Here is a 144,179-nt window from a genome sequence, read left to right on the forward strand (position 1 = left end):
TTAGTGCTGATCTGCAGCATTACTTACTGAAGTGTTAAACGTTTCCCAGGCTTGTGCAGGTTATTGCTATAATGTGTGCACATCAACAGATCTATTCTGGCACATCCCAGCTCTCAGTGTCAGGGGAATATCGTGCTTACTATGGATGTGTTCTTTTAAAGAAAACATTGCTAGCTCTTCTCAATTGCCAGTGATTTGGTAGAGGAATGTGTTGTGGAAGAGAAGCCTGAAATTGGCCTGAAAGAGTGAAAAAAGAAGATTAATTTTCAGTCATGTGTTGTATATAAGCAGGCAACTACAGTTGGGCCTTGAATTGGATATTTGGAAACTGGATACTGGATATTTTTTAGCTTAGGCATGCAAATGAAGATTCCTAAACTTCAGCTGAGAGCAGGAGCTGGAAGCTCCATATCTGTTTGCTTCGTTGTTGAATGGTAGCTCAACAACTTTTAAAAACATGGCTGCTTATTTAACATCTGAATGGGTTTTTAAAATCCCTTCTTGTACATTTGATTTTAAAATACAGAATAATGACAGAATGGATGTTTTGGTGCTGCACACTATATGACATTATGGCTTTGGAAATGGTTGTGTGGAAAATTTTTGTAGTACTAGAGGAAAATTTGGAGAAGGTGGCAATCTGCACTCTCAGAGACCTCTGCCATGTTCAACTGTTTTTATAAACCTCTGCCAAAACACATCTTTATCACCTGTCTTGGAGCTGACAGCTTGCTGGAGGTGTCCTTCTAAGATGTTGTTGGCTCACCTTGTTTTGGGGCAGTATATATGTTCAAACCAGGATGTGCCTATTGGCCCAAATTTTCTTTTATGCTTAGCTTTAATTAATCTCTTTTCACATATTTAAAGACCTGCAGGCATGAGCTATGGTTATAATTTTATTTTTTTCAAGAAAAACATCAGTGTGGAGCCAGTGCACAGACCCTAAGAGCTGGTTGTGTGTCCCTCTGATGCAGGTCAGCCCTTCAGTGCACAGCTTTTTGAAAGCCCTCTTTTGAGAAGGGTTGACAAAATGGGCTCTCTGAGGCACTTGAAAGATTCCAGTATCATTTTATCTGAACAAGGACATAAAAAGCAGCTGGGAATAAAATATAGCTGACCAGATGAGATATACACAGTCTGTTTTCCTCCTAAGTAAAAATAGATTACTGTTCATTTTGAGACTATGTGATGCAATAAGAGTTCACTTGCAGTGTAACCATGGCTTATGCTCCAGAAGAGGTGCAGAGATGAGAGTGCTGCAGTCACTCCCCTCCTTTACCATCCTGGTCCCAAGAGATGTCAGTGGAAAGAGCAGAGTATGTGCCAGGATATCATGCAGATTCTTTTTTAGTGATTATCAAGATTTCCTTATGCAGCAGACCTTATGTCATGAAATACATATCTATTCCTAATTCGCAAAGGAAATTCCAGGAAGTAGAATTTTTTTGGCTGTTTCCCTCCACTCTCCTCGTGTTAGGATTAGCAGATATTTTTTTTGCAGTTTTGGTGAACGTTTACGGTTCTATAAGGTAGGTGAACACATTAGTGAGTTTTCTGGACTTGCAGCCATAAATTATCTGTGAGTCCTGTAAATATCTTTGTTGGCCAAGGAATGCTGCCAAGCTGAATGCTGGGCAGCTCTTTGAAACACCTTGGATGGAAACAGAAACCAAACTGCTAGGAAGGGCTGCTTTGGTTTGGAGTCTTTTCTCTTTTATTTCTTTTTTCCTTCACTTTCCACCTTTTCCTCTTTTTTTCCTGCTTTCTTTTCCTTTTCCCCATTTTTTTCCTTTTTCCTGCTTTTTTTCATTTCCTGTTTTTTCCTTTTTTTCCTTTTTTCTTTTCCTGCTTTTTACCTTTTCCCTCTTTTTCCTTTCCCCCTTTTCCTTTTCCCCTTTTGTCTTTTCTCCTCTTTTCTTTTTTTCCCTCCATACTTTCTTTTTCCCATTTTTCTCTTTTCCCTCTTTTTCCCCCCTTTTGCCTCTTTTTTTTTTTACTTTTTCCCTATTTTTTCACTTTACTCTTTTCTCCCCCCATTCCTCTTTTTTCCTTTTCCTTCTTTTTTCCTTTTTCCCCCCTTTTTTCCCCTTTTCCACTCTTTTTCCTTTTCCCCTTTTCCCCCTCTTTTTTTCCCTTTTCCCCTCTTTTATTCCCTTTTCCCCTCTTTTTTCCTTTCCCCTCTTTATTTTCCTCTCTTTTTTCTTTCCCTGATTATTTTCCTTTCTTTTTTTTTTTTTTTCTTTCCTTTCCCTTCTCTTTTCCTTTTCTTTTGTGTTTGGTTTCCTTTTCCTCGTAAGACCCCAAAACTAAATCTTCTCCTCCTTGGCCAGAGTCACTGTCTTTGACACCCATTCTAAAGTCACCATTTACAGCAGGAAGACAAATTTCATTTTGTGAAGTCACAAACTGTCCTTCACCTCCCTGAGCCATCCTGAAATAACCTAAATTTAGGTCCACCCCTTCCCCAGCGTTGCCTGAGGCTCCGCGTCCCCTGTCCTTTGCTTCCCGCTTTTCCCGGATCCGTGTCTCCCACAGGAGGTGGGATGAGGAGCTGGAGAGCTCGGCAGCAGGTGGACACAGCTCTTCCAGCAGAAGCCGGGAATCCCCTGGGAGGGGAGGGCCAAATATTTTCCAAATACCTTTTGTCTATAAAGATGTGTTGCAAATTCCACAGCTTTCTCTGGATTTTCATTCCTGTCTTTTTGGAGTTGCAGAAGAATAAAATGCCAGTAAGGAACACCATAGAAATTAAGAACATTCCAGAGAACAGAAAACTTCAGAGGAGTCAATCAGGAGACATATGCAGGCAGTTTTATGAAAGTAAGATTCATACCTTCAATTTGTTCACCATTTTGCTGTTCTAGGTTTCATTCACAACTACTTCTTGAGCAAGATCTTAAATTAAATTTAAAAGTTATAGAAGTTATAAAAATTATGGTATTATGTAGGTATAAAAGTTTTCTATTTCAGTCTTTGTCTGTGTAACGAACTACCACCCAGAAACATGTGAAGTGACAGCAAACAGCTTTATTTTCCAGGGAGCCAACAAAAATGACTAACCAGCAGGACAGTTAATATTAGGGGTTGCAGCTGGGTATTCTGATACTAAGCAGAGAACTTTTGAGGATGTCCAACCTCTCTATGGAGAGTACACTTTATACCCTTGTATATTTTTTATATAGTTTATTGCTTCACTGTTATTCTGCTGGAGAGTTCAAATCAATCTGTGATGAAATTCATTCAACCCAAGGAAGTTCTGAGAGGATAATGAAGAATGAAACATTTCTTAATGATACATTTCTTCAGCTTCAACTCAACAATTGGACTTTGTATTTCACTAGCTGAGAATATATAAAAGGAGAATAACTTTGGTCACAAAACCCAGTGTGTATGTTTTTGAACTACACTTATGCTTGAGGGCAAAACCCAAATTGTTTGAGCTGGGTTTTGGAAACTGTTGTATTACAAACACAGTAAAGAGTTTGTGTGGGGAGTAAGGGATTCACAATGGGAGCAAGAGATTCACAATGCAGTGCTGTAAATCAAATTATCTTGGTGTTTAATTGCTCTTTGCATCATTGTTGGCTCTTAATTCCTACAGACATGGTTGGCATTACTCCAAGTCCGTTTATAATGCTGTGAGAAAACGAAGGGTGCAACAAAACCAACATCATTTGTTGCACTTCAAAGTCTAGGAGGGTGGGGGTAACGGAGTGGTGAGTTTGGACTTGCTTTCATCCATTCTTTCTGTCACCTCAAGCCTTTCTACTCTTGGAATATCTCTGCCTATAGTTGTCATAAAGACTTAAAAGAAAATGGCAGATTTCTTCACATATTAAAGTCTAACCAAATGTTTACCCTGAAATGTTTGGTGTAATGAATGTTTTAATTAAGTGATTTTTGAATGTTGTATTGATGAAATTGGAATAGAGAGACCATTTCTTGGAGAAAAGTGGGTTGCCGAGGCAACAGAGGGTGTAAGAAAGTGAGTTTCTGTGATTTCATTAATGATTCCCTTGATTAAAAGAATAGAATACCAACTTTGTCTAAATATTGCAGTTTTCTCTACGAACACCCGGATGAAACCAGACCAGTATGTTGCATGTCCTCTCCCAGTTCAATTGCAGTCCCTTTCAGGGACATTGTATGGTCTCCTCTTCCAAGTGGAGAGCCCTCCACTGCTCACCCAGAGCTCCCAGGCTGTGCAGACCTCCCAGGGTCATCCAGCTGTGTTTATGTAGACCAAAAGGTTGCTTTCTGACAATCCTGGAGGTGTGAAGCTGCAGAGGTTCTCTCCTCATTTCTAATTTTCTTAAGGCTGTTTTCCATTTCGCTTCCAGTGCTTCACATTGGACGTGTGCAGCTTGGCAGGATGAGGAGCAGACATGGCAGATCCATCCACTCCTGCAAAGTTCATGATAGTTTTTCTCAAGTTTTTAATGTTTGAGTTGGCTTTTCCTGTTCTGTACCGTTCTTCCACCATCTGTGCAATTCCCATTAATAGTTGTGAGTGATTTGTGTGTCTAATTCTTCATGCAGAGTGTTGAAAATCTACCCTAAAGCTATGAAAAAATAATGGGAAGAGCATGTATAATTGAAAATAGTCTTAATCACTGGAATGTTGAAATCCACATGGTTTGGACGACTTGAAAGTTTTCTTGTTTTACAAAAGCTGAATTGAACAGTGCTGTCATTTTCTTTAAATACATTCTTTTGAATAAAATATCAATTCCTGGTGCCAGCAGCAAGCTTCTAAACATGTTCAAGATGACATGATTGATAACAAGAATGCTCTCCTCAAGATGTTTCTAATTTCATCTCTCTGTATCAGGAATGTTAAACTTCCAACGCCATGTAATGACAAATATTTAAACCAAAGATTAGGGGGTTTTTTGAGGCTGAATGGTAACTGGAACTGAATGGAAATCTGGAAGCAAGTTCCTGGCTCCAGAATGTGGGTAAATTCTAGAAACTACTTCTTGAGTACAAATCATTTCTCTCTCAATACTGCAGTGGTAGGCACATTTCCAACTTCAATGAATTGACTCTGTTCATTTAAGTGAGGGTCTTTCCAGTTTGACTGTAAAAACATATAATTTCAGGTCCTAATGGATTTATTAAATTTATATTTATATAATAGTCCATGTATTTTTCACCAGATCTAAGGCAGATACCTTTCTTTTACTTGGGTGCTGGTCAAATCTAGTTGCTATCTAGTTGAGAACTAGAATTAAATAGTAATAAATATTCTGTCTCTAACTCCAAACCCCAAAATTAAATAAGAAATGTTGGCTTTCATAGCTTCTTGGTAAGTCTGTACCCCAGACCTTTCAGTTTTTGAAACCTTTAATGGCCAGCATCAGATTTGAGATGAGAATCCTCCTCCAGTTTGGACACTTTGGCCATCTCTGATGCAATGGCAGAAAGTCAATCATGTCAAGGCCAGCAATGGTTCTTTTCCACCTGTAGGGAGCCTGTGGCCAGGAAATGTCACATTTGTCAAGGAAAGAAGCCATGTGGAGACAGCCTGTGGAGACAAAGGGTAGCCTAAATCACCTAGCCCAGTTTTGGGAACCAGCCTAAGAACTCTGATTTTGTAATTTGGAGTCAGAATCATCTTGAAGTCTGAAAAGTTGATTTGATCTTTTCATAAAAGATCTGAATTTCTTAATTAGATCAACTCCCAGTTGTTCTTGTCTGCTCCCGGTAAAGAGTTGTTTTTTTTTATTATTTTTCCATCTGAAAAAGGTGATCTCTCAGAGGGTTGAGGCAGATACATGTTTGAAGGTCAATGCCATTTCTCATCTGGTGCTCTCCAGCTGGCAATCTCCACCTGTACATCCCTGAATTAACACCGTGCCTTTAAAACAATTAAATTTCAGGAACAATATGTGCCTGATTAACGATAGTGGAACTTGGTATGGGAAAGGACAATCTTCCCAATTTTAATTTAAAATGTGTCAAACTACATGACATGGTATTATATTATTGTATATCAATGCCAGACAATGACATTATTGTAAATAGTAATAACTGGCTGGCTTAGGGAAAACCAAGCAAATTTACAGTTGATGTATCAAATTATGGCTCAGATTCCTGCTTCAAATTATAGTCTTGTCAGAAAACATGGCAAAATAAGAAGAGTGAAATGCTCATTAGTTTGAGATAAAATAGAAGCAGTTCCCTGGCTATTTAACAAATCCCAGTTTGGGTCATACTCTGAAATCATCCTACTGGTATCTCATAGAAGACTTTCTGTGGTACCTCTAGAGCTTTTCACTGGTTTCAGGAAGAAGAAAAAAGCCTTTTGGGTCCATCAGACACCAAATTCCTTTCAACTTTTCAGTTCAGTCACAAAATATCTCCAAGGGGAAGGGCGTGTTACCAAGGATCCCTGAACTCTCTGTGGATGCACAGAACTGGAAAGAGGAGCAGGGCAGCTCTTGCTCTGACATTTGGGAGCAGGGCCAAGTGTGGTATTTACGATTCAGGGTGTACATGGAATCAGGCTCCAGCCTGCTGAAGGGAATCTGCTGAGCTAAGGCTTCTTCAGAAACATTTATTTCAAAAATTAACATGTTTTTCAGTCCTCCTTTCCAGCTGTTGAGAGTTAACCCTCTTAAAATTCCTGCTAGTAAAGCCCATAAACAAAATGTAAAATCTGACTAGAAAAAAACCAACCAAGCCCCTCTCCTGGAAGAAAAAAAATTCTCTTGTAAGTCCCTCCTTTAAAATGCATCTTAACTGCCTGCAGTGGGTCTCCTGTCCATCTTGCAGCCATTACTCTTGGACTTTTCACCTTAAGCAGTTCCTCCCTGTTCTTGTTTTTTTGTTATATTTCCATTCCCCTGCTGTATCTCCTCTGTGCAGGATCATTTTCTACTGCCCACTCCTTCAAGTGTGATGCCTCACCCCCTCAGCTTGTGTAAATTAGATTAACTCTCCTCTGACTGGGAGTGAATCAATGGGGCTGCCACTGATTTACACCAGTTCAGGATCTATCCTGGTGCTGTTAATCATAGTTCCAGCCCCTCTCCAATAATCAATGGTGTGTCTGGACTGTACTGAGCTTTGGGCTGAGCTCCAGCCTCAGGAGAAATTCTGGTCTTGGTTATGTTGGTTGAATTTATTTTAAAGTGAGAGTCCCGTGTGAGTACCTGGGGCACAGCTTGGGCTTCCCTCACCTGAATACAAAGAGTAATGGTCCTAAAAAGAGACAAATATCTGTGTGTCCCTTTGAGCTTTTGGCTCTCAGGGGTGTCCATTACCATCCCCTTCGAATCCACAGAGCCACGGAGAGAATTACTGAGAAGATAAATAAAATGAAAGATGGATTCACAAAGGGAAGCGAGTTGAGAGTTAACTGGGTTTTAATTACTGTCAGATTGCATCTAGTTTTCAAATGTTTTCTGGAGGAGGGTGCTCAGATTTCCCATCTCCAGCTGGGTTTGGGTTTCCAAATCTCTGTCAAACTAAGCCCGTTTCCTTGGTAACTATCTCCCTCTCCCACCTATGTATGAGGACAATTTCTTCTTGCTGCTGAGCAGAGATGGTGGATCCAAAAGAGAAGGGCTAAGGTGAGTCTGCACAGAGCCCTCACCCCAATCCCATGGTGGGGTCACAGAGGGTTGTGTAAGGTGGCACAGGTAGGTGAGGACACGGAGGAGATGTTGCAGCCAGCTTTCCTCCAGCCAGCCCTGCTTTCCTCCACGCTTGATGTCTTTGCTCCATCTGGGTGCAGTTTTACATATCAACAGTTGCAATGACGAATGAAAAATGTGGCTTACGTGTGTGGATGTTTGGGAAGTTTGGGGTTTTTTTTCTCTTCTCAAGATGTTTTCCTTTCCCATTTGATTGAGTTTGACTAGTCCCTAAATCTATATCTAGAGTCAGTTGTTGGATTGAGGTTAGTGGCCAACTTCAAGATCTTTGAGATCAAAATCATAATTTAGAACTAATATTCTGTCATTGATTTCTTCTTCGGTGTTCTAAAAAAAAAATCAGATTTCTTCAAGGTTTTCAGAGTCATCCCTTGAGATTTTTCCCTATTACTGCTTTAGATTGTAGACAAATTTGAGGCCACTGGAATCTGTCCATCTTGGTAGAAATTATTATTTTATTTCTTCTATTATAAAAGACCTTTTTTCTGTCAAGTCCTTTTTTATCTCTACTGTTGAAGCTGTGCTTTATTGGCTGTGTTTGTGCTATATGGTGATATATGTGATATACCCTGAGCCTCAGTGACCAGCTTTTGAATGGTCTGAGGATTCCATCCCCTTAGACACCCTCCTTCCTTGGTTTACATTACGTGATGGAGCTGACACTTCAATTATAATTTTTGTCAAATACTAATAGACTGTTCAAACATGAGGAAGCCTAAAAACTAATTCTCTCCTTCCTTGTCCCAGTTATTCATCAATAAAATGGTTTGCTTTTTCACTGAATTGGTTTTCTATGGCTTTTTAAAACCTGGGACCACAGTAACTATTTGTGATACTGTTACAGATACTGCATCAATTGTTTCCTGTAATTGTTTCATCCTCCCTTCACACACCTTTCCTCAGCTGTTCTCTTCAGCTGAGCTGGGATTGAAGGTGAGCTGTGGCTCGTGCATCTCCCAGATGGAGATTGGCTGTTTCTCCCAAAGGGTTCCCATTTCCTGTTGGTTTCAGACTGCTCCTGAGAGCTCCAGTCGAGGCCCCTGTGCTGCTGATGGATTTGTCAACATTCTCAGTGCTCAGTTTAGTCTCTGCCTGGGAGAACATTCAGCTGCACATAAACCACCGGGACAGTTGTTGGTGAGGGTGGCTGGTGGAGCTCAGACCTTCAAAGCTCAGCCTCAAAACTTGCAGCTGCTTTTTTTCTGAGGTGATCTAAGTGTTGTATCTGTAGACTGAGACAACCTGTAATCCAAAGAACCATGGAGAGAGTAAACAGGAGGCTAATGATACCTCTAGTGAACACATAATGTTTACTCTGACTTTTATAAAGAGGTAATTTGCAAGGCTGCAGATAATCCCACTATACTTTGTCATTTAAATGTCACTCAAAATGGATGCTGACATGCAACTGATTAGCAGCAAACTTTGGTGGCAAATTAATTAGTATTTAATCCAGAGGCTCTATTAAAATGTGATGTGATAAAAATCCTTCTTTTTTTTTCAGTAGTCATTCAATTAAAATGCACAAATGATCTCGACCATCTTCTAAGTTTCACATATTTTACTTAAAAGCCTAATAACTATGTCTCACTTCTCTAAAAGTTGGCACACACACAGCAGACTCCCAAGATACAGCTTGGATTAATGTGAAGTGCTTCTGATAAAAGAGCAATTGTACATCTTTTAAAGAATAAATAATGCCAATAAATATGGCTTAGATGAGTGTTATTTTAGCATCTTTTGTATACAGTTTGTATTCCTTCCTCTTCCCTCCTTTTGCTAAGTGCACCATGTAGTTTTGAGACTATCATTTATCTTTCAACACCTCTTTGTTTCTTTTCTGAAATCAATGACTTAAAAGAACGTGACTTAAAAAAGGGTTCTGTTCCTGGACAAAATTCTGTGTAAATAATTTATCTTCTTGCAGTGGTTTTCTGTTCTTTCCTCAATATTCTTCCATCTACTTCTTTCTTATTGGAGCCCATAATGATATTCTCTGCTGCAGATAAGAGTTATTCTGCTACAAGTTCTCTGTTAGAGCAGTTGTGCCTTTCTGCTGAGAATATTAATGCAGAGTTCTTGTGACAGTGGCCACTATTTAACAAGAAAGGACCCAGAACTTATTTGGTGGAGGAGAGAACCCATAGCCTGCAGGCAAGAGAGCTGTATTGTATTAGAGCCTTTCTTTAAATTATTCAAAGATATATTCGTGACTCTCTTTTTTTATTTCTTCAGTAGAACCCCCCATGTGTTAATGCCCACAACTAGATGTGTGTATGTTTTCTTACCAGCTAGATTTGAAAAAACTGTGCTCTTCCCTTTGCAGTTTTCCCCCAGTAGTTTCCTTCCCTCTGAGGAAGGCTTTGAATATCTCACCTTTGGTCAGGACTTCCTGTTCAGGTCAGTGATATTTTTCAGAAACCTTTGCTTACCTGTCAAAAACCACTGTCCACAATGATCATAAGGCAACTGTTCTCAAACCAAGAAAAGGACCACTCATTTGGGCTGCATCCAAATTACAGATCTTTGTAAATTATGCCTTGAGGTTAAATGAAGGTGGAGGGTTTTTCATACCTGCCAAGCTGCTGATGTACCACAGGGTGTTTACCTCTAGTAGACAGGATTCTCCAACACTGGAAATAGAAATTTCAGTCCTGGAACTGAAAAATTGCTCATGCAGACTCATTTTGTGTCACATGTTCATGGACAGAGAGGTCTCTCCTGTCTCATTGTTTCCCAGAGCATGTATCAAAATGGAATGAGGCTGGGACATCAGTCAGCAGCAATAGTAGAATTTATCCTGTTGAAAATACAAGGATGCCAAATTTCACTTACCATGAGAGTCAGATCCCAACTTCTTAGAAGCCATTTAGAACCTGAAAAACATTTTAAAACAGCTTTAACAACTTCATATATGTAGCACAGATCAAGTCTACGCTGTTCCAGACTCTTATCTCTAGGTTAGGGAACACGTTGCAGACACTTGATGTGCCTGTTCCCAAGGCAGACAAGCAAACTTATTTTACAGCCTTGAGAACCAACTGAGCAGACAAATAATTTAGCCCAGGATCTGCCAATCTAAATGGCAAAAACAACTAACCAAACCACGAAAACCCAAACAAATCAACCAGACACAACCTGGTTGATCAGGAAGACAGAGTTCCAGATCACAGCACTTGGAGGCCTCTCTCTCCCAGCCCCATGGAGCACACCCCGCTTCCCTTGGCATTAAGAATAGCTCTTCCTACTGGAAATACCACACTGATCCTCTTCAGTTTAATCCCTGCTGCTCTAAAAGGGGATACTACCATACTGGGTACACAGTCAGTGAGGCCTTGTCTAGACACACTGGGTAATGCACAACACAGGTACACAATAAATGGTACCATTAGAAAGATACTTTTGGATACACACAAGAAAACACTGGTAAAAAAGAGGTCTCATCCACTGCCCACAGAATTTACTAAAAACTTATAAAACTTAGATGCAAGATGTTAAACACAGAGTGCCTAGACAGCTTTTAAACACAGAGTAGTCCTTCCCCGAGAAAAGAGTTGCTCAAGATAGAATTATCTGTCTAATTAGTTGTCAGCTAAATCCCTGTTCCAGGATGCTTATGGTATATTCAATAATGACAGAATTGTTGTTTAGGGCAGACCTACCTGTTGTGTTTGCTGGGTGTATTACCACTACTTGCCTTCATAATCACTGCAGCTGTAATACCCTTCTGAGATCAGAAGCTGCTCTGAAATTTGGTTTATTTAGTAATTTTAACTTTGTAAATGGACTTATGTCTACCCCATGACATATATATCCTCTCTCTGTAAATCTAATGCCGGGCTGAGGCCACACCCTTGGATGGTGTAAATCAAGGTGGGTTCATGTATGACCAAGTCAGCACACAGACTGAGAATCTGTCTGCAAATGTTCCCAAAAGTGCTGAGCAATGGCCCTGGCCTTGATTTGCAGTCATGCGTAAGAAATGGCAGAAGTTCCCATAATCACCTTGTTCCAGCTCTGCTTGCCATTCAAATAGCAATTACTGTGTTGCTCTTCTCTATATTTTAGTTTCTCTCTTTGCAGTATTTCCCAGATACTGCAAACTTTCTTCTCAGCCCTTCTGGCTCCCTTTCAGCACTGAAGCTCAGCCTTCCTGTTGCTAAATGTCAGCTCTGCAACCACCCACGCCAGGACTCCACACCTCCCTCCCTCTGTCTGTCTCCTGTCTCCATGTGGCAAATGACAAGTGTTCAGGAAAAGCACAGCAGGTTCTTGCACTCTTGTGTGTCTCAATGATCTTCCAGGACCTGCTGATATTGAATGGAGGTGATATTTCTTTAGAACACCCTCTTCATCCCATTTCCAATATAAAATAAGCCAGGGCATTGACATCATCTAACAAAACATTATTCCTCTCAGGCTTTTAACCTTACTGCTTGACATAACTAAGGTAAAACCTTGCCTGGGAGTCAGGGAGCATTTTCCACTAAAGGGCCTGAACTCTCTGTGAGGTTTCATTCCCACATGAGGTGTGTGTTTTAGCACATGTACTTAATGTGGAACCCTACATCCTCATTCTTAGTGGGGAAAAAGTGTCCTCAACCTTTATTTTAAACTCTATCCCATACCTTTTTTTACATCCTCCTGTTTTTCTCATGCTGCTTTCTGCCTGGGTGCAGCCTTTTGATGAGCCTCCAGCCAAAAACAGTGTTGTCAGCTGTGAATGTCTGCTCTGCTGGATTGGAGCACGTCTTGGCTGGGCTGGAGTGACCACCCTCATTGCTGAGGTGCTGTGCTCAGCAGAGTCTCTCACCTCTGCTGGGGGCAGTTCCCACCGTGGTGCAGGGAGGAGCGTGGCAGCTTCCCTGGGGGCTCAGGGCCAGCTCTCCCCTCCTGCAGAGGAGGAATTCATTATTCCAAGGGAGAAATGGTGAAGCTCCTGTTGTCTCACTGTCCCACTTTGTAGTGGAGCTGCAGGAGGGACCAACCTGAGACAGCCTGACAAGGAAGTGCTCTGGATTCAGAGCCAGAATCCCTGCAGGACTCTGAGCAAAGCTGGAAAGTCACTTTGGGATTTGGAGGAGACTTGCAGCTGGTCTGTTTTTCATAGAATCCCAGACTGGTTTGGGTTGGAAAGGACCTTAAAGCTCATCTCACTCCACCCCCTGCCATGGGCAGGGACACCTTCCACTAGCCCAGTTTGCTCCAAGCCCTGTCCAACCTGGCCTTGGACATTTCCAGGGATGGGGCAGCCACAGCTTCTCTGGGCAACCTGGGCCAGGGCCTCCCCACCCTCACAGCCAGGAATTCCTTCCCTATATCCCATCTACCCCTGCCCTCTGTCCGTGGGAAGCCATTCCCCCTGTCCTGTCACTCCAGGCCCTTGTCAATAGTCTCTCTCCATGTTTCTTGTAGCTCCTTCAAGCACTGGAAGGTCACAGTCAGTTCACCTCGAGGCTTCTCTTCTCCAGGCTGAACAATCCCAACTCTCCCAGCCTCTCTCAGAGCTCCAGCCCTCTGATCAGCTTGGGTCTCCTCTTGGACACCTTTTTGTGATGCTTCTTAACAGATTCCAGCAGTGTCTGAACTGGCCAGTAAAAGCTGACATGGACAGGGCTGAGCCCCAGCTTTGCCTGCAGTGTTGGCATTGCAATCCTGCACCTCCATTTTTAGGAAGCAGCTGTTTTGCAGCCGCTGGGTGTGATTGAAATAAGAGTTTAATGTCCTTAATAATCAGGTTACTCAATTGCTTTCTGTAATGTAGCGTTGGAGGCATGAGGTAATGAAGGATCTGGTTATCAAATGTCCTAGAAAAATTCAACACTGACCTCGATTTTCCAGTGGGCAAAGAGAGAATTATACAGTTCCATTTGCTTTGGTTTTGCTGCACTTGCATGCATAACATGTTATATTGATTATTCCAACAGTTGGATTTGTATTGCAGGAAATCTGCAATAATTCTGGTTGGAAATCTGATCTCAATTTGATAATTTTTCTTCTTATGTACTGCACTGAGCAGATATTCAGAATTTGTCTGGTTATGTAATGTAGAAATTTTCTGTCATGGGGAAATTTCAAGATCATTATTTCAGAAGTCTCACCCTTTGATAGAACTGTACTGTTTGCTTAAACACTTAATGGAGTCATTCCTTCAATGAAACAAAGAAGTGCCTTGATCAGATATTCAGACTTCAAATTTCACCCATTCCCAGGCATGTGAGTACAAGGCAATGCCATTCTCCAGGTAAGGTTACAGCATTCATCAGAGCCTGAGTTATGAAAGATTTCCATGGAGTTGATCAGATACCTGCCTGACTTGGTTGACAGATTGAGTCAAGCATCTTTTCACTTGCAGATTGATTGGAGTGCAAGATTAATTTAGTGTCTTCCAAACCCCTTTCCTACAAATCCTTCTATTTTACCCTCTGGTTGCCCTGAAAAAGCTTTGGTGTCTTTTTAATAAGAAACATAATAGAACAGTGAACTTACATGACTTCCGACAGCGTTGGTCCAAAGAATACATTCAAATGTGATCAAGAGATATAGGGAAGGAAATATGCTTTACTGATAGGAGTCAAGGGTAGAGGAAAACCACTGTACTGTATTTCTGTTTGTGTTTCCACAGCTGTAATGCTATTTAAGGGCTTCTTAGGCTTTGGATAAGAAAGGGGAGCAGCTGCCAAAGGCTGTCTATGAGTGAGCCCTAAAGTTATTCAAATAGAATTGCTAGAATAAACTAGAGATCTGTTCTTTGGGGCTTTACCTGAAATACTTGAAATAATGGGTTTTTGCTCAGCCTGTTGCAGGGTCAGAGCACAGGAGTGCAAGGCTGGGGCTTCCACAAGCAGGAGGTGCCTTGTCTTGTGTGAGGTGTTGACACTGGGGATGGAAATAACTCCCAATAAGACTGTACATTCCAACAGCTGATGTGTTGAACACCAATATTTGGAATAAGTAATTGTCTGTGTTTTTCCACTGGCTTGAATACCTGAAATTTGTAAGATGAAGTTCATTTATTTCAGGAACTTCAATTACCTGAACTGATATGAGGTTCTTTATACCTATTTTTCCTGCAGTACTGGTAAATATTATCTTAGTTCCTCATAGTGAATGAGATTTTTTGGTTGTAAGGAATTTATTCCAGTACATGAAATTATTGTTTTTGCAAGACAAGGAGTAAGGGCATTTTGTTTGGAATTTTTTATAGCTTTTGCATGCTATAATTCTTTAATCTGTCTCAATTGTTTCAGTCCTTTTATTGTTTCTGCTAACACTTATATCCTGTACAACCTCTGTGAGGAAAGGAGCTATTTTAAGAATATACATAAAAGCTGGCAATTACATTGTCTTATCAAGTTTTGGCAGCCTATTAAGTTGTTCAGTGGTACTGGAGTTGATTAGACTCAAAACTGTAGGAATGAGAGTATAAAACAGGAAGCTGGTCTTTTAAAGCTCGGATATCTTGGAACATTCCACCTGCTGAACGGGTTTCAGAGACACTGGCAAGGATAAATATGTTCAGGCTAGAATTAAAGTGTCCACAGGTTTTAATAAAAGCAAGGATGCATTAAATACTCCTGGTAGTGGAAGGGAAACACTTCTGGTTGTGGAAGGTGAGGGGAAGGCTGGGGACAGCTCCTGGTTATTTTGGGGGCTCCTGGGAATGCTCCTCTGCTTTGGTAAAATGATGACTTCAGCAATCTAATTTCTCCTTCACCTCTCATCTTTTCACTGCCCTAGAGAGAACTTAGTCCAGCTGTTTGCCACTGGAGGATTTTATGGGGCCAGGCTGACTTGTGAGGTGTAAGTGGAGAATTAAAGAAATTAAAATATTTTTTTCAAACCTATAAAACTTGGAAAAAAAAGGTTCTTTTAGTCAAAAAATCCCAAGTGAAGCCCTGGAGGGTTTCCCATGAAAAGAAATGATTGGGTTGCAGAAGAGACTCTGCCATGAAATCAGCAGACCTATAAAAAGTGTGAAAATATGAAGTACAGAGATCAATTATGTGTATTATTAGTGCAAAAAGTGCTGCATTATCCATCCTTTTGGCAGCAGTGGGTACAGGAGAGGTGGTGGGGCTGTGGCACATTTGGAACTGTCCTTTGGCCTCCCAGTTCCATCAGTGCCTGAATGGCTGGAAGCTTTTCACCTGCACAGTTCCTGGCTTTGTTAGACCTCCTTCTTATTCATTCTCTCTCTCTTTTTCCAAATTAGATGCCATTTCTGCCAGAGGAATTCTGCTGGACAATCTGAGATTCTGTATGGAAGGAAGGATTTCTGCAGGGAGGTGGAACTGCTGGTGTTCAGGACTCTCAGGAGCTGAGCTCAACGTGCTGCTCCTGTCCTACTTCAGCCTTTTGCCTGCAGAGGAAAAACTACATTTTCTAACATTCTGATGGCAAAATAAAGTACTCAGGAGCTTGGAGACGTGCTGGACAGCTGCTGGAACTGAGCCCAGAGTGAGGGTGGAGTAGGCTGTGTGTACTCTCTGAGTAGCTCTTAAGTTGCAAGAGTCCAAAAACTATAAAACAGTTGTATGTTGATTTTAGCTGGAAATTTTTTTTGCCTGAATTAGTCTTCCCAGATTCTACAGAATAATTCAATGAGGTTAAATAATGTACAGAAAGAAGAGATGCTTCTAAAAGAACTTTGCAGTGGATTAGTTCTGAATGTATGTGTATAAACATACATACATACATACATACATACATACACACATATATATATGAGTTTTCTTGGAGAAACCTTTATTATGGTTAATTATTGTCAAGACCTTGATCTGGAGAGATAAATAGATATATAGATGTATATTTATGCAACATGTGATTTTGCTTAGTTTATAAGAACTTATTTCTGAACATCCCTGTTTGAACTTACAAAAACAGTCTTGCTCTTCCTTTTTAAATAGTCACCAGCTGTGTTATTTTCTTTCATTCATTCAGCTAATTTTCCCCATATTTAAATAGCTTGAGAACTTTGTTAAGGCTTCATTCCATTCAAAACTCAAATTAAAATGGTGATTTCTGCACTGCCTGGCATTTCTGACTAGCACTTTAGTGACTGGCTCTGATCTTTTTATTAAAGGGTTTACATGACAGTTGCAATTTAGAGGGAAAATAAAAATAAGCAAACAGCCTTTTCCCCCACCGAGGCTGTTTATACACAATGTGGTTGTTTCCTCCTGTTCCTGATGTAGTCACAGGCTTTTCCTTAGTGGGACGTTGAGTTTTACTTAGAATATATTTAAAGAGAAACAGTTCTCAGGGGTTTTTTGCTGCGCTGGATGCTGTGTTTTCACAAATGGAATGTGATGACTCCAAACAATTGCTTTTCCCATCCAAGCTGCTCGAGGAGATGCAGGTACACGTGTTTGTTTTGAATTCTCCTCCTCACATTTCACTTGCCATCCAACAGCCAGGAGGAAATATGAGCTTGTAAAGTGTGGGAAAGCAGCTCCCTTTGACAGGCAAAAGGTCCAGTGCAGGTTATTTTCTTTGACTCCAGTCAGATTTGACTAAGACACAGAGAGGCTGGGATAGAGTACGGAAAAATCCATCTCTGTTCTGAGTGTAGTTTGAACTCCTGACCCAAGACATTTGCTACAAAGGATTCTGAGGATTTCATAACCAGTGTTGTTGCTCCTGTCTCTCCCAGATGTCTGGTAAATCAGGATAGATGCTTTACTCAGTTTGGAGAGAATGAAGTGCTAGCACAGAGTGCAGGAAGAGAAGATTTATTTAAAACACTCATCCCTCTTTGGAAGACAAAGCAGTAGATTTAAGTTAGAACTGCCAGGATGGATCATGTTGAAGATAAGCAACATTGAAACCAGCGCTGTCAGCCCTTTACAGACTTGTCCCTGGGCTTGTCTGAGGAGGTGGGAGAGTGGACAAATGGCTCCAAGATCCTTGCCTTGTTTCAGTTTTTCAATTCTATGGATTTCTCCATGAAAGGAACTTACAGACAACCTCCTCTTGATGAGGTGTCAGAAGGTTATGGTCATTTTTGTGAACACGTCTCTAGGGGTGGTTACTTGTAATGCTGATCTCCCTTTTATCTGTTCAGCCCCTTTCCAACCTTCAGCTCTGTGTGCTGAGGTTTGTGCTGAAGGGAAGGGCATTCCTGTCACCTTGCTGGAGGGACCAGGGCACAGGGGTGGAGAGAGGATGCCTGGCCTGAGCTAGGCAGGTCCCAGGTGTTTCTGTCTGTGCCTGCAAGATCTGTAAACATCAACCCTTCTAAAATGATTGGAAGGAGAGAAGCAGTCTTACACAACAGCAAAGAAAGAAGGTCTGTGATATCAAGCCAAGATTTAGTCCCTCAACTTAGATTTTGATATGGGAGAAATCAATGGAATAACTTGAAATGTCTAAAATGACAGTGTGAAACTATAAATACTTTCAACCATCTCGTTGTTCAGCCTGGAGAAGATTTTGGAGTGACCTAATTGTGGCCTTGCAGGGCCTGAAGGGAGAATAAAGAAAGATGGAGAGAGACTATTGACAAGGGCTGGAGTGACAGGACAGGGGGAATGGCTTCCCACGGACAGAGGGCAGGGGTAGATGGGATATTGGGAAGGAATTCCTGGCTGTGAGGGTGGGGAGGCCCTGGCCCAGGTTGCCCAGAGAAGCTGTGGCTGCCCCATCCCTGGAAATGTCCAAGGCCAGGTTGGACAGGGCTTGGAGCAACCTGGGCTAGTGGAAGGTGTCCCTGCCCATGGCAGGGGGTGGCACTGGATGAGCTTTAAGGTCCTTTCCAGCTAAAGCCATTCTGTGATTTCCAGGTGCACCCTTACCGGCCCTCTCCACCTCTGTTAACCTCCATTTTCCAAGCTCCTTCCTGCCTTTTAACCTCCTTTTTTCCCACCTGTCAGTTGCTGAGTTCTTGCCCTTCCCCACTTTATCCACAGCCATTCAATTCTTTTTGTCTTTGGCATTCCATTTTTATTTCCCACAGAAACCCACTGGAAATAGATACTCAGGGCTGCAGTCATTTGGGAAGGCCTTTCCTTTGGTGAAATGTGAGTCATCAACACCCCTGCAAGATCTTTGTGCAGTTCCTCTGATGAAACATGGCTCATGGCCTCTCAATATGCACGATATGCTGCAGATCCCCCAGGAGGAGGGTTTACCATCATTTCCAGGGTTCCTGGTGTTGCCTTAGCAGAATAACCGAAGCTGTCAGTCCCTAAGTGTTTGCCATGCTGTTAGAAGGGATGCCAACTGAGACACAGCTTGGGTTCCCCAGCATCTTTGAGCCTGGGTGACTGAGCAGGACTGGCTGTGTGCTCTGTCTGGGTGTTGGCCACGATGCTCTCCTCGCTGTGTGTTTGGATGCACTATTATGTGTGTTAAAAGGTAATAAAGGTTTAAATTTCAGTACATCAAAGCTCTCTGAGTTGATCCTTGAAGAAGAATGAGGGACTAAAGACAGAAAAAGAGGAGGATGTGTAGCAATAAAATGACAAGACATCATTATAAGCAAATTAAGACTCTTTTTTCCCATTCTCAATGTTTATACCTTTTGCTATTGAGATTGTATGAAGAAGAGATTTGTAGAACATAATCAGTTGACTTTGTGATCTGAAGTGATGCTGTCATAGAAGTTGATCTGATCAATCACAGGTCTTACAATACATTTACAATGACATTTGTTTGAATGGATAGAAGGCAGAAACAAGATTTTGTTACATCTGTGATCTCATTTAAAGCTTTTATATGCCACTGCTCTTTTGATGATGTGCATTTACTAGGAAGAGAGGGACTAAAGTCAAGAAGAAGAACTGCTTTGCATTTGCCTTTTGACTGTGATCAGGCTTGATTGGCCCCTGAATCATGTGAAGGACACACTTCTTACTACTGTACACATTTTAATTTCAAATTCTTGTGAGGTAAGAAGTTCTAAGAGTCAAACATACCAAGTTCTTGCCTATCCAGGACGCAGCACAACACCTTGCTTTGTTCATAACACTAAAGTAAAACCTCTGGACCTTACACTGGGTATTCATATTCATTTGGGTTGTGGGCAGGTAGTTAAATTGGGCAAGCTAAAAAAAAATGCATCCTGTTGTTTGTGCCTAAATGCATTTTCTTCTGGAAACCCTGAATTATTTTCTATTGAGACTTCTCTCCCCATATAGGATGGAACATTTCTATGGCTTCACCACCACCACAGAAAGATTATCAATTTTCCAGGCACCTCTGATAAAAAATTATAATTTAATTTGCAGTTTTGATAGTACCTGAAGGAAAGATTGGAACAAATACGTTCATACTACCTCCATTTCCTTGCTGAGATCCATCAGTTCGTTATGTCAAGGTCAAAGATAAAAATTTTAAACTCTTTTATTTTACAAAATGGAAAATGTCAGAAAACATCAGGATTAGGAACAGTGTTGACAGAATCAATACTCCAAAGCAGCATTTCTGGGAGCAGCAGAACACAGAAATGCTGAGGAGCTCTGGGCTGCTCAGAGCAGAACATGTTCCTGCCCAGCAGAGCCCTGGGCACTTCTATTATTGCCAGGCAGGCTTTTGTGGCACCTCAGTGTGCTACCAACAGATAAAATCCCCTGATTTAGATTTATTTTGATTTCTCCCTTTCTCCAGTACATTCCCCCTCTCCTGTGTTAGCAGTTAGAGATCAATTTAAACAACCTTCTGCCCTCTGCCCTTATTTTCTCTCAGAACTACAGACAGTCTGAAAGGCTTTTCCCCGGAATGCAGTGGTTCTGTAAAGGATGGAACCTTTGCCCGTGTGTCCTTTTGCCTTGGAGTGTTGCTGCAATGAAAAGAGAAAAGTCACATATTTGGGGGATGATGTTTTGCCTTGTGTGCTTTCAGTTCCTTAATTGAATTAACTAAGTTTTCAGTGTATGTTTTTTGAAAAGCAGTGAACTGAGTTCAGTACAAGTCTCCAGGTAAACAAAAAAAGCAAATAGAAGAATAACTGTTATTTCATGCCATTAAGTATTTAAGCACATACTAATTTTATTTGGCACTGCAGTGAGACCTCAGCAATTTTAAAATATCTTTGTCAATCAGTTAAATAAGGTAATAAATTGCAAATAGAGAAGACAGAGGCAGGCCAGTATTTTAAACAGCAGACCTCATCCCTTGCCAGTCCCTCTACCACCAAACCTGCAAAACAAACACACAGTAAAGCAGATGTCTGAATTCTGAGCAAAATATTTTATAACAGAACTGTCTGGCTGAAAACTGGGAAGGTGGCATTGATCCCAGGAGAATTTTTTTTGGTAGTGGGTTTTTTTCCTCTTTAGAAATTCATCTGATGTAATCTTAATTGATTTACGGAAATTCAACTCTTCACTGAACTTCCTCACAGCCACAATGTAGGACCTTGACTCCCAATAGAAGGTGAGTTCAACATTTTTTAGCCTCTGTTTCCAAGCTGAGGCTTTTGTAGAGGTACCTGCAGAAATTCTTGTTAGATTTTTTTAGGCAAGGGACAATTGTTGTTAACTCTGTTATCAAAAGCTCTCTCATAGACCTGGATATTGATGTGCTCCCATTTCCAGCTGAGACTGCAGTGCTCCCGTTTGAATCCTGCTTTCCCCCCCAGGTCTGTGCTGGAGCCTGACCTGTCCCCCTGCAGTGACCCCCCAGCCCTGGGGGAGCAGGAGCAGCTCTGACTCTGAGTGGGATTCCAGGTGTAACCCCAGGGCTGACACTGCTCTCCTGGGCTTTGTGAGGGGCACATTTTGGGAGCTGTGTGTGACTCCCCAGCTCAGGAATTGCCCTTTAGTCCAGATGGAATTTGGTCTGGAGCCATTAACAGGATCCAGGGAAACAAGGATAAAGGAGAGGCTGCTCTTGCTGATGTGAAAGTGCCTCCATCCATATTTCCTTTTTTCCGTGAGCTGCTGCTGCTGCCAAGCCCATCACTTCAAAGTGCCTTCTGTCCTTGTGAGCCATAATTCTGAGTGTTGGGCTCCATTTCCTGCCCTTCCACCTGCTCCTTTGCTCCTGCTCTTTGTTTTGTTCTTATATCTGCCTATAACTTTTTGTTTTGCCCCAAGTAGATTTTTATTTTTAGTGAGTTTTTAACATCTCCCTTTGTAGCTTATCATTGTCCTGGTTTTTATGAATTTGTTAAGATTTTTTATATATAAAACAGTTTTGCTTCACAAGAGACACAGTTCATTCCCCGAGATATTCTTCCACATATGAAAGATTTTCCAATTCAAACTGGTATTTTCATTCCTGTTCAACTTGTGATTTTATTTATACCCTTACATTTTCACTTCAATTTACTTTTATCTCTTTCAGAATTCCTTCAGAAAGTGGGTTTGTACAGGATATCACAGCTTTAATCCATGGAGTCCTACTTAGGTATTTTCCTCTGTCTATGGAAGACATTAATCTTCCTTTACAATAAAACAACTTAATAAGCTGCAGAAAGTTGATAAGGCAATTTAATTGCCAGTGCTTATGTATTTTCTTGGTACAGCTAAAATTCCACCAAAGGTGGGATACAAGTGGTACCAGGGGCTCTCAACTAAAGAACTAAAATAATGGGAGCAGATTAGCAAATATACAGGAAGAAAAAATGACAAGACATCTTTATAAAGTTTCTTTTATTTATTCAACTTTTATAAATATCACAGAGAGTGATAACTTGGTTTATAAATTGAAGGAATAAAGTGAATGTGCCAACATAAAAAAACATAAACAATTATATTGTCAGTCATTGTTTGAATTATTAATTTGAAATAACTTTTAAGAGTTTTTCCCTGTGTCTGTAAGGCAAAGAAACATATTTATAGGAGTAAAATGTACTAAATAATTATTGAAGTATGCATCAAAGGATTCCTTTGATTATTTTAGAATAAATATTCCAAACCTGCCATTTCTGATTTTATTGTCAAGTGATGGAATATTTGATGTTTTCTATAAGATTTCAAACCTGAGGCAAACAAATGTATAAAAAAGACTAACTTTTATCTTTCAAAGGAAGTTGTGATGGTTGTTGTGAGTACTCAGTAAAATATAAATAAATTAACAAGTTGACAAATAGCAAGGTAATGAAAAATGTATTTCAATTAATGGGAACCAATTCCAGAATTTGAAATATTTGTGTTTTCAACTCCACATCCTCTACTCTTGCCAGAGAGGACAATATTTGTATATAACTTTGTGTTACGAGATATTTAGGAGGTTTAGGAAAAACTGTCCCCTACAAACACACAGACCATATTCTTTCTCCTTAAAAGCACACACCCATTCACCAAATTAATTCCCAGGGTCTGTATGGGGGAGAAAAAAAATTGCAGCTTCTGATGAGCATTCAGTTCTTGGAAATTGGAGTTGCCCTGGTTGAACTTGGATAAAAGTTAATTAAGGTTCATTATATAGTCAGCCAATCAACTACAGATCAACAGAACTACTTTTTTAACTTAAAAAAAGTCCTGCTTGGAAACTAAAAGGAGTAAACCAGAAAAACACCTCATGAATTATCCAGAGCATGGAGTAGAAGCCAATTCTAAATTTTCTGAAATAGGAGAAGTTTCTAAACCTAGTTGGAGTGAATTTGAGGCACCTTTCGAGAACGGAGTGAGAGAAGCATTAAACATTAAATGGGAAGTTCAGGTAAGAAAAAATAATAGCTATTTCAAGTTGTCTTATGGTGCAAAGTTAAGTCTTATAATGAAATATTCAGAGCACATTCAAGAGCTGTAACTCAGATCAGACACAGTCCTGGGTCTCTCAATCCCTTTGCTGTTAACAATTAACAGGGTCCAGAGACCCAATTAATAACAAATAACTCTCAAAAAGGAGAAGGATTTTTGCTGCTGACTGCAGAGGGATGAACATTTGCTATCTAGTTTAATATATCCCAGTTCAGGTAATAGAAAAAATTTGACAACCATCATGGAAATATTGTGTAAGTATTAAAACTGATAAAATAGAAAATGGGCATCACTGATTCCTCAGGTTTGACTTGTGTCTTTCATCCTTTCAGTTCAAAGTCATGATTATTTGCACATTTGTTATTAAAAGAGAACTCACTATTCTTTTTTAAATGTAGTGAAGTTGGTGAATTGAATTTTTTCTCTCTCAATTATATAGGTTTGGATATGAAAATGCCTTTAAAGTATGTTGTTAATCTGTTACAGGCAAAATAATGGGTAATTGGAGCTGAATGTCTTTCTTATGTGGCTGCATCTAACCATCAAACACATCTCTCTGTTAATTGTTAAATCCTAATGACTTCAAAAGACACTTCTCAGGTGGCTGTAGGAGCTCTGATCCCCTGATGTGCTCTGGGCACAGAGACTGCACTGAACTGCCTTGTCATTAGTCTTGTCAGCTCTGCTCCTACTTTTATTCCCACAAGTTAATGAAAGACATTATATGTTTTGAGAAAGTAACCTTTTCAAAAGTAATTTTACAGGCAAGGTTTTAGAAGACTCAGTTGTTTTGTAATAATAATGATTTTTCACTATTAGTTCCTTGGTTGTAGGAGTTGTTTCCTGGCAAAGCTCAAGCAACAGAGGAAGGGAGTGGAAATGTGATGGCACCTGATTTCTACGTTTTCTCACTTTTAGGAGAGACAGACTGAGGCAAAATCCTGAACAGTTTGGTCAGGTAAAGCACCAGCTGAGCAAAGAGAGAGTTTGGTTTGAGTGTTTGGTCCAGCAGAGTTGACCAAAATACCACATAAATAATAATAATAATGAATAATAACAAATAAACACCAGAAGTAATGTTTTGAAGCATCATAACACAGCACCATTCTGAGCAAACAGCAGGCTGAGAGTGCTCATGTTATCTATCAGTAGGAAGCATTAAATTCTCATTTGCTGACTATTTTTAAAAGCCTGTGGTAGAAGAACAGACATTTAGAGGCAAAAATGAGAAAGATGGTTCATAAAACTTCAGCTTCATCTGGTTCACAGCTCCAGAACAAGGGGAGGGGGCAGTGGTGCTGTGACACAGGGTGGGCAGAGGAGTGAGATGGTGACTAAATAAGCTCTGGGGGAAGGAGTTAAAGAGACCCTGTTTAGATACAATTCAATATACGATACAATATTCTCCAAGATTTTTCTCTCAGACATAGACATGGTGTGTTTGTTTCATGACAGATTTTAATCAGATTTTCCAAGACCATTGGCCTTAAAATTTAACTAGTGTTGCCTGAGTTCATTTGACTAAAACCCTTTTAAGACATGTCATCAAGTCATATGAAGTGTGTTGATTTTTATTTTCCTGGGGTATTATTTAGAAAGTAAAAGTGACTGTGTTTTCATACAGAATATTGGAAAACAAAGGGATTCTGTCATTTGGAGAATATCAGTCTCTTCTCTACGTGAAGGGCATTAGAGATCATAGCAAAGTGAACACTTAAAAGATCATCAGGTTGACACTGTCAAGGGAATGATTTCAAATTTTTGCTTGAACTTGTCTCCTCAAAGATCTCTTTCTGCCTGCACCTCTCATTTTGTTTGTGAAACCTACAGTTCTGGTGCTTCACTTGTATTGAAAACTGTAAAAATGCAACAACAAAGAAAAACGGCAAAGCAACAGCATTGAAAGAGAGCACAAAAGAGCTGCTCTCTCGTTCCCTGGGCTCTCTGCTTAAGAGTTCTATTCACTTAAAACATTTTCTAGATTCTGAAGCACTTGATTGAAGTTAATTGGGACAAAGATAAGCTCTTGAAAGCACTAATTTTTGACTCAGAAAACCTGAGTAAGTCTAAATATGAACTTATTCTCTGTTGCTCTGTATTCACAGCTATGGTGTTTATTTGGAGAACATTTTAAGGTTTCCTGGCACACACCTCTGCCCTGGGTGGTGTGCTTTGGGGGCATTCATTAGTTCTGCTCCCCTGACCTCCTGTCAGTCTCCTGGGATTTTAGAAAGTCTCCTTCAGGTCACAAGTCAGGTGTTTCTTTGCCCTTACCTGTCTCTGGCCATACAAGCACACGTGGAGTCCTTGCCCGACCTCATGTACAGGACTGTCAGCTGAACTGATACTCCTGGTTAATTAATCGCCTCTCATTCTCAAGCTGGGGTCACACAGATGAAATGTAGGAACAGAACCAGCACAAGTGGTGGATTTGTGCAAACAAACAAGCTCTGAGTTGAGAGGGTAGGAAAGGAGGAGGCCCAGCAGTAGAAGGTACTGTTTGAAGCTGACACAGATCTAACTTGCCACCATTAGAACAGATTTTTAGGGGATATACCCAGTGTTCATAGCCTTTGCAAATTAAAATAGACCTTTGAGTGTCTTAACTACTTCATGTGTCAAACCTAATTTGTTTTTCAAACTGAAGGCATCCTCCACATACTCCTTTTTCTCCCACTTCGTAGGTTATTAAAAGTCTTTTAATCCAGTAATTCCTAACTCTCTCCGTTCTTGCAAGAACGGAGTTCTCACTGCATATCTTAGAGATAACCCTACGCCTTGTCTCTCACACCTCTCTTCTCCAGGCAACCTCTTTTTCTTGTGCTGTTTTGTGAGAATTCTGATATAACAGCAGTTATGTGTTTGCCTCGAGATGAGAACTCACTCCTTCAGCTGATAGTTTCTAGTCTGCCCTTGGGCTGCTGATACAGTCCTGTTGTATAATACAGAGACACTCACACACCCCTACAGGGGAGCAAAGAGGCTCTGCAGCACTTAAAAGCCTTTCTAAACTCCTGAACATGAATATTTAGTTCCCGGGGCCTTAGACCCTCTCTTGCATCCATGAGAAAATCATACATGCACCAGGGCAAATGAAGAGCTGGTCCTGAAATCATTCCTGTGCTGTGCTGGTTTGAAAAGGGTTGTTTTTTTCCTCAGGCAATTGTAATTTCAAGTGTCAGATCTCTGCTTCAGTGCTGGTGATGATTTCAGGTGTGATGACTTCAGAAGTGCCATAAGTCTTTTGATGTTTTAATTCTTGGCAAAGCATTGCTGTGCCACCAATGCAGGTGTGTTGACACTTGAGACTACCAACTGCATGAATTAAAACTCTTCCAGGATCTGGATCTCCTGACAAACCCATGCACACAATACAAAAAGCAACCCTGCATTGCCATAATAAAGTACACAGCTGCTGGACTTTTAATATTTTATACTTATATTCATATATACATATCAAAATAAATAACAATTGTATACGTGATGACATACAAATTCACTCCTGAACAAAAGAGCTTAGCTGTTTAAAGCACAGGCATCTTCCAGAGATGCCTAAAGGAACTGAAAGAGCTCATAATGGCTATTAAGAAATGAAACTTTCACACCAGTGCCAAAAAGTCAAACCATGATATAGGCACACATCAAAATATACCTTTGGATGATATTCAATTCACAGTCCTAACAAATTAGTTTTAAAGGTTATCTGTTTGGTTTTAATAGTGAATACTGAGGTTCCTGTTCTGCCCTGCTCTGTAATATTTTCATTGATAAAATACAGGACACAAGAAGGAATTGATCACTGAGGGTGTTGTTGGACAAAGGAAGACATTGAATGTAAAGGGACTAATGGGGCAGTGTCGAGTATAAAACAGAAGTCCTTAGGAGCAGTCAGCATTTCAGAGGATTAGGTCTCTCTGCTAATCTGATTAGCAGGTTGGAAGTCATTTCAGAAAACCTCAGTTTCTTTAGACTGAAAAATCAGGGTCACTAAGTTGCTTTGTTTCTATTCCCGCGATTGTACTGCTCTGTTCAAAGGACTGACCTTTGTAGAAACCAGACCATTAATTGTGTTATCATAGCTAGAAGAGGAGACTATTTACTCAAAACCTTAAAATAATGAGGAAAGCGAGCATCTCAAAATACAAAATAAAATAAAAAAATCTATATGACCTCCATTCACTAAGAGGCAGCACAGAACCAGGAAACAAAAGCACAGAATGGGCTATCAGAGCTTAAAGAACACCCACAAAGTGCTCTGGAGGAACAGGAAGAGACAGAAGGACCTCCAGATGGAAGAATGCAGGTCCAAAAGTGTAACAGCAGCAAAGAAATAGCTTAACAATGAGACCAACAGTACCAAGAAGTTCCATGTATGAAATGATCCAAAGGGCTCTGGAGTGCAGCTGTAGCTGAACACTGATGTGATGCTTTTTGTGCTTTTAAGAAGAAAAAGACACACTCTGATATTGTACTTTGCTTTCTCTTGTCTCAGTAAAGACTCTGAGCATGTTGACATAGTCATGAATAAAGTGGTGAAGTAAAATAAGTCACAGATTTAAAGGCCCAAGGATGTTCAGGTAGAGATTTGTCCCTGCTAAACTGCACATCCCCCACTCCCTGTATAACCAACGGAGAGACAGGCAATTCCAGAAGGTAATTCTGATCTGCATCAACCTCTGAAGTTTTCTGCATCTCTTCTCTTGCTGTCTGTGAAGGGGAAAGTCACTAAGCTATTAACTTTGGACTTCAGCTCTCTTTGGGCAAATACAAGGCCTATGAAGGTACAAAGCCTGATAATTATAGCACAGGTAAATGTGATTTAGTTCAAATGTGTAATTTATAGATTGCAATGCTGTGTGAGATCACCTCACTAATTCCAGTGATAGACTAAAGTCTGAACACCTTGCACTGGAGAATAATTCATTTAATGTCAAAAGTAATTATCCTGTAAATGCCCACCAGAGTTATTTTTTTATGAAGAATCTCACCCTAAATGCATGTGCTGCAATTTTGTGGTCTGATTAAGGGCATGTCCTGCAGTCAAAGGGGTTTATTCAGGAAAACACTGTGGGATTTGCAGGTTCCTCTGCCAAATGGTACCAAAGTGTGGGTGGAGGAGTGGCCTGGCAGAGGTTACAGCTGAAAGGAGCACCACTGAGATACAGCTTCTGATGATGCAAAAGATATTCTGCCGGTCCCACAGAATCACTGTTCTGGGGCAGATTTCTCTTCTTTTGCAAAGTTGAGAGTTCAAAGTCCTTTCTGGCTCAGCTGTCTTTGCTGGTTTTGGCTAAAGGCAGATGTGAATGGGCAGTGGGCTCAACAGAATTATCTGCGTGCGTTAATGACTCAAATTGCTTGGTGACTTTATTAAAGTTTATTGATATCTTTTGTTTGTTTATTTAAAGATGAATTGAACTTCCATTGACTTGAAAAAAGTAGTAACTATTTAATACAAGCAGGAAATATGTCATAGATTTTCCTACTTTTACCTGTCACTTGAAGGTGTGTTGGCCAGTAATACTCTAGTGGTGTCTTTGCTTTCAGCCCCCAAAACTATTGTTCATGGTGCTGAATGTGATGTTTTAGTATATATTTACAGTTCTTATTCAGGCAACTTAGGGGAATATTTAAGTAGTCAAGATCCAGTCCAGTGTTTGATGTTGGAGGTGAATATGACTCAGTCTGTCCTGCCTGGAGTTTCTTAAAATCTGGGTTTCCTTTTCCCATGATACATTTCAATAATAAACTTAAACCCAAATAGAGTAGTGATGTATCACAACCTCTCTCTTGTGTCTTTCCAGTGTGATACAATACTTCTACTACAAAAAATTCCAGGGATATATGGTTTCTTATTTTCCTCTTCCAGTGTTTTTGGACCACTGTGATATGTCAGCTGTGTTCCAAGCTGTAAGGATAACATTTACTACCTCTAGTGAATAAAGTATATTTGGAAAACTATGAACATAATAATGATAAGAGGATAGTGTAGTAGGAAGGTAAATTACTTTTTGTCATTCAGATCTAACAGAAAGAATTTTAAGAAGACACCTTTCTTCTTGTGTTAAAAGAAAAATTTAAAACATAGGTGCTTTTAGAAATGAGATAGAGTGAATGAACTTGGTGAGAACAACTGAGAACACAAGTGTCACTGATTCTTGTCATGGAGTTACTTTTAAATTTGGGCAAAATTCAGGAGAATTAAACACTTTGCTTTCGTTTGTGTCTCTTTATGTTGACAGTGGGATATAATGGACTGTGTTACCTCAGTGGTGCAATTCTGTGTCTCAGGGAAGAGGAGCTTAACCTGGAGAGAAAATTGGGAGGGTGGGCAGGAGGCCCAAAGAAGTGAGGCCATGGTCACACTCTGGAATGAATCTGCCCCTCCAGCACGTGCAGTGGGTGGGGAAGGCAAGTGGAAACAGGCCATGGCTAAAAGGAAATTATTTTTCCCCAACCTCCCTATGTTTAAACCAAAGAAAATGTCTCTCTTTTGCTTTGTGTGAAATGAGTTTTTATGCTGGAGTTTGCTTTGCCACAAGGATGGTCTTTGGCTGATCCTGCTGATTTGTTCCTGCTCAGAGGAGCTGGAAGATTGAATGCACTTCCTCAGTATTCAGACATGGTAAGCCCTGGTAATTAGCTGTCCCAGAGCTAGATTATTAGTAAGCAATAAAAATTCTCTGATTTCCATCAACAAATACAGTTTCCAGTCATTATGGTCTGCAAGAATAGCATCAATTTATTTGAGATTTTTCTCTCCTAAGCATCAGTAGGAAGAGTTATTCCCACATGCATTTAGAAGGATGATTAGAAAGAGACTTTTTCAAGATGGCTTTAAAATGAAGCAGCAAGACCTAAGAATGTAAATCATGTTCTATGGGAAGAAAAAAAAGTAGATCAGGTTAGGAATGCAAATCATATTCAAGGGAAAAATTCAGATCAATATTAGAATCTGCCTTGTGTGCCTGCAGTAGCATAAAATTATCTGCTGAGCTGCCTGTAGAAATGACATTAAAGGGAAGAAAAAGCTGATAATTTGGCTCCATTAAGGTAAATTGTAACCCAAATTGGGGGTAAAATTGTATGAAAACAGATGCAGAATACTTGTGGAAAATGTCAGGTGTGTTCTTATTTCATTGTTGCAGCAAGATGGAACATGAGATGTTTGAGAGGAGGGGAAAATGACTGGAATTGAATTCCTGATTCTCAAATGTTCAATAGGAAACGAGTCAGTGGCCTCATTTTTCCAAGTTAGTGTCTGTCTTTGAAGAAGGGATCCTAAACTTTGGTAGATATATTCTGGGGAAATTTAGTTTAGGGAAGGTTTTCATTATGATTCGTAACATTACCTGGAATTATTAAGAATTTTGTGGGAGGAACATTTAGAATAATAGATATTAAACCAAATCAACTGACCAAACAATCATTCAGACAAAACCCTTCTTCAGCTTTAGTTTTCTGAACAGAAACAAGAGTTCACAGACTTCTTCTCAGCCTCCAGTTCCTGCAGATCCCACACAGTTCCCAGATTTCAGAGGGTATTTCTTTCTGTGAGATAGAGCATTCCTACAAGTCAGGGTCTTAGCCCCCATTTCCTTGATGATCTTGATAATCTCTTTCTTTTTTTTTTTTTTTTAATTTGTTGTCAGAACCAGATCCTGAGAATCCCAGTGCAAAATTTTGGGTTCAAATTCTTTGCTTTAGAGCTGGGCTTTGACCCCCTCCAGCTGCCTTCACAACCTGATCTCTCTGTCATCTCCCTCATTCTGGAGTCAAATGTAGGATAATACATCCTGATGATGTACAAAATTGAAGAAAGTAAGGTAGTGGTGTGAGACATTTGCTAAATCAATATTTTTGAGCACCTTTTGAGTTTTGTTCCTTTTTTTTTTTCTGTTTATGAACAAGTATAACGATAGGAGTGGCTAAATTTAGCCAGGTTTGAAAGTTGTACAGTTTCAAATGGGAGATGAGATTTCCAACATATTTGTCTAAAATGTATTAGAAATGGTGTTTAAAATTTTCTATGTGAAGGGAGTGGAATAAATTATTCGTTTAATAATGTACATGAAAAAGAAGGTTGTTCTTCATATTAAATATCCTTTGAGTTGTCCCTGTTTTTAGCATTTTAACAGGGTGACAGCAGCATATTAATGGAAAAAGATAGTCCTGACCTGTTCTGTTGAGCTTTCAGTGGTTGCCAGACAACTTTCTTCACTAATGACTAGTGAAAAATCACGGTTACATGACACTATTACACTGGATTAATAAATGTGCAGATCCTGTGTGTCTGAATTAAAAATATGTTTTCCAATTTCTCTTCCATGGAAAGTATTGAGATTCCATTGTTTAATAAATCATGTGACAAAACTAAGTAGCAGGAGGCTACTTAGGGTGGTTTGAACATCATGAAAAGAGAGGGATGGCTGAAAATGCCTTTGGTTGAGCAAAAGGCTGTGATTTGCAGTGATTTTCATGCACTATATGTGACGCATGAAGCAGTGAGCCATAATACATGGAAAGGGAAATTCAGAATGTCTGGCACCTCTGCAATTTCACACTGCTGGGAGTGATCACCAAGGCTGAGCCTACAGGTTGGCAGGAGCAGCTATTTAAATCTTCAGCTGCAGGCTCAGGATCCAAACTCCATCTCCTAAAAGCTGACTTCACAGCACATTGCTGCTCTTTTCCCTTGTTTGCCTGGAGAATGATGTACTTGGAAATTCCTGACTAGGGCATGGACAGGGCATGGTGGAAAGGAAGAGTCTCTTCCCCTTGCCCTTCCTTTTCCCCTTTCCATTTCATTACCAGACCTTTGCTTTTAGAAGACAGAGAGATGCAAATAACATAACTGGGAAAGCAATTTATTCCAAGAGAGCTGAATATAAGCCCAGACTGAGGAAATATGGCACATGTGAGAGACGTGGCCATGTAGGACCAGACTTCATACCTCTCCTTGGAGAATCCTAAAGATTGCCTCAAACAAACCTGCTTTAATTTCTCTGTATTGGAAATGAAGGCTGAAATGGATGTCTGGATAAATGAACCTTGGGAGAGCTGAGAGGTGATTTTGTTTAAATTCTTTTGATTGCAGCAGAAATCAAATTTATTTTGCTGGAGGGTGACTTCCCAAGCAAAGCACATTAAATCATTCTGCTTCCAAGGGAGGGTGAAGCAGCAGATATATATCCATGCTGGAGAGGTGAGATGTCTGTTACATGTTCATTACACATATTTATGGCTCAGCTGCAAACTGAAAAGTATTCATGAATTTTATATATTTTAAAAGTGTTTCCAGGTATGCCCTCAGCTTTTCAGTGAAGTCTGAGCTTGTACAAACTACTGAGTCCCTCTCTGTCTGCTACACTATTTAATTTTTCACCCTTTGGGAAGTTGTGGGAGTTTCACTGTAAGATAGGCAAAATGCAACCAAGCATGTGAAAAGGTACATATTCAGTGCTAATAGCACAAACAGGGCCTGTCAGGTCTCTGCAGCACGAGCTGGGAAGTGTCTGATATGGTTTTGTGTACACTGAGAACATCTTTGTAAGTTCACATTCTGTATAAATGTTGCAGGATTTACTGGCTTATGTTGTTTTCACAGAATCTCAGAATGTGCTGAGCTGGAAGGGACCTACAAGGATCACCCAGTCCAACCCCTGGCTCTGCACAGGCCCATCCTCAAGAGTCACCCCCTGTGCCCCAGAGGATCAGCCAAACCCTCCTGGAGCTCTGGCAGCCTTGGGGCTGTGCCCACTGCCCTGGGCAGCCTGGGCAGTGCCCAACCAGCCTCTGGGGAAAGAACCTTTGCCTGAGATCCAACCTGAGCCTGCCCTGACACAGCTCCAGCCATTCCCTGGCTGCTGTCCCTGGTCCCCCCAGAGCAGAGCTCAGTCCCTGCCCCTCCTCTGCCCCTGCCCAGGCAGTTTTGTTCCATGTCTGTGGGGCTCCAGCAGACCTTTCACAAGGAGCCACAGGATCCCGTTTCGAGAAGAGTTTTACTTTGGGAGAGCAGTGCTGGCACAGACAGGATGGGAACTACCTTGTTGGGGTCAAACTGGCCTTAGGTCTCTTGCCTTGGGCAGGGCTGTCGTTTGGACCCAGGTCTCAGACACACATCCACAAATGCAAACACCCACTTGGGATGTGAATGAGCTGGGAATGTGGGGCTGGGCATGTGGGGCTGGACATTCCTGGCTGCATCTTCTACCATCCAGCCCAAATGTCCACAATACAATTCCATTACTGCTGGCACAGTGAGAGCAAGATGCTTAAGCTTCTGTCTCACCAGAAGAGCAGGTTGTGATACCAAATTTCTGACTAAGGATTACAGTTTGCTCCATAAGGAAAATATTGGTGTAGAAACCTAAAAGGAACAGATTCTTTCCAAGTCCAGAGAAGGTACCCTGAGATCTTTTTCTTGTGCATTTACTGCAGTAACCACATTTAGAGAAAAAGAGGAACAGCACACCTTGAGAGTAAATATAGCAGGAACAAAGGCTTGTTTCAGCTTATTAACAGTCTTGAATGTTCAAGAGGTTTTAATCCCTAATTAGTAATAAGAGCTTACACATTTCTAGCATATTGCACATTCACTTCAGGTAAATGGAAATTTTTTTTCTGCTTTTGAGAGACACAAGAGGTTTTAGGAGAACAACAGGACAATTTAAAATAAGCTCAAAATTCAGATTCCTGAAGACCAAAATTTGTTTATTTCATAGACAGATTCCTTTAAGATATAATGAAGTTTATGTGACTTATAAATCATACCCAGATCACTGAATTAGGGTTATTTTGTGCAGAAAACTGTAATTAATTTCAGTCTTAGGTAGCTTCCTGTTGACTCCATAGAGATGGGAGTGATACCTGCACATTCCCATTGCTGATTGTGCTGTTTCTTGATGGTAAAACTGACCCCTCTGCACCCACTCTGAACTATTTCATTTCATGTGCAATTACTTGTAGATACCTAAGAGTTCCTGTTATTTGTATGACCTGATAGAACCATGCCCATGCTGATCAGCATGCTATGAAATGACTTCATGTCCTTTCCCAACATCCTCAAATCTGTTGAAGAGAATCTGAAATTCTCTTTGGCTTTTCTAGATTGCAGAGAGGAAAGAAATAACAAAAACATCTCCAGTGGTGATAGAAAAAATGTTGGAAGATCCCAGTCAAATTAATGGTGGAGCATCTGCAGCCACGTAGCCACTACTTTCTGTCACAGGAAGGAAGACTTAGGTTTAAAAAAAGTCTGTGATACTTCTGAAATTTGTAATTTTTTCCATGTTCTCTCAGTCCACAGTAAGTCAGGTGTTCTTCAGTGAAGTGTTGGACTGGGGTCTATTGGGCTTAGATAAAGAAGAGGAGACTGGAACCCAAGATCTTTGTAACGTTTTTGTGTAATTTTCTGTCTGTATTCAGAGGAGGAAGATTAAACTGTACGAGTGCAGGCGAATCCCACGGTACGAGCCTTGGGTTATATGAAATCAAGGAGTCCCCTTCCTGCAGCATGAGCTGCGTGTAATGTATTTACAGATGAGGTGTTACTTTGAAGTGGGGATCTTGTCTTTGATCAAAAGCATACAGCTTCCCTCATGTCTCTCAGAGACAGACAGGAGTTAGAGCACACTGGTGTGGGTTTTTTTAATGTTTTGGACAGCAAAAATGACATTTACATGAAGCAGTAATCCTGTGAATGTATGAGATAAGACAATTTCAGCTGTGAGCTGAGAGAAAGTCTCACAAGCAGACTTGAAATCAAGCAGAAGTAACAGTGTGTCTTATTCACTCTGCCTCCCTTACCTGCTGTTAATTAAAATACTGATGAAGGAAGTCTGTCAACATTCCTATGATGAAAAGGAAAATGTGTTTAAAATCTTCCTGATGAAAGTACAGTTAATCAGAAGAAAGGTTTTGATTAAATGCTCTTAATTTCGAATGCTTGTTTAGGAAGTGTAAATGTGCTGCAGCAGAACTTTCTAACCCGGGAAGGGAAGGGTATAGAGACTGACAGTGCAGTACTTTTTGGGTTCCTGAGGAGGGTAGAGAAGGCACAACACAATTAAAAGGAAAACCACCTGAGCACTGCCTTCCTTAGTCTCTGTAGCCACTGAGGGCACTGCCTTTATCAGGGCTCTGCACTCAGATCAATGATATTGTCTTTCTGCTGGTTTTGTATTGACTGGTCATGGGTTGTTCTGTGATTTTTTAAATGTACAAATGAATGTGTCTGTCCTGGGGAGAAGAAAGGGAATCTGGAAGAATAATATACTGTGCACACACAGCAGGGAAGCACCACTGAGGTAACTCTGTCCACTTTTGTTCCAGAAGGAGTTTGCAGCTTATGGCAGAGCATGGGGCAGAGTTGAATATTGTGGATGGGCCAGGCATTGCTCCTGCCCTTTGTGGACACACAAGGAGCGTTATCCTGGCTCACAGTGGGAATGAGGAGCTCTCCTTTTATTTTTGTGGCATATTTATTTATGTACCAGGGACAGTTTTTGAAATGACTCTTTGAGGCAACCAAAGCTTCTTTACTGAGACCTGAGATGGCAGAGCTGGCAAATATGTACCACAACACCAGGGAATGCTCAGAGCCATCAGGGTTTGGACACCTACATTATGGCAACTGCCTTCCCTCTTCATCGAAACGGGAACATGAGTCTTGGTCCTTGTCCCAACCAGTTTTAGGGTTGGTTTGCCCAGATCTGGGGTTCCCTTGTGAACTTTCCTCCTGTCCACGTTCTAACCTGGAGAGAAAAAGGGACAAAGAATCATTACCTGTTCACATTTCTGTAGATTTAGTGCTTTTTAACAAGGAGAAAATAAAACCATTTCTTTTAAAGATAACTTCTAATGATTTAGAATTATTAAACACTGAAACAAAAATGGTAGAAGTATGATGCTGTAGTAGTTTAAACCAAGTTTGCCCCCTGCAGTTGAAAGTGGTAACCCCCAGGGGGTGGTAACTCTTGAAGTTTTGAAGTTTTGTCCAATGAGTGCTTCTGCAAAATATAAACATATCACAACCAAACGGAAGAGAAGAGTTGTAGTTTGGGGAGTAGAAGAAGTAGCCATGTTCTGAAGCCATGAGCTGAAGGGGCAAGAGCTGAAGGGCCACGGCCCCCCAGCCCCTGGCTGGGGTCATAGAAACTCAGAAACAGTGTTAAGCTGGACTATGTGTCTGTAGCTATGAAGGTTGGGAGTTTTCTCTCCACCAGGCAGCGGCAGGAGTAACGGCAGCCGGCACTGACCAGAGAAACGGTGGCACAGAGCCAGAAGAGATAAGACGAAGCAGCAGAGGCATTACAGCCAAGCAGGAGAGAGCTCCTGGAAGGAAAGCCGAGAGAAAACCAGCAGCTGAGAAACAGAGTTTTGGGGGTAAGAACTGAACCAGACCCCCCATAAACCCTTGGAGACCCCTCCTAGAGAGAGGAGGAGTAGATGGACTCCTATTTGAGAGGAGTCTTGGAGTACAGAAGCACCGGAGAGAGAGGAGCTAAGAAGCTCAAAAGACGTCCCGGAGCTGGACCGGGAGGACCGGATGGAATGCAGAGGGGGGTGACCTTGCTCCCCCCGCTGCTGCTGCCACGTTGGCAGTTGAGACAGAGCACAGGAGCTCTGGTGGAACTCTTGGGGCAAAGACTCTCAACTGAAAGCTGCCCAAGATGTTCTGACTCAGGGGTGAATCCCCTGAGGAAGGGACTTTCACGAAGATGCCCCTGCATTTCGTGATATACCTGTGGTGAAGCGAGTCTTGTCCCTGCTGGCAGTCCACAGGTGAGGCCTTCACTTGGAGTGGAAGGAGAGCCGAGAGGCTTGGAGACCTCCTTGTGTGTATTGAAAAGAGATCCAGCTACAACAATCCAGTTACAACTGCTGCATGGAAGACAGAAGAGGAGCTGCTGCCCTAAATGTGGAAGGGATCTGTCCTTCTTCCCTCCTGGACTTTTATTTGGAAGGGAGAAGAGATTTGATCCATTGTAAATACTTATGTCACGGTAGAGATAGCTAAGGTTGTATATAATGTATTGTAGTATTTATTTGTACAGTCATTGTAATATATTCCCTTTCCCCCCACTTTGAGTCTGGTGAGTTTTGTCTGGAAAGAATCATCTCTCGCTGGGTTGAGATGTGGGAGGGGGAATGGAGCTAGGGAATTAGAATTTTGGAGATCTCAAACCATGACAGATGCTTACCCAGTTACATGGCTGCTTGTTGAAAAAGGGCAAACTAATATGTCATACCAATAGGAAAGTGCAGTCAAATAAGAGAATAAGGTCCAGTTATATTTCCAAGGAGAAAAACTGCCTGTGGCCATTCAAAGAGTGTTTGGATCCTGTTCTTCCATTGTACTGGGCAGGATTCCACAAAGGGGATTTCTGCTGGGGAAGTTCCCTCAGTAGAGCTGGACTTTCTTGCCTTCCATAGTAAGGATTGAACCTTTTGTGTTAGATAAAGCCATATACCTGGAATTTCCTGCATTACATAACTCTTACCCTTAAAACAACATTAGGTGAAAGAATTTGTAGTTAATGAACTTCAGTAAGTAAAGGTATTATAAATTATTTTGACAGGCAACTTTGGTCATTTGAATGGTGCAATCTGTGAATAAAACCCTTCCCTTTGCACAGTGTGTTATCTTTACAGTACGAAGGCATACATCTGGTCTTTCTTCATTTCCTTCCCAGGATCACATCCCTTTCTTCCCAATGATTCCAGTTTTCACTTTTTGAATTCTTTGTCTCTTTTATAAGAACTTCAGATAAATAATTAAAGAGAAAGTAAGAGGAAGGTTTCTTTCCCCTGTATCTGATAGGGAACACTAACAAGATACTTCTGTGTTTTTACCATTTTTCTCTTCTTCACCTGTCCTTTACATTTTGGAATAAGAACTAGCTCTGTATTTTACCTAGCATAAGGGAGTACCAATCTTTGTTAATTTGTAATGATATTATTATATTTTTATTTAGTTTGAATGGGACTTTCATCATCTCGAAATCAGAGCTAAATGGGAAGTAACATTGCTCACAAATATAAGTGGAAATAAATTACAAAGAGAAAATAATCTCTATGTTATTGGTTATCTTTTTGCAAATAATCAAAATAACCAGTTGCTTTTCTATCCTACACCACAGTCTTCCCTTGATGGAAATAGGCAATGAAATGAGGTATCAATAATGTCAAAACTCAAATTGCAATTAAAAAGCCTGGGAGTGGAAGGTCTCAGAAATGCCAGAGTGCTGCTGGATCTTCAGTTTGTACTTCACTCACAGAGCACACAAACTTTCCTCCAGAGCTGTCGCCACCTCTACAACTTTGTCATGAGAGTTCACAGTGCAGAGAAATAGCTTTTGATATTTTCCTTTTCCACATCAATCCTCTGTCTTTACTTTTCTTCAAATGCTGATTCCTTTCTGCTCCTGGTGCTCTGAGAAGTGCAGAAATGTGAGATGCAAAAAGAAAATCTTGGAAATATTTTAACAAAGCCACTTTGGTGCCTCACAAACTCCTGTCTCAATGTATGGGAACATACAGAGTGACAATCTGTCTCTGCATTATTAATAATGCTATCAACTGAATAGAATAATGCTCTATAGCTTCACAACCTTCTTCCAAAATTAATTCCGCATTCTAGAAAATGAAAATCAGCTTAAGTTTGTACCAGTTCAGTGAAGTCATATATGCCAAATTATTTCTTATTTGCACCAGTGTAATTCCTCATGTAAATTAAAATGAAATTTATCCCTCAACCTCCTGTTGGTCTTAAAATGAAAATCATCATAACTGCAGAATGGTGGGTGTGTATGTCCATCCATCTCTGGATAATATTTTAAAAAAATCCAAATACTTCATAGAATCATAGAATGGTTTGGGTTGGAAGAGACCTTAAAGCTCATCCATTGCCCCCCCTGCCGTGGGCAGGGACACTTTCCACTAGCCCAGGTTGCTCCAAGCCCTGTCCAACCTGGCCTTGGTTCTCGCACTTCAAATGCTAATTTAACCCCTTGTTTGACATCAGTGCAGAGTCCTGTAAGTGTTTAAAGAATGCACATCCCCAGGCCATCTGTGCATCTCCCATGAGGATGGTTCTTGCTGTTCTGTTTGCCATGATTGAAGTGTGATGAACTGTGTCATTTCTAAAATGTGAGGGCTTTTGGAAAAGCCACACAATGCACTGAGGCAAAAGGATTAGCTTGCTTTTGTGTAATTTCTAGCAAGAGCATTGTTACAAGATGCATGTGGAGAGAGTTGGTGACCTATGCACACCTTGAAAATTAGTACAAGGCAAATTAGCAGAGTCACAGAATTTGCCAAGGGCGTTCTGTTTGAAGTGTTCAGAGAATTAATGAAAGGTGTAGGTGCTGTATGAATAACATGTGGAGTCAGTCAGAGTTGCTCAGTTACAAACCCAGCTGTCACAGGCAGACTCTGCTCATGTCTAAAGACACTCGTAAAATTAATGGGTTTATAAAATAAACAAAGCTTACTTGCTCTATTTGATTTTTATTTCAGCATCCTGAAGGGTTAAGAAGAACCAGTTCTGGACCTCGAGCATTTCCCTTCCCTGCTTGGCTGTACCTCCAGCCAACACTGATGGGTTACAAAGCCCTGTCACATGAATAACACAGATGCTCCCATTTCTGAGGAACAAGGAGTATTCTATGGCCAATTCTTGGGATGCTGATTTTTAAAAGAGATCAAACATGGAAATGGTGGGGGAAAGAAAAATCAAAGATGTCTTTCCTTTTTAATGTTGGTTCTTGGATGGAGAAACCATCCAGAATTAGATTTCAGAAGCATGATCCCTTTTCTTTGCAGAATGAAACCTTATAGACTCATGATAGCAGGGGAGAAGCTGCTCTCCTGGTGCCTGCTCTGTTATAGAAAGTGTTCAGGCAGCTGATTAATCTATGGGACTTGGTAATCATTTGACTCTGGATATTTTGTTTGAATGGTTTTTTTTCAGTGATTCATGAAGCCCTTATCAGAATTCAAACAGCACTTCACGAATCAACCAGGAGCTTAAAAAAACCCTAAAAAATTAGGAGTAATGAGCTCATTTCCATAGAAATGGAATCGGGCTCACTGGTGGGTCAAACTGTTTTCTGCTCTTCCTCTTTCCAGTATTTCCCTCAATTCTTCTCCATTTATTTCGTGCATCATTATCTTCCATTTTCTGTATATCTAAACCTTGCCATTTGGATTTTTGTTCTCTAGCCAGCAACTGCCACTTCAAGGTACCTCAAAATAGTGTTAAAAAATTGTCATCTGTATTTCACTTGAGAAAGTTTAAATTTCATTGTCATACCGAAATCCATTAGTCAGGACAGCTTCCTTAATATATTACAGATCATAGTTTGAAGTAGCATTGGGTAAAAATTTATAATGCACCAACCTCTCCATTCCTACTGGACTAGTAATGTGCTTTAATGATATTGCATTTGTATTCTTCCAGTTTTCTTTCATGAGACATCAAAGAAGCAGCAGAATGTATCTTTCATATTCCAGACATACCACAATACTTTTCTGTTTTCCGTTCCTGCTCACCAAGATGAAAGCTAAGGTCTTGTGAGCAAAACCTGAGCCATCTGAAAAGAAATGGCATCCCTTTGAGGCTCTCAATTTGCTGGAAAGAGGGAATTGCTTACAGTTTCCTCCATTGCAGCATGAGGCTTCTTTTGGCAGGTTCCAGAGAAGGAGCATTGCAGTCGTGTCCAACAGGGCACACTCCGGTGCTGGAGATGCTCAGATGGTTTCATGGATTCTCATCCAGAAGATGAAGAAGGAGCAAGAAAGAACATTTTATGGCTTGAAATCACATACAGGGAGTTCCTACTGAAGGCTGTGCACACTGGGAAGGAAAACCAGAAAAGACTGTAATAAGCAGCAGAGGGAACAGGCTTGTGAATGGACTGGATTTGGTTGTGCGTGTGTGATGGATCTGTGAGCCAGAGATGTTGATGTTAATGCCATCTCCAGAGACAGATATTTCAATGGCACTATATGTACAAATGCCTAACTTTCACATATGTAATGACAGAGAAGCTTCTCAGTAGCTCTACTTCTACAATACCTGGGATTCTGGAAAACAAGGGAGTTTGCATGGGAAAATAATATTATTGAAATCCCTTATGTGAAGGAGAAAAACCTCCTGAGGAAGCATGGCACTGGACAGGCATGGTTTTTTCCTTGATTGTATCAGGTGACTCTGCACCCAGAGCTGAAGATGAAAGACGGGTCCTGCATCCATCAGAGTTGTACCTCTCCAAGGATGAAAACTGCTGGGTTTCCTTGATGAGTAAGGGGGAAGTAAACTCTGTCTCTGCTGAGACTCACATTCATGTCTGGTCTCACATGCCAAAATAAATGGCTTCAAAGAGGAAAATAAAACTTTCTACCAGAGATGGTGGAAGTGTGCCCAGAAATTGTCACAGGGCAGAGACATGCCATGGATTGGGACAGGAGGGTAAAGCACACAAGGTTCATTGTCATATAGCACACATGGTTCCTCGCCTTTTTGGGAGACATAGTATTTTCCTAGTGAATATTACAAGTGGGTTCATAGTGTAAGGCAGCCACTCCTTCCCTTCAGGAGAGAGAAAGGCTCTCAGAATCTTTCCTTCTTCTATTTTCACACTAGAGAAGTGTACATCCAAGGAAAAGGTGGTCTACTGGCTCCTGTATCACGTTTTCTATGAGAGCAACACTGCAGGGACCAATAACATGCATATTTTAACAGCAGGCAAAAGTGCAAATGGCTTTAATATGCAATTAGACAAAAGCACAGAGCATAAGGTCATTAGTGGCTATTAGATACAATGGACAGGGTAAACCAGTAGTTTAATTCTCCCCAGCTGATGATTGCTTGAAGGGCCTTCTCTGGAGAGTGTGTAGGAGCTCCACAAGCCCCATTTCTTGTCCTCTTTCCTGACATTATCTGTGCTGCTGGAGAAAGGAGCTCTACCAGACACTACTGGGGCAGCAGACCTTGGGCATGTAGGAGGAGGGATACACCAAACCCCCTTCCCTTCCTTAACGTGTCCTGGAATGTGGCCCAGCTGGGATTCCAAACTCCCCAGGAAATGTAGCATTATTTCAGTATTTGATTTGTGTCAGAGGGCATAACAAAAACAGCTGCTAACATGGATTTACAGGCTTTTGTAATGAAGGCAGGTAAATATTTGCCAGGAAAGGATGAGGAATCCCACAACATAAATTAGAGGGCACACTCTCACCTATTATTTCTATGAGACAACTCTGCTCTCTTCCTCATGAAAAGTGGCATTTGTGTTCACTGTTTTGTGAACAGTGGCACTGAAAGCCATGGTGGTGCCTGTGTGATGGATTGGAAATGAACACAGGCAACAGAGAGAGGGAAATCTGCTGCAGAATACAGAGATCTTGAGGATTGCTGTTTCCTACTCTCTTTAATCTTTTATCATCCAAGTAGAGATGATAGCAAAGAACATCTACTAGTCTTTTGGGGAGGGAGATTTTTACTTTGTCTTTTAGAAAGTACAGTGGAGACCATACAGGATCAAAGCTGATGGGACCGTGTCAACAAAACCAAGCCCAATGTCTTGTTTTATTCTTGTTTCTTCCTCTTGAGGGAAATTCTGTAGGGACAAGATTAATTACATAGACCTGCTATAATTCCTGCAGGCTCCTCCCTGCTACAAGTCGTCCTGGGCTTTATAAAGGAAACTGGGAACTCTCTTGTTAAAACTTTCAAGTTTTCTGGTTAATTGTCAGCTGATTTTTCTGACAGTGCTCTGTAATGCCATTCTTCTGTGGAGGGATTTTTGAGGATGCCTTACTGAGCGCAGATGAAGGAAAGTTTCCTTAGCAACAAGAATAACACAGAATACTGAAAAACTCTCTCATGACTCTGCTTGTTTCTGTACAAGAAAAAAAAAGCCCTTTTTTTCTACTTTTTTTTTGGGGGGGGTAGTACAATATACTCAGACACACAACCTGACATTTCCTGCATACTTTCCATTTTTCAAGCAAATGAAGTTAAAAAAACTTCAGGCATCCTTCAAGTAATTCTCTTTGTATGGCAAATTCCTTCATTAATTAATTTTCTAGAGCCTATTAGCATGCAGTAAAAAACCCTATGATTTAGCCTGACTTATATCCAAGGAGACATGTATACTTAATAACTGAGATAATACTTTGCACCTCTGTAGCACTCCTGTAGCCATATTTTACCAGCCTGAAGGGCTTTCAGGCCAGCTTTTAAATGTATTTAGACATCTACAGATATGCAGAGAAGTGCCCGGAGAGTTTTCAGAAAGCGATTTCAATAATCCATCAGTTACCTGCTTGCTCCCTTGTGAGACAGAAAAATAACAATTCTGGTGCTGCAGAAGAGTAGGAACGAACGCAATAAAGCTGTGAAACAGTTAAGAGACAATCCAAGCTTATGATTCCTACCACTCTGCTGCAATCACTAGCTGATGTTTCCTGATGGACAGGACTGGGTAATTAATACAGTTTAGGTAAAAAAAGAGCATTTTTTTCCAAGCCTACACCTGAGCAGTGGGACATCCCCTGGCTTTGTCCTGCAGAGGTGGCTCCCCTTGAAGCTGCTCTCTGGTTCAGTCCTCCTGTCACCCATCATGAACTCCTCCCCAGCCCTCCACTCATGGCCAGGGACAAACGCTGAACCACCACAAGCCTTGGGGGACAATAAATCTCTTTGCTGGTTAGCTCCTTCCACTCCAGCTCCACCTTTAAATATAGTATTTGGAGGGTTAGGTTTCATTTCTCCAGGCAGATACGACTGCCCTCTATAAATAACAACCTTAGCCTTTGATTTGCTAAGACTAAGCATGCCAAAGGTTTGATTTTCTACAACAGCTCTTCCATCATTCCAGTTTTCCACGTCTTTGCTTATTTTAGTTTGAATTTGTCTTTCTAGAACGTGGGGTTAAAGTGCATTAGAACTCCAGTACCAAAAAAAAAAATGATTTTAGGTGCTCAATAAATAACTTTTGCCTCCTTCTCAAATGGGATTTACACAGAAATTTCTACATCTCTAGTACCAGAACTCTTGGAAAGAAATGCATAATTTTCTTTATTCTATCCCTTGAAAAGGAGTTTTGCTCTCAAAATCCTGTTGGCTAAGTTTTTTCCTATTTCTGCTTTTTGCTAATGTAGGCAGTGATACATTAAGGGAAGAAAGTAGATTATGAAGACAAAACCAACGGAATGTTAAATAACACTTGCAAAGCAGTATTGCTGGCTGAGGGTGTGAATTCAGAGATGCTATTCTGAGAGTACTATAATTTCACTGATTCTCTCAACTGGGAAATCACAGCTAAAAATTTCCTGCCAAAGCTCAAAATATCTATTAGATAAAATATCTACTACTGCAATGAAACTGGGCATATTGGTCGAGAAATATAAACAAAGAAGAAAAAGACCTTTTTTGGTGTGAAATCTTTATATCGCATATTTTGATGCCAGTTTATATTTCCAAAACGCAATATTTAAAAGCACTTAGACAAGTAAGCATACCTAATTACAATTTCTTATACATTTATTTGTACTTCTCACTTTGCAATAATAAAATGGCATAACAGGAACATCATTATGGCCAGAAGAGATTTAATTGTAATGCAAGTTTAATTGCTGTGACTTACAACCATATTATTAACAACACAATGCATTTGATATTTTTACATATTTGCTGGGTGCAACACAGAGATATATTTGCCAGTAACTGACAAATGGCGGGTCAGAGACTAGAACAAGTATTGTATCTCATGGGTGGGTGATGAGCAATGAGCACTGAGATCCAGAAACCACTGCAATGGAGTGTTTTACATCGAATCTCTCACGACAAGATGACATTTTCCACCTGTTAAAAAACCCCGACAGAGCATTGCACACCTACTCAATCTCAGATAAAGAACAAAAGAATGACAGCACTATGGAGAGGATTTCACCTCCTGGGCCTGGGATTTTGTTTCGATGCTGTGTTTGGGAGTGCTTGGCAGCTCCTGCCCGTGGCATTTGGATGTGTGTTACACACGTCTGCAGAGTGGCTGTACCCTGAGAAACAAGGCCTGGGGACATAATGGAGCTCCATCAATACAGGAAGTGAAAAACCCAGCAGAACTTGGCCTGCTGGTGGTTTCTGGACTTGCAGCAAGTCCCTGTTCCTGGAAGGAAGCCAGGCAAGAGCTGTGGGTGTGTGTGCAGGGCAGGGATAGCAAAGCACCTCTGTGGTCTACAGGCCCAAGGGTGCTGTTCCTGCTGCACAGCAAACTCTGCCACTGCTCAAACATTTCTCTCCAAATTTCTCAAGTGGAAAAACGGGAGTACTATGCAGCCCAAAATCTCTCCAGGAGATCTCCTGAGAAGTGCAGCCCTGAGGGGAAGCTGAAGTTACAGGAACAGCACAGGGAGCTTTGGGAATGAAGTACAACACAGACACATTGGTTCTGAAGCAGCTCTGTTGAAAATTCATGGATGAAATTCCTTGGAAATTTCCTTCTCATGTAAGTAAAAAGTTAATCACAGATTAAAACCCCATAAGCTCACCTGGCTCTGTAGCTCACCTATTAGCTATCAGTGATTCCACAGCATATGCAGGACTTTGCAGTGGCTCAGCGGATTTTCCACCTCTTTTAATCTGTTTATTGCATGTCTCACAATGCTGTCACTAACTTGGGAAAGTCACTGCTAATTTGTGACTACCCAATGGCCAAGTTTATTTGCTTCAGATGTGCTGAGCCCCTGCTAGAGCTGTGGGAAGTACCTGTGTGACAGCTTTTGTGGGCAGGATGGTATTGGGATTTCACTTTTGTCCCTGCTGCAACACTATAGCGACTATATCTTATATCTTCTCCATAAATGCAGGTTTTGGACAAAGAGGGAGTGTTTACTGGCTACCAGCAATGTTGGTGAGAATCTGCTTCCTGTAAGTAACCAAACACACACACACCAGGTTGTTATTAAACTCTTATTTGACTGGTGGGAGGAACATATGTTAGCTGGAGCCTGCCTCTGACTGGAAACTCACAGTGACTTCACTGACACCCAATTCATGTGAAATTGAGGCTGATGGCTGATAATTTGGCCAAAATAAAATTCAACCTCCCCCAGATGTTGCAGTATCCCAAAGTTTTATCTTTGTTAGAATTTGTAATAGAAGCAGTGTCAAGGAAGGTTCCCTGTCCCACCGTCCAGGAGCCCCTCTGTCAGTGCCACTGGCACAGCCTGAGCTGTGACAAGGCCCCTCCACAGCTGCTCCTCCCACACTCAGTCACACCAGGTTTTCTCTCTGGCTCAGCCTCACGTTTCCCAGAGCAGAGGCTCAGATATCCAGATCCTTAAAATACTTTTATCATGGTGCAACACAATATAGGAAAGATCTGAAGCCATTAGAGAGTGTCCAAAGGAGGCAATGAGGATGGGGAAGGACCTTGATTGAAGCCGTGTGAGGACACTGAGGGCACTTGGTGTGTTCAGCTGGAGCAGAGGAGACTGAGGGGAGACCTCAGTGCAGTTCCAATTGCTGGGCAGGGGCAGAGGAGGGGCAGGGACTGAGCTCTGCTCTGGGGGACCAGGGACAGCAGCCAGGGAATGGCTGGAGCTGTGTCAGGGCAGGCTCAGGTTGGATCTCAGGCAAAGTTTCTTCCCCCAGAGGCTGGTTGGGCACTGCCCAGGCTGCCCAGGGCAGTGGGCACAGCCCCAAGGCTGCCAGAGCTCCAGGAGGGTTTGGCTGATCCTCTGGGGCACAGAGGGTGACTCTTGAGGATGGGCCTGTGCAGGGCCAGGGGTTGGACTGAATGGCCCTTGTGGGTCCCTTCCAGCTCAGCACATTCTGAGATTCTGTGAACGAACAAAACCACAAGTTGCCCTGGTGCCCCTGGCGGGACTCCACTTGGGCCACAGCTACCGTGGGTGTGACAGGCATTCCAAAACTGTGGCATTTTGTATTAAACACCCCATTTTGTTCAGCCTGGAATCTTTCTTCTGTGTTTGCTTCCCTGTGGTGAGGAAGCTGGCTTGGGCTCCCCCAGCCCCCCAGGCTGTGCTCACTGGACCCCTCATAGCTGAGCAGGGCTGGGTCCCTCCCTGAGGGCAGGGGGCTGATGCTGCTTCCTGGCACCTGAGGCCATTCCTGGTGATTCCCAGCACTTGTGGTCATTTCTGGTGATTCCCAACACCTGTGACAACCCCAAGTGAACGTCCAGAAGCCTTCTCCCATTCCTCTTGGTGGGGTTGTGTGGTCCTGGTCCTGCACCCTCAGCCTCAGCATTGAGGTGGCTCTGGGGCTCCACAGGCACTAAAAATGGTCTTTTTATTTGCTTGTTTGGAACTATGTCACCCCTTCAGTGTCCCCCTGGCACCGGTGGGCTCTGGTTTCTCACAGGGGAGTCACAGCCACCGCCGTGGTGGGAGGGAGGTGCCCGTGGAGCCGCGATCCCTCGAGGACATCCCAGAGCACGCCGGGCTTTCTCTCTATTTTGTGGTGTTTACTGTGTTGTGCCAAACCACCAGCAAGGCACCAGAGACCACAAACTGGTTTTCCCTCTCTGGAGTGATGGGATAGCGAGGTGTATATGGGATAATAGGACAGACCCCACCACGCTGCTGCCACTGCAGCTCCTTCTCTGTCCTGGCCCCTTCTGGCCTCGCGTCACCATCTGGTGTTACTTATTACTTACACTGACAGTGGCAGTGAAAACAATATCTAAAACAATATCTTTTAACTTTTTTTTAGGTTGGAACGTAGCATCTAACTCGGTTTATCATACACAGAAGTGTATTACCACAGCCTGTGCTCTCAAATCTCCTCTAGTGCTTTCAGATCCGATAGCCAGGAGACGCAAATCAGCAACAAGAAATATATACTCCTGCTAGTGTATTTCTAATAACATTTAATTTAGCTTTGTGTCACATACAAACAAAACTCTTCAAAGAGAGGAAAGCAGACACAATACAGCAATTGAAACAAAAGTTCCTTCTCTGCTTGGGTGTCCCCGAGTAGAATGAAGGGGAGGTTCCCAGAGTCAGCAGGGAGCCTCAAACAGTTGTTTCCATGAACCTGAGCTGAAAACTGCTGGTGGCTGCTGCCCATTAGTGATCAGAGATCTCTGTGGTTTATAGGCTTGTCTCGGTGAATTTTACATTAGTTTGGCCTGGAATAGAAAAAGAAATCCAGATAACTGTTACACAGTAGGATGCCTTAGAAAGCATGCCCTTTCCCAAGTGCAATTCTCACCACTGGAATGTTTTAAGTTGTTACTAGAATTTTGAAATAATTAGATTTAAGCTAAACTTCCTTTAGAACAGTCTCTGTGTATATGGGTTATACTCCTGGTGTGGCTCTGATGATGTTGTTCTTTGATGGTCGAGTCTGCAGGATTATTTTCCCTCCTACAGATCTGTAACTACATTTTTGGAGTTTAAGGTGCAACAGAAGGTGTGGCAGGACAGATGCTTCAATTCTTTCCAGCTAAAGCAGGAAGCACGGGTGGATTCTTAGATCCTTGGCTTGGGTGTTGTGATTTTGAGTGGAAAAGGATCAGAAACTACCCTGTCCTCCTGTTCCAAAGATGATGGTAAGACCTGCAACAGGTGGTTGGCCCAGGGGAAGTGCAAAGAAGGGGCAAGAAGGATGAATGAACAAAGGGTCTCAGCCCGTCAGGGAGGGCAATGCAGAGCTTGGGGGGACAGTTCTTGCTCTATGAATGGTTTCTGGCTGGTCCTTGATCCTGGACTTTGACTTGCTGGCAGAAGAGTTGAAACTATTCAGTCAGGCTCAAAGTCTCACAGGTGAGAAAGGGGAAGCATTAGGATCACTTTTGCCTTTTGTTAGAAAACCCAAATCCTAGCAATGAACCATCTTACTGCTTTTCATCATTGGTTTAAAAAAGTGTACAGCTTTTAGAAATCAAACTCCCATTTCAGAACCAATTATCTGCAGGTGTAAACTCGTTTACTTCAGTGAAGAAGTGCTAATCCTACTAGTGACCTTCTAGTCTCTGCCATTATTTTTCTGAAAAACAAGAGCAGCACTATCCCGTCAGTCCCTCTGGCATCTTAAAGTTTCAGTCCTATCCCTTTTTAACCTTCCTTTTCTCTAGTGGGTGCAGTGAGGTTTTCATCCTGAGTTGAGTTTGTGCTGAGTGGGGTTCAGTAAGGTTCATTTTCCTTCAGAGCTTACAAAGCACATTTTTCAATAGTATTAACTATTGTTAACAGGTTTCTCAAAGATTCAACTTACATAAGCTATTTTAAAACATTATTATGCTATTAACTGATTGTGAGATTGTTTTCAAAGCACAAACTGCATGTTTTTGTGGTGATTCAGGTTGCCAGAATGAATGAGCACTTTGATTTATTGCTGTGTTTCTCAAACACATTTAAAGAAGACAGTGCATGTCATTCTGTCAGCTGCTGGTCTGAGCTGTTGTTTGTTTTGTTGAACTACTCTTCTATTGCATAATTGCATTTGCCAGGTGGAAGTGAGAACTGTCTTTTTGAAATCACAATTAATGGTGTCTTGGGAGTTTACTCCAACTAAATACTGCTCCAGTTTATTCATCTCTCTGCACCCCATAGATATCAGTCAACTCATCCATCAGCTTTCAAGGTTAACAGTCTGCATGCCCAAGGATAGACGGCCTACTTAGTTATTAAAAAAAAAGAGATTACTTTCAGTGAATGACAATAGATTCAGTGATGCTGGGGCTTCTGGAGGAAAAAATAATATTTTAATCAGTGGAAACAGGACGTAGTTTATACCCTGTTAAAAACCTAAAGCTACATACAGAAAACTGTGACTGGGAAGCATTTTCTTCTAAGTCCTATTAGGATGTAAATGTGATTTAAATTAAATCAAGCAAAGTGACCAACAATTATAAAATCCCATTTCTGAAAAATGGAATTTCGAATTTGTCCTATTTCTCTACCACACCTTTCTGGTATCTCTGTAATGAAAGGTGAAAAGGTGACTCACACTAAAAAGGAGGTTATCACAGATAGAAGCTGGAGCTATAATTGGGTCTCCTGCTGATGCAAGTGAAGACAAAACAATTAGTGGAACACTCCAAGAAAAAAGGGCTAATCTCAAAAAGTGGTTGAAAAATAGCAAGTTCTTTCCATTGGCATCCTGACACAGATAATGACAATCAAGGCTCTCCTGCAGAAGTTTCCAGGCTGGGTAAATGGGTTGATATGAGTGACATCCCTGCTACAACGGGCTGGTTTTGTGTGAGTGTTTATTGTACACCCATGGCATTCCAAGAGTTTGTGGGTTTTATTCACTATATTTGCCACTTAAGAATATCATAATTTTGAGTTTTGATCTGTTTTATCCCTTTCTTTCTCCAGTAAGGGGTAGAGTTCTTGTGTACAAACTCCTTGACTGCCCACACACAATTGAGATAACTGCTGTCAATTCACTGAGCAGTGCCCTGGGCACTCGGTACCTGTCCCCTGGTGTCCCCTGTCCCCTGGTGTCCCCTGTCCCCTGGTGTCAGCCAGGCTGATGAGCACAGGGTTTGGAACCAGAGGATCTCAGGAGATGATCTGTATGCCCTGAAATTCTCTTTTCTCTAAAGGTAGAGCACATTTAAGTGCCACTCAGGCTCTGCTAGAGAAATAGGAGGAATGTAACTATCATGGGTGCCTTCAGTTGAAATTCAGCTGTGGTAGCTCTGTGGTGACCTGGAGCAGGTGTTTGGGTGTTCCACAGATCCTGAATCAGCTGTCCCACCCTCAGCACATGAGGTGGTGTGTGATGAGCTGAGCTGCCACTGTCCATTGTATTGCAGAGCAGACAAGAGCACCCAGACCTGCTGCAGTTCTGAGAAAAACCTGCACTCCGAGAGGAGAACAACTTTCCTCACTGGATTTATCCTTAATAATTGGTCTTATATCACTTAGTTTTTGCTAAGCCTTGCAAGGCCTGCCTTATCAATATTGTATAGAAAATGTTCTTTTCTGAAGTGTCATGTGAGTAAAAAAGGTCGGGTACAGTGGCATTCTTAAAATCCATGTTTTTATTTGACCTCTCTCTGCTTAACAAGTGTATAATTGTCTTCCCACCCACCCCATCCCTGAGCCAATGGAAGGATGATGAGCTGGATCCGTGACACCAACGTGGCTCAAATTACCTTTCCTGCTTCAAATTCACCCTTGTGAAGTGCTCCAGCTGTGAGTCTTGTAACTCTTGGAGCTGCCACGTCCTTTCCTTGTTGTTGTTTGCAGGATGTGGCTGGGCAGGGGGAATCCTCAGCATTTCCAGCTTCTTTCTGATTTAGAATAAAATTGTTTTTGAAGTATGACCTTTGCTGGAGTATGGAAGTAGTTAAAACTTTAATATTGAATTAGTGCTTGTAGAGTTGTCAGTGTCAGGGCCATTTGGCAAAGCCCTGCAAGGCATTTTTGTCTCCTGTCGAGACTCTGCAACTGCTGCACTTGACAGACAACGTGACAGCTCCTGCACAGAGGGATGGGGTCATTCTCCCCTTGGATCAGACAGCACATCCTCATGAACCCTGTGAATCCTGTGTTGGAAGGAGAGTACCTTGGCAGAGGGGAATTAGCAAAGCTGCAGCTCTGGGATGTGCTGGTGGGAGCTCAGAACTGCCCTTTCTGCACCAACCTGCCCAAACCAAGGCTTTCTGTAAGGGACAGATAAGCCCAGAATTTATAGAGCATGTTTATGTAATGAAGGAAACAGAAATCTTCGTGTTCCTCGGTGCAAACTTCCGTTGCAATCACAGTCGGAATGGGGCACGGGAAGCCTGTCAGGATATTGCAAATATCCAGGTGTTTTTTCAGCCCTGCATGTGTCAGAAAGGGGGTTTTATCATCTGAACAAGTGTTGATTCCCACACTGGTACATCTTAGACAGTGCTTTAGTTAGGTGAGTTCTCTGCCTTGGAGCTGATTACTCAGTGATTACAATGTTTGACTTGAAAAAGTCTCAGAAAGATATAACTTGGTGAATATGATTTTTTTTAATCTTTGTTTTTTATGCCTTTTCTTTCTTTTTTTAGCAATATTAATAACCTGTTGGGCTGTGGACTTGGCTCCTTTGTCTGCATATTGTAACTAAAACACCTTTAAATCTATTAATTTTGGTAATATTGCCATTTTATTGCCTACCTGCTGGGTGTTACTTACCATTTTGTCTGAGTTTCTAGGTTTTTAGTAGCTTGTTTCATGCATTTTGTAGGCTGATATTATAAGTTTCAATGGGTTAAAAAAAAAATTTGTACTTGGTTGTAGGTCAGTACCACAGTTCATTGATGCTCCTCCTTTAAACAATTGCTCGTGTTCATTTCTTTTGCATGCACATGCACAAATATTTCTAAAATGAGATAGTCAATAACCATCATATAATTTGAAGAATGAACTGAAAAGCTCAGTTTTGTTGGGAAGCCCTTTTCACATGATGGTTCTTCACAATATGTTCTTGTTTCGGTTGAATTGGGTGTTCTGTCCATGTTGTCCCTTCACTGCTTTCTCTTGATTTTTGCTTCAAGAAAAAGGCAAAAATAAAATTCTAGGGTTTTTTTTTTTGTTGTTTTTGGTGTAGATTCTTTATAGAAGAAATTGCATGATCATGATGAACAAATAAATGAAGCATTTTATTCCTTTAATGACTCTGGTTTATAATAACTTGTACAAACTGTTCTGTGAAGGGGAGCCCTGTCTGAACAGCAAACTGGGGATCTGGTCGCAGATTTTAATGTCTCATGGCTGTAGAATTTGGCTGATTTAAATGCAGCAACTGTTAGGCTTGCTTTACTGAAATTTGTGCAGCAACTAGAAGTGCAACTGCCACAGCAATTTTTAATAACAAGCTAAAATTACTATTATATTTTAAATGGATTTTTTTTTTTTTTAGAATTACTTTAATTCCTGGAACGCATTGTAATATGTTTCTCTTTTTTTTTTAAACGAAAGTGTTTATAAAGTTAATAAAAAAGATGCATTCCTACATGATTACTTAAAATCAGGATCAGACAAACATTAAGCACAACAGAATTAATAGTAACGATGGTAGAAAAGCTGAGTTGTCATGCATTCCAGATAATGTCTGATCCTGAACTACAGAAAACAAACCTAATTTTAAAGAATCCCATAATAAAGTACATCTGAACTAGCATTAGACCTTGAAATAAAAGCATCTTGTGGTTTTTTCCCATCACTAAAAATAAGGGGAAAAGAATTATGTAAATAAAATGTGATTATATTACATAAGAGAGGCCTGGGAGTGACAAGGAATCCCAGGAAGGGACAAAATCCTCCTCTTGTGTCTCCCTTGTGCATTCCCAGAGATACAGGTCGTGCAGGTTGTCACAGTTGTCACCATGTCCTTTATCTCTAGATTTAGAAACTCTAGCTTTTATGTTGTTTCAGAACTGTATTTCTGAGATCTGTCATTAATAGGATATTTTTGTATCTGTGATTTTCTTGTGTGTGATATATTAGAGATGGAAAACGATTGGAACTGTTGGGAAGTGTGGTTGGGTTACTGGTATTTCGGGCAAGATCTGGGGCATGAAATATTTGGAAGCAAAGATGGAAAACTAAACTTTTTGTCTCTTTGTAAGACATTTTGTTGCCAAATCTATTTTCAGCTTCTGTCTGAACTGGTCATCACTTGGAATTTTCACAAGTGTGGGAGTTAGAATTTATGAAGTGTTTCCCCCAAAACGTGGCTTTGACAACATAATGAATAAAATCCCAGATGTTCTCTCCATCTTTGTGGAATTTTCTCTAAAGCTGAGTGAGACTGGAGAGGATGGGGGTTTGTGCTGCACACACGGACGCACACAGGGGAAAAGGATTTGTAGGAAAAGAAGGAGGGAAGGGAAACAGTGTCCTGGTCATGCAGCTTTTCCATTTCTGAGCAGCTGCAGCCATTATTTCCTCACCAATATTCCCTCTCTTCTTCCCTTTGACCTCTTCTGTCAAGAGGATATTTTAAGCCTAAAACATGAACTGGGGATTTAAAGTTCCTCTAAAACTCTTTCTAAGCTTTACTTTTGGGAGATTGGCTCATGAACAGTTTCTCTAAGCTCATTTCTACTTAGGATCTCTGTCACTCTTGTGTGAACTTGGGTTTCTGAATGAGGTTTTTCTTAGGTTTTAGGACTCCTGTGGGATAGATCACTTTAATTTATAATCTCTAAACTGTGCTAAAGGGAAAATGAAGTACTTACTGCCAATATTTAAAACCTAGCAATTATATGGCATTTACAATATATGGTATTTAAAAAAAACACACTAAACCCCCCCCAAAAAAACAAACCAAAAGCAACCTACCAACACCTCTGCAAAAAGGTGCCTCAGGACTCAGACCAGCATCTTGCCAACTTTAGGATGTGTAGTTACCAAAAAATGATCTGCAGTTTTTGCAATAAAACCAGAGCAGAGTGCCCTTCAAATATGATGATCTTGAACAAACATATCACCAGAGCTACCCTGGGACCTGAAATCCTATTTTATAGAGGTTTCAAGATTTTCCAAAATTCATTCCTGTTCAAAACTAGAATGGAAAGGTAAAATTCCTTTGTTTCTTTACAGTTTAAAATTTGCCAAAACGTTTGGTTCCACTTTGTATGATTCAAATGGAAAAAATAATAACAAAAGTGAAGCTCTGATATAACAGCTTCCTTCCCTTGTGTTTCTTTTCAATGCACTTGCAGTGACATTAGGGTAATTTTACAAGATATCCTATAGATAGATACGTTATCAAATCTATTTCATAACAGCAAGCTGATGAATCCTCTTACAATGCTTTTACTCCAAATGGCAAATAATACGCTTTACTTGTATGTTCACATTACATTAAATGACCCCAAAGCTTGTTGAGAAGGTTTGAATAGAGTTCCAGTTTGGATTTTTGATTTTTTATTATCTTATTTGTGATTTCAAACATGCTGATGGGCAGAGCAGCAGCAAGCACTGACAAATCAGTCCTACATGGAAAAAATACACTGAACATTTTACAGACCTGCACACAATTGTATGTGTCTAATAAATGGAAATATCAACATGTTTTTCATGTCCTTAAAAAGGAAATTATGCCCTTATTTAAGTCTTGAAATATGGTACACCTATCTAGTTATATATAAGCTCTGTGACAGAATGTAATTTGGGAGCAAGATGTTTCATATTTACATAGTCATCTCTTCCTGAGCTTTTAGATACTTTTAGTGCTCTTTTGCACTCAAGAGGCTTAAAGTTGTTTTTTTTTAATAGCAGTAAAGTAAATAAATTTATAATGTTTAGATGACAAGATAGGAGAAAACAAGGGCAGTTAGTTGGAGATGAGGTCAGGATTAATTTTATTACATTCTTTTCTGAAGATGGGGTTTTAACCATTACATGAGTTGGACATATGGCTGATGTAGCAACTCTTCCTGGATAAATGTATCCATTTGCTGTGTTCCTGCATTTCACATATTCCTCACAGATCCTGCAGATCCTCCTAACTCTATGTGTACTTCATATCCTGTACATGAATTTCATTATACGCTTTACCTTTTGTGCCAATCCCCATTTTCAGCATGGAACAAACCCTTTCCCAGGGCATCCTGCTGGTGTTTGAACCTGGAGCAGAGCTGCTGTTTCTTCCAGTGATGAATAGTTGCTGCTCTTGCCCGATGGGCACAGGGTGTCAGAGCCAAATTCACATTTTTGTTGCTCCAGAGTAATGGTGCCACTATTACGGTGTTCAGTCTTATATGAAATCCAATCTATTTATGCTCTTTTCAATTTTCATTGTATTATTGAAAATCATCTTTAGTGAGCATGACTAATGAGGCCACCACAAGGAGAAGGTAATTCATATTCCTCAGAGTTAAGCTCAGCTCTCTGTGCTCAGAGAGGCTCTTGATAATCAGTTCACCTTCTTGAGGCTTTCTGCTGCAACTGAGGAGCTTTTATCTGAAGCAATAAGCATAGAAAGAGGGCTCATGATTAGAAAACATGACTCTCTATGTATCCCATGTGATAGCGGGATTTTCCAGACCTGGATAACTTGAAGTTCTGCCTGCAGGGTTAGTTTGGACAGTGGCAGTTCTGTGGGAGGTGTTGGAGCAGCATTGTGTGTTCAGGGGGTTATTTCTGCCCTGCCCCTGAGCTGGTGCCTCACATTAGAGCAGCAAATGTCCACAGCAGGTGCTGCCAAGTGTGAGCTCTCCCTGTCCTTCGGGATCTGCTGCAGGAATGCAGAAAACCGGGGGTGAGAGGCTGGAAAATATTGCTTCCATTTCAAAGGCAGGGGAGCATCTTGCCTAAGGACATGCTCAGGGGCTGTGAGAGAGACAAGAACTGAACTCAAATCTCCAGGGTTCCCATCCAGCGCTTCCCTGTGAACTCACTCTTCCCTTGGAAGTGAGTTCTTAGGTTGATGTGCACAAAGTTTATACTTTCTTCCTCCCCCCCTCCCCGTGAGGCCTCACTTGTTTGCTGCTGAATTACCTGGGAAATGTCTGTGGCAGCAGATACCCACATTTTAGAACAAAAATAACTCAACATTGAGAAGCTTTCCCCCTTATTTCCAGGTTCTATATGTGATACTTTGGAATCTACTTGTATTCCCTCCAGTGTGGGTTTTTCATCCTTTAGGATCCCTTTTTGTGGGGCTTTAAATTTTTCTTTTTCCTATGGCCATGCCAGTGCTGGCACAAGGGAGAGAGGAAAAACAGAAGAAGAATGTAATAATTCAGAAATATATGAATTCTCTGAGGTACAGTGTGCAAGAAAGCATACTCAGGTTTCGCCTGGGTCATACAGCTGAAATCTGGCAGCTGTTCTACTGCTATAACTCTTACAGGATGCTACAGTGTGTTTATTCTAACATCATTTTCTTAAAAGAAAGATGGTTCAGAGAAAACACTCTTTTTTTCTTGACAAACTTGTGGTAAAATTACAGTTTTCTCCTTTATCAAATTCCAAATTGGGGGCTGGAGGGAGAGGGGGAAAGTGAAGAATTATGATTAAGTGTTGGGTTTTTCTTCATAATCTGCATGTAAGCTCAACTTTGAGCTGGTTATCTTGCCTTAGTTCCCCTGACTGAAACAGTGTGATGCTGGTTTGTGCTGGCTGTCAAATTGACCATTTTATGTCATCAACTTAATATTTGTCATCACATGTGTGTGTTTGTCAGCAAAAATTGTTGCTCTTAATTTCATGATGACAGGGGATGTATTAGGGATTATCAACCAAACTGAGCCCATTGAGGTGGCAGCTGGATGGTGCAGAACCTTTGTGACAGCAGCTGGACAGTGTCAAACAGAGCCCAGGGGCTGCAGTGAGGACAGGCAGTGACATCTTCCCAGCAGTGAGTGCTCAGAGTGCTGAGCAAACTGTTCTCCCTGGGAGGGAGGGCCCTGGTCTAAGAAACACTCAGAAATATAACTGTCCTATTGTCTTCAGTGGGATTTTGCACATGTTCAGTACTGATAAAATTTCAGAGTGAGATTTAGTTGAAACAGATTTGTCCAGAGCAAAACACAAGTTATTTTTTGTCTTGTGTGTTCATTTACTCTCTTAATCTATTTCCCCTTTTTTTTTCTCCACCAAAACTCTTTGGCATAAATCTTTTATGCTTCCCCTTCCAGGCTCAGGAACAGTTCCTTTATTTTTTCAGGTGTTGGAACATCACTTTAAAATGCAGTTACTAACCCTGGACATAAATTCTGAGTAAGTCATACCAGCTCTTTAACCTCATCCTAATTTTCTTAGTGTTGGCTTCTGATCTTTAACTACCTGTAGCGAGCATTTTAATTTCCTTTTTAAAAATGGCTTGCCCTTGTTGCCTGGAGATGATCTGTGCAGGGAGCACTGTCCATTGCCCACGGGTCCCTGGCTGTTTAGTTCCACTTGTTTGGACTTGCACATTCTGATCTTGTGCCAAGGTGTTCATTTGCATCGGTCAACAGGGAAGCAGAGGCAGTACTTGGTTTGTTAACACAATTAAAGAGGTACAAGGGCTTGTTAGCACAACTAAAGAGGTACAAGGGTTTGTTAGTCCAATTAAAGAGGTACAAGCACCACAGGGTTCTTCATTCCTTATGCCTGTATCCCTTCTCTCAGGGTGCAATGACTTGGACTGGAGAGGATCAGGCTGGAGCCTGAAATCCCTGTTTTATTTCAATATGTGAGATGAGATCAGTGTGGTTTCCTTGCTGCAGAGCAAGAAGAGGGAGTATGAGTGCCTGTTGCTGTGTGCTGTGACTATTTCAGGCTTTCATGGTATCTCCCAAGAACATTTCCAACCCACTGTGATTCCCAGTGGCAGATGAAGAGGTAAAGTACTTGTGTCACTTATCTCCCCATCTCCCACCACTCTGCAAAAATCCAGGCTTGTTCACTGAGGGATTTATTAACCTTTGCATGCTGGAGGAAGCAGACACTGTTGCAGTCAGCTGAAACCTAAAAATTCATTTAGGTAATGTCAGCCTGGAACTTGTTTGATGGTATCAAGGTCACCTTTGCACACTCCAGGCGGTATCTCACGGACACAAAATTCCTGGCTGATATGAAAAGCCTGGCTTGTTATGTCTCCTACCACTGTGCCAGCTGATCTTTTGCTTGTTTTGTTCTTACTTGCATGGTGACTGAAGGTTTTAAATGCTCACCTGGTTTCTTGAGGGATATTTATGCCTCTTATGGGCTCTTACGAGATGGAGCCGCAGAGGTCAGAAGCATCCTGGGCAATGCTCTGTGGAGGCACCAGTGAGCTGGATCCATGTGATACTGGATTTGTTTGGTAAGAAGTGATTTATGTATCTGAGGTGTGTATTTTGGGGAACTGAAGTTCCCTTGCAGAATTATAAGCAGGATGGAAAATGTGGGTCTTCTCAAAGTTGGGTCAAGTTGGTATCAACACTTTGGTGCTACTCAGCTGGGGGATGTGGCTCAGCAGGGACAGGATTTGCAGAAAAAGATCTAAAATAGGGTATGTTTAGAAGAAGGGGGTTATTGAAAAGATTTTTGCTGAAAATAATAAATTCTCTATGCCAGGAAGAAGAGAAGCATATCTTTTTCTGGCAGCATGTTTTTATGTGGATCTGAATATCTTTCTGGCTTAATTTAAGTTATTAATGCCTTGACTTCCCTTGAAGTGGGAGGAAATTAACGTTTATCCTCAAGAACTTGTTCCTTAGATTAAGAAATAAATGAAGATACGTGGCCTATTATCACTGTGAACAGAAGGTCAAAATCTTACTTAACACTTTTTTTTAGAAGTGTGAGGAAATGGGGTGAAAATGGGCTGTTTGAGGGGGTGCTTTATACAGCATATACTGAGAGTTGCCAGCCTCAAGTCTTGTTTATTGTATGAATATAAAGGTAGAAAATCATTATTTTCAGTTTCTTGAGGACTTTTTTTGGGGGGGGAGGGGAAAGCATTTTTCACCTTCAGCTGCAGTGAGGCTTCATTTCAGCACTTTCTGTGGGAAAGTTCAAGATTTACCAAAAAGAAAAGAAAGGGAAAATTTAACCAACCACTGTCTAAAGGATACATATTGGAAAAACACCTTTCAAGAAGAGCAAAAACTTCTCTGCTTAGTTCTGCAGAGATCACAGCTTCTGTAAGAACGGGGGGTAAAGGAAGGTCTTTGGAGAGGTGAAGCTGCTGGGATATAGGGAATGTTGTGTCCCACTCTAACTGACCTGTGGCATTATGAGTCTCTTACCCAATCCTTTGTGAACTTTCTACTTGTCTTTTAAATGAATGCATAAACCAGAAATCAGGCAGAAGGCAAACACACCTTTCCCACAGCCTGAGTGTACTTTTGAATTTGTGCTCACAGAAATAATCTCAGTGAAAATTGTCAAAACCCTTCACATGTTCCTGCCCTGGACTGGGATGGTTTAGTCTCAGGAGGCAAATACTATTCCAAGTGTATCAAATTAAGTCTTTGAAAATAATAGTTTCCCAGTCTTTGCTAGCAGACATCATGTATCATCCATCTCTGCCCTGCTCTAATTGATTTTGAAGTGTTAGGCATTTAGTGTGCATGGGTTTATCATTTATTGAAATCAAGCTCTCTCTGCAAGTTTGCTCTCTGTTCCCTGCCAGCTCAGTCTGGCTCCAAACCCGGGATGGCTCCAGGCTGAAAGAGCCCGGCCTTGATTGCACAACACAGAGAGAGCCCTGAAACTCCTGCTACAGATTGACCTCGTGTGACCTGGAAATGCCAATCCAGGAGAGAAAACAGCCAGCAAATAAATGTAACCCCTGCCCGGGGCACAGCGGGCTGGAGAACAATGAGGCACTTTCCCGGGCTAATGGTTTCACAGTCCAGAGCACAAATATTTTGAATGTCCCCTAATGAACAGTTGTAATTAATATGCATATGGTTATGCTTTAATAATGGCCACAGCTCATAAAACTGCCACTGTGATATTCCTGTACAGCTTGTGGAGTAATTAATGTATGTCAGTGTACTTGGGCTGTTATGCATTGAGAAAACCAAACTGTGGCACATCATCTCCACTCTATATTTTAAAGGAAACCTGTAGATTTAATGAAACCTGTCTGATGTCAGGGAAATTGCCAGATTAACTGAAATTTATGGTTCCCCAAGTAAGTTTTACACCTGCCAAACAAGAAATGGAAAACATACAAGTGAAGTTAAAGAAAAAAAGCTGCGCTGGGGTGGATGGGTGGGACTGTGACTTCTAAGGAAACATCCTGAACTGTAAGAGCTCTCTGAACTCATACATTACAATCAGCTCCAAGCCCTGAGAAACTCAATCATGTTTTCCTTGTGCTTTGGGTACAGTTATGGCAAAGTCACATATCTCCTGTCAGAGTGAGCAGCAGGTGATCAGGCCACTGTACTGGACATGCATTGTCAGTACAGGCTTAACATGGGCAGTGTCTTGTCCTGCCATTAATTTTGGCAAGTGTTTTTAAAAGAGGAGAAGGGGAAACGAGAGAAAGGTCCCAGCACAACATTACTATGAATTGCTGGTATTATGCAGAGCAAAAACTGTATTCCAAGAGCACACTAATGGCTCTGAAAGCTTAAGGATAAATCACTGTTTTTACCTTTTTTTCTTCCTTTTTAATAAAGAGAAACAACAGAGAAGTACTGTACAGGCTACAGAAATATCACTGAAGAAGTTCCTGGTGCTGCATTTTTAGTTAATACATTGCCTTTGTACCCTCTCCAATGCAGGGATCCCTTGTTCCATCAGGGGGTTCCCTGGTATGTCTGACACTGAAATCCCTTCTGCAGCTACCATGGGGTAGCTGGTGGTTGTTCCTTTTGCACCCTCACTAATCCAGCTCTGCTACAGTGCCTTTACATTCTTTGGGATAACTCTGTTCTGTTTTCCCATGTTCTGTTTGGCCTCTGTGACCTTTCTATTTTTTTCATGCTGATTATTCAGGGATTGGTTCCTATTAGACCACAACACCCTCACCCAATTTGTGTAAAGTAGGTTTAATTAGTTTCTTCTTCTGAAGTTACTGGATCTTTTCTGTGTTCCTCCTACAGGAGATCTCTGTTTCTGGGTTGCCAATTTACTGGCAGAAAACCCTACTGCTTCTTTCTGTTGCATTATATAGCCTGTCTTTTCTATCTGGGTGGTTGCATGAGAAGCGACCCTGCATGTCTGTGAGACTCCATCAAATGAGATTCCTTGGGGTTTTCTGTACAGTATCATGGAGGTTATTACAAAAGTGTTTGCTTTACCAGCTATTTGGAGAGGAAGAAAATGGCCTGAGTACTTTAGAAATGTTTGGCAAAGGTAACTTTCTATATTAAAAAAATAAAATAGGAAGATCTATAGATGTCACTAAATGCACCAGCTGCATCTGGGCTAAGAAATTTCTGAGCTGAAAATACAGAAACATATCTAAGATGTGCTGTGAGGTGTCCTGACATCACTGCTTCATTTCACATGCTCAAGCCAAGAGCTCTTTTTTTTCCTTCCTAATCATTATTTGCGTTCCTTCACCTGCAATAGACTTTGAATTCCTTTAATGCACTTACAAATCTACTTTGCATTTCCCATCCTGGAGTTTCATTTTCTCCCTGCAATATGGACAGCTCATTACTCAGGTTATCAGGGGAAAAAAGTTCCCTCCGTCCCTTCATTCCATGGGTTCTGTCTCTCAGTATTAACACTTGCAAATGTTTCTTTTGGTATTTTAGTGGTCTTTCTGAAATGAAATGTGCAGGTGGAGGCTACTGATACCACGGTTAAAAATTCCAACATTTGCTAATGGGGGAGGATTTGCAGCACTTTTTTTACAAACCCTCCTATTGGAGGAAGTGGTGAAGAATTGTTCTGCTCTCTAGTTTGGCTGATGAGGACAAGCCAAGGCACAAAGGTGCTTTGACAGTGACTGCTGCAGTCAGGGAGGGAGTATTTATGGTGCATTGCTGGCAAACAGAACTGAGCAGATGCAGATGTAATTGTGAGGCTTGAACTGCACCTATAACTCATTACAAGATGCATTTTGGAGCTAAATTTTTGAATTATGAAGTGCTTGTCTGTGTGTGGAACCTGTCACCTGAAAGCATCCATCTTGATCCAGCCCTGCACTGCCTGTGTGGGAATGTACTGGGATGTCTCCTGCCCAGAGCAAGGATGTGGAGCCCAGGAGGAGATTTGAGGTTGATACTTTTACTGGGGATAATGCAATTAGCTGTGACATGCAGGAGAAGGAGAGGGTAAATTTGAACAAGAGATTTAACTCCAGTCAGGATTATAAAAGGGCAAATTGTATCTTCATCCAATGATTCCTATTGACTGTTCCTATAGATTTATGCAGACAGATTTATTTTAACAGAGTCAAAGAGGTCCCTCTGTGGTCACATGGGGTCTAATGTTGATTTACCTAGTACTTGATTTGGGCTGGCTCCCTGGATTAAATTTTGTCTAACCTCAAGCACCTTTATAAACCTCCGAGATTAGGAGTCCGTTTGCTCTGGGAAGATGGTGGCGAGAAATAAGTTTGGTCTCTTATTTAGCTCTGTAGGGAGCCCAGAGTGACAGACTTCTAACTCAGACTCCAAGCACTTCAGAAATTATGGCTGTGACTCTTAAATTGTGGCCAGACTGCAGGGCAAAAGCAGATGTGAGGTGTAGACAGAGGGCAGGATGTGTGGCCATGGGAGAAAGTGCCAACTCCAGCCTCTCAGGGTTTCCCCTGCTGGATTTCCTGGCTGAAAAATAAGCAGCTTTTATTTTACAGCAAATATTTCAAGCAAATGACATCAATTCCCATCTGAGACTGCCCTGGGGCATGAAAATAACATAAGGGAAATGTTTGACCAGCATCTTTCCTACTGGAATAAACAGTATCTGAGCAAATATTCCCACATTGTTCTGCAGACAGGCTCTGCCAGGGAGGTGCTGGGATTGGAGTGCTGGAAGAGGAGGGAGGCAGTCTGGTACCTGAGGCTGCTCCTTCTGGGCTGCACGGGAACTAAATGTGGGAGCTGCTCTCCTTTTCTCCCAGAGTGTTTACAGCCCAAACAAGCAGAGATTGTGCACCTGTTTTTGCAGTGGGACCACTGAAAACATGTGGCTGACCTGGTTCTGAGAAGTTCAAGCTTGTGTCCATTGAATCTGAAACAGTTGTTTTGTCTTTTAAAACAAAAACTATTTTCTTTTCTTTTCTTTTTTTTTTCTTTACAACTTTTGTCTTTACTACAGGCATTTATAGACATTTTTAGGAGAGTTGGTCATGAAAAAATATTCTATATTTGCACAATGAACGGGATGTTTATCTTTTTAAAATGTTTTCTGTGAACAGCTTAAAAAATTGAAATCACTTTTGCAATTTAGAGGAAAAGTGAACTATTTATTTAAGTACTTAATCCGTTGTGCATCGAGGCACTTTAATGAATCAGACAAGAACCAGACCTGAAACACGACAAATGCGGTGAGAATAATACGGGAGGAAAAACCTGATCTCATTTACTTTTATTTGTGAGGTGGAAGGAAAAAGTGGTTGAAATCTTCTGGGTTAATGGAATTGTGAATGTTATCTTCTGTGACCACGGTATCTTGAAGGACAGATTAGCAGTTGGCTGGATCAGTTTGCTGGCAAAGCAGCAGAATTCTTGAACTTTGGATATCTTTGGTCTTATACCTGGAGGAGAACCTTCCCAGTGCAGGTTGGAAGCCAACTGCCCCCAGTGTCTGTTCTTTCACCACTCCAACAGGTCAACTTCATTAGCAAAAAATTGATGATAAAAAATTGTTTTAAGGAGCAATATCAATCATCAGCTTCAGCAAACACTGTTTGGATCAGGGGCAGAAATGCTTTTGTCTGTGCTTTTGCAATTTTACCCACTTGGGCTCTCCACATTCGTTCCAAAGCCACACAATTCCTGACAGTTCTTTCTGAGGAAAGTTTGCTCTGAAAGCCTTGTCTGCTTGGTCACCCCTCAAGGAGAAAGAATGCCTCTCCATATGTCTTAAGCAGAAGGCAGCCTGGGCTGACAGATAGGAATGAGATGATGTATTCCAAGAAATGCTCAATCCATGGCAATATATGATGAATTTAGGGGGAAGAGGGAGGGGGGACCTAAACAAAACTCAAGACTGAATTCCAATGAAGGACTCGATGCCTGCCTGTCCCCAGAGATGAGGGTCTATGGGTGGGGCTGTGAATACATCAGAGGATCTAGAAAAAATAAAAATTTGAGGAACAAGAAGTTGGACAATTTTAAGAAGGAAGTTGTTGATAGTTCAGATGTGTGAAAACTGACAGTTTTGCCATCTCCTTGTAAAACAGCTCAGAAACATTCAGGAAGTGGCAGATTGAGTGGAAGAAGAAATCAATGGAATTTAATGGGTGGGACAAACAGGATTTGAGATCTAAATCTAAGGAAAAATCTGTTTAGATACACATGTGCCATCTCAAGTGTCTGTGTGAATGTGAAAGTGTTGGCCTGTTTGGTACATAATAAAAATACTTTGGTTAACGAAATTTTCTCTGTGGTACCAGGCTATTACAGACAGGGTAGTGATCTGCAAATAACTGTGAGCTGTGAGCCAATGTGCAAAATTAACTTTGTCATTACAGCTGTCCATCAGCCCAGAGCTGCTGCCTGTCCAAGTGACACCTGCCCTGCTGTGACTGGCAGGGGAGAACACCAGGTGAGACCCTGGGCCTGTGTGACAGCGAGCAAGAGGGAAATCTTCATTCCTTCTCTCTCCGGCACATTGCAGAGTATATTTTAGCCAACAATTTATCCCCCAAACCTGCAGCTGATGTTGTGTTTCTGACCCTCTGAGTCAGCAGCACAGAAAAACCAACAGCAACTCTGGTTCTTCTGTAACTAAGAGGAGTTAGACTGAAGGGGGGTTCCTTCAGGCAACCTCATTCTCCAGGCACATTTCATTTTCTTCTTTCCTGTTTTCTACTGATAAACAGTATTTCCCATTCTTCTGTTTTGTTTGTTTTCAGCCTCATTCATGCTGCATCCCACTTTTTACCTAGTTTTTTGAGAAATAAAATTAGTTTCAAGTTGTATGTAGTTCACTTGCAAGAATGAGTGTTGATGTTTGGGTTCAGTCTGTCCAAGAGATGCTCTGGGAGTGTTTTCACCACCCTCTGCTGCAGAGGCTTCTCCAGAGTGTCCCTCAGCAAACACGTTCACATCAAATGCTTCCTGCCCGACATCAGGACAATTTCCCAGGGCACAGTGCTCTGCTGGGTTAATAAGTGCAATTAGCTTTGTGAGGAGTGCTGTGAGCAGGAGAGCTCACCTGGGGCTGCACCGAGGTGTTAGGGAGGCACCACAGCACGAGGGATGGAGGACAGACCTCCCTTTTCAGAGGCCATGAACTGTTACAGCCACGTAGCTGAGTCACTGGCCTTTGTCCTTATCAGCAGTGCATTAATTTTGCATTTAGTCGAAGTGGAGAAATCCGTGACCCAATTACTTTGCACCAGCAAATCGCATTTTCCAGGCGTTCAAAGCTCTCAGGATTCACTGGGACTTTGTTGGTGCCTGTAATTCCTTGGGTTTTGGTCACTTCAATCTAATCAATACAAGCAGACAGTTCATGCTGCAGATATGGCACGGGTTACAAGATAAATGTTTTACTTTATGTGTCAGGTTAAAAAGACAGAACACGAGAATAAGGTTGAGATCCCATGAAACAAAGTCCTCAGGTATTGGAGGGGGAAGTAATGCACTGCTCAGGACCAAACTGTCCTCAGTCAGGTTTTCTGTCCTTACTGTTTGGACTTGGTTTGGTCACTTGTGAGGGAGCTGAACTTGCAGAAGAGAAGACACTCAAGATTCATAAAACCACCAGTAGTTTTTATTATCCATGTGTCTGTGCCCTGTTGTTTTTCTGGTTTATCTTTTAGGGGTATTTTTACTGAAAGGATAAAGAAAATGTGATTTCACAGTTTCAAATCATTTGATCATCCTTCAGTCTCCATGATTAACTGTGCTAAATTCTACTGGGCTTCACAGAAAAGAGGTGCTGGGGAATACACATTTCCCATAGGCTAAACCAGATGTCTCCCTCAAATCAGTGGGAATATTTCTAGGAGAAATGTATTGGATGGGGCAAGGTCTTGCTGTCCTGGGAAAAGAGTAAGAAAAATCCCCCTATTCCCATGTGTTCACCATTATTAAGAGTCCCTCACATATGTTTTTCTATAGCAGTACTAACAAGCCAGTTGTATTTTCACTCTGTCCCCTCTGATTACATTCAGCCCTTGGGCAAACCTTTATGTGCAGTAAGTCCTCTGTCATACTATAGAAATCTTTGCAGCAATAGATTGTAATGAAGATTAAGTTGATGGGTTGATGAGTGATTTATTATACATTACTGTGCAGTAGGGGTTTTTTCCTCCCCCTCATAGTACTCCCTGGGTAGTGGAAGAATTATGTATTGTCTCAGGGAAACCTTTCAGGGAAACAAGTAGGATAAAATAAGTCAAGTGTCCTCTGCTCTTTGATACTTTTCTGGAAGGCTTGCTTGGAGATGGTGGCATTACCTGCTTTGAATCCTGGAGAAATGCACTCCAGGAGCACTGTGGCACAGGATGTTGCAGATCTGTGCAGGAACTGTACAGAAGTGGAAGAATATAAATCATCTTCAAGATGAAAGCTCTTAAACCTGTTCTCTACTTCTCATGCTGATTATTGTGGCCCCAAGGCATAGTTACAGAGGGATGCACTCAGGAGGGTTCCTGCAGCATTCCCACAAGTCATTACTGGTTATGGATCTGTATTTTTAAGTGTTTATAGGTGGATGACTTATACACTAATGGTGGACCTTTCAGAGTTAGGTAAAGAGGAACCGGACTTGATTTTCATTATTTTACCTTTGAAGTCCATCTGGCTCCTGTTCCATAAACACGAGCTCTGGTAATGCATTTAGGATGGTTTTCATATATAGCTATATGTCTATATCTATATCTATATAGATATCTATATGCATATTTTTACCAGATAGGTACCTTAAAATTTTCCAGTCATTGCTATGAAATGCAATGTAACCTCTAAAGATCCTTCTGAAAGAATATCTAAAATCAATTACCTGACTGTCCAGAGCAGCCTTAATATGGTGTTTTAATTAACACCATGTTGGAAAGCAGAGCCAGGTACAGCAGAACTCTTGCAGCAGGGGTTGCTGTTTGCAGGCAGAGTCTCTCTCTAGGTGTGAATGATTTAATATACTACTGTTTCACCATTCCAATCATTCCTGTAGGATCAAGAGGAAAAATGAAAATGCTATTTCCCGAAGACATAGAGAGGAGTGCAGTAAGATTCCAAGTAAATAAGAGAAGGTCACTCTAAACAAACCTACGTCCTGAGGATCTCACTGCCACTGTCCAAGCTCGCTCGGTCCCGGCAGATGAACCTTAGGATTAAAGGGTGGGCTCAGCTCAGCGCACACTGTGTCTCACCTAAAAAATCCACTGCGCAGGCTCGAAGGGCAAAGACCTTTCCCAAATCTTCGTTCGTGAAGACTGGACATACATACAAATGAGATGAGAGATGCTGATGTTATTACAGCAAAGCCAGGCAGAGCAGTGTCTTGGGGCTACCAGAGACTTCCAAGGTCTGTGCTTGAGCAGAAATAAACTGCAAAACCAAAACCAAGACATGCACAGTGGGGAAAATAATATTCAACAAGACTAGAAAATAAAAGCAGTATTGACATGCACTTGTTGCAGAGGTGTCTGTTTGAGATCAGGCATCAGTGTAATCACTGTTGATAACATCCCTTTGTCAAAAATAGTAATTCTTCAGCTGTGATTTGATAAATCTCCATTTATTGGTGAGCATTTCAGTCGGTCTCACTTGGCAGAATTTCATTACCCTGAATCTGCTGTGCAGCTGTTGAAGCTCTTTGCTGGAGTCAATAATTTACCCCAGCAAAAGCTCTAGTTTTTCTGTTTAAAACCTTATAGGGAATTTTTGTGCTTCTGATCTTTTCTCTGTGAGAAAGCTTTGTGCCACACCCCCAGTTCTGAGCTGGGTTTGTGTAGTTATTAGCTACAGAACTTTGAATTTGTTTTTATGATGATTTAGTGTAGATAAATACTGTAGGTACAAATGATCTTGTTTGTCACTCTCATAATATGATTTATTTTCATGTAATGAAGGATTTATCATATTGGAAGTTGATAATCCATTCTTCAGAGTTAATTTTTTTTGTTACTGTATAGGAAACCTTTCATTTAGAAACACTGAAACTTTTCTGATTGTTTGGGGTCCTCGAGGTGTTGGAGGTGAAAAGGAGACACACCTGCATGTGGTTCAACATGAGACATCCAATGGAATCAAAGGGCAGTCACCTGTTCTCTGTAAAAACAGATTTGAATTTCCTAAATCTCCTCTGCTGCTGAAGAATCGCATCCAGTGGCTTCAGTAGCAAACTCTGGAAACAAATGTGCTCTGCAAATGAGATCAGAACACTAATAATTTAGCTATTTAGGATGCATATTTTCATTAGTAATCTGGTATTTTAATAACTCTCACAGTTTACTGAACGGATTTTTTTTTGATAAATGAAAGAAGTAAATAACACTCTTATTGTTAGACCAAGAGTTCATTCCTAGATTTCTTTGTGTGTTGGTAGAGCACAATTCGCCACAGTAACTGCAGAGGTGCGTTTGTCCACACTGAAATTATCTTTTCTGGGCTTTATAAAATGACCAAATCTCTCCTGTGAACCCTGGCTGCCCCTCGGTTGCCCAACTGCCCAGGCTGTGGAGGAGTGACAGGACCTTGTCCATGTGCAGCTGGTGTGGAAGGCGACCCAATGAGACTGAGTGTATCAGGGAGTCATTAAATTCCTGCTGTGTGTAATAATTGCTATATTGGTAGAATAATGGAGCAAGTGAATTTGTGCTTAATCTACTGTGTCAACCTGGAAAAAAATGTGCTTTGGGAATGAGGGTATTTTTGTACTTATATTTAATTTGATACCACTCCTGGTAAATGAGTCAGTGATCTGAGGTACTGTATTTTTGGCATTAAGAGAAGTGCTATATATGCTCTAAAATGCATTAGCTTTTCTTCCCCTGAAAATCAGTCCACTTTGTTTTCCCTGACTTGAAGATGATGAAATCTGTTTGTGGCTTTTTTTTTTATTATTACTTTATTTCAGAGATGGGCAAAGTTTTGGTCTGGCATAGGCAGGAAAGAAAGTGAAGTAACAACCAAACTGCTCTTTGAAAAACCAGAAATAAATGGACTAATAATAATATGCTAATCAAATGGTTTGATCTTGACGGGGTTCAGACATGTCCAGCAGAACCTGGGTTGTTCTCATATAAGCTTTCCAGCATCAGGTTCTATTTCTGTGGAAAACATCGGTCCTTTGAAAGTGGATTCTGTGGGAGGTGAATTGAAGGATGCTGATAGATTTTGGTGTGATAAAAGTTCATTTAATGCTTTATGTGCAATTATGTAGACCGAGGAGTTCAGAAATCTCAAAAATAATCTCCAGATCAGTACAACCAGCATTGTTGAAATATCCAAATATTACCCTGGACTGGACCATTTTGAGGTAGATGCAATGAAAATTCCTTGCAGGCTGCTGGAGTTACCATGTTTTGTCCAAACAGAAACCACCGAGATTAAATCACATGGTTTCATCCTCATTCAGGACTGCAGCCTTTTTAGGGATAAATGATACTTCAACATAAGAAGTAAGATTTCAAATGGCATAGGGCAAAGAGCCAAAGCTAAAGGAAACAAGCTCAAGGCTGAGCCTGGTGCAGTCCAGGCAGAGCAGTTCCATGGGCAGCTGGAAGGGGGAAGGACAGGCAGCAATCCCAGGCAGTTGCTTCTTGGTTGACCTCCAGCCCCTCCTTTCTCCTGTTTGCTCAGGAAAGCGCCTGTTTTGTCCCGTAAATGGGGCTGGCACAGCAGCACTGCCCCGGTTTCAGAGCAGGTTTCACCACCTGACCCCGCGTTTGGGGCTGTGAGATTCCTGCCTTGGGCAGGAGCCGGGAGGGCACTGATGATGTGGGGATGGCAGTGTCTGTGTAATGGCAATTTGCACCCAATTACTCAGTGCACTGTGTCACTATTATAACCCAATTAATTTTAAAAAGCATTCCAATTTAAAAGAAGGAAATATGTTACATTTCCACAAGTTATCTGTGGTGTTAGGATGGTCAGTTTAGCTCTCTGTCTTTAGAGCTGCATTGTACAGTGATGCAAAAAAACCAGCAAAAAATAGCCTGACAAAAAAATGACTGTGTCTGTCTGGTGCTGAGCCTGAGCATTGTATGACTCCTTCAGGGTCTGCCTCAATAACATGCAAGACCATAGAGAAGATGTGCAGCTAATGTTTAATTGGAGGGCAGTGGTCTGCTGTGCTTATTATTTAAGGTATACATAAAAGAAAAATACTAACTAAGGTTATAGAACCTTAAATGAAAATTCAGTGTTCAATTTCCAGTGGTGATTTAGGATTACATTTCATAATGGAAGGGAATCAAAGAGTGGATTCAAAGTCTCATAGAATGGTTTGGGTGAGAAAGAACCTTAAAGCCCATCCAGTGCTACCCCCTTCCATGAGTAGGGACACATTTCACTATCCTAAGTTGCCCTGTCCAGCCTGGCCTTGGACACTTCCAGGGATGGGGCAGCCACAGCTTCTCTGGGCAACCTGTGCCAGGGCCTCCCCACCCTCACAGGGAAGGATTTCTTCCTAACTTCCTCACTCGTTAAAACAGGGTTTTTTTAAGTACAGGCCTTTCCTGAGAACGCCACAGCCACAGTGAATATTAACAAGAGATTGCTAATTTGCAGCTTCATTTGGTCTATGAGAATTAAATGCTACACCGGAAGCTTACAATTAAACAAAATATACAGCTCAAAACAGTGGACTAGATTCTTCTAAATGGTGGAAAAGATTGATTTTGGCTGGAGTGTGAGGCATTTGCTGTGGCAGCAATGGCTGAGCAGCTCCACACTGTTGCCTGGCATTTAATCCGGCTGCTGACATGCACACCTGGTGAGCCCAGATATCCTGGTGAGTGTGTGCAACAGCTGGAGAAACAGGGAATTGGAGTCTTGGTCTGGGAGCAAAGCTGCTCCTTCAGCCCTTGGTGAAAGCAGGGGCCTGGCAGCCCTGGCAGCTCTGCTGTGTCTGTGTCTGCCACGAGGCTTTGGGGTGAGCACAGTTGTTGCCACGAGAATGAGTGTCTTCCCTGAGGAGGAACACAGCACCTGACAGCCCGTGGCTATGAAGAAATTAATTGGGAAGAGAGCAAACTGCTAACCTTATGCCTGGCCTTGATGTAAGCAGCAATGACAACCTCTTTACTCCCAGATTTTGCTGTCACTTGCTGGTGAGGTTTCCATCTGGACTGCATGAAATATTTTAGATTTAAACTGACTGACTGGAAAAATGTGGTAAGATAACTCCATTTACAGTACTCCAAAATGTACAGGGCTGGCACCTGACAAACCAGTTAAGAAATGCTTATAAATGTGAATTATTTGTCATTGTTTGACTAGAATACAAAAACCTCACCTGTTTTCCACCCCCAGGATTTACTTTCCATGTTACTTTTAAAGTTATTCCATGCTAAGGTTGCATGATTTTTGTGTTAGTATATGATGAGGCTGCTATCAGACTTCCCTTCAGTTGGGAAATACAAACCCAAGGGGTTTTAGAGCTGCTTTACAAAACCTCATGTCTTTACTCCCAGATCTCCCTGACAAGGGTGTTCTGTGGCACCACCCCTGCAGTTTGTGTTTAGCTGGTGCTGTGATGATTTAGTCATTTTAAGAAAGAGATTGAAGCAAACATGTTTAAAGCATTCCTAATGCCCAGAGAGTCAGACACTCATTAACAGTATCTTCCAACCTTAATCAGCTAGCCTTGGAGAGCATGTTTTATCTTGCTCTCAGCCAACCTTTCTGCCCACAAGTGATTTGCACTCTTATTGAGTAAAGTTGGGAGAGCATGGATAATAACAAGTCTGAAAATGCTCTGAAAGTGAAAAAAAAAAATACCTGAGCTCAGGGACAGCCAGTTTGGAGTTTAGAGCAGAAAGTAAAGAACATTAAAAGGTCAGTGCTACTGAAAGTTTCATCATTACGATTATGTCACTGGATAATAAATCTTTATTGCAAGAGAAAAGGCAGGAAAATATTCCTGAGGCCTTTCCATGTGTTTTCTCTAGGGCAGGAGTCTGTTTATCCTGATTACCATTTCTTAATGGTAAAACACACCTTATTTATTACCGTGGGGAAGCAGTGATTAGAGGAGAATGTCCTGCCCAGGGTGAGCTGCTGCCACAGTCACAGCACAGCCCTGCTGGGCCGGGCCAGCCTGGCCTTTGAGAACAGAACCTGTTTGCAGAGAGGAGCTCCAGGGGCAAGGGAAGATCCCTGGGGAACAGGCACAGGTTTAGTGGCTGGACATGGATTGGGATACTGCTCCTGCTCCATAAACCCCTCTTTACTTGCACTCCTGCACTCCTGTGCTTCTCACGAGACAATTAAATTTTGGTGTGTTTAAGGATTAGTTATTTTTAGAATAATTTTAACTTTAGTTAGTTTTATAAATAACTTTAATATAACAATTTTATTTTTATAAATAACTTATAATAACTTCATCTTTATAAGTAACTACCTTTTTAGCATAACTTTAAATAGGCATCAAATTGGCTTGTTAAAGTGGTGAGTTCTCCCAGTTTTGTGATGAGTTTTGTGTCAGAGTGCACTGACAAAGGGAATCCGTGTGGATGTGCGATAATGGGTGTGTGCTGGAGCTGTATCCTTACAGCTTTCTAGGGGAAGGGAAAGCTGGCACTTTGTGCATGATAGATGCACACTTATTCCAGTGTATATTGGCCAGAATTGTTCTGCATCTCATTCCAAAGTTGCAGATCTAATCTAAAAGGACCAATTTCAATCTCCTTTTCTCCTGTTGTATTCAGTGCACATCTGATGTTTAAGTCTATTTATTCATTTACATGTTTTATAACATCTAATTTATGTCTGAATTTATTAGATATAATAGAGTAAACATGGAAAATTTTGTACAGCCACCACTGGCTGTTTCTCTTTCCTTAGCTTTATAATTTATCTCCAGTATATTACATTTAGAGGAGAAGATCAATGATAGCACAACATACTCTTAACAAAATAAAATTCCTTGATTTTTGTATTTAAAATGCATATTTTAAGAATTATATTTTCACACTTTAAATAATGAACTGCAAATGAGGGCATATGTATCTTTCTCCTGTGATGTTTAATTGGCATGGTTATCAAGTTATCTTTAGAGATTCTTTGTTGCAGAGCATGAATTGGAGCCAAACTTAGTAAGTTGAAGGTGGATTTGTGCTTGTAAACCATTATTGAGGGAGAAAAACTGTCCAGAGTGGAATTGTACTGTCAATGAGTGAAAGCTGAAGGGTTTCCTAAAGGATATACTTGGATTTCACCAAAGGAAAACTGACTCAGGGCAACTTAAGGATGAGATGTAAACATCCTCTACCTAAAGCATATGGTCAGCATTCCTTCCTGTATTCCCTTGGGAGGTGTAGAATGGCGTGTTGGTGTGTTGGGTTGGGTGAGGTTTGGGTTTGTATTATATTTCATATTTTAAATTTTTTAATGTAGTTATTTTTAATTATTTAATAATTGGCAGCTCAGAGCTAACCCCACTGCCTTGGGAGAGGAGAACTCCTGGTGTGGGAAGGGCAATGTCTGGCCAAGCTCCAACCCCTGTATGACTTCAGCCCTGATTAACTGGGAATTGGCTGCCTTGTGCTTGTTTGTTGACTGTATTGTTTAAAGTGAACTTTAACAGTGCCCAGTTAATGTGTACCACTGCTGTGCTTGACCTAACGGAACATTGCTTTTTAGTGGGGTGAAAGTATCTTTGAAAATACTGAATCAGTACAGTCCCAACTAGGACATTTCAAATAGTACTGTTGAAATTTCAGCTTTGATAGACAAGTCTAGTTTTGTTCTGTTTCTGAATTTGAACTGAAAGATGACAGTTATTGACTTTAATATGACTTATCTCTCCCTTCAATACCAAACTTTGAGTATTCGTGTTAATTAAAATGCACAGTAATGTCAAACTGGTGAATAGTTAGAATGCAAAATGTCAATTATCCTATTTTTGAATGCATTTAAAATAATAAACGGAATCATCAAGCCACAAGTCTCCAACTAAACAGATGTCTGTGATGTCAATGGATAGGAAGGACCAGTGCCATGGTTCCTACAGACATTTGTCAGGCCCTGAAGATCTGGGTACCTTTGCTGTTAAGTCTGTTGAGGCTCAAGATTTGTCCAGCAGAGCTCTGCCAAGTGTCAGTTCTGGTGAAGTGCTGAAGGAGAGGCTGCTTTAGAACTTCCAGCTACTCCTGGGCTGTGCAGACACAGAAATGGGCTGGCAGTTGTCATCTCAGGCCCCTGTGTCAGAACAGGGTATTTGAGGTTTGTGGGAGTTTCATTTTGTTGTGTTGTGGTTTTTTTCTCTTTAAACTACAGCTCTATCTAGAGTGCTAAGCAGTGCTGATGATTTTCTTTTTTTTCACAGTCAGAACTGAAGGGGTTTTAATATGGCAAAGACAAAAATGAATAGCTGCAGGAGAGGTTTCTGCAGTGAGGGAGTTCTCTCCTTTGGCCAGTCTCCACCAGCAGGCAGGTAGGAAACAGCCTTTGAGCAAATTGGGATCCATTTGCAGGCATTTGATCTCTGCTGAACTGGTATAACCATATGAAACCTGTTCTATTATTCACTCTGTCTGCTTCAAATAATTCAGGACCAGTGGTCTCAAGCCACTTTGTGCTACAACTTGCCTACAATATTAAATTTTCAGTAGCTGCATTTGAATCAGTTGACAGTTCAAAAGCATGGTGTTGGTTTGTATTTAAGGCATCCAGGTTTGAGTGCTTTAGAACTACCTTGTGCTTGGAGATGCACCAACACACCCAGGCTGTGATCAGATGGTCTGGCTGCATTTCCTTGCCCAGCTGATGCACTCAGTGAAGGGTGGGCTGCTGCCTCCTGCTCCACAGCTAAGGCAGGCATGCATATGTATGGCCAGGATTGACATATTAAAGTGCTATGCTATTAATGTCAGAATCCTGGGAGGTTTGGGGATGGGTGAGATCATGTCAGAAGTAACTTTCAGCTATGGAAATGGGTATTTCCACACTGATTTCTTTTTAGGAGGATTCAGTTTCCAAACTGATGAATGTTTCCAAGTGTTTGAATGGTTAGCTTTATTTTTCTCCAGGACCTTTCAGACGCACTTGTACCCATCAGGATTTGGGAAATGTTTAGATGTACAAAAGACTGGCTCTTTGTGAAAACAGGCAGAATTTTGGCTAATGTCTGTACAAAGACCAGGTTGTAATCACAAGAGGACTCATTAAAAGCACTGTGCCAGGTTTGAAAAGCCTGGTCTGCTGTGGTGATGGGAAAGTACTGCAGGGGAAATAAAGGCAACATAGTGCACGTTACACTGAAGAACAGTGGGACAGGACAGAAGGAAGTAGCACTTTTTGTTGTCTTCTGACCCCACATCTGATATATGCAGACCTGGGGTCAAATCATAACTTAGAGCGGCTTCAAGGGACAGGTGCAGGTGTGCAAACACACACAACAAATCCTTAGGCTAAAGTTAAGACCTGCTACATGTGTTCTGCGTTGTCCTTAAACCTGAAAGGCATTGTGTGAGCAGTGTGACACAGGGGGTTATTCTTTGTTAAATGTTTGGTTAATGAGGGGGGTAACTATGCTTTTAGAAACTTTCACTGCTTTGACGTAACAGTTGTGCAATTTACAGGTTTTGGTAAGGGGAATCTTGCTGGTGTAGTCAAACTGCAGTTGTGAGGAAGGTGGAGGAGCTGAGAACCAGGGAAAGATGATCTGGCCACGCTGGGAAGAGAAAATGGAAGTGTTTGCACTCTGAGATTCTGTGAGGAATGGGAAAAGTCTACAGTCTAAAATGTTGGTGGCTCTCAAGTAATCTGAAGGAATGCTGTTGATCTTTGGGGTTTTCTTCTGCTTCATTTATGTGCTGTGTTTCCAGTTGTCTGATGTCTGAGAAAGAACAACTGCCAGAAGTCAATGATTAAGGCAACAGAAGTTTTTGTCTGGTTTGTGAAATCTCTGCTCTCTGGTAAAGGATCCCTGCTGATTAACTCCCTCATTATGACATGTGGGTGTGAAATCTAGACCATGTAATTAATCTGTCCTAATCTACATGAGAATTCATAGCAAGAATAAATTCTACCCATTTCTTACAAAACAAAACAAAACAAAACCCTACAAAAACAAAAACATAGACAAATCCCAGAAAAAAACTGAGACAGACATTAAAAAACCCCCATAAAAAGTCTAATTTTAACTAATTGACCTTTACCAGGACCTGAACAAGGTGCTCCACAGCACTCTGTGGGAGACAGAAAGAGTGCAAAGACTATTATGCTACGTTAAAAATGGATGAACACAACTTATTCTAGATATAAGGTCAGAAACTACTGTTCGATAATTAACTAGGATTTTACACACTTAATGCTTGGTATTGGATTTCTGTTTTCTTATTTACTGATAGAAATGTCTATAATCTCAAGGAATCCACCACCACATTTTGCTGTGTAATTGAGCTGTTACTGACCCTGAGACTGTGGGTGTCCCTGCAGTGCTAATCCTGCTCTCCTCCTTGGACCATGGCTTGGTGTCAGGCTCTGTGACCATCTGACAGCCCTGTGCTTGCTGACTGCCAAACACAGTCCAGCTCTGCTCCAGACCCTGCAGAATTCTACAGTGAATCTCCCCTGTTCTGAAAGAGGTTTGTTTAACAAAGTTGTTCTTACAGCTACCCCAAATGCCCAGCAATAAACTACAACAAGCCAGTAAATTGCTGAGGCCCCAGAAGGATGTGCTCGCATCTGTCATCTCACTGAAATGGCTTTGTGCCTCAAGCAGTTGGCAATCAGAAGGTTTGGACTCCAGGTACTGGAGTTTGTACTTGGCAGGGAGGGAGTTTGGGCTCGGACAGCACTGGAGTCACAGAAACACAGAATGTGCTGAGCTGGAAGGGACCCACAAGGATCATCCAGTCAAACATTAAACCCTGCACAGGCCCATCCCCAGGAGTCACCCCCAGTGCCCCAGAGGATCAGCCAAACCCTCCTGGAGCTCTGGCAGCCTTGGGGCTGTGCCCACTGCCCTGGGCAGCCTGGGCAGTGCCCAACCAGCCTCTGGGGGAAGAACCTTTTGCTGAGATCCAACCTGAGCCTGCCCTGACACAGCTCCAGCCATTCCCTGGCTGCTGTCCCTGGTCCCCCAGAGCAGAGCTCAGTCCCTGCCCCTCCTCTGCCCCTGCCCAGCAGTTGGAACTGCACTGAGGTCTCCCCTCAGTCTCCTCTGCTCCAGCTGAACACACCAAGTACCCTCAGTGTCCTCACATGGCTTCAGATCAAGGCCCTTCCCCATCTTTGTTGCCTCCTTTGGGCAGTGGATAAAAAGAGGAATTTATTACCCTTGTGTGTTCTTGTGTGCTGGCAGCTGATCACACCTACATTCCTTAGAAAAACTCTGAGCAGTACAACATTGGTTCTGAGTGTTGCTGTTCACTTGCTGGAATGTTGTAGCCAAATACCAGCTGAAGATGATTTCAAAACTGAAGAATTTAGTGGGTGGCTTCACAGTGTGGCTCTGCAAGTGAAATCAGAGGTGACCCTCCATTATCACACAAACTTTATGCATTGCTCCAAGCAGTTTTGCTTTGCTTTGGATATGAAGATGTTGGGATATAACAAAAAGTGGAATTTTATTTCATTTTAGGTGTCTGATTTTGCTGAAAGCTGCTGCATGATCTGTTCCATTCGTGCTCACTTTGGGCAATAGAAGGTTTCAGTGCACAGGTAATGACTTGCTGTACAGATCACGTTTTTCATACAGGTTCTAACACATAATTACTGTTCTGTCTTTCCAAGGGAGTGTTTACAGTCATTTATTTTGGTCATAGGCTTCAGCGCTTCTCTAAACATTGACAGTTTTTAGAGAAAATTCTCCAGGTGACATGGCCATTTCTTGTAGTTCAGTAGTTGCACTAAAATAAAGTTAACATGCTTGTTTATTTTAACCCATATTGCACTTCCAATATAAATTGGGAATTAGGGGAAGACTAATCCAAAGTTGAGGTAACAACAGCTCAAGCTCACTCTTCCCTTTGGGTGAACTAGACTAGTCTGTGCTTTGAAGGTCCAGTTGTTTGGAAGCTGAATTTGGCAGCCAAAACCATTGAGAGGCAGCAGGGTTTGGTCAGTGTGTTTTGTCAGCAGTTCATACTTCAGTTATCTCTTATTGCAGCCTAAAGGCAGAAACTTAATTTTCCTTAAACTATAGTTAACTACTTTGTCATAATAAATCAACTGATCCCTTATATGCATTAAGAAATATAAATGTTAAGTTTGAACAGCATTGTTTATTTTCACATAAGAAATATAGATAAGAATGTAAGAAACTGTATACAAGAAACCATTCCTTCCCTATTTCTTATTTAATTTCTAGTTATCTCTAGCACAGGACGTAAACCAAAAGTTTCCTCAATCATCACAGTGTTTCTGCCTCAGTAATTCCTCCTAATAAACCTTTCTCTGCAGTTACCATCTCTGAACAAGAAATTGCTTAGAGCTATTAATTATACATTTATTTCTTTTTTTTCTCCAGTTCTCTCTCTGGTCTATTATCTCTGTAGAGCAGCAAATAGCAGTTCAGATAGATGTGTATCATTACCATCTAAAATGTTGTAAGATTCAGTGTTTATCATAACCATCTATTTGTTAAGGTATGTAGTGTTTTTAGATTATTCACTGTTGGCCAGCAGACTGGGAAGGCACAGGGAGGGGAGGGAGCTGTGATTGCATAAAGTCTTAAATAATTCAACTAACAAAGTTCTCCCCTGTGCCCTGGGTGGGGCCTGTTGCCCTGGTTTGCAATGGAGAACCTCTGGGAAGTCTCTTGATCTGAAGCTCTGCCATTCACTACCTGTGTCTTCCTCTTTGCAGGCTGGGAGTTCAGGACCATCCCTTGTGCCTCTGCTTCCCACGTTTCCACGGGATTTCATTAATTAAATTTCATAAAACATAATTTCATAATTAAGTTGAGCTCTAGATCTACACAACAGAGGTACAGAGGCACCTACAATTAGTAATGTTCAGTCTCTCCAGCTTGAGAATGCCTGCTAAAGCTGTTGGATATTTTGCTCCAACCTGAATTTTTTCCATCTGTGCCACCCAGGATCTGCTTTAAACAACCGTGTTTTAATTTTACCTCCAGTGATTCTGACTTGTGTTTGTTTGCTGTTCATGTATGGCTCTTCCAGGCACTAATCTTTGCTTCTGTTCCTGTGTTCAATATGGGGTGTTTTCTTCCACTTTTTTAATTTGAAAATTGAATTCCAAGTGCCAGCATGCAGAGGGAGGGAAGGCACTGCTGTACTTGGGGGTTCTAAAGATAATGTATCCAGGAAAAATATTTAGTGGAAAGGTGAAAACAAGTAAGCCAATATTTAGAGGAATCTCTGTTGTCTATTTTGGGACTGAAGTTCCCTCCTCACTGCTGCCTATGCTGTAATTTGCCTTGATTTCCTTGTAGCTCTAATTTCACTGTAGTTTGGGCAGTAAGTCTCTATGAAGGTACAAAGCTGTGTGGTCAGCTTTGGATTTTCCAGTTAAAATATCTGAGAGCATGGGCACAAGCACATAAGAGTTGTCTTTGATGAAGAGGGGCCTGAGTTGTGATGGCTGCAGCCAATTCCCTTTGGGAGTTTTGCTCAGATTGTGAAGCGGCTGTAAGGTTTTGTCCTTAATGTGTATTACCTAAAGAATTTCAGTCTGAAAATACACTACATGCTTATCAGAAAGTGGTTCTAAGGATCATAAATTTCTTTTGCTCTGGCCTGACAAAAATGATAAAATTTCCCGATGCCTTAGTGCTTTCTAAATTGAGAATTTAATCTAGCAATATTATGAAGATGACTTTAAAAAAAGAAAAGATTTAGTAACAGTAACATTTCCCTGGATTTATCTCCTATTTAATATTGTAGCAGCCAAGACTTTTATGTCAGAGGATCCTAAAACTAAGTTATTGTTAGAATTAATCACAAAAGAAGTTGTCATGCCTACCAAGCACCCAGAACAAACCAGCAGCATTTCGATCCTGGGGTTTAAATCTCATGAATTTCTCAGTTGTTCATGTTTAATATCTCCAGTCTGGTGCCAGTGGGGGGAGGCAGCACTGCTCCACCTGCATCTCACTTGCCCAAAGGGAAACTTTCCTGGGAATGGGAACTGAGTCCTTGTTTAATGGTGCATTTGCTCAGCTCTGTGTGCTGTGCACACATCAGGGCTCCTGTCAGACCTCCCGGAAGCCGGTCTAGAAATGGAGTTTAGTGTCACTCCTGCCTTTTGAGAGCTCAGTTTATAAGTGGGTCAGTTGTCGCTGGGGGAAATCACAACCCAAGAAGAAGTTGCAGCAGAGGCAGGGGTTGAGTGCAGGACTAACCCAGCAGGTCAGGGGCCCTCAGAGGCAGCAGGGACAAAGCCATGCGGGCCAAGGGAGTGGGGAAAGAAAGGGCAGCAACTGGGTTAATGCCCAAGGAAACGTGCCAGCAGTGAGGGAAGATGGAGTGCACAGACTCAGGGCTGTAGCTCTGTATGTGTGGCTGCTCCCCAGCTGGGAGAGACAAGGCAAAAGGAGGAATTAGCTCAGCAGTTGTCTTGTTTTGTATGTTTTCCTCTATTATTTTCAAGTCACTATAGAAAGCACCTTGAGCGGGTTGATTGGGATGTCAGAGCTGCACACTCTTCCTGTCTACCAGAAATCCTTCATGCATTTTAAGTTGGACTTTTTATCTGCTGTAGTGCTGTGGATTTCCTGGTCCAAAACTCCCAGGAAAGAGATGTTAACACTTAGGTGTATTGGATTCCTGTTCCTGTGCTGCTTCCTAGGCATCTGCTGATACTACTGATTAATTTTCCGAAGCTCCTTTCAAACCTAGTCCTGAAAGAGCTTCTGGCTGGATAGATACAGCATTCCAGAGTCTGTCATTCCTGAAGGTTTCTTTGTCAAAGTAGATAGTGTCTTCTTTACAAATAAAAATTTTTGACAATTTTTATTATTATATTCATAATACATGGCAAACTATCTATTGTGTAAGACTTCCTGATAATGGGATTGCTGGAAAAATAGACCCCCCAAACCTCATTCCCCCAAACCCACAACCTTCTGAAATATCTCTCTCAGAAAAACTCTGTCCATAATTATTTTCTGCTTGTGTCTCTTTGTTTGCTGTGTGCTCAGTCACAAGGTTGCTGAGGGATCAACCCCAGTGAACACAGTTTGGAGCTCCATGGAGCTTCCCAATCGCTCACGGGGTGCTGAGCACCTCCTGTTTCCTGTAGTCTTTGTTCTGTCCATTTTGTCCCTTTCCTTATTTTCCCCAGTGATTGTATCTTTTCTAGATCCCTGTGGATTACAACTTCAGAGTTAATCGGTTCTTTAGTGCGGCAATGAGTGCAGCAGGGCTGACAGGAGATCTCACGGATGCACTGAGGGCAGGAGGAGGGTCCCTCCTGCCTTCAGAGCAGTAAGTGTTCACCTCATTAAGAGAACAGGTCTGAAGGAGTAAATGTGCTTCTGAGCATCCCCAGAGGAGTCAGCAGAGATGCATGTTGGCTGTTCTCCAGCTGGCTCAAAGGGGCACAGGGACATTAAGCAGGTTTCCCCCTTTGACCTGGTTGTTCTCTGTCACTCAGTTACAGCACCTGAACAGTGTCCAAAGCTGGTTTGGCAAACACAGAGAGAACAACCAAGTGTCTGCTGTGGAACTGCAACAGCTGGCCTGAAAATTAAGAAATAAACGGTAAAATTAGATAAAATGAGGTCCTAATTTTGTTATGGGGATAAGAGGATCTTAGTACAGCAAAATTTGCTAAATCCATGCAGTAACAGAGAAATCTGTTAGTCATCAATGCTGCTGCAACCAGGGATGTGGATTTGTGGGAGTGGTTTGTGTCTTTCCATAGTATTTTATAGTTAAAAGGTGTTCTCTTTCCTTCTTCCTGCCAGGTTTTGTTACCAGACTTTAGTGGTGGTTGTGCAGTGCTGTCCTCATGTAAGCTCTGCATTTCTCCTCACTCGAAAGAGTGACAGGTTGAACAACTGAAAACAAGGGATTTCAAGACTCTTTCACCCTCCTTCAGAGTTGTGTTAAAATACTTTGTTATTTATATTTAATCTGCCTTCTCGAGGTTTGATTTGACGTAATGGTTTTTTGAAATCTGAGGCTATGGTATCAAATACTAGCCCTTGGACAGAAATTGAAAATGTAATAGTGCTGTGAATTCCTGGATCTCACTGCTTCCTCGTGTGCAGGGATGACACCCTGGCAATGGTCACAGAGCAACCTCTACATGCAGGACCTACCTCTGCAAGGCTGTCACTCAGTGCAACTTAAAAATCAGGCTTTAAAAATTAGCATCAGTTTTATGGCCAAACGTAGCTGCTTTTTACCATTGTCTATTTAATTTTCTGCTGTTCCCCCTCTGCAGTATTTTAACACATGTTCATTGATTTAATACAATATTGATAACAGAAAAAGCAATGCTTCATTGGTTTCCTTTAGCTCTGGATATGCCTTTTTCTGATGGATTACTCCTTCTTGTGTTTTCCCCGATTCTTAAAAAATGCTGTTCCAGCTCCTCAAGTTTGAAAAGCTCATTTCAAACTGTTATAACACCCCATCTGACCTATGGAGATTGTGACTTCTGAAGTGCAACAATCAGTTCCCTTGTTATTGAAAACAATTTTGAAAAGATTTTTTGGCATTAGTTCCATGATTCATTTGGATTTGCATTTGTGTTTGTTTAGGTTTTTTCTTTTCTTTTTCTTTTTCTTTTTCTTTTTTTTTTTCCTTTTCCTTTCTTTTTCTTCCTTTTCCTTTTTTTCCTTTTCCTTTTCCTTTTCCTTTTTCCTCTTTCTCTTTCCCTTTACCTTTACTTTTTTTTCCTTTTCCTTTTCCTTTTCGTTTTCCTTTTACTTTTCCTTTTCATTTTCCTTTTCCTTTTCCTTTTCCTTTTCCTTTTCCTTTTTCCTCTTTCTCTTTCCTTTTCCTTTTCCTTTTCCTTTTCCTTTTCCTTTTCCTTTTCCTTTTCCTTTTCCTTTTTTTTCTCTTTCTTTTTTTTTTTTTTTAAATTTGTGTATTTCTAAGATTGTGGTATACATTTTATACCACAAAGTATGTAAAATTTGTCAACAGAACTTTCCAGGAAACTTGTGATATACAAAAAAAGCTTCTGAAATATTCATCATATGCTACCTGAAATACCTTGTGAATAATGGACAACCTCTGTCCCAGCAGGGATTCTTCAGAATGACTTAATCAAGTAGCAACTGGTAACATTATGTGATGTTACTTCTGGGAATAGTTGCAAGCAGCTGAAGTGTTGATTAGTTGGCCCTTTGCCTTTCTAGTGCTGAATTACTGAAATCACAGTGAAACTGTCGTAGAACTACACAGAATTCTCATTTGTATTCTTAGACATTAATATTTTTTTTGACTGAAGAAAATGCAAGTCAAACTTTTCCCATGTTCTTGCTGAGATTTCTGTTTGATTTGGATCTCTGTAGGTCCTCTGTGCAGGAATATTTTGCTGATTTGCAAAAGGCTGAAAAATATGTAATCAGAATAAGGAACTATCCATAGTACCTGCATGCACATGGGTGCAGACAGGTAAGATGTTTCTTAAAATGAAATGTATGCTGCTGGAAAAGACAACACAAATCTGAGACGAATTTTAGAATCTTAAAAAAAGCCATGGATATGTATTCTGGGTCTTCACTCAGTAAATAAATTAGAAATACAAGGAATGAAATGTTGCCACTTTTTTTTTCCTCTTTAAGAAATAATAATCATTTGAAATTTTAAGGCAAATTCCTGTCCTTTCACTTTTAAAATGGCCTTTTAGTATTGATTTCTGTTTCATTTTTCTTTACAGACTTTAACAAACCCAGGAATAGCAGCTGTGAGGGATCTTGCCTTATTTCCTAGGAGGGAAATAATTTTGACTGGGTTTTTTGTTTAGTTGGTTTGGTTTTATACTTTGACAGTTAATAATATTCTAAAATTATATTTCTTACTGTGCTGTTGAGGGAAAACTGAAATGTCTGATTCCACATTCTGCTAAATCAAATGTGTTTGTTTAATATATGTGTAGCATAATTTGATATATATGTACATACATATGTACATACATATCTGTTATGTGCTGTACAGTTGTGTAAAACAATTGAGATTTTTCTTTTGATCCTGTAAAATTTATCAGAGGACTTGATTCAGAATACTTCTGCTTATTACAGGAAAGATGTTTAGGGATAATAATCTGTAACATTTTAACTTGGTGGTAAAAATAAAATAACGGAATATATATTTCCTTGGACCCAAGCCTTTGGTTTTGCACTTGAAATGTTAAAGAAACTGTGAAATTGTTAATTTGCATCCCCAGAAAATACAGAACACCTGTTTTTTTGGTGAAAGGTCTGTAGTCCTTTGCGGAAATTGAGAAAATAATTTCCCAAGACATATAGTACAGGACCGATCACAGCTAGGAGGCCTAGGTCAGCTTTAATTTGAAAGTGGAGTTAATACCAATCTTGAACAGCAGATGAACAGGATTATGGGAAAGTTTTAAACACAGATTTCCCTTTGTGAGTGAAGATTTCAAGTTTAAAACTTGGTCTTATCCTGTCACTCAGTCACTTGGGAACATAAGCTGTGGGTTTTTGAGCCTGTCACACAGTAGGTATAAATCAAGCTGCAAATACTCTGAGTTGTACCTTTGTGGATACAAAATATTGCCAGAGAAACACTTGGATCCTTTCCCAAAACTACTACAGAAGATAAACCAGAATAAGACTATTTTACCTCTGAATACTGAACCTACAAATAGAAACGAGGAGTAAAGTGAATGATTAATATGGGAGAAGTGATCTGGCCTTGGGGAGAGTTCAATGTTCTTTCCTGACTCTTGTGAACGTGGGTTAAAGACAAGGCTGCCAAGGAAACAACCCCACTTGTTCTGCTCTTTTCATAGCACAACCATCTGCTGGAGGCAGGGAGCTGGAGAGATGCACTTCCCTCCCTGCCTTATGGAACGAGGAGGGGGCCAGGCTTTGGGACTCTGTTCTCGCTGCACTGCCTGTGGCAGCCCTGGTTTAACCCGGGCAGGAGAGTGGGATCCTGGGTTTAGGGACTGAGGGAGGGAAGGGCTCAGCCCCTCTGCCTCTCCCTTGCTTGGCTTGGTGACTGAAAAGCCCCCTTACAGCAGACTAATTTAGCACAGCTAATTACAATTGCCCTGGAGGTGCACACGTAAATCTCCACAAAACAAAGACAGAATACTCTCTGAAATGCTGAGAAAAGGTGGAACAAACTTCAGCCCCGAGTTCCAGTAGAGTAGCCACAGCTATGTTTTGGTTGGGTTGCACATATCCTGGAATAGTCCCTTACGCTCACAATGCCTCCTGTGTCACCACTGCCATATAAATAATACAATTTTTCAGCCATACCTGGGGAAATAAGTGCTTTTCTTGTGCAGTGCCAACACTGTGTCCTGCTTTACCTCCTCATTTCACTCTGTCACACACAGACAGTAAATCCCTTGGAGGGAAGGGCAGCCTGGTATCCTGGCCTGGAATTTGGTGGTGGGCTTTGTGTCTATGCAGGCAACTGCTGTTTATTCCTATCATGCATATTGCAGTGTTCTCAATTTTCCTCCCACACAAAGTTGTATTCCTGTATTCAGTTGAAAGGGCACTTAAAAAGCAGTGTGTCACTTCCCCCGTGCTTAGAGTCAATGTAACAGAGACTATATTTTCCAGACCTGCAGTACAGCATCAAATACATTTTTAATTTAGGTTAGTAAGTATTAAGGCCAAAAGGATACAGAAAATCTATTATGGCTTCTTTTATGACTTCATCTGTAAGTTATCGCTGTGTTGAGCCTGGCAGGACACTCATATGTGAGTTTGCAACTCTACCCGAGGGGAAAAAAATGAAATCATGTATTGAAGTTTTCTAATCATCTCTCTTGGTAGTTTGCTCCAGTTTGCTTGCCCTCACTCTTAAAATCTGTACCTGAATCCACCGTGATTTTTGTTTGGATTCACTATACTCTTTGCTTCCTCTCACCCCATTAGAAAGGTTTCTTTTTGCACATCATTTTATTCCTGGAAAGGAATAAAATGCCCACTGTTTCACTGGGCAGTGCAGCTCTGCAGAGCCATCTGTGAAAGTCCAGGGAACAGTCTTGACACCTCAGTGGGATTCTCTTCCTGATCTAATTAGTCTGTCTTTAGTTTCTCCCTCCTGCTTTTCTGTTTTTAATTAACAAGGATGCAGCTCAGTGCTGGCACGGCTGTGAGGTGGATTTGAGGTGCTGAGCTGGAATGGGGCCGGGTCAGTGGCACAGTGACCATCCCAACAGGCACCAAGTCCCTCCTTTGGATGGGTCTAATACACCCAAAGTGTTAAGGGTAAATGTAAGACTGTTTTTCCAGCACTCTGCCATAATGGATCTGTTCATTCTGGGCATTGAAAATGCGCTCAAAGGAGGTTTTAAACATCTGAGGTTTTACAAATCTTAAAGATCTGGGAAGCACGGCAGAAAGCGAGGAAGTGGAGCTGGGGAAGGGGCTGGAGCAGCAGGAGGGGCTGAGGGAGCTGGGGGGGGGCTCAGCCTGGAGAAAAGGAGGCTCAGGGGGGACCTTCTGGCTCTGCAACAACCTGGAAGAAGGTGGTGGTGAGGTGGGGGTCGGGCTCTGCTCCCAGGGAACAAGGGACAGGAGGAGAAGAAACGACCTCAAGCTGTGCCAGGGGAGGGTCAGGTTGGATATCAGGAAACATTTCTTCATGGAAAGGGTTGTCCAGCCCCAGCACAGCTTCCCAGGGCAGGAGTGAAGTCCCCATCCCTGGAGGGATTTAAAGACATGTAGATGTGGCACTTGGGGACATGGTTTAGTGGTGGCCTTGGTGGTGCGGAGTTAACCATTGGACTTCATAACCTCAAAGGTGTTTTCCAAGCTAAATGAGCCTGTGATTTTAAAGTGGACTGAAGTCAGCAGGCTCCAATCTACTACCTTTGATATTCTGTAGCATTACTTCCCCAAAAATGTTGTATTGCTGAATCCGTGGAATTGGTGGCTTGGATGGGACAGGGGAGATCAACACTAAGTAATAGTCTTAATTTACAATTTTACCACCAAACTGCAAAAGTTTGGGCAGTAGATGAAAGTATTACATACTTTCCTGCATGGCACGAGTGACTTTTTATGCTAGAAATACTTTAGAAAACAATTTTATCTCATTGAACCTTGATAACTTTGTTGCAATGACTTCCTTACTTTTTCCATTTAGAATCTTTCTAAAGTTTTCTTAACATGTGGTGTTTTCTCAGAGTACAGGTTTTATTTTCCAAACCTTTTATCATCTTAGATGCTTTCCTCTGAAGTCTCTCTGATCTGTCCATCTCCTGAGCACGCTGCTCCCAAACACAGGCACTCCAGCTGAGATCTAATGGGACTGGGATAATCGTGCTTATTTTACATGCTTAGTGCAGTGACCTAAATAGCATTCACTTTTTATGTGACAGAGTTGTATTGTTAACTTGTATTTGGTGTATTATCCACTCTGACACCCAGCTCTGTCTCTGTGATGTTCCTGTACAGAATCTATTCACAGGAAAATCCTCACGGCCTCCTTCAGTTGGAACTCTCCTCTTCCAGCAAAGTCACTTGATCTCAGTGGGAGTTGCCAGATTAAGGCTGAACAAAGACCTCAGGATTTGGCTCCCTGCTGGTGCATTTGTTTGTTCCTTTCAGCCAAGACTATTTGTCATTTGTGTCTGTTGAATCACAGTACAAATTGATTTAATTATTCCGGTCCCTCAAGGTCTTTGACATCCTGCATAATGTTCAGGTGAGGGGTAAAGGCTTGCAGTGCTCTTCTCTCTAGATCCTCTTACGTAATAACAAGCAATAATAAAGTGGCTCTATTTGTATTCTACATGCATGTTTGGATATGGTGAAGAGTCTATTAGTAGTCAAGCTGAGCTTCTTCACCATTAAAACTGGCTGGAAAACCTGGCTTTTCCAGGGAGGCGGGGAAAAAGCATTCCAAAGAAAACAAGCAAAAAATCCCTATGTCACACAGATGTACTTCTGGGGGAAAAAAAAGAGCTCAAACCTCCCTTTGTGTTCTTAAAGACTCTTTACTTTTGCATATTTAGAAACAAGGGTATTAAGTGAAAGAGGTAAGATTTGAAAAATAATTCCTTTTTGCTTCTATTTTTGAGTAAGATGACATACAGAATTGTGTTATGTAAAAGCCATTTCCTCTCCATATTTACATGAAACCCATAAATAAGTGAAGTAATGGTATCTCCTGCCATACATATGTGCATTGGTGAATCATGTATTGAGCTCATGATATTTAAATCAATTGCAAAATACTGGCATTGTACAAAATCGGTGTCTTAAACACACTGCATTTTTCACTGATTTTATTTTTTTTGAGGTAGAATCAGTAGCTCTGTGTCTTTCCATCAAGCAGATCACCTGTTCAAACAGAATCCCAGACTGGTTTGGGTTGGAAGGGACCTTAAAACCCACCCAGTGCCACCCCCTGCCATGGGCAGGGACACCTTCCACTAGCCCAGGTTGCTCCAAGCCCTGTCCAACCTGGCCTTGGACACTTCCAGGGATCCAGGGGCAGCCACAGCTCCTCTGGGTAACCTGGGCCAGGGCCTCCCCACCCTCACAGGGAACAATTTCTTCCCACTATCCCATCTAACTCTGCCCTTTGGCTGTTTAAAACCCTTCCCTGTCACTATCTGGCCACAAAAAGAGGCTGTGGGAGCAATAACTGTGTGTGAAATAAAATATGGAACTGTACCTTCCCTAATGAAATGTCTATTGAAATAATCTTTGGACTGTTTAGGTGACAGAGCAGTCACCTGATGAGTGGTTTATTACCTCCCTAAAAACAATTTCATTTCCTGTATGATATGAATCCCACAGCAGTGAGTTTGGGAGCCACAGTCTGTGTTTGCATGTTAAGGTATCCACCCCAAAACTTGGTGCAGAATTTCTGGCTGGGGGAAAGGGGGAATGACTAAGATGCCTTTGAGATGGGACTGATCTCAGCCGTGCTATCAGTGAGAGCTGTGCAGTGACATCCTTGAAATGCAGCTTTGAAAAGTAACATTTTTATTTCTTCATTGAGTTCATTAGTGGAATACTGACCTGTTTGAAGAAGAGCTGTGTGAGTCTGGTGCTGGGACTGTTGTCCAAGTATCTCCTGCAGTAGCCATTCCTGCAGTGCAGTATCAGGACAGAGGAACATCAACAATTTTATTAACTTTTCTGCTGTGGATGCACATGAATATGAAAGAAAAATGCTGACAATTTGAAGCTTATTCTGGAGTGTTCTTTTTTACTGCCCCTTTTTGTCCCTTCCTACAATACTTAATTAAAAGGGAAAAAAAAGGAGGAGGGCAAAGAAGGAAAAAAAAAGAATGAAATCTTTCAAAGACTTTTGGCTCTAATTAGATTTCCATTAAGGTTTTATAAAATCTATTACACAAAGCCTCATAAGAAATGAGAGCACAATTCATGGAGATGATTAACAAAGTGGCTTAATGAACTTATCTTGAACCTCTCAGACCCACTGTGGAGTTCTCTCTACCCTGAAGTGTTAGAAGGAAACACATCCAGTGTGACAGTTCAGAGCAGGATGAGAAGTAAAACCGAGCTCAGATGGTCCCACCCTTGTTCAACCTTTTCCAGACTGCACATCAACGAACCATCCTCAACTGTCACTGGTTTGACAGCTGGAGCAGTGAAAAGCCCCATAAAGCCAGAATAAGAGCCTAGGATTTGTGCCAGCTGAAGGCATTTCCACCTTGGAAAGACTGCCTGGGGTTGTGGGATCGAGAAGGAGCTGAGACCTTATCTCTCATTTGCATTGGGAGGGAAGGGAAAGTAGCTGCTGGTCCTGCTTTGCTGTTTGTTTGCACTGCTGTAAATCCCAGGATTGTAATCCTGGAGTGATGTGCTCAAGGGCTGCCAGCAGACACCCCAACCAGGATTAGAATGGCCAAAACAGAAGGTACTTCAAAAAATAACAAAAATTATATCCGACGGGAAATTAAGAAATAGCTTTAACTTTCACATCTGTGGGATGGTCAGACAACAATTTCTAAAACTTTAAACTCCTGTACAGTTTATACAGTGGTATATATCTATATCTATATCTATATCTATATCTATATCTATATCTATATCTATATTCTCAAAGAATTTTATGAAAAAAACTCCAATTCTTTGTGTTAAGCTATAGGTGGGAAAGGTCACCTCACCATCTTTTGTCCAAAATGGTGTGTTTTGTTTCTGACTTTTGTTGGATGTTTAGGTTTGAATATAACCACATGAGGTCTAAAAGCACAGGTGAAAGCAAAGTTTCATCTGGAATGTGGACCTGGTTCATTATTTAAAACATCCATCATAGTTCCATTCTTCAAGGAATATTATAGAAATATAATCATTCCAGACATGATGAGCAAACCTTTATGTGCTTGTGTGTAGGGAATGATCAGAGCACAGCTACACTTTGTTTAGCATTCCTCAGTTTGTGTGTCATTTAACCTCAAGGCTACAGTTATGTTTTTACTTTTTGCCCTTTGTAAAACAGAATCTTACCCTGTTCAGGAAAGTGATGCTGCAAGCGGAGTGGTCTCTGAACGGTGGAGGTTCCTGCAGCATCCTGCCAGAAAGCCTTTGCCTTCCATCCTCTCCCAAGGGATGCACAGTCACATCTATGTGTGCCAGGCAGGTGGGATATCCCTGCAATGGGACTGGGTAGGAGACATTCTGTCCCTCTGGCTCAGAATCAAGTAGGGCTAAGCAGGGCTACAGCTTCAAATCCACTGGAACACATAACTCCTGATTGAAATGCTGGCTTCAGAGCCTTGCCCCTGGTTCTTCCTTCTTCCTCATACTGGCACTCGCACTGCTGTTGAGAATGGGATAAGAGCTCTTGTACATTAAGCTGGATCAGAAAGGCTCTGAGTTTATTTTCTGCCAAGTCGTCCCCTAACCTGGATCTCTGTGTGGTTGTGCTGTTTGTGAGGGACACAGGAGTGTGTGGTGAGGAGAGCCTGAGCCCTGGCAGCTGTCTGGTAGAACTGCTACTGAAAGTTCAACTGCACTGAGTTATTTCCAGCCCAAGAATTAAAATTCAGCTATTTTCCCTTACTGGGAGACACTAAACACCATAACCCCTCTTCTTTGCTCTGTTGAACTCCTAATTCAGCTGCTGGATGGGATTGTCTGCTGAGTCCTTCTCCAACCCATCTGTGTGAGAGCACGAGCAGCAGCTCCCTTGCCATTCCTGAACTGTCCCTGTGAGAGGGAATTCAGTGGGTGAAGCAGCTCCCTGTGTAATTGTGTGTCCCCACACGTTTGCAGAATGGGAATCAAAGTTTATCCTCATTATTGTTGTCTCTTGCCAAGCTCAAAGCATCTCCTTTTCAGTCCTTTAAGTGGGTTTCAAATGCCTCTAACAAGCAGAAGTTCTGGAAACCAAAGTTTGAAAACAAGGTATCTTGGATTTCATCTAAACTTCCATGGAGCCCCACACTCAGTGTTGAGAGGATTCTCTAACTAATGAGGAGGTTCCACTCCATAAACCAAGACACTCCATTGCTTTTTAGGAAACATTATTGATGTTTCACTTCTAATACTTTCTGTTTGTGAGGGTGTTTGAGATCTACCATTTTAAGTTGCCTGAGCACTATGGAAGGTAGGGGTGGTGAAGGTAGGGATACACTGTTATGGCTCTATTTTCAGACCTGTTTTCTGGAGGTGTCCAAGGAGTGACTGGCCATGGCACTCAGTGCTCTGGTCTGAGTGACAAGGTGGAGATGGGACAAAGGCTGGACTCCATGATCTTGGAGATCTTGTCCAAATTCCAGAATCCTGTGAGGGCTGTGTCTCCTGCCCAGCAGCAGCTCCCTGGGGCTCTGCCCTTTCATTCCCACTCTTGGAGCTGGTGGACTGTATCAGTGTCTGTCACTTGTCGATATGATCTGCCCCAGCTTCCTCTGGGCATTGTACTCCAGAGCACTCATCTCAAAATAAACCTGGTACTTGGAGCTGTGTGACCTGCTCCCTTTTGCCAGCATTTATCTGCAGAACACAGGGCCATTTAAATAATGTACAGCACCTTGTCTCTGATCAGAGTTGTAGGAGATAAGCTTGAATAAAGCTATTTTGCCAACTCTAAATACATATCAGGAAAAGCCTTTTATCTTCCTAATATCAAGGTTAAAAAATTGCTTTGCAGCTTTTCAGGTTTTTTAAAAGTTGGGTCTCAAAGGTTAAAAATTAGAAAAATCTCAGCTTACCCTTGTAACCTTGAGTTGCTTCTTTGTGCACGCACGGTACAATAGCTATTTTACAATTATTTTAATTGCAGAATAGCAATCCCAGGTTCAAACTTTGCACTTCATAAAGGTTAAGGAATTGCACCTGAGGGCAACCACTGCCTCATGTCAGGACTTTCTTAAATGTGTCTCTGCTGGAAGCAAATCTGCCTCCCTGTTAAAACCATAATTTGTTAGTCAAATAAACTGGGACTGTCCTCCTTGTGCCATCCCTGTTTGGTCTCACAGTAAAATTAAATGTATATCCAGAAATGTCCCTTAAGGTTGTGTTCATTTTACTTTTAATTCCATATTAAAGTTTTTGCAGTTCATTATTTATTTATTAAGGGGAAGGATGAGGCTTAATTACTGGAAAGGGGAACAATGCAGAGCTGCAGTTGTGTGCTGTTCTTGAGGTTATTTCTCTACTGCAGGGCCCTGCAGCTCTCAAAATTATGGTACAAAAGTGACCTTGTTCCCATAAGGAATTGTGCATCTTATTTCTGAGGATCAAGAAAAAGTTGGTAAAATTCCTGGCTGTGTGTTCATTTGTCTTGAGCAAACTGTCCTGAGCACTGGAGAAGTTGGTAATTTTGAATATAGGCTACAACTTGTGTATGCAAATACTATTAGTAACACTGGAGCAAAGAGACTCATGTTTTCACTGCCACCGACCCCAACATCCTTCATGAATTCAATAGGACAAGGATTTGGCCTGTATTTTCTCATCTGCAGACACAGATATACCGGGACTGGGCTGATAAAATTCAAATGTATATTTACTGATTTTAGTTTTGATAGGACACAAAAATTATCACTTAATATTTGCAACTTTTTGACATTCCATACCTTGACACTGAACACTTGTGGACAATAATTCCGAACGTCAGAGAGCAGATATTTCATTGGGGGAAAAAACCTAAAAATTGTGCCAGCAGAAAGAAACCTAAAAATTGTGGCAGCAGATGCAGTCGGGTGTGTAAATGCACACACGATATAGTGCAGGCTTGTTTATTCAGGGGGTTACTGGTTTTTTTGGTGCAGGTAAAATGACCTGGATGGTGTGCATTTGTGTTTTACTCAATCATAATATTTTACCTAGTCACCATTTTTAATTTTGTTGTCTATGTTGATCTCTAGACACCGAATTGTTCTTTAGCAACAACCAGATCTTTGGAGAAGTTCTCAGAGGAAATGCACATGAAATTCTGTTGCCTGTTTGGTGCTGTTCACTTAGAAGTACTTACTAATTAAAACCAAAGCGGGTTGGGACAACTCTGGTATTGACTGTCAGGATTTTTACGCAGGGTGGTTGAATGATCCATCTTAGATCTATTTTGACACAACTCCATCTCATTGCTCTTACACAACAACATCAAAAAATTTTCTCATTTTTTGCCCAAATCTGTGAATGGCATTATTTTGAGGGATGTTAGTGTATTCAATCTCTATCTGCATGTTTGTTTCTTTCTTCATTCATAAATAGTAGTAAAATTCAAGTAAATGGAGTAAGGGTCTGCTATGTGAGTTTTGCAGGTGGAAATACTGCCTGGCAGTTTAACAGGGTTTATTGCACAGGATACACAGAAAAAGCTTTTCCTCTAATTCTGCTCCTACCTTTGCTTTCCCCTGAGCAGCAGTTGTGGATGGATGAACCTGTGAGACACTGGGAACCATCCCATCCACACCCTGTAGCCTTGGCTCTGAGCAGCATTAGGTGAGGGCTCTGCAGAGGGACCTGGACAGGTTGGAGAGTTGGGCTGATTCCAACGGGATGAGGCTCAGCAAGGCCAAGTGCTGGGTCCTGCCCTTTGGCCACAACAACCCCCTGCAGCCCCACGGGCTGGGCCAGAGGGGCTGGAGAGCAGCCAGGCAGGAAGGGACCTGGGAGTGTGGATTGACGGGAAGTGAACATGAGCCAGAGTGTGCCCAGGTGGCCAAGAGGGCCAGTGGATCTTGGCCTGGATCAGGAACAGTGTGGCCAACAGGTCCAGGGAAGTGATTCTTGGCCTGGACTCAGCACTGGTGAGGCCACCCCTGGAGTACTGTGTCCAGCTCTGGACCCCTCAGTTCAGGAAGGACATGGAGGGGCTGGAGCAGGTGCAGAGAAGAGCAACGAGGCTGGGGAAGGGTCTGGAGCACAAATGCTGTGAGGAGAGGCTGAGGGAGCTGGGGCTGTTCAGCCTGGAGAGGAGGAGGCTCAGGGGAGACCTCCTGACTCTCTGCAACTCCCTGACAGGAGGGGGGAGCCGGGGGGGGGTCGGGCTCTGCTCCCAGGAAGCAGCAGTAGGACAAGAGGGCTCGGTCTGAAGTTGTGCCAGGGGAGGTTTAGGTTGGATATTAGGAAGAAATTCTTTCTAGAGAGAGTGCTCAGCCATTGGAATGGGCTGCCCAGGGAGGGGGTGGATTCTCCATCCCTGGAGATGTTTAAGGTGAGACTGGATGTGGCATCAGTGCCATGGGCTGGGAAGCACGGCGGGGTTGGATCAAGGGTTGGACTGAATGATCTCAAAGGTCTTTTCCAACCCGGCTGATTCTCTGATTCTATGACACAGAGCTTAAAATCCTCTCAGTCCCATGGAGCCCTGGGAAATACAGCTTTCATTGTATTTGCTGCTGGCCCAAGCCACAAGGAACATTTTATCCGTATTTTATTTTATGTTTTAAATCTGTTGTATTTGACTTTACATCTTAATGGCATGAGTTATTTACATCTCTTCACTTTTATAAAAGAGAGCTAAAGTTGCCTTTTTTTCTTTTAATAAAGATTGATTAATCCCTGAAATTTTAGCTTTGATGTCGTGAGGTTCTTAACTTGTCAAGCGGTGAGCAAAGACATCCACTTGCCTGTTCTCCCTTCCCTCATCAATATATTCTCAGCTTACAAACCCCACTGTGATTAATATATCTACAGTTTCCAAGGCTCTCTGTAGAGCCAGGACTGGTTAACATACTTTTTTGGCAGTCCTTGTTGGCATGAATTCCATGACTTGAATGCTAAAAGAAGAGAGAGAGAGAGAGAGAGAGAGAGAGAGAGGGAGAGAGAGAAAGAAGGATCATCTGACTTGGGTTCACAAATGTAGATGCCAAAACTCTCATCAACTTCAGTGTTGCAACATCAGTCATTGGAGGTTATATCCAAGAAATGTCTTATATTTAGATACTTCCTTCCAACAGAGAATCATCCCCAGTGCCTCTTCTCTGAAATTCCATTCCAGACTGTCCCATTCTCCGCAACAGACCCAAAAGAAGGACAATGAAAGAATGTTTCTCAAAAACAAATCTTCAGTGATGAGAAGATAATGGTAAAAAACCTTGTGATGTTTTGGACTCCTCAGATTCCTCTTCTTGTTTTCTATTTTGTTGGGTAACAATTAGCAAGGGTGTTTCATGCATTCTATACAAATGGCAAATACTGACATTATGAGAACAACTTATTGACTGGATTCCTTTGTACATACAATATCCATCAGTATACTGTTGTTTGCTGTAGTTAATTTTCACACATTATACAAGCTGATCAAAGCCCCTTCTTTATACATTTTATGTATTGACAGAGAAAATGTTCTTTTTTGTATGTATTATATTTCATATTTAAACCTTTTATTCTTATTTTAAGAAGAAATTTGGTGGGTGAGTGGGTGGGATTGTTTCGTAATCATGATATGAAGCCCTAAATCTATCTTTACATGAATGCCTTTGATTTCAGGAATGTGGATTCTGAAGTGGAGGTTACTGAATTTATATGGCCTGATCTATGTTCCCCCACCTAGAAAACTTGTATTTGCTACCCAAACCAAGAGCACCTGCTCACCTCAGTTGTGAGAAGGAAGACAGAAGCAAAACAGAAGGGAAAATCACCTCAGCTCCTTAATTTATTATTAACTAATTATTTTACATACAAATTTTGAAATGGTATTTTCTTTGGGACCCTACTATCAAAAATTGGTAATTTTTTTCTGAAAGCAACTCAAATTACTGAGTTTCAAACTTGCAAACTAAAAGCATATTTTGTAGTGATTTATGTGCTGCACCCTCACAGTAAATATACATCACTTTTCAAGGTAAAATGAATAATTTGTAGCTCTAAATAGAGACAAAGTTTAGTGTTTAAAGCATCTTCATGATTTTTTAAGCCTTTTTTTTAGGGAAGTTTTTTCAAAACTTGAGGAAAGGATGAGGGGAGAACTTTAAACAGCTTTTTTAATTAGGTTTCTGAGTTATCATCTTATTTCAACAAATACATGTTAGACAGTGATAGAGAGTGGACTGAGGAATACAAGTGTCTAAAGTTGTCATGTGTTCTGCTTCCCCCCCGCCTGATTCTGGAATCCCTCAACCTCTGGTGATTTTTTTCAGCCTTTTTGAAGAATTTCAAATTCAGCATCAGCAGAAAATGGTATCTGAGCAGCTCGTGTGCTTCAGGTGGCTGTGAAATTAGATAATGTCTGAATAAAGAATGCCTTGTAATCTAATGAAACCAGTGCCCACAGGTTCCTTTATGTACAAATGGCAATAAAATCATTGGTTTAAAATAGGGATAGATTAAAATGTGGAACAGACTCTGCTTAAAGTTTATCACCTGATCGTGGTTGGAGTGTGTGGGTGTGGGTGGGGGTCCCATTGTTGGATTCCAAAATTTGGATATGAAAAAAAGAGAACTGCTAAGCTTAAACAAAAGCCTTGGGTTGACAAAAATTGGGTAAAAACCTCCATCTAGAATCCAAAAAAGGATCCATTGATGTCACGGGTTTGGAATGTCCTGCCCAAGCCCAGAGAAATCCCCAAAGGTTTGGGTGCATTCAGAGCTGTCAGGGAAAGGGTTTCACTGAGCTGTGTCTCTGCAGGGCTGGGCTGCCCTGCCCTGCTGGGTGGGACAAACCACAGGAGCAGCTCAGGGAGGATTGCTCGGGTTCAGGGTGAGCTCACACTTGTCACAGAATCAGAGAATCACAGAATCAACTGCGCTGGAAAAGACCTCTGAGATCATCCAGTCCAACCCTTGATCCAACCCCGCTGTGGTTCCCAGCCCATGGCACTGATGCCACATCCAGTCTGTCCTTCAACACCTCCAGGGACGGTGACTCCACCCCCTCCCCGGGCAGCCCATTCCAATGGCTGAGCACTCTCTCTGTAAGAATTCCTTCCTAATATCCAACCTAAACCTCCCCTGGCACAACTTCAGACCGAGCCCTCTTGTCCTACTGCTGCTTCCTGGGAGCAGAGCCCGACCCCCCCTGGCTCCCCCCTCCTGTCAGGCTGTTGCAGAGAGTCAGGAGGTCTCCCCTGAGCCTCCTCTTCTCCAGGCTGAACACCTCCAGCTCCCTCAGCCTCTCCTCACAGCACTTGTGCTCCAGTCCTGCTGCTCCATCCTCCTGGAGAGGAGGCCTAGGCCATGCTGTAGGAGGGGTTTGTGCTCTGGCCCTTTTCCTTCCAGCCAAATGTGTGGGAGCAGAAGCCTTAGAAATCCTACCTGTAGTGAGGTCCTGGAGGCTCCGGGGTCCTGGTGCGTTACAAGACCTTTGTCTTTGATTTAACTCTTCCAGGGAGTGCAGTGTGGTGTTTAGGGATGGGGAAGGATACTTTCCTAAAGGTGTTTTTTTTAAAGGTGACTTCCTAAGCTTAGTTCAGACGTGTGCAAACTGAAATCTGAGAGCCATGGACGTTGTATTTCAATACAGTAAAGGCAGAAGTGTTTGTTCTATGGATCTGAAAAACTCTTGGGTCAGCTTTGCCATTGAACTGCCCTTTCTGTGTGGAATCAAGCTCTTAGTTCAATACTCTTTTTTGGGGAACTGAAAATCAAGCTGGCTGTTTTGTTTAAAAATACAGAAATGAATAATTGTGTCAGGATTTTTTGAGATCCAGTTTCTAGTTTCCATTAATCTCAAACCCTCCCCACACCCTCCCCAGTTGTGTTCCTGACTACCTCCTTCTAGAAACGAACTACAAGTTTAGAATAAAATATTTCTGAGAAAAATACATTTGGCTCCGTAGGTAAACATCTATATTTTTATATATGCAGATACATTTATTGTGATGGTGATTTTTCTGTTCTGTGGGTGTTTTGTTCTGTTTTGTTATAAGGATTTCATTCCTTATAGGAAGGCTGGGAGGGAATTCAGAGTCTGAGATGCTGCTTTGCCATATCCCTCGACTGTACCTGAACAGCCCCTGGTGTTCTGGTGTTCTCTGTCTCTCTCCAGCATCTGTTCAGTGTCAGCTGGGTTTGACTTCCAGCCTTGCTGAAGCAGGAACCTGAGTTTGGAGCCAGAGAGCAGCAGCTCAATACACCAGGTTTTTCTTGAAATTATTTATTTGTATTTGAGATGCTTCTGACATAGAGACACTGCAACATATTTATGCTCGGTTTAAAAAAAACCTCCAAAACCCTGCAATGAAACAAAGCAGCTTTTAAACTTAAGCTAATCATTTGTGCAAGAAACTCAGGATTTGTTTATGTGGGATTTGCTCACTCTGTAGGTCTCTAATGATATTTTTGCAGTTGCTACATTCTGATCTCATACTTGGGACATGCAGACTTTCCCCATCAGTAAGGACATGATGAAGGTGCCTCCTTCCCAGTCCTGGTTGGTGTTTATTTTCATGAAAATAGAGTTGGTGTTTGGCTACTAATTTCATGTGTTAGATTTCTGCTCCCAAGAAATTCCAGTGATATTAATCTGATAAATAACAAGATATTGCTCATGATATGTCAAAAAATAAGAAGGAACAAATTGAAATGTGTGGACTTAGATTTGCTAAATCTGAGACTTTTCTAATGGTGGCTTAAACCTCAGAGTTACAACTCCAATCAGCCCTGGGGTTGATTCCTAAGATGATGCTAATAATTGTGTCAGGTTAGTAAAAAAGAAAAGTCAACCACATTTTAATACTTCCTTCAGCTGTCTCTCGCTCTAAACCAGAAAACTAATTATAAGAATGTTCTCATGCTTTAAATGTGACTATGGATGACTGATGGCAAACATGTAATTAAGTGATGTAGAAGTTGACATAAGACAGTTGGCACCAATTTTTTATACATTATTATATGAAGACATGTAGTGAAGCAATTAGTCCTTCATTAGTCCGAAGTAATTTCAAAAGCTTTGAAATACTTGTGTGGTTAATTTTTAATCATCAAGGAAATGTATCTTCTAATGGTGTTAACTTCAGGGACTTAAATTAAATGCACTCCCAGGAGACTCATTTCAGTCAGACAAACGGCCCCCACAGCCGCGGAAGCTTTGCAGGAGCCCCGGAGGCTCGGCAGGGAGGAGGCTCGGGAAGGTTCTCCTGATGTTTTCACTGGTTTGTGCCTGTGGAGGGCTGGCAGAGGTGCTGTGTTGGGGCACACAGGGACAGGAGCTGTCCACACCCATCCCCACTGCCTTTGCAGGGCCACCTGCACTGACACCTTGGCTTTGTAGCCTCCGGAGCCAAGAGCTGCAAGCCAGGCTTGTGTGTTCCTGGGTGTTCCTGGGTGTTCCACCCCTGCTCTGCCTTTCAGGGTTAAAAACGGTGCTGAAATGTAACCTGGGGGAGGATTGGCAGCTGCTGAGCCAGGGACAGGGCATTGTGCCCAGGATTCCTTTGGGATTTTTATCTTCAATTTGTTTTCCTGTTCTAAGCTGTTTTTGTGATGAACCTGTTATGAAGTTTAATGTCTCCTCATCTTGAAGATTTTTTTTTTAAGGAATTCCTGAAAAGATTATCTAGTTTGGCTCTCATTGGCCGTTTGTCACCTTATTTCTTCTTCAGGACCTTTTAAAATCTTTCCTTCCCTGGACTGGAAACAATAAACAGAATAGATGTGCATTGCAGTGTGTTGTGTGGAGGGTCCTCGTTTTGTGCAAAATCTTTATAAAAAACCCTTTATAACTTACATGTCTGTTGTGAAATGATGGATGGCATCTATAAAAGAGACAGACAGCAGGAAACTGAGTTAGCAAAGGTTGGACGGGGCTTGGAGCAACCTGGTCTAGTGGAAGGTGTCCCTACCCATGGCAGGGGGTGGGAGTGGATGAGCTTTAAGGTCCCTTCCAACCCAAACCAGTCTGGGATTCCATGAAATAAAACCATACAGTAAAAAGAACCTGTTGTGTAAAAGCTGCAGAACTCAGGGAAAAACACTTTCCAAATGTAGATGTCCTATAAAACATTTTGTTCATAAATTTTAACAGATTTCTGAGTAAGTAATGAAAACACGTTCTGGAATAAGACCAATCCTGCTGATCTGAACATGTCTGGAGTCTGCATGGAATGGGTTTTTTTGTGTATCGCAGAAATCTTTCTCAATGCACTACAAGCATGAAAGCTGTTTTAGGTCATCAGCTAACATAAATTGAAGTAGGGAAAAAATATAGAACACCTGGACCTTTGAAACAGATATCATACCCTTCTTTTTATTTATTTCAGTAGCAATAATTTGTAATCCAACTTTCATTATTATTTATCTAATGCTGCCAGGAGAAGAGTATTTTCTCACATCATGTTTCAAGATGTACCTTTTCCCACCAATTTTCCTCAAATGCATTTTTTGGTGTGCTGAAATGAACAGTGTCACCTTACATTCTTTCATCTGGTGGCAATTAGCCATTGGTGTCATAAGATCACTATGCCCCAAAGATTTGATGATGCAGCATTCAGGTATTCAGAGGCAGGCTCTGAGGAGATGCTTTTGGTAGGAATGGGCTTTCAACTCCTTTTGTTAGACAAAAATAAAACTTCTTTGTGGAAATGGCTGCACTCAACACCTGTGAACAGAACTAGATAATTATATTTCCTGATGCACTTGTACCTTTAGGACACACCTCACTTACACTTGGTGGAAGGGGAATGAGGAAAAAAAGGAATTATATTGGTCATGTTTGAAGCTGTACAAGATTTCCTTCCTATATGGAATTTTCTGCTCTGAAGCAGATGACATGTCCTGAGATGCACTGGCAGTAGAGGCTGAGGATGTTCATGGGGGATTGGAGACTCAAAGGAAGAGAATCTCATTAGGCTTTTTAGTTTCTAAACGCTTTCCGCACGCTTTAAAAAAGTTTTGAAACAGATTTAGTAGCAGTTCTACTGGTATCAAGTGGTTAGCTTATTTGAGATTGAACAGCAAATAGTAGTGAAGACAAGTGGAATTCATGTGAAAATGAGTTAGCAGGAAAACAGACCTTAGGTAGCACTATATATATTAAAAAAAAATCCAAACAAACAAACAAAGAAATGCCCCAAACCCCCAGAAGAGCCAGAAGAGTGGCTGTGCTTATTTGTGCTTTGAAGTCTCCAGGAGTTCAGTGTACTCAGACCAAATCCTGTTTGTGTGGGAGACCAAACTTTCAGTCTCCAGGCTTGTGGCTGTTCCAGGATAAGCTGCTGGCTGTGAACCACTGCTGGAGAAGCCCCCACAGGCCTCTGCCTCTGCAGGAGGGTTAAAGGAGAATTTTGGGAGGAAAATGATCTTTTAATTTTCCTTTTATTTTTTTCCCTCCTCCTACTGTGCTGGCCATCTGCATCCTCCAACCAGAGGAGAGGGATAATGCACCATAAAGCACTTAGAGTGGGTTGGTGAGTCCAGGAAAGCCTTTAACAGGGATGGCTTTTTTTTTCACAGAAAAGTAGTGAAGTTGTTTATTAGTTTCCAAAGGAAACTTACTTTGCTCTGAAAAAATTTGTGGTACCAGTCAGTCCTATGCCTGTCCTGTGCTATAACTCAGTGTGTTCAACACAGAGGGGAAGGATAAAGCAGAGAGCTCGAGGGGAACAGAGCACTGAGAGAGGGCAAGGAGCAAACCCTGGGCTGGTGGCAGGTCAGGTCTGTGTGGGCTCTGCTCTTGGTTGCTCAAGTCCAACTCTGGAGGGTGAAAATGGGCTTCCAGCTGAACCCCAGGGACATGTGAGTGGAGAATAGGGCTGTGTGGGAGGCACAGGGCAGGAGGAAAAGCAGAGCTGCATCAGGTGCCCAAATGAATCCAGTTGGTGACAGGTTTGTTTGCAGTGTGTAAATACCTAAAACTTGTGCTCACACTTGAGTAAGTCCATAGAGATGAGATAAATAATTTTGCAAAACTGATGGTCAGTGCCTACAATTTTTAATTTATCAAGCAGATGGACAAAAGGAAGAATGTTGGATGTTTTCCTCTTGGATGACACACAAGGTTCCTGATGACACAGGCATTATTTTCCCTCATGTTGATGCCAATGTTGAGTGTTGTATTTCATAAGATATTTTAAGCGGGACAGACTTGATGTTATGGAAATGGAAAAACGTCAGTCATGCTGGAATTAGACCAGGAGAGAAGAATGACAAGTGATATTAAGTGACAAACTCAGTACTTAACACCAAATACTGAAGGTTGTTCCATTTTCAGTGTTTTTACTCTGAATATTTAAAAACTCATTCTTTAAAATCAGAAATAAACCAGTGGCAGTTGCCTTTACTCTGCAGTCTTTATTCCTGTCCTAGGGAAGGTCATTACATGGTGTTAAAGAGGCATGATTTAGAGTGTGTAAATTCAGTACTGTGAATTTTCTATTTTGATCCTCTACATTAAATTTCTGGGCTGTGTTTTGTGCTGGGAAGGATCCACTGAAGTTTTTGACATGTCATAAATACAGATCAGAGTTCAGCTTGGCCATGGTGATGAACATCTGGAACAATGTCAAGTCTGAGAGGGTTGGGCAGGACTTTTTAAAGCTCTTGGGGTGATGGAATCCATAGTCCTGTCCCACACCTTATTTAAGCAGAAACCTCAGTAATATTGTTGGATGCTGAATGGAGTCTCGAGTTTGACTTTTTTTTAAAATTTTTTTTTTATATTTTGGAAAAAAATCTTAATTTTGGATTAGCTGGTTATTTTAAATGTGTGTAGGGTGTTTAATTCTATTCTATAAGGGTAATTTTAGTACTAGCCATGCTGGGCTCTGTTAGTACTTTTAACAGTAATTTGGTGAATAATTTCTTTAACAAAAAAGTAGACATTCCTCTCTGTTGGAAAGTAGGTATTTTTCTTTTCTTTTTCAAATATGATTTGTAGCTGGACTTTTCTCTTCAAGTGGGGAATTCTTCACTTGTGGTGACAAGAACACTTTTGCTTGAATGAAGAATTAATTGGAGACTTAGTTAATGGTCATTTATTGGAATGACCAATAGACTCCTGCGGAACTGAGTACAAAGCCCAAGTTATTGAACTGTAGTGCCCTCTGAGGGCATCCTGTGCTCATTTTGGCTTGGTATTTATAAAATTACCTGTGAATAAATTCAGTTCTTCACTGTGGTGATTGAAACTCAAATTTATCAGAACTTTAAAAATCACAGAAATTTTTTCCTTGATGTTGAGGAACAGAAACTACTGAAATATCTGAGCAAGAGAAATGGAAGGAGAGCACAGAAAGCTCTCACAGAACTATTGGAACAGATTGAAGTGAGGCTGGTACCTAAGTCACCCTCCACCTTTGTGCCCTTTCAAAAGGGATCCTTCCTTCCACTGATTTTGGGTCACTAAATCTCTGTAGTTCTCTCTTTTGCCTTTTCTGAGAGGCTTCCATGAAGTTTCCACTCCTCTGTGACCATGGAAGGGGGGTTGGAATGAGATGCTCTTTAAGGTGCCTTCCAACCCAAACCATTCCATGGTTCTGCTCTGGGTGTAGAAATCAATAATGCCCGTGGCAACCACTGGATTTGTACCATATATATATAATATAAATTATTCATTGGTTTTTTGCACCATCAAAATTGCATTCCATATTTTTTGGGGATTGAAGGTTGAATAATTTTCAGTATACCTCATGTCCTACTGAAACTGGGTCCATGTGAAGGGCTTCCATGATGCCTTTCTCCAAGGAGAAACTGCACTCCTTTATTTCTCTCCACTGATGGAGGTACAAGGAGATCTGGGAATGTGCTCATAATTCACGTTTAAATTTCTGTTCTCTGTAAAAACACGTGGACCTTGTTGGAAGTGGAGCACTGTGGGCAGGCTCAAAGAGTGCAGCCCACACCATGTGTGGATTAGGAAAACTGTATTGGCTTGCAAAAGGCCCAGGGAGATAAGTTAAAAATTGATTACAAATTAGCAGCAGGCACAGCAGCCAAGGCTGGAGTGAAGTGTGTGATTTGTTTATGTTTACCTAATCATAATTTAATTTTTTACTGTTAATGCTAAACCAGTTTCCTAAGATCATGAATTCCCAGTGTTTTGAAGATTCCAAGAGAATAAGTGATAAAAACATACAGAGGAAAGCATGACTGTGCTCTACTGCACAGTCCAGACTTCAGAACAGAATTCTCACATGCAAGATGTTAATAATTAAAATTAAAAACCTGCTTTGTCCTCAAATAGAATCTCAAGAGTTCTGAAAAAAATAAATATTTTGTTACCAAATTCGTTTTCTAGTTTTTATTTACCGTTGTTACTCCTCTTCAGAGATCTCCTTGAAGCTCACTTAGCTACAGGAATACAGAGGGTACAGCTCGTGTTTATGTTTCTATGCATTTGACTTTCTTTTTCCACAAACTGAGATATTTTACAAATAAGATTTTTCTCTTCGTGCCACCTGTGGTGTGTCCCAAGGAGGATGCCAAAGGATGAGTCTGAGGAGACCAACAGTATTCTGGAAATAGAAAAGGCAAGACAGACTGTAGCAGATTCTGTTCTGTCTTAAAAAATAAATCAATGTGCTGGAAGCAGGAAGTGATGTCTTACAGGATATTGCTGTGGAATTTAGGTTTTCCCTTCTGGTTTGAAAAATCTAAGACTTTAATTTACTGCCCTTGTGATAATTTCAGCTCAGTGCTGAAACAAAGATGTGAACTTCTGACAGGAAGGATATGTCTTTGTCCAAAGACATTTGAAGAACAGTGAAGGACCAAGAAAAGATCTCCAAATTAGCAATTCTTAGTAATGTACATTCTTCAGTATTAATTCCCTGGGAATCAGAAGTAAGATTAGCATCAGCTGTTACTTCTGGCTTGCCAGTAACCCAGCTTTCAGCTAAATTAATGCACCAATACTGAGTGTTCAGAGCTTCTCCATGTGTACCCATGGCCTATTGAATGTAGAATTGAAGGTGTGTGAGTAGGAATATTACAACTATTTTAAATTATTACCCATATCCATTATATGAGAAGGCTTTTTCTTGTAAGGCTGTGAATCATGAGACACCAGTGGAGAAGGCACCTGCTGCCTGCAGGATGTTTGGATATGTCACAGGGATTTCTGTTCCACATTGGTTTGTTTCCGTGGATTGGTGCCTAACTTTGAAAGTCAAGTTCAGTATTTGCAAACAGCCTTGGAGAGTTTTTCATCATTTATGTGTCCAGTGGCAATAATAACTTGGAAGAAATGGGTGATGGTTTAATTGCTTTATTAAAAGAGGATCTGGCTTGCTTTGTGAGAGACTTGTTCGCAGGTATGTTTGCTGAGCGTTATACCAATAATTCTGAGGGAGGAGAACACAGAATGCACTGGTTCACCATCAGTACTTTTGACCTGTACTCTTCTAACTACTTAAATATTTGCTGTGTAATAGCATAAATAACTATATTTCACTAGCCTGACTGAGCTGTTTGAGTTCCAGCTCCACTTGGCAGAGCTGTTCTCCTCCACATGGACGAGTGGGAGTGTGTTCAAGGAGGAGAACTGAACTCAGCACACAAGGTGTTTTTCATGTCAACATTCATGTACTTGGGGTTTTTTTTTTATCAGGAAAGGCTGCTCTGAATTAGGACTTGAATTATGCACAATTCTAGGTGTCTAAGAAGAAGAAAACACCTTCTAGTTGGTAATCAAGTGAATATGAACTTAATATTTTCAATTCAATATGACTGAGGAAAGGAGGGATGGCCAGGAATGACACGGAAGATCGAAGACTGTTATTGTGCCTTCAGTGTGCTGGAGAGTTGGGGTGCAAAGGTGTTTGACTTGCAAAGAGCCAGGAATTGGTCTGGTTTCCTCTGAAGCCAAGAGAAAGCACCACCCAAATCCTGCATCAGATGTCTTGGCTCTAAACCAGAGACTGAGGGCATGAGGAGTCCCCTCAGGTGTCCTGCTCAGGGCACATCTTGCTGTACTCAACTCCATGATGGCTGAAACGCTCCAGGTTGTGTTTTGGTACTAATATGAGTAAAAGAGCAGGGGAGGGAGATAGACTCTAATTCCAGAATAATGAAAGTTGTCAAAACTTACTCCAATGGAAGGATACAGTGTTCACTCCTCTCTTCCTTAGCATCCAGACCTGGTTTTGGCTGGAGTGAGTTTGTAGTGCAGTTACTGACAGAGACATTGTTATCAAGAATGAACAAATCGAGCTGCAGTTGGTGAATGTGTGTTAAATCATCCTAGTGATGACATCAGAAGTTTGCATTGTACCAATATACATGGAAAATATGGGATCTGTTTATGGAGTAATGCAGAAATAATGTGGATTTGTGGATTAGTCTCTATAACAACACCAGATCCAGACCAGAACATTTCACTGCAGTGCTATGAGGATTGGGAAGGAGAACAATGCCTTGCAAAAACATAAGAGAGAGAGCAAAGGGAAGGTGAGAAGCAAGTGCTTAAGTGTGGATTCTTTTCTAGGTTATAGCTCTTTTATCTTGAATAGTCTGTTGGCCCTAAATGTCTGGAATAATGTCATTACATGGGAATTCCTTGGGGAAATGAAAACTGTCCAGTACAAAGGACCTTGATGCTTTGGGGGTGTTGGGTTTTGCCTCTTTTTTTTTTCCTGGGCATGATAATTAGCTGTATGTTAAACTGGGTAGAAGACACTTTCTTCATTCTTCATAGTGATAGAACATCTGAAGTTGAAAACTTGCCTAAATATGAGAAATTTAGGTGTTCATTTAGATTGTTTTTGGTTTTGTAGTTTGAATGATGTATTAGTGATTTATTATGTATTAGTATGAATGATGTATTAGTGTTTTTACACTGACTGAAAAAAATTACAGCTAAATTAGGGAGTCTTTAATCTTCAGTAATTAAATTATGAATTGATTTCACAACAAAAGATTAAGATGTGTAGATGTCTTCTAGAATAGCTTGATAATGAATATCTGAATACTTAACAGTAAGAATACATTGGGATTTTTCTTGGAAAGGTAAGAAAAGGGTATAGGGTACTGTAAAAGGAAAATTAAATGAGTGTATTCTTTTCACACTGAGGCAATTTCAAGAATAGTATAATGACTAAGAGTATTAAACATTCTTAAACTCATACACAAAGGTATGGCAAAGGTATATGATTTCATTTATTCTATGGAGTTGTGCTAACTGAACAAAAGCCTCAGTGAGCCAAGTTCTATTGAGATTTAAATAGATCTGAGTTGAAAAAGAATAAAGTGTGAGGTGAGAAACCAGCTGGTTTGTGTGTTGTAGAGCTACATGACAGTGTTTCCATCCCTGAGCTACTTCTCCCTATATTTTAGGGTTTCATTGTTCCCCTTGGCTTTCCCAGTCCCCAATACTCCTGCATGTCTCATAAAGAGTTTTTTTAAGAAAAATAATCTGAGTCCTTTGTGTGTCTCTGAGCTTTAAAAGCACACAGTGAAGTGGAAACCCTGCCCAAATTTACCTGCCTCAAGTCAGACATTGATTTATTATGGTAGTGCCTCTCTGTTCTGGTGAGAAAAGATCCCAAAACCCAAGGGCAGGTTCTCCCAACACACAGAGGTGTATCAGAGTGAAGCCCATGGGGCAAAGGACAGTCTGCTGGGGCCTGCCCTTGTGAGGAATGGTTGGGAGGGGTGAGCAAAGCCAGGGGAGAATCTCTAGATAAAACTTAAGATGTGAGAGCTGGAAGGAGTGACAAGAAAGATTTCCCTCTGTGCAGCAGGATTGGGAATCAAAATAGAGGGTTGTTTTTCCAGGCATGTCTCAAACAATTTGGGTCAAAATCCTCCTTAGTGTAAGGCCGTGAGACCACAGAGGGGCTACCCTGGGTTAAACTTGTCCTCAGACTGTCTTGGGCAAGGGAAGATTTCTAGCTTTGAAGAAAGCAAGCCAGACAGATTTATTCTCTTTTAAGTATCTCCTCCTACACGGTTGTACCCTTTTCTCTGCGTTAAAAGTTTTCACCAGGAACCCCCTGGTTTAACAGCCATCTGTCAGCCCTGGGAGACAAAAGAGCAGAATTGCTGAGGGCTGAGCTGAGAGCTCTGGAGAAAGCCTGAAAAGAACTGTCCACTTTTAAGCTGACCTACATTTAATTATAGGGTTAGAGCTTTTAAATGGGCACTGGGATTTGAGATTGGATGAAGCTGCAATTCCTGTAATAGCCTGGAGAACGTGGGCATTGTGAACTCCTGTTTATTCAGAATTGATGTTGTGTCTGACATTGCCCAACTCTGCAAAGCCTCATGCAGCAGAATAACAATGACAAAAAAGGCAGAACTTGTCAGTTTAAGATAAGTTTAAATCCTTTGCACATATAGTGAGTTTAATATATGTGTTAATAAGAGTGTCTAGAGCTTTTATTTCATAGTCTGGTTGTTGCAGCAGAGCTGAGTGAGGGTTGTTAAAATGCTGTGATCTTTGAACATTGGTGAGCTGTTGCTAAAAAAAACCCTAACACCCAAAATTGTTCAGAGGCTGAGTTAGTTACTGACATTGCTCAGTCCAGGGAGACCTGAAAAGAGGAGTCTCTTCTAGATTAATATTAGGATAAATGAGTGTCATGGTTTCAGATAGCCCAAAATCCAATTCTCTACCTCCATTCCCCCTCCCACATCTCAACCTAATGTGAGATGGGTTTTTCCAGACAAAACACAACCGGACTCAAAGTGGGGGAAAGGGAATATATTACAGTGACTATACAAATAAATACTACAATACATTATACATAACCTTAGCTATCTCTACTATGACATAAGTATTTACAATGGATCAGATCTCTTCTCCCCTCCAAATAAAAGTCCAGGAGGGAAGAAGGAAGAGATCCTTTCCAGTCTCTCAGGGCAGCAGCTTCTTCTAAGGCAGCAGGCTCTCTTCTTGCAGCAGCTGATAGCTGGATCTCTGCCAGCACACACGAGGGGGTATCCCTGCGTTTCCCAGGACAAGGGTGCTATCACCACGTCATATCACGAAGCACAGGGGGTCTTCGCGACAGTCCTTATCTTCGGGGGACTCAGCCCCTTGCAGAGCTCCTGTGCCCTGCCTCCAAGATGGCTGCGAGCTTCTTTGTAGCTTGCAGCAAGGGAGGGCCTCAAGGTCAACCTCCCACACTCCGTCCTGGCTGAGCTCTCAGGATGACCGAGCTTCTTAGCTCCTTTACTCCATCTAGGACTTCTAATCAGTAAGAGTCCACCCCCTCCATTTTTGGAGGGATCTCCAACGAGGTTTAGGGGAGTTTTGCAGTCCTTACTCCCAAGCTTTCTCTCCGTAGAACTTAGTTCTGTTCTCTGTTGCCGGTTCTCTACCTCAGCTTGAGCAGCTCTGAGTCTTCCTTGGCTGCATGCTGTTCCTGCTGCTTCCCTGGTTCAGGTCTTATCAGTTGGCTTTTAGCCATAACCTCTGGACGCTGCCACCGCTTCTGCTCTGTCTCTGCTCACTCACGATGGAAAACATCCTCCAGCTCGCAGCTACAGACACATAGTCCAGCTTAACACTGTTCCAAGTCTCTGTAGCCCCCAACTGGGCTGGAGGGGGCCCAGAGGCCCCGAGGGGCTCAGAGCCCCTTCCTCATGGCTCACAACATGGCTACTTCTTCTAACCCAAAACTACAACTCTTCTCTTCCGTTTGGTTGTGGTATGTTTACATTTTTGCGGAAGCGCTCATTGGACAGAATTTCAAAACTTCCAGGGGTTTCCACCCCTTGGGGTCTACCACTTTTCTTATCCTCTGGGGGAAAACAAAGTCCAAACCACTACAATGAGGCACTATGGCAATGGTAGAACTTGCTGAAATGACGTATTTTCTTATAAAGATGGTGACCACTGCCTTGAGAGGCTGAACTAATTTAACACTTGAGTGCACTGAAGGAGTAAAATTCTTGATACTACACAGGCATTGTAGCTTGACTTTTTGCCACAGAGTCAAATTGTTACAGAGAATGCTTTTGGTCCCTGCCTGCATATCCTGTTCTGTGCAGTGAGGGGGTTGTGTGCAGGGCAGGGGCCTTTCCTGACATCTGACATTCCTGACATGGAATTGGAAAAGGCCCTTCCATCAGACAGGTAGCAGGAGATAAGTAAGTCTAAGGAATACTTAGATACTTAAAACCTTCCCTTTCCATGTTGACTACATGCTTGGATCCCAGATTTATAATTACCTGGCAGGTACAGAAAGCACTGAAACCAAAGTGATTTGTCTATTAATAGTACACTTTTGCATTTAATTCTCCTTTCTCCTGCTTATCCCCAAAACACAGGGTTGTCAGCCAAAAAAAAATACTGATTTTCATGAGCAGAAATATTTTCCAAACATTTGTGAACACTCTCAGTATTGTTTGCCTGACTTAACTGGGCAATGAAAAATGCAATGTGAGAGAAAATATGACTGAAATTGGGAACGAGATGTGGGACTTCTACTTTTTCATTCCCTGATAACAAGTTCAATGCTTCATATCAGCTCCTTACTGGCAAAGGAACTGCGAATTTGTATTTAAGGATACAGCTATCTTAAAACATGAAAATTGAAGTTATTTGTCCATGATCAACATCTTTTTGAGCAAACCTATGCACAGAAGAGTTCTCTCAGTTCTGTCAGACCCAATAGTTGAAAATACCTAGTAAGAAAGAAACACTTCAATGATTAAATAGTCAACGTTGTTTGGGGTATAGAAGTAGTAACTACAGTAACATCTCTGTGTCTGGGCCACTTGCCAGTGAGAGTCTCACGTGAAAATTGATGAGTAAGCAGCAAGTTTAATACTGCAGCTTTCATTGCTTCACTGCTACCACTGGAAAGTATATGAGAAATACATTATCCTCTTGCAATATATTTATAAATAGACCAATTTCAGAATTAGACCTTTTATTTTCATGTTCTGCTCTGCCATTACCAGGAATACATTCTCTACTTTTTGGGACAAATGTACAGCTCAATGAATAGTATTGACCATGCAATTCTTATTTTTATGATTTGGACTTTATTGACTGTAAGAAAACTATTTTCCATTTTTGTCCTTCAAAATAAGGAGGAAAGAAAGCAGTAACCCCATGATATTGTTGTGGTTCGAGCCATGCCACCTTTGGCCTTGTTTAAAGAAGAGTAAAGTTATGCAGTATCACTGCTGAATGCAGGAGCCACTTCTTTGTTTCCTCACCTCCTTTTTAAGCTTTATAATGTGAGCACAAACAGCTCTGTCAAACAGCATTCTTTCTCAGTTTGGACTCCTGTGAAGACGATGCTGAATCCTCACCTGAGCTAAAGGAAAGGTGGATAATCTTCTAGGTGGGTTCCTTTGTTTCATCTGTAGGACCTGGATGCTGGTTTGAGGCAGAATTCCTCCTCTTCACTTAGAGGACATGTGCACTTAGGAAGCAGCAGCATTCCCAACTTCTGGAAGCGTGGAGTCAGTTCCTTCAGTGCTGTGAGTGGTTGTGCAGCACCTGAGCTGTGGGAAGATGAACAAACCTTCCTACGGCTCCTTCTTAACCTCAGAGGCAGAATCCCACGTTGGGTATGTAGGCAGAGCATCCTGAGATGCTGTTCCAGAGTGAATGCCACAGGATGCACTCCCAAAAACACAGGATGATATTTTTGCAGCTGGACATTGTTATGTGCCATTTCAGTCTCTCAGAGCAGGAAAGGAAAGCATCCTTTCCCCCATTTGATCTTGTGCTGTGTGCAGATACACTTTGAAACATAAGTGGCACAGCTTCTCTTTGCTGATTGCTGGTGAGGTGTATGTGGTGTTTATCATTATTCATTCCTTTTAGAAGTGTACAAATTGAAACTGCATTTGAATCATATTTGCTCTGTGTGGAAGATGCAGCTGCAGTACAGTTCAGGCTGGTGTGAAAGCAGAAGAGGAGGCTGTGACTGCTGGCCTTGTGTGCTGCAAACGCACAGAGGAGTTTATCATCTTACTTAAAGGGAAATACGTGTGGCTTTCAGGTACTGGGTCCAAAAAGGATTGTATGATGTTACAGCAGATCTATTGAGGTCCAGATATCCATCATTGGGCTGGAAATAACGTAAGGAGAGTAGCACTTTTGTATTGCCCTGTGAATTTGGTACCATTTTAGAGCAGCCTGGGAAATGTGAGGAGAAAAATGGTGCTGCAGAGTGGGAGGCCAGTTGTGGGAGGTTAAAGAAAAGCTGAGCATGAAGGAGGGGGAAAGCAGCAAGGTAAGGGCAGTGTGTTTGCTGCAGGGAGGGGGAGGCTTCAATCAACTGCAGAGTATTTTGACATGTGCAGGCATTATGAAGAGTCATTACTGTGTGCAGTTTTGGGCACCACAATATAAAAAAGATCTGAAGCCACTAGAGAGTGTCCAAAGGAGGGACACGGACATGGGGAAGGGCCTTGATTTGAAGCCGTGTGAGGACACTGAGGGCACTTGGTGTGTTCAGCTGGAGCAGAGGAGACTGAGGGGAGACCTCAGTGCCGTTCCAATTGCTGGGCAGGGGCAGAGGAGGGGCAGGGACTGAGCTCTGCTCTGGGGGGACCAGGGACAGCAGCCAGGGAATGGCTGGAGCTGTGTCAGGGCAGGTTCAGGTTGGATCTCAGGCAAAGGTTCCTCCCCCAGAGTCTGGTTGGGCACTGCCCAGGCTGCCCAGGGCAGTGGGCACAGCCCCAAGGCTGCCAGAGCTCCAGGAGGGTTTGGCTGATCCTCTGGGGCACAGGGGGTGACTCTTGGGGATGGGCCTGTGCAGGGCTGAGAGTTGGACTCGATGATCATTGTGGGACAAATCAGCACATTCTGGGATTCTTGTTCCAGTGTGTTCTTAAACATTTAAAACTCCGTAGTATTTTTCTTAAACTAACCCACTTTTTAGTTGTGATAGTTAGTTAGATACTGTTGTGAAACCACAGGCACACAGAATGTATCTGGTGTCTACGCCTCACAGGTTCTGTGCTGCTGTCCCAGCCTGCTGCAGATAAATCCCTTCATCCTTCCCTTCTCAGCTTCAACTCTCTGCTCTGCTTAGCACAAAGTGCAGCTCCCGTTCCTCCTGCTCCAGCTCTTTTTTCCTCATAATCTGCTGTGCTGTGTCTGTGCTGTCCTCACAGGAGCTCTCCCTCCAGCTACCCCCGTGCTGCTGTCCCTTCCACGGTGAGCTAAGCAGAACATCCACTGAGAGTCCCTCCCTCCTCCCAGCAAAGCACAAGGAGCTGCAGGATGCAGGGCAGTGCACAGTGGCACTGTATGAAATCAGAGCAGAGCCATGGACAGGAATCACATATGATTCAATAGTTTCATTCTAATATGGGTTTTTCAAAAGATGCAAGTATGGATTGCTATCTTTACTTTTGTCTGACCTTAGCTTGATGTGTAGGAGTTGAAACAATAACTATTCCTCCAACTCCATCACTGCTGTCTCCTCTCCCCTGCTACAGAGACTCCTTTCTCCTGACCAGAGACCACCCAATTTGCTCAACCAAACAAGGGATGTTGGACATTGCTGAGACTTTTTTCTTCAGGGACGTCAGGTATTGTTGGTCAGAAACTGGAATAAATCACTTTGCAGCTTCATCTCTGGCTTGAATAAACTCAAAACATGGAAAAGCCATTAATCTTTTGCCTGCGGTGGGGCAGGAAGGAACATGAGAGGGGTTTCACAGGGACCATTAAGCTTGTGATGAGGGTACCTGGAAGGGGCTTTTCCTTACAAAACTGGGCTGCTTTTTTAAATGTACACTGGGGAAGTGAAGGGGAGATCACAGATAAGGAAGAAAAGAAATAATTGCTGTTATCATACTAAAAGAACTTTATGAGGACTTCCATTAAATCCTCATGACTTCTAGTTATAGCAGCATCTTCCTCGAGTTAAATTTTTAATTTCTGAACTATCTCATTTTGTCTCCTAACATTGTAGACCACTCAATGTTAAATAAATGCACAGGTTCAGAAAAAATAGCAGGGGAAGAACCAAAAAAGCAGTACATTTGTTACTCAGACTTCTACAAAAAACCCCTCCTTGACATGTATTTGATAATTTAAACAAGTAAGTCTTTATTTGCTATTTATTTGCCTTAAATAACTGAACTTATAATTATTGGATACCTATAATGACACAAAGCTACAGATATAACATAAACCTGAGGATGTGTCATACTGATTTCTAACAAATACCCACAGGAAGGCACCAATTAATTCCAAAGAAGCCATTTTCACTGAAAGGTGGGTGTAGATAAATAATGTATAGAAATAAAGTCTATTTGATGAAATAGACTCAGAGCTTGTGTTTGTATTGCCTTTATCTGTAACACACAGGCTGAGCCTGTGCTCATTGTGTCCCATCTCCTTGCTGGAGATGCTCTATCAGTGATGGCAACAGTCCCTCTGTCCCATCACCCTGCTCAGAGAAATGTCTAAATAACACTATGACAGCACATTCCAGCTTCTCTTGTAGTATTTCTGCTGCCACCATGGCTGTTTTGGTAGTGGCATAAAAGCAGTAGTTTCCCTTCAAGTCTGTTTTACATTCATCCCTCTTTCTTCATCCATAAAATTGTAGAGATTGAAGATCCACATCACCAAAAATTAACATCTTAGATTTTAAGTTTTGTGGGTGTCACATTCAAAGTATTAGTTTAGGTATTTTTTGAGTGCCCTACTAAATGGTAGGTAATGTAGTAGGACACTCATAAATACATCATGGTAATATTTGTCTCTTCAAAGGTTTATATGCATATCAGAGAAGGTATGAGAGAGGGTACAACAGAAAAATAATGTTAATAAAAGCAGATTTTGCTTTATCAGGTTGTTTTAGTACATTTACTGATATTTTGTGTTTTACTTCTGTAGGGTTCAACTGTATTTTAAAAGAATTTATTGTGGGGTTTGTGTTTAATGTAAGAATGAAAACCCACCTGATGCTTTTTCCTTTGTAACGTGTAAGCTCGAGACTTTGTTAATAAGTACTTCTGGCAGAGGAGAACAGTACTGGGAAGAAAACACTGAAATTCTGATGGTGCAGCCAGTTTCTGAACTCCTGGTTGTGTTCTTTGCCATGCTCTGTGCCATGCTCTGTGCCATGTTCTTTGCCATGTTCTGTGCCATGTTCTATGCCATGCTCTGTGCCATGCTCTGTGCCATGCTCTGTGCCATGTTCTTTGCCATGTTCTGTGCCATGCTCTGTGCCATGTTCTGTGCCATGCTCTGTGCCATGCTCTGTGCCATGCTCTGTGCCATGTTCTGTGCCATGCTCTGTGCCATGCTCTGTGCCATGTTCTTTGCCATGTTCTGTGCCATGCTCTGTGCCATACTCTGTGCCATGCTCTGTGCCATGTTCTGTGCCATGCTCTGTGCCATGCTCTGTGCCTCCAGAGCAGTGCTGATGCCCCAGGGCAGAGAGGATGGGGCTGGCTGGGCAATCCTGTGCTGCACAACTTTCTGCACAATGAGTTTTTCCCTCCTTCCTACTTATCCAACCAGAATTTAGAATTACCATATTTTCTTTTTCATAGGAACTTTTGTAAAGGGTTTTTTTGCAGCAGAACTGGGTCAGTGCTCTGTTTGCATTGCTAAAATAATGCCTGTAGAGTTCAGAGGTAATGCTGCATCATGTGTGCTGGTTGGGCTGACAGTGATTGCAATTAATTTGTAGCACTAACTGTGGTGAACACGAGTCCTTGTGTTCCATAGAAAAGATGCTGCTTCATCCAGGAGAAATGTCATGTAGAAATAAAGAGGATTTCAGTCATTACCTGTTAGTTCCACCTGTAACCTCACATTGCCACTACCTGCTATTTGAAGGAAGAATTGTTCGTGTGGCTTAAAAACCCTCTCTACTCTTGGTGGACGTGAGGAGAAGGATATAAGTAAGTTTTCCAGGTGTGAATGATCCACTGTAACAGAAATATTTGTGTCCTTTCAATATTCTCATACATGTTTCTGTACTGTAACAGATAAACCTGGAGCTTGTCTGTTCGCAGCTTGGTGGTGTTAATTACACATATTTAAACTGGGATTTTGTGGGTTTTTAAATATTTTAATTTTAGATTATAGAAACAAAAATTCTTCTTGAAATTCTATGAAAACGTTGAGCTTTTTAGTTTGCTTAATATAAAGTTACATGATTAAAATGTATTTTTGTCTAATCTAACATTTGGGATTAACTGGGTACAATTCTGCCTGTTATATAAATATTTTAGCTTCTATCAGGGCAAAGTTCATGTTTGCTTGAATTTCAATCAGTGTCAGGGGGACTTAATTCAATTCATATAATGGTTGCATTGGCTGTTGCTTCGGACCTCTAAAAGCAGAATTTATCTAAAATTACTTAATAGCAATCTTCAGAAAATGAGGTTACCTTTTAACTCAATCTCAGTTCTTAAATATCTGCTTCATGATCTGCAGTTTTTAATGCTGGAATTTAGTCATCTTGTCTGTATTCATGTTTAGTTAATGGCAGATTTAAAAAAACCCCAAAAAACCAAACCAAAGCAAAACAAAAAAACCCACCAGCAATTGAATTTCTGTGTCCAAAAGGATACCTCTGCCAACACTTTTGAAATTGTGACATTACATTAAGTATTTCTTCCATCATAAAATGGTACTGAGAAAGAATAACCAGATGTATCCCGAGCTAATTTGAAATTTTTTACCTGCACCAGAAGGAAAACTTTGCTCACTCCTTTTGAAAGTTGTTAAGTTTTTGCTGTTGTTTAACAGCAAAAGTTTTTCCTGAATCAACATGGCAAATACCAGGTTTGGGGATTTTTTACTTTACAGAAGCTCTTGGAGTTTGTTCGTAATTCTCATATCAAAATTCATATTCTGCTATTGCATGGGATATTTACCTGATGTCTGCTCTTTTCAGATTTGCTGTAGGAACATCTGGCTTTTTTCTTCAACAGGAGAGAATCCAAAGAGGAGAAAAACAACTAGACAAAATATCTTAGTTATGAATTGTCATTTAATAAATGTGCTTTCTCTGGATGATTCATGGATTTTATGATTACATTCAATTATTTTTCAACAGCTCATGCTCCATTTGATCAGGAATTTCAGTCAATGCCAACTGATTAATTATCATTCTATGAGTACCCTTTTGTCTAATAAACACTCATAATGAGCATGTTCAACCTTGGCATCTATAAATGTCAGCCATGTACTAATAAAATGCTGGGATGGGATGCTGGAGGTACTCAGGCTTTAGCTCTGGTTTTGAGGAGACAAAAAGCAACCTCTTACCCTCGTCTTGCCCTTTCCATCCCAAGGGGGAGCAGCAAGGGTCGGACTTCCTGAGTCAGGAACAATTCCACAGTGCCCTGGAGGAACACTGGGAACTCCATTGTCTTGACCTTCATTTCTACATGTTTTGCACAATGACTCCTGGAAACTTTCTGAAGTGGCTTTTCCCCACTGTTTGAAGTGTTCATTTCCATTCTCACTCTGCCAAAACCAAGATCCCCACAACCCAAAGGAACCTGTGACAGAAGTACCTCTGGGTGTGACACACGAGGCTGTTGCTGGTGCCCTTTCTGTGTTTAATTACAAAACATCAACACACGTAACCTTTCCAAAGCAAGGCTGGATATTGCTGGAGCAGGGAGAGATATTACAGAGCTGAGAGAGCTGCCTTATGGCTCACAAACACTCTGCTTTTATATACCTTTGAACAGATGGTTCATTTAGGTTCTGGCAGTGTAACTCCACTAATTGCTTTAAACCTTCCATTTTTCTCCTCTATTTGTGGCAGAAGTGGGCAGTCTTGCCTGCATAGATATGTGAACATATGAATTGTACATAAAAACAGAATATGAAATGTGAAACCATCTTTAATTGTCTGAAGTGATTTTTTTGAATTATCACAAACTGTAGTGAGGAGAAACAATAATGCTTGTCTGGATTTGAACTTGGGGGACTGGCTCTGTCTCCAGCCTTGCAGCTGTGTGTTAACCAAAGGCTTCCTGCCCTCTTGCAATGGTGCCTGGGGAAGAGGAGGATAGAGATGGAGTGAGAATTTCCCAGAACATTCTCCCAGCATTCAGGGAGTTGTGACTTTGAGCCCTTCATCACTGAATTTACTGTGTGTGTGTGTTCAGAGGCCTTTGACAGACTTTTTTTTGTTAATTTAATGGATTTTTGAACATGTGTCTTTTTTAACAATCCTGGAATCCAGCAGCAGAATGTGCCCCTTATCTGTACATTGCATGAGGAAGTTAAATATTTTTGCTAATTCTGGACACACAAACACACACATACATGGAGCTGCTCCTCACACTGAAACCTAAAGCTGTTTCACACCTTTACTTCATTTTCCTGCCCTTCTCTGCACCTCTGTGTGTGTGTCTAAGGAATCTATAAAATCATAGATATAGTCAATGCAATCTTTTGGGAGATAAGGGAACAAAACGGTAAATAGCAGTCAGGATGTGACTGCACATGGATGTCCATTATAAGGAATTTTTTTCCTTATAATTTCTAAGGTTTTGATTTATCTTTTTGTCTTTGTGGTACATTGAATGGATCTGTTTTAATGTCAAGTGCTCATTTCTTGGTATTCATACTTTAACTTGCATTTTAATTATAAAGTTAAAGCTTTTCCTCATTTACTTCATATTCCATCTGCCTTTTTATCACACAGTCACTGGGTATTGAAGGGCTTTCTGCAGTTTCCTGTTCTCTACCCTTGGTAACTTCTTACCTGTCCTGGGAGCTCTTTATCCCATGGCAGTTTGGTATAAAGATTTTTGGGATGGTGTGGCTGAATGTTTTGGGAAGTGCCAGCCCAATTTTTGTCTGTATTTCACCCTTCCCCAGCAGTGTTGTTTGCTGTGTTTGGTCACACTTTGCTGTGTGATCACAGCCTGTTCTTTTGGCTCCAGCTGTACTGGCCTAGCTCATGAGTCACACTGGGGAGGCTGCTGTGATATTACAATCTATTTAAAATTGAACCGCCCCATGGAAACCTCTCAACACAGAATTAATGGAAAAATATTCTTTCTGACCATGTAATGAATCATAGATCAGTCCAAAGAACGTTGATGTGCTGTGGTTGCTGCACAGAGAAGTCTGGTTATTGTTGGACCTGACCAGCTTTGAGTATCCAGTTAGTATAGTTTAATCAAGTTAAAATGAGCTTTTTCATAGATCTGGCAGAACTCAGTTCTTCTGGTCTCTTTGTTGTACTGTTGTATTGCTGTGGTGCTATGGAAAGACCAAGGCTGGTCATACAAACAGGAACTTTGGAGGACAAGTGGGGATTACAGTGCTGTGCATCCCTTCTGTGCCCTGTACCTTTTAAATTCTAATGTGTACCCTGAGATTTGCAGTGTCAAGGATACAGTGAAAGAAATCAGGCCCAAAACAGCAAATGTGAAAATTACAGACATCTCATTTACTGTGTGGGAAAAAAGTCTTCTTTTTGGTTTTTTTTGGTATAGATGATAAGTGTGGGAGTTCCTTGCCCACTAGCCTTAGCAAAGAGTGGACAAATTTACACAATAAATTTATACAATAAATGTAATATTTCAGTCCCTCACAACACTCCAAATAGCCTTTGAAAAGCCTTTTTAATGCAGTAGGGTCTCTTAACGTTTAAGTTCTGTGCCAAATGGCAGTACAGGTTATTGCCTGAAAGGAAGGTGATGGGATAACATTATATGAGGCTTCCTGAGATGGTTTGTTGAATCACTCTGACTATTGTGCATAAACAAGTTTAAACACAACTGTTCCTGTGGTTCTGTTCCCTTCCTTGGCTAAGCAGAGGTACTTTAGTGAGCCTCTGGGTACTGCTGTGCTGAATGGAGCTCAGGGTTAGGAGAGCATCAGGGTGCCTCTTGTGTGGTGTAATATCCAGGACAGGAATTCTTCCTATCAGCAGCACAGAATATGAAGAACAAATCTTTCTGCCTAGAATCTCACAGGGGAAGGAAAGAAGGAAGGAGAAATAAGAGCCAGGTAATATCTGTAAGTATTTTCAAGGAGTGTTTAGAAGGGCAACTGCTGTGAGGGATATATCCAAGATAAACATTTCATTTCAGGGCAAATCACCTTTCACAATGGACAAAAATATTAGGAGGTCTGAAATGGATGGTAATGTTGCTTTTCAGTTGAATTTCTGCTGTACTCGGTGTTTCTTATCACTTGTATGTATTAATAAAAATACACTCAGGGCTGGTAACTGTGAAGCATTTAAGTATGATAAATGCACTGTCTGGTATCTAATAAGGATGATCTCTAGCAAATAGTATCACAATATTAAAATATATAACACCATTGTAGAGCCTGCATTTAGAGTCCTACATGACACAATAATAGTATGTCTTAATAGTGGCAGGTACATGATCAGAAATTCCAAAGGAATGCCTGATGAGAAACATTATTCTTAAGCTTTTCTATTGAGTGGCTCTGTCTGAAAACTATAACAGTAATGTGCCAGATCAAAAAGGTGGGGTTGGCATCTTCTTTTAAGAGTGGGATGCTTCTTTGAACCCAGCTGAAGGGTTTTGGCATCTAAATTGCTCTGTTTGATGGAAAACTGAAGAAGTCCCTCGCTACCCATCTCATTCAAGCAGGACAGTGAGATAAAGGGTTTGTAAAAGTAATAAAAGTAAGACCTGGAGGAAGGAATGAAAAAAGTAATGTCATTTCATCATAAAACCTGAAGGTGTTATATACACATTTAACTTTAAAGCTATTCAGAGTAGCTATTCAGCTGCTCTGGTTCAAACAAGCCCAACTCACAGCCTGTGCTGCTGTGTCCTTTGCTGAGGCTGTACATGATTCCTGTGATAAACACCTGCCTTCACCTGCTTGGGAATGAGCTTTACCCTGAACCACTCTGGAAAACTTGAGCTGAATGGGCATATTTATATGCAGACATATTTTTCGGACTGAGACAGGAAAAGAGATGTTTTTTTCAAATATGTCCTAGTTGGCCTTTTCTAGAGAGGTATCCTTGTTCTTTTTGAGCAGAGATTTGGAGCTTTGGTCACTAAAACTTGATCTTAATTCAGGCCGTAGGAAAGAACTGTTCAAGTGCACAACAGCCATTGCAAAGGCAGGCTGTTGGGAAAAAAGGAGGAATTTGTCTGATGAATCACAGGATTCCAGATTTGTGGGGGTGTTTGGGGAGTTTTGGAGGTCCATAACTGGCTTGAGACCTTTTGGGTATTACCAATATTACTGAAACATCTTTAAAGTACCTGAGCTTGGTGTTCACATAGTTCCACTCACTGGGAAGCTCACGTAGCACTTCTGCTTGAACTGTCTTGGATGGGACAGTCTGGTGCTCATTTTTGACTGTGATCTCTGTATATCTCTGTGTTATCACCTTTCTCACTCAGAGTATTGTCATAAAGATAAATTATTTGGAAAACAGCAAAGTGTTACATGATGAGGTTCATTTACAAAGCAAATTCGGTATAGAGGAACAAATAAAAATAGGTAATAAGGAGAAATATTGAATAATTGCTTATCAAAAGATAGTTATTTTACAGGGAACCAAATTAGAAAAGTGGAAGTAAAAATAATACAGACTGAAGAAGGTAATTAAGAACTTCAACATACACGGAAGAGAACAAAGGATAAGTTTTACTGTCAACTTTGAAAATAGCTCTCTATGAAAACTTTAAATACAGACCCCATGCTGAAGGGACTGTAATCCTAACTGTTATTTTGATATTTGGGGGAGAATATACATGCATACATATATATATATGTGTGTGTGTGTGTGTGTGTGTATATATGTAGTTTTCTAATAAGTGTTGTGCAGTGGACTATTTGTCCTTACATTTCATATTCTGTGTCATGAGTTGAAATAAATTTCAAGAGACTGTTTTTTCATAAGTTGTATGATTTACAGAAATAAACAAAGACCCCATACGCCAGTTTTTTCTTTCTTCTTCGCATTCTAAAAGACAGCTTTATACTGAAAGCTCCAATACTTTATTATGGAAAAAATAAGACTACAGGAATAAAAAATAGAAAATTCCAGCATATTTGAGGTGTGCCTGAAGCTTCAAAACCCAACTGTGTTATAAAGATTATACAATTATGAAGAAAGTCAAAATTTTTCCAGCCGTCTTAAGATGCTGCCTAAAGTTTTGTAGCATAATGCTCTGAAAGTTTGTGGGTCTTGAATGGTCCTATCGTGTGACTCCTGTAGTGTCATAGGTCATATTTTTATTGTTAACAATCTTGGTGTTTCAATTAAATATAACAATTCCAGTGGCTGTCCCTGAATTTTGTGTGTTATGGACCCAGAATTAAGATATTTATGGACTTACTACTGAACTCAGACTGCTAATTGAATAATTTAACCACCTTTGACTGCATATTCCTTGTGTTTTTTAGTTGCTTACTTTACAGTGGAAAAGACATTTCCTCTTTTGTGACTGCAGCATTTCCTCACGTGCACCATGGTTTTGCTGTCTCTGGAAGCTTTATCATTATCAATAAAGCAGATCTGCAGATGAGCCTCTACAGGTATTGTGAGTGACAAAAAAATTTGACCTGATACATTGTGAAATTTTGTTGGTATTGGCAAATGACCCACAAGTGTATTGTACCATAAACTAACATGATCTTCCTGTTGGTAATGAGCTGATTAATAATGCAAAATAATTGCAAACAGAATTGATACTACACTCCTGTGACAAACCGCAAAATCAATAAGGTTCCACCTCTTAGGTTGCAGTCAGATTTCTTTTTTTCTTCATATATTAAAATTGTACAATTAGTTCCCCCTAACCTGTTCTTTCTCAGTAGAAGAATATTAAATCTGCAAGGTAAAATAGACTTAGGTGAAGCAATGATACTTTGTGATTTTATGACCTACCTTGTGCACTGTATTATGGAATTCTTTTGTAGGGAATCAAATTCTTTAAATTACTTCAAGTATGGTACTGTTACATCCCCCTCTGAGGGTCAGGGTAACTGAGGTTCTTGTTAATAGATCCCCTGGGGAGAATTAAAGTGAAATGAGACTGAATGATCAGTGGTTATAATTATATATATATATATATATATGTAGGGTTTATTTTAGAACAATTTGGTTGCAATAAGAAGGAGCCATTTGGTTTATTATCAATGGAAATGCAACAATATAGAAGGATTAAGATATCACTTAAGAAAATATGGAAGGGAAGGAAAGGAAGGAAAGGAAGGGAAGGAAGGAAAGGAAGGGAAGGAAGAAAAAAAAGAAAGAAAGAAAGAAAGAAAAAGAAAGAAAGAAAAAGAAAGAAAGAAAGAAAGTCAGTCTGTTGCTCCAAGTGATGGTCAAAGCCTTGATTTGTCAGGGGTGGGGGAAGCCCTAAAACACAACTTTCAGTGGGTAAATTACCCTCAGGTTGAGGTGGGAACACCCAGGTTCCTCCCCTGGAGTGGAGAGTTTTGTACTGTCTGTTGGAACACTGTGGATCATGAGCAGTGCTCTGGTGGAAGGCCCCAGCAATGAGTCTGAAGGCCCCAGAAATTAGTCTGAAGGCCCTTTGGGGGTCTTTGATGGTTTTATGGCACTTAAGACATGACCCTTCCTCTCATGTCAGTGTAGCTGAGCCAGGCATGGCCCATCAGAGGTGATGAAACCCTTCAGCCCTACTTGTGAATGTCCAGTACCTCCCCTGGGGGAGTTTGGCACTGAAGGCAGTTGTGTGAGGGGGGACATTGCTTTGGCAAAAACCACTGTCCCAGCTCCGCAGGGTCTGCTTCTTATTGTCCTCCTCCCCCATCTGTCTCCAACCCCAGCTTGTAGCTCCAGTGCTGGGTGTTCACCCCTTCTATCTTATGTGGATCAGAGGTTTCACCACCACACCCCCAAAACTCACCTCCTCCCCATCTGGGGGGGCAAACCTGGCCCCAGCAAAGCCCCCTGGCACCCCTACACAGGGGAGATTGTTGGAGTCAGGAACCATTAACATTTCAGTCTCTCACAGGTACACATGCAAAAATGGTCCTGGACATGTTGCAGTGACATAATTCTGTGAGATGTAAACCAGAATGGGCTCCTCCTAATTATGCTTTTGCCTTCTGGAGGGAGGAACAAAAAAGGGAAAAAAAAAAAAAAAGACTGGGTTTCTCACTTAAAAGGCATTTACTAGAGAGAATCAATTGAAAATTAACTTCAGGCTCCTGCCTCAGACAGATTTTAATGCATGTCTGAGTGCCTTTAAACCCCATTGACCAGCTTATAAATGATTGAAATATTTTCCCTGCGGCATCCAGGTCTTTCTGTCGTTACATCACTTTTTTTTGGCAGTTCACAGCAGCAGTGACAGGGTGAGGGCCTTTATTTAATCAGTCTGCAAATATCAGATACCATCCTGTCAGCTGTGCTGCAACAGAGTGAAAAAGAGAATTTGGCTAATATTAGTGATTATCCTTGCAGATCAGAACTGGCTGATCACCTCTGGTCAAGTGGTGCTTGGGGTGAAGAGTGGAAATATATGAGAAATGCCACAGACATAGATTCAGAGATCTTCCAAAAATCACTAATGCTGTAAGAAATCATTACCTGTAAGGAATTTTTATTTACATACAAATTGATAGAATTCCATATTGGTATAATTAATAGGGAACCAGTACATCAGTAAAGAGAAAGAAAGATCTATATTGTTAGAATTTTTTAACTTTTTCCAAGTTTGAAAGCATCATTCTAATCAGATGAAGCAATTCTGTAAAGATTTTGATTGGAAGACTACTTTTCAAGAGTTAGAATTCTTTCCCACGAGTGTTTATATAATAATTTCCATGAAGTATTTTAAGCCACTCAGTCGTGTTCACTTCAGTTAGTTGGAAGTAGTATCTTCCAAGATTGCCCTTCCCTACCCAAACCAGGAGTTTTTCCAGTTAGCAATTTTGTTTTATGTTAACCTGATCCATAATGATTCAAGTGACTCATTGATTTCCTTGTTTGTTAAACCTTTGTTGCCATTTTTAAAATTATTTGAGTCCTGTTTGAAATGGGAATGTAATTTCAAAGTGTCAGTCAAAGTGCTGCTTTAAGGAATTTCCCAGGCGATTTTACAGATCGTGTGACACCAGGGAAAAGATGGAAAAAGCAAGTAACAAGTCTGGAGAGATTTTTGTGTTGATGAATATTAAGAAAGCACAAATCATATGGTCTGAAAGTTTTGGTACCCACATAAATTTGTGCATTTCCCCAGTGAATTATCCAATATATGAATAATTTGCCTTAAAGGAATCACTTTGTGAGCAAAGGTCATTAGAATCATGGAATATCCTGAGCTGGAAGGGACCCACAAGGACCACCCAGTCCAACTCCTGGCCTTGCACAGACACCCCAATAATCCCACCCTGTCCCTCAGAGCATTGTCTAAACCCTCCTGGAGCTCTGGCAGCCTTGGGGCTGTGCCCACTGCCCTGGGCAGCCTGGGCAGTGCCCAACCAGCCTCTGGGGGAAGAACCTTTTGCTGAGATCCAACCTGAGCCTGCCCTGACACAGCTCCAGCCATTCCCTGGCTGCTGTCCCTGGTCCCCAGAGCAGAGATGGAGCTACCCCTCATGAGGAGCTGCAGCCCCTGATGAGCTCTGCCCTCATTCTTCTCTTCTGCAGCTGAACAAGCCAAGTGCCGTCAGCCCTCTCATATGGCCCCTCCAGGCTCTTCCCCATCCTTGGGGTCTCCTTTGGTCACTCTCTAATGGCTTCGTATCTTTTTTATATCGTGGTGCCTGAGCTGCCCCCAGGCCTCAGGGTGAGGCTGCCCCAGGGCAGAGCAGAGCAGGACAAAACCCTCCCTGCCCTGTGCCTCTCTGTGTTCCCTCACGGTGCTGAATCCTTCCCTTGCTGGGGAGATATTGAGCCGTGAGTGGTGTGGATGTCTGTGGTGGTTTGGTCCTGTCTCCCTGTGGCTGCTCTCCAGGGCTGGGTAATTCCCTAGCAGGGAATTTTGCAGACAATGTTTGTCTGGAAAGAGGTTGTCACGAGATGACTGGACCCAGATGGCTTCTGTGGGTGCTCAGATAACTTGATGCCCCCTTTGTGGAGCTTGGCAGTGTCTGATGTCACGTTTAGGATGATTTCCTCTCTGGCTGGGTACACGGTTACCTTTTCTTTACCTCTTTCCATTATTTCTCACTTGCCTTCTCTGTCCCTTCTGCTGCTGTTTGCAGGCCAAGTACGTTCCATGAAAAATACCATTCTCCATCAGAATGTGTGCGAGTCCTAGGGAAAAAAATATTTCAGTTTACAAAAAAGGGAATTAGAGAACAATTCCATAAACAGCAACTGTAACACTCTCACTACCACAGGCTGTTCAGAGCTCCATTTATGAGTGCAATTAGGCATATGGATAGCTCAGGTCTTGTCATCAGCCCAGAATGGGACAACTTACTGAGGCACTTTAAATCTGAAACAGTAAAACTGATCTAAGATGTAACCCTTTAATGTGCTTGGAAATGAGAAGTTGTTAGAACACTGCTTTGTTTGGCAACATGAGCTAATGAAAGGATGCAATTTAGTGCAGCAGGGACGATGATCACTGATAAATATACCTGCCTGATGCAGGGTTTAAATGCCTCAAATTTATCAAAACTGAGGGGAGCAGGGCAGGGGGGGACAGTGTTTTGCTTCCGGTTAAATCACTCTGAGGGTAAAGTAGCAAAAGAAAAGAATAATTTTGTTTACAGGATGAGACCAGACTGTTCAGAAATTTTATGTACAGAAATAATGAATGAAATAATGAATGAAGGAATTGCACCAAAAAATCATTTTGTATTCTGTACATTATGAGGCATTTGTTACTACAGGTGTTAAGCTTTGGGTCCCAACAGGAGTGGATACTTGTGTCCATTTACAGCCATGCAGCTACAAACCTTCTTACCTCTGCTTAAAAGAGACAAAAACCCACCTACTGTCTGAGAAAGATATAAAGCAATATCATCCATCTTCAAATACAACTAAATAGTTTTCTACTCACTAACCTAATTTCCTTCTCTGTTGCAGAGTTGGAGTGCCAGTGCCTCTCACTGACATGAGTGCTGGGTGGAGGGCAGAAGGGGGATCACCAGTACTGGCATATTTGGTTAGAATATTTCTGTTTTCTCCTTGCTTCCCAGGCAATAATCATATTTAGCAAGTTCTGTAACTGTACACCAGATTGTCAGGGAACAAACATCTATGGGGGTGGATCTCATAAAATTTTGCTGCTTGCTGAAGTAGAAAATGAGTATAATCAACCATAGGACTGTCAAACAGCAGCATTCCCACAGAGCCATGGCTTGGGTGTCTCTCTCCTGCACTATAAATCTCAGCCACGCTGCTGTTCACAAACAGCCTTTTCTGATCAGCACCGCTGACACACAATTTGTGTGTTTAGCTTGTGCTCTATATTTGCACTTTCGGATCTCTGCAGGCCAAAGTTCTGTATAATTAATTCATTGATTAGTAGCTGAATTTGGGCAATTTCTGCTCTGGTTAATTTTATTTTTTCTTGTTATCTCTCTATTTTCAATTCAAATAAAAAATCATTCTCAAATTCATGGTTCTGCCAAATATGTATTTGTAAGGAGCAATGGGCACCTTCTATATATTGGTAGGAGTCATAGACCAAGGGGATTTAAAAAAAGCATGTTAGCACCTTAGTACTGACCTGATCACAGGAATTTTGTGTTTAAACCCAGAGTAGAACAGTAATGCTTTAAAAACGCACCTTGTTTCACTGTTTCCTCTCTGCTTTTCAGCTTTGCTTTGTTGGAGTCAGTAGGTAATGAAGTGCCTCTTGCTCCTGTGATACTGATGCTCTGAATGGTGTTTAAAGTCTCCAGAGCTGCAGATGCTCAGATGTTGGTGAGCTGGATGAAGTAGTTTAGCACATTAATCAGTGGTTAATCACAGTGCACAGACACACCCAAATATTTAGTGTAAACGGATCTTTTGAAGTAGTTATAGGGCAGGTTTTTGCATTTACATGTGGAATCATGGAATGGATTGGGTTGGAAAGGAACTTAAAGATCATCCTGTTCAAACACTCTGCCATGGGCAGGGTCACCTTCCACTAGCCCAGGTTGCTCCAAGCCCCATCCAACCTGGCCTTGGACACTTCCAGGGATCCAGGGGCAACCACAGCTTCTCTGGGCAACCTGGGCCAGGGCCTCAACACCCTCACAGGGAGGAATTCCTTCCCAATATTCCATCTAACCCTGCCCTCTGGCAGTTTGAGGCCATTCCCCCTGTCCTGTCACTCCAGCCCTTGGAAATAGTCCCTCTCTGTCTTTCTTTTTGGCCCTTCAGGCACTGGAAGAGTACAATGAGAGTTACTTTGCTTTCTTACTTTGCACAAGTGAAATATGTTTCGATTTGGGTGGTGACAGTGGTGTGTGCTTGGTTTTGGTTTTTTTTAGGCCTATTGCTTATATTTTGGATGTTTTTCATTTTCAAATGTTTACAGAATTGAAGGGCATCATTGTCAAGGCAATGAATGAAGTTGATTCATGGCAATAATGTGCTAATTTTTGTTTGCATCAATGAAACAGTCATGTACAATAGAGATGCACTAACATGAAAAAAAAGTGAAGGACGTAATGCTCATCAATGAATTTGAAAATCATTACACTTTTTGAAGTGTTTCCTTTATGAACCTTGTAAGAGCTTGTCTCCACAAGGAGTTATTTTAGGATAATTAGGAAAGGAAGCATTCAAACTGAGACATGACAAGTGTGGAACTTCTAGAATAGCTTTTAGACCATGACTGCACATCCAGCCTCAATCAGAATAAATTTTCAGCTGCTGAGAGGACAAAACTTAAAACTAGCTGAATTTTTTTAATTGTGATTCACGTTATCTGAAAGTCAGTCACTTATTTGTAATTTTTAATTTAACTTGAGAAACTAATTTGCCCTCTGCTTGGCTAAGAGCTTTTTTAACGGTCTGGTCCTTTCCAGCTTATGACAAAGCTACCTTCTTTAGTTCTAAGGATCTTGTTAATGGGCTTGTGACCATGCAGAGCTCCTGATCCCCTTCCTCCCTTTGAATAGCCCTGCTCTGCAAGTGGCTGCATTAACTTTAACAGAAAAAACTTGAGAAAAAAAAAAGCTACTCAGTTTGGGGAGACTGCAGGATCCTGGTCTTTAGAAAGGACTGAAGTAAATGAGAAAAAAAAGCCCCAAACTTTTCCCCTTTCATGTTTCTTATCTAGCAGAGCAGAATAAAAATGGGGATTTTCAGTTGTACATAATGCTGATGAAAAGTGAAATCTGGCCATTTCATGTGTGAACATTTTTGCACACCTCCACAGTAGGGATTTTCCCTAATGCCTCTTGCATTAACAGCTGTGACAGGAACTCTGCTTCCAGCAGCTTCAAGTGGTTAAATCAATAACAGAAATAGTTTAAAAATACAAATCCACTGCTGCTATGCGAACATCCCCTGCCCAGCTGCCAACTGTGTATGCAAACAGATACTGTGGGCATCAATAACGTTCGGTGTTGGATTTCTCTATATCTAAAACTTCAGCAAATCCCTCCTCAGATAATTTCTCAGAGGGCAAAAGTACAGTTAGACACATGATGTGTAACCATATGCTAATAGAAGTGATTAATTACCACCGATGAAAGGAATTCAAGCAGGCTGAATTGGCAGTTGATAATCTGACATGTGCAACCATGCACTCAATAGGCACAGCATTTCTGGGGTGGGAGCTCCCCTCATTGTACTAGAGGACAGGAGCAGCTGAAATTAGGTAGGTGTGGTTCCTTGTCAGGAACTATAGGTGGAATATAACAATTTTCCCATCTCTAGTAATTAGAAATCTGTATTAGTGTATGGTCATTGACTTCTGAAATGGGGTGACTTTGGGAGTGAATTTGGGAGCATGTAAAGATCTAATAGTGCCAGCAGCAGCACCAAACCTTTATCTGGTAGATATGATGTAGCTCTACTACAGGTAATGTAGACTGAGAGTTGACGTGATGTAAAAATCTCTTAATGTTCAGCTTGGGTAAGTACTCAGACAGTGAACACCATCAGTTTAGTGCCTCAGACAAATCAGCCCTGAGCTCTGCTGGGCACACCAGCGTGGGCTGGTGGGGCTGGAACAGATTGCTGAGCCCCTGAGCAGTGTCTGCACTCCTGGGGGCAGGGCTGGGCCCCACTGATGCTCTGTACCCAGAGGGAAGGTGTCCTACAGTCACTGAACTGCAATAATCTGGGTTTGCTGGGCTGCTCCTGGGCGGGAAGCTGTTGGATCCCAACATATAATATCTACAGAGAGAGATTTGAGTGGTCTTTGCAAAAAACCATGGGCTATGAAAGTTGGGGAAAGAACCTCAGTTTAAGAAGTAAATGAGATATCATGGGTGTGGAGTGCCCTGCCCAAGTCAGAGAGTCCTCACCCTGATCTCATCAAACCTGTGCAGAAGACCTGTTGTGCTTTATCTCTCCCTTTGTGTTCCCTGAATCCTTGCATTCTGTAAACCTGAATACCTTCTTTCCCCCTGTAATTCCCCCAAGATAAAATGGGTTTTCCCCTATGATGTAAGACCCCAGATTTGTTAACCTGGGTTTTCCCCTTACATCATCCCCTGAAACCCCCTAATTGTAATAATTGTAATAGTTAAAGCCCCCTGTTGAATATGTAGACCCTAAACCCTTTAAATATGAATTTGTAAGTCTAATAAACCATTCCAGTTTCTTGCCCCCAAGCTGGGACTGTCTTGGCTTTATTGACCTCCACAGGAAGCTGTGGGAAGGGTTTCCTGAACATTCCAACAGTTTTGCCAGTGTATTCCTCCACTGCAGGGTGAACAGGGAGGGCTGTTTACCCAAATAAAAGTACATCTACTTTCCAAGCCAAGATGTTAAGGTTTGTTTTGAAACTTCCTGTGAGTTGGTAAAGCTAAAGTTTAACTACCCCCTATCTTTCCCCGAGGATCTCCACTCCCCCTCTAAAGATGCCTTGGTATTTGTGGACTAGATCAGGTGGTCCTTAACCTTCAGTTTGTTAACAAGGTGTAATGTACATAAAGTCTCATGTTCTTCAGTTAAAAGGTTCTCTGTATCCTCCCCCTACTACACATTCCCTGCCTATTATTTATGACTTTAGCTTTGAAAATAGTTTATCCCATAATTTGACTTTGAGTGTATTCAGTCCACACTTTGATCTACAAGATTAAGATGACTGGGTTTTAGATGAGGTCCCCAGATGAAGATCACAGGGAATTCGTGAGGGCATGGGGGATAAAAAATAATTAGGGGGAATATCAATGTACAATCCAAAAACTTGAGCTTCTCTGCAGTAAACACCTCCCAGTAGGAGAATGAAAATGAATCTCAGTCCATGTATTCCCAGTGAATCTCTGCCATATTAAAAGCCTAAATGGGAGTTAGAAATATATAATCAGACTTACACTGTAGGGATTTGAGGCATTAGTTCATCATTGCATCCAAGGCACAATCCAGGTTTTTTCTCACTGTGAAAAGCCTTTGCATTTTCAAACAGACGAGGAGGTTAAGGCATATTTTGCCACTGCTGGTATCACAAAAATGTATTTTCATATTTATAGAAACCAGCAAATGGATTCTATCACAAGAAAGTCCGTATATCATCTGCCTTATATATGTGTTATGTAGTCATGGGGGCTCTCCTCTGTTCAAGGAATTAGTCAGGCGTGTAATAAGCAGATCACTGACAGTTTAAAATGATTTCTCTGAAATGGTGCATTGTCAGTTGACTGGAAACAACTTATTTCAGGGAGCTCTTCTAAGTATGTCTAAAAGTGGTCTTTGACTTTGAAGCCAACAATTATATTGTTTAGGGTTTTCTTCACCAAAATTAAAACAAAATGTCTCAGGGAGGAATGTGATGGATGCATGTGGTGCTCTGCAGTGCTATATTTTATATTTTCTTTGAAACTGAATTGCTGGAAGAAATTAGGGATTGACTCCACATTTGAGATTTATTTTTTACTCCATTAATTTTTATGTGCAGGGGAGTGGTGGTTTTACCAGGGTCTCACAACTCAGAAGACCCATGGGAGTGTGTTTGGTAACAGGTTTGTTCCTGAGGTGGCTGCAAACCCAAAAGGTCTGGGGAGATATTGGTTCTGAATTTCTGCGACTCAGCTTGGGTTGGGGTTCTGTGTCATTCTACCACAATGCCTGAGCCAACAAGCTTTGATTTTGTTAGAAATGTATCTGAAACATTGCTGTACTGTTAGTAATTCCTCATAGGATGATGCTGCTACCTGTGGACTTATTTTAAGTCACTGCTACACCAGATGGAAGTTCAGCATCTTGTGCTGTTTTATGTTGTCTTGGTGCAAGTTGTGTTTGTCTGTTGTATTTAAACAGTTACTACTGTTAAGTTCTTTCTTCTTTCAGTAAAAATTATTTTACTTTATTTTACTTTAACATTAAAATAAAAACATGTCCATGAGGGGTTGATTTTGCCTGTCAGCTTCTGACTGAAACTAACTTTTGGTGATTTGAAAATCAAAGAGAACAGAGCTCTCTGGATTCACTTGAGCTGAGGAAGTCACCTGAAGTTTCTAGGGCAGAGTGTGTCATAGAAATAAGGAAAATTAAGGAAATATCTGGAAGAGGTCTTTTTACAGTTCTGCAGTTCCTTATCATTTTATCTATAAAATAAAAAATGGTGACATATCTGTTCTTCAGTTTCTATAGTGTTAGACTCTCTCCATCAAGCTACAAAGCAAATGCCTTGGTGTTCATGACAGTCCCATATTTCACCAACCACAACAACAGTCCCGTGCCACTCTTTAATCTTTTTCCACTGCTCAGGGTTCTCAGACAATGCAAAGCTGAGTTCCCTGCTGCAGACAGTGCCATTGCCAGCCCTGCTGGGGCACAGCTGGGACACCTCAGAGCCTGGTGGGATGTGCTGGGATCTAAACAGGGAAATTCCTGCTGCTGGTCCCTGTCTGCACAAATCTGTAAAGCCTTGTGAGGAGCTGGGAGCCCGAGGCCATTGAGGGTTTGGCTTTTACAGTGAGAGTTTGCATCCCATCATACCATCACAAGGCTCTCTACTCCCTAGAGAGACACCTCTTCTTGGAGTTCAGCTTTGGGTTAGGCTTTTTGGCTGCTGATTTCTTTATTGTTTAATGAAATATATTCAGTTTCAGTGCAACATGGTTTCAAATTTAATGTAAGAAAAAGCTTTGTCTTCAGGCACATGCTCTGGTTCTTGGGGTTCCTGCATTGGGCTGGGTGTTGAACTCCATGATCCTGACGGGTCCCTTCCAGCTCAGGATATTCTGTGGTTCTTTTGTCTATTCTTCAGGAACTCTTGTCTGTTTACTTCCCTGTTTTTCCTTCTTCTTTAGGAAGCTACAGGAAGCACAGCAGTGGCTCCTATGTCCTGCACATCTTAAATCTCTACTGGACATCTCAACTATGTGTAAAAGCACAGAGAATGCTGAAATCTTAGGTGGAACTGGGTAATTTGGTCCAATAAAGGGGCAAATTGTTTTATGTTTTTGGACAGTTTCCATGTATTCAGCCTATCCTGATATCCTCTGGAGATATTTTCTGGTTATATGTGTTTTAGGAGTTCCCATCTTGCCCAGTCAAAGTGTCACCCTTTTATTATACTAATTAGTCTCATTCCCTTTAGCTGTGCAACTAAATCTAAGTGAATCTGAATTACTGTTCTCAAGTGCACACTAAATTATGACGTAAATACAAGTGTATAATTAATGACAACCACTTGAACAGTATTGCATAGGCAATTTCACTTAAAAAAATGCATAAATTCAATAGAGCCTGAAATATGAGCTCGAGGTGTTGAATACAGCACTTAGAGGTGTTCAGAAGGCTGTATTTTCATATGTGTGAATACATATATGTATAAAATCTAGATTTAATGACGGCAAAAGCATTTATGTGTGTGTGTACCAGTATATACATGTATGTAGGAACACACACACATGCAGAAGCGGCTACAAATTACTGAAAGGACATTAAGAAAAGATACTGAAAGCAGTGCTGGTATCAGATCAGAGCTGTCTCTCCCAAAACATCCTATAGTATATTATGAATAAATTTACTGAAAACTGTACTTTAGTATTAAAGCAATTATGAAGTTATAACATCTCCTTAAACTAGTAATAACGTGTTTGAATTCTCATTATGATTAGGATTTGGCCCCCTATTTCATGGTTTGATTTTGTCATACACTGTTTGTTGGAACTGAAAACTGGCTGGCTCTTCTTAGGACTCTGATTTTATTTGACCTGAATAATATTAATGCATCACTTATGTTTTTTAAAGTGTTAATATCTTGCAGCAAGATTTCAAAGTGGATTAACTTCCTAATCTTTCACTTCAGGAGACTTAGGTTTGAACCTGTCATAGGTGAGAAGGAAAGTCAATATGTTATTTCAGGAGCCTCTCTGGTAAAGATGGGTGGATAAGGTGGTGCTGTGATCCAAGAGTTTATTTTCAGCAGTTCTGTTACACAGTAAATATGTATTTGCTTTAGAAACAAATAAACAGGAGAGACAAACCCCCTAAACAAAACAACTTTCTTTTCAGTAGCTGTCAAAATAAGAGCATAAGTGGATGTCCTGGGGTGTTGTGAGAGGAAAGAGGTCTGTACCTCTGTATTCCGAGATCAGGTGTAATTTTGTTGGCTTTAAAGTGACCCAAAAAGTCACAAATAAGCCACTAAGTGTAGAAAATACAGAAAGCAGAAGCAAGCAGCTCTATTAGCATGTTGTGATATGCTGTCATTGGTCATCAGGCTGAAGTTGGGTGGGTTGGTGTGTCTGGTACCAAAGAGTTCATTGGTGGTCATTGGGAGAGTGGTTTGTGGGAGTTATGAGCAGTTCAGAGAACGTGAAATAAGTGTGTCTGTGTGTGTATTCAAGTGCAGGACACTGCTGGAAAAGTCGTTCTGGTCCTCAGGTCATTTAGTCAAGAAAAATGCAAAAATATGTGGAGATGCTTCCCAGCAGAAGCTTGGAAGGACTGAACTGAGACAGGGGATGCTATGGCCAGGTTGGGAGTGGAGAGCAGGTGCATCTCAGCAGAACTTGGCACTGGTTTTGTCTGCCCAGTCCAGTTTTAATTGTCTATCCCCTGTAAGTGTCTAGCCCTTACAGTCTTACTGGATAGGGAGGTATTTGCTGATTCATTTTTATTTTGCTTTTTCTGCATTACTGACTCACACTTTGTGCTGTCAGGAGACACAAGCATGGAGCAGATCTGTTCTATTGCATTGACTAAGCAGATAAATACAATTATTCTTGAAGTTCATTAAATGTGTTTCCAACCTTCAGAGTATTTATATGTGTGCTTACCAAGTATAAGTAGTCCCTCAAATTAAATGAATGCCCTAATAAAGACTTGCTTTCAGATAGAGTTAAGAAAATATGAGGGATTTTAAAGTCAATAGAGATATTTAGACAAGCAATTCTTGTCTAAATGATTAAGTTTAATGGGAAATTGGTGTGTAGATTCCTCATATGGCCTTACAAAGGTCACTGCAGTTTTCTTGCCCAAAAATCATTAAAAATTCAATGGACTCTTAACCTTAGGACAAAAATTCTTGACATATTTTACCTGGGATTTTGGAAACTCTTTTGAGCAACAATATTTATTTAAATAAAATTAATTCTTTAGGGTGGATTTTTTTTATAGTTAAATATGATAATGCAGTTAGTGCTGATGTTGATAGATCTTTCCCCACACAGCACAGCATTTCACTGAGGTGTGCCCTGTTCTCCAAACCTGTTTTCAATGTGGGGAGTGACCAGGATGTGGTGGAAACATCGCAGTAAATTTTGGAGTTGTGGGTTATACAATAAGGCTGATCTTCACAATCAAACCAACCTACAAGCTGAATATTTCCAGTTAGATTTCTGATTAGTAAATATAGAGGTAAAAATTGCAAGGGAGAAAAATCTGATGGTAGCATAGTTGTTACCAAATACAAAAAGGATTCAGTTACTGAGAAAGACCCTGTTTATATATGATGCCATTTCTGACTTGATTTAGTCTAAATCAGCACCTTATTTGTAAAGTCATAGAATCCTAGAATAAGCTGAATTGGAAGGGACCCATCAGGATCATCGAGTCCAACTCCTGGCCCTGCACAGAAACCCCAACATCCCCACCATGCCCCTCAGAGCGTTGTCCAAACCCTCCTGGAGTTCTGGCAGCCTTGGGGCTGTGCCCACTGCCCTGGGCAGCCTGGGCAGTGCCCAACCAGCCTCTGGGGGAAGAACCTTTTGCTGAGATCCAACCTGAGCCTGCCCTGACACAGCTCCAGCCATTCCCTGGCTGCTGTCCCTGGTCCCCCAGAGCAGAGCTCAGTCCCTGCCCCTCCTCTGCCCCTGCCCAGGCAGTTGGAACTGCACTGAGGTCTCCCCTCAGTCTCCTCTGCTCCAGCTGAACACACCAAGTGCCCTCAGTGTCCTCACACGCCTTCCAATCAAGGCCCTTCCCCATCTCCGTGTCCTTCCTTTGGACACTCTCTAATGGCTCAATCCCTTCCCTACATTGTGTCCCCCCAAACTGCACCAGTGCTGAGGTGAGGCCTCCCCAGGGCAGAGCAGAGTGGGACAATCCCCTCCCTGATGCCCCAGGACAGGGATGTCCCTCCTGGCTGCCAGGGCACTGCTGACTCAGGGACAACTGGCACCACCAGGACCCCCAGGACCCTTTCCCGGCTCTGCTCTCCAGTCTCTCCTTCCCCAGCCCACACACACCGCCAGGGTTGCCCTGTCCCAGGTGCAGAATCAGGCCCTTCCCTTGTTAAACTTCACAGAGCCCGTGATTTCCCACCTCTCTGGTTTGTTGAGGTTTCTCTGCAGGGCCTCTGTGCTGTATCATATTGAATGTAAGTGTGCTTTCAAGAGGAGGTGTTTCTCTGCCCCACTGACAAAGATGCTCCCCAAACTCCCCTCCCCTCTGGCCTCTTCACCAGGTGTTTTATTTGCCATTAGACTTCATGGAGGTTGAGCCCTAAACCCCAACTGGAGGGTCAGGGCAAAGAGCTGCCCTGGGGAGCAGGGAGGTGGCAGAGCCTGAGGGGTTCTGTCCTGACAGCCCCTGATGCCACTGCCCTGGGGAGCTGGGCACAGGCGAGGTGATGAGTGGGGCACAGGGTTCCTTGGGGAACCAGGCTGGGCACGGGCACTGCCCCCTCAGGGGCTCCATGGACAGGGGAACACACCATGGGGCTCACGCTGCCCTCAGGGCCAGGGCAGCCTCTGGCAGCTGCCCCTCACCATGTGCTGCCTGTTCGGGGTGTGTGGGGCTGTTCTTTGCCTCATTAATGGCCCAGTCATCTGCTGAGAGGTCAGGATTGCTCATCCCAGAGGGGCTGTAAGAGCGTTTGGAAATGTTTCATCTCTCACTCTAATCGAGTCTCTGCAGAGCTGCTTCACCATCAGGGGAGCCCACGGGAAGGTTACTAATGTGTGTAGTTTTCACAAAGGAAGATGCAGCTCTGCTCTGCTGCTGTTGCTTACCCAAGACGGGTTATAGGTGCTGGAGAAGGTGTTGAGTCAGTGACAAAATCAGCACCTTTTCCCCTCACCACCAACAAGCCCAAATGGGCTCCCTTGCTCCCAATCCTGATGTTGGGAGTACGGAGTACCCTTTCTGTTGGTGTTGTATGGAACAATTTTAAGAACATGGCAGCGAGTTATCCCTGTCACAGGGTCTGAACCTGAAAGAAATCCAATGTGCTTGATAGGGCTCAGTCATTTCTGCAGCTCCTCACAGGCTCCTGCAGCTCCCCTCCCCATCCTGCATTTGGTGAGGAAAAGCAGAGTGCTCTCTAAAGTTCTTGTTCATTTTAAAAAACAAACCAAATCAAAACCACACCCTTTCCACCTCCCCATATTTTCCAAGGACTTTTAGTAATTTATTAATTTAGCACCAGGAGTGCATATGCTCATTCACATTTGTTCAGATTGAACTTCTGTCACTGCCACAGCAGGAAAATACTGTTGAGATCAGGTAAACAGAGATCAGATAAACAGGGATGATTTAACTAAGCAAGGGAAAAGTGGCAAAGATTTAAAAAAAAAAGAAACAAAGGCAAGGAGCATGGAAATTAAAGAGCTGTTCCTTAATTTGCTGCTGGAACTGGGCAGTGAGGGCTTGTTACGACATTGACAAACACTTTTTTCATTTTCAAATGCACAGTCTAAGTTGAGTCTTAATGAGTGTGTTTTATCTTGAAGATCAGTGACCAGTCCACTTTCCAAGTTGCTCTATTTCTTCCACCTTTTCATTTGCAGAGAGATTGCACCTTGTCATTGACCAAATATATATCTTTTTGAGCAGAGTGCATTAATATGCTGTAAGTCTACTTAAAACTACGGAGTGAACCTTGTATGCTTGTGCTAGTTAATCCAAAACAAAGATTAACTAAGGGGTTTGTATATAAGGGGGAACCGAATGTGAAATTAAAATGTAAATCAAAAAGTAATTGGCTTTTTGTGCATAGTTTAGATAAGATTTACTTTTGAAGAATGACTTTGTGTTTTAACACAGCAGGCCAGACACCATGTGGCACACTTGCACTTAATAATGGCAACCAATCTAGGCCATAAATATTGCAAACGATGCCATTTGAATGAGGAGCCCTATGAACCATAATAAAAACTCCTGTGATTAATTCTAAAACTGCTCTGTTCATATTAGACCTGCAGTGGCCTCCCTGATGAGATCAATACAGCGTAGCAGAGTGATTCTAATAGAAGTGTTATTATCTTTTAATCTTCAGGAGAATGCCAACTTTGAGAATTCTTCAGCATTCTGGCTGCTTATTTTCTGGGAGCAACCTTGAAGGCAGTTGTTTTCTGAAATGAAGATACATCAGAGCCTTTTCAAGGATTTATCAATAATACGACACGGTCACTGTTTGTGGAGCCAGCAGCTAAAAGGCACATTTGTATGCTGAGACTTACAATCGGTCACAGTGACCTTCCCTGTCAGCCTCTGTTTTCTCAGCAGACAAATGCCTCCAGTGAATGAAGAGGAAAGGACAGGGATGGCAGTGGGACCGTGCAGAGCAGGGCTGTTCAGCAGCCCAGAGCATCATCCTCTTCCCAGGGCTGAGGCTGCGTGTGCTGGGTTTGCCTTGGACACTTCTGTGGGATCTGCAGGCACTGCTGACTGGAGTCTGGAGTTTGGAACACATTTGCAAGAGCAGTAGAAATGAGATCTTAGTCATTGATTGCTACAACCCAGGATGGGTCAGGCTGGAAGGGACCACAGTGGCTCATCTGGTCCCACCTCCCTGCTCCAGCAGGGCCAGCCCAGAGCACATGGCACAGGATTGTGTCCAGAGGAGTCTGGAATATCTCCAGGGAGGAGACTCCAGCCCCTCCCTGGGCAGCCTGTTCAGGGCTGGGTCACTGCCCAGCAAAGAAGTTCTTCCTCCTGTCCAGGGGGAGCTTCCTGGGCATCAGTTCCTGCCCGTTTCTCCTGTGCCATTGCTGGGCCCCCTCCCTGCAGCCTCTGACACACCCTGGGGAGGGCCCCTCTCAGGCTCTGCTCTGGAGGCTGAACAGCCCCAGCTGCCTCAGCCTTTGCTGCTCCCAGAGATGCTCCATCCCTTGGGCATCTCCGCAGCCCGCGCTGGCCCTGCTGCAGGAGCAAACTGGCCCTGCTGTGCTGAGGAGCCCGAGCTGGGCCCAGCCCTGCAGATGTGCCTGCCCAGGGCTGGGCAGAGGGGCAGGATCCCCTCCCTGCCCTGCTCCAATGCTCTTCCTGATCCTCCCCAGCATCCCATTCCCCCCAGGACACACATCTGGCAAGTCTGTAAAGATGCTTTATAGTCTTCAAACATCCAAAGACAATCAAAAGGCAGAAGGGCTTTTTCTTGGTGTTTGCTGTATTTTAACATAAACTGACAAGAAAATGTTGTTTAGCTTGTGATCTAAGTGTGGCAAGAGAAGGTTAAGTATCCGTTAGCCATTTGTAAGGTTTTTTCAGGCTGGAGAGCACTGTCACTGGCTGGTTCTGAGCCTTCTGAGGAATAGATTTTTCTGAGCAGGTTTTCTGAGGTAGTTGCAGATTCTTTGCAGCACTACCAAATGCACACAGCTCTTACATAATGTGCAGTCTGCTCGGGAGAAGAGACACAACACCAAGGCATGTAAAAGGGAATTCTTCGATGCTCCTTATTTGTCTCTGTTCTCTAGGAATAGAAATGCAGTGTCACTTAAATTGAAGTATCTGGGTTATAAACATGTTTTCTACAGGAATCTTCAACAAATGGGAAAAACACAACAGAAATTAAGCTATTCAGTGTAATAAAGAGAAAGTGAGGCAGTGCTGGATTCCTGTGGAAGCTGACAGGGAAGCTGTCTGTAGGCAGTGTACTGCTACTGCCTACAGAATATGCAGATAGATGTTCTTCCATGGAATTTGTGCAAAGCCAGTAAGAGAAAAATGATGTAAATAATAATATTGTTTCCATTTCAGACTTGTAACCAATTTAACTATTAAGGGTAAAGATCAAGCATATTTTTTATTTTTTTGGCTGCAAGTTTTTTGTTTGGTTGGTGGTTGTTTTTTTTTAAGTTTCTGATCACACTAAGTGTGATTTCACAGACATTTCCTTGTTTGCCCAGCTGGTTTTAGGTGCTTGGAGGAGCTGAGGCTGAGGCTGGCACACGGAATTCTGGTTCTTTGCAGGCAGACACCAGTACAGCTCTACTTCAGTGCTGTGCTCTCAGTTTTGAGGATGCTTGGAGAGCCTGTTCCTCACACACAGACATCTTTCACAGAAGGAATGATTGACATCTCACCTGGGTGCACAAACTGCAATGAGTTCCCTCTCTTTGGAGGCATTGGAGGAGCTGCCTTGCTGTGTGTACCTGTCTGTTTAAGAGCCTTGTCTGTCATACCTGTGAAGGGCTGAAATTTCCCTAAATTCATGTTAATTGAGATTTCGTTCCGTAGTACTCCATTGTTGGAGGAGAGCAAATTTTTATTTTGTTTTAAGCAACAAAAAAAGGCAATGGGAAATTGTACCACTGCTAGAGGGGTGTACTGAAAATACTGACACTGTTTTCATCTTTTCTTTTGGCAACATGAGTTCATACCATTGTGGAAAAAGCAGGTCCTGTCAGATGAGTTCCTCAGCAATGGAATTCATAAAATCTTCATGGCTTAAAATTTTGTTGTACAGACTTTCCCTTTTAAGAGCTTTTCTTTCTGTTTTGAAAAATAGGAAGTGCTCTTTTCTTCTCATTCAGGAAATAAAAAAGGGAAAAAAAGCTCTCTGGCAGACACTGTTAATGATGCTAAATGTCTTTGCAAATGTAACCCCCATCTTAGTTTTGTTCTCATTTAATTGAATTAGGAAGGCATAACAAACCAAAAAGGTTACTTTCATGGCCTTAACTTTGCATAATAGCTAAGGTGGGATGTGTGTTTCTCTTGTAATTTTTTGCTGGGCATGTTAGTTGTACTTCATGAAGGACGAGTCTTCTGTATAAGAATTGCAATTCATATTCATGCTCTTGCTCTGCATCTTAATTTTAATCAGTGCTAATTAAAATATATTTTCTTAGTGCTCCTTTTCTTAATCTCAACCTCCTAATACTCACACAGGCTGTTAAACAATAGCAAGCCCTTTAGAAAAATGTGTTTTGCAGCCATACAAGGGTGCTGAAAATTGAGAGGAAATTGTTTGGTTTTGTCCTGTTGCACATCTGGAAAATGGGCAGGGATGCACAGGGTACCCGGGGAAGCCGGAGCTGGGCCAGGCCTGGGCTCAGGATTAGAGGCAAACAACACCCTGCTGTGTAAGGCTCGTGGGAAGAAGGGCAGTTGAAAGGAATGCAGATCAATTAAGTGTAATTTTTACAATGTAATTCACACAGAACTATCCAGGGCAAATCAGAGTTCCTCAGTAATTTGCATCAAGACCAGTGTTATTCCTCCCAGTCTGTTACTGGGACCATTGTGCACTTGTCTTAAATGAATTTTAAGGATCTTGGCTCATATGAAATTTAGGAATTCTCTTCTGTGAAACAACAGAATGTCTGTTATTTTTGCCATCTTAAAGGGAGTCCTCTCTCAAAATAATTTTCCATTGTAGTTAAACAGGGAACTGTGTAGAATGTGAAGTAGTTGTGCTCTTATTTGAACCTGCATTTCAATTTTTGATCTATAGAGCAGGTCCCAGGAATTATATGAGGAATTATTTTTCCAGAACTATTCAATAGCAGAAGAAAAATCTTTATTCTCAGCTGGTTCATGTAACACCCACAACATACTAAGAATATTGTCCCATAAACCTTCTTTCATGTCAAATGTCTATTATTAATTCCCTTTTCCTCCTTTCTGAGTTAGGTGTTACATTTCTAAATCTTGGTTTGCTTGGAGCTGTGTTGGAAGTTCCATCCTGGAGCTGTGCTGGAGGGAACACACTAAAGCTTTACATTCTGAGAAGAAAGTGCTCCTGATCGTACCCACTGCTCTCCCTTACACTAGCAACAAATTTAACATCATTCTCTTTAAATCAAGCTCTGATAGTTGTTTGGTTAATCCTAATATTTCAAGAAACACTTAAAAATGTGCACCAAATACATAAACAGGAGACTGAGTCTTGTAAAACTCTGAATTCCAGAGAGGATGTGAATAGAAATTGGACTCTTGAGCACCTTTATATATTTTTACGTAGAAAGATATTTACACATAGATATTTAAGAGTATTGAGGTCCCAGTGATTGATATATGCTTGCTGGAATTTATGCTGGGTACATTCCACTTGTATAAAATGTTCATTTTTTCAATCTAATATTGAACATTGAATAACAGTCATGTTGCCAACCAAAAGACACAGTTTGCTTATATTCCATTCC

The 144,179-nt window shown here is 41.5% G+C and overlaps 1 long non-coding RNA gene across 3 annotated transcripts; it reads left to right on the plus strand.

The window, feature by feature from the left end:
* Nucleotides 1-23,462: 23,462 nt before the first annotated feature.
* On the plus strand, nt 23,463-118,339 carry LOC116793557. 3 transcript variants are annotated; one of them, XR_004359526.1, is made up of 6 exons: nt 23,463-23,565; nt 24,145-24,269; nt 29,116-29,221; nt 46,190-46,250; nt 84,455-84,557; nt 118,237-118,339. It is a non-coding gene; the product is annotated as an uncharacterized LOC116793557 (long non-coding RNA). The 3 variants fall into 3 exon arrangements; XR_004359527.1 differs by having other exon boundaries at nt 23,475-23,565; nt 24,131-24,269; XR_004359528.1 differs by lacking the exons at nt 46,190-46,250; nt 84,455-84,557; nt 118,237-118,339 and adding an exon at nt 32,409-32,516.
* Nucleotides 118,340-144,179: the final 25,840 nt, after the last annotated feature.

This window comes from Chiroxiphia lanceolata, chromosome 13 (genome assembly GCF_009829145.1).
Source record: "Chiroxiphia lanceolata isolate bChiLan1 chromosome 13, bChiLan1.pri, whole genome shotgun sequence".
NCBI classification, from domain to species: Eukaryota; Metazoa; Chordata; class Aves; order Passeriformes; family Pipridae; genus Chiroxiphia; species Chiroxiphia lanceolata.